The sequence below is a fragment of the Xyrauchen texanus genome, chromosome 40 (assembly GCF_025860055.1).
Source record: "Xyrauchen texanus isolate HMW12.3.18 chromosome 40, RBS_HiC_50CHRs, whole genome shotgun sequence".
Lineage (NCBI taxonomy): Eukaryota > Metazoa > Chordata > Actinopteri > Cypriniformes > Catostomidae > Xyrauchen > Xyrauchen texanus.
The window spans coordinates 19,227,125-19,348,388 of NC_068315.1; the positions used below are offsets into that span (position 1 = coordinate 19,227,125).

Consider the following 121,264-nt stretch of genomic DNA (forward strand, 5'->3'; position numbering starts at 1 on the left):
AACAACATTGTGCATTACATCTGTATCAACCGGGAGTTCCCTATCGATTCATTTAACTTGACACTGCAATGAACGCCTTTTCAACGACCTAGTTGAAGCCCTTGTATCATAATGGCAATTGTGTTTGAGCCCCGCCCCTTTAGGCGCATTTGGCATTTGCCCTATATAATCAGGCGCTCAAACTTCGGTATGGAGAGTTATTGGAACTTTTTATAGCAGGAGGAACATGAGATGATAAGTATTAAACAAAGTTTCATGTCATGTACAAATGAATGTACTGTATGTGTCTACCAAACAAAATGGATATTGTCAAGGCAATAAAAAATGAGGCAGAATCTGGAGAAGGATGGACCCCATCAGGTTAGTGCAAACTTGTAGATTCTCTTTATGTTGGTGAATCAAGCGATATATCTGTGTATTCATTAGTAAGCATGTCATGTCCCACACATGAAGAATAATATCTTACCTTGACATATCATAAAGCCACACTGTATAATTACACATGATCTGTCAAATTGATTAATCTGAAATGTTGCTGATGGAAACACAATGGACTGTATGGGGACAGTCCTTTTTTTTGTAGATAATTACAATGACGCAAGGTTAAAGCTACCAGAAGATGTTGAACACACAGACCCTGGGACAGAGGATTCTCCAATAGAGGTCAAACGAAGTATGAGTGTGAGAAATTATGATATCCAACCAAAATTGAATAATTGCTTCATTAGAGAGAAGAACATACTTTTTCCTGGGGAAGATGAAGTAGAAAATTACTTCTTAAAAAGCTGATCAAAGTAAAATGTAGGTTTCTGTTGCTTTTCTGGGTTAAATTGTCTGTAAACAAAATACACATATTGATATTATATTTGCCTCTCTCTCTGTCTGTCTGTATACAGATCACAAGAGCTGCTTAGTGCACCAAACATCTTTTACTCATTTATTCCTCACTCCCTAGGCTATTTGTTCACCCTTGAAGTCTGTCTTGGCAAAAATAAAAAATTATTTTTTAAGCAATAATAAAATATATTTCTGTACAGACCAGAAAACCTGTCTAGTGCACCAAAGATCTTAAACACATTGGTTCCTGACTTCCAAGTTGATTTCTTCACTAAGAAGAAACCAAAGTCAAGGAAAGCGTAAGTTTCAGTTGCTAAAAGTTTGTTTTTCTATAATCTGTTTATAAACTGTCAATTCAATTTGTCTCTCGTTCAGTGTGCGGACTAGAAAACTGCCTAGTGGACAGCAGTTTTTCACTCATCTCTTCCTAACTCAAGGGGCTGCCACCACTGAGAAGAACTTCTTGGCAAGACCAAGGAAAATGTAAGCATTTAAAAAAAAAAAATGTATTCAACCTGTAAACATTTTCTGATATGCTTTGTTCTGCAAACCACCCCAATCACATTTATTTATTATAATGAAATACGTTTAGATAATGTTGAGTCATAGTTGACTCAATTTGTTAAGTGACTGTTTTTGTAAAAAGAGTCTTTAAAGAAATGGTTACCCAAAAAATACAATTCTCTCATAATTTGCTCATGCAAATACCCAGATGGGTATGTCTTTCTTTAGGTTCATACAATGCTAGTGAATGCTGTTGAGAACCTTGAAGGTCCAAAAAGGACATGGCGGCATCACAAATGTAATTTGACTCCAGTGGTTTAAGCCATGTCTTCAGAAGTTATATAATGTGTGGGTGAGAAACCGATCAATATTTAAGTAAATTTTTATTGTAAATCTACACTTTCACATTCTGATGTGGAAGGGACTTCCACACATTCAGCCACATACTGGTTGGGGCTGGTCAAAGGTGTAGATTTATTGTTAAAAAAAAGCCCTTAAATGTTGATCTTTCTCACACACACACATCTATCATATAGCTTCTGAAGACATTGATTTAACCACTGGAGTCTTGTGGATTTTATGCTGCCTTTTATGTCCTTTATGGACCTTCTGAGTTCTGGTCACCATTCACTTGCATTGTATGGACCTAAAGAGATTAAATATTCTTCCAAAAACCTTAATTTGTGTTTTCCGGAAGAAAAAAGTCATAAACATCTGGCATGAGGGTGAGTAAATGATGAGTTTTAATTTTTCTAACCAACCATTTAAACCATTGAAAATGGTACTGAGTTGTTCATGACTGAAACAAGTGTAATTATACTTTATTAACATTTGTGACTACAAATCTACCAAGAGAATTTAGCAGTGTTTAAGCATTATAAGAGATTTTCCCACAAATCAAAACAAAGTATATCTTTCGTTTTGTGAACCATTGTGCATGACTATACAAAAAAGACAACAATATGGCCCAAAAACGATTCCAAGTTCAATTCTGTCCTGATGTCATTGTTATGTCATAAGTTACTTTTAATCATTTATCCAGCCCCTTTCTCTTGTTAAACAAGATTGCTGAACTACAAGCTGTCTCCTCTCGTTCAGTCAGCAGATCCTGATTATTTCATACCACATACTGAGGTAAACCATCAATCAATTCCAGCTCTTCTTCTGACTCCTTCAGAATGCCAGGCTTGGGTCACTGGTCCGCTTTCATTAAGGTTAGAGGTCAAATTCACCATTTGCCCTAGCCCTACAGTGCAGTTAGTGCACATTATATTGTCCTGATTTGTCATAAAACCCACCACAGAGCATAAGCATTCTTCTTTTCCAGCTTCATTCTTAGATGTTACCTGGCTATGAGAATCTACTGCTGGTCACACTAGCTGCTACACCTATGCAGTCAGCATGAGAATCTACAAGCACTGGGACTTCAGCCTGAAAAATAAACAGAATGCCTCCAGCAGTCCTTTAGTAGCTACGCTGCTATTTGTAGGCAGATGTTTGCCTTTTTAATTCAAATAGCTATTTTATAATATTACTATCAAACATAGAGCAACACTGTTTCTTGCATCATTTCAGGGATATTGCCATCTCTGGATTACTTTTTTTTTGCTGGGAACTGGGTTGTTTATAACTCAGACCACAAAAAATGTGTTCAACTCCTCTGATTTCCCTGGTGACACCAGAGACTTTATTTGCTTGGCAGAGGGTGCGTGTAGCACATTTGCTGGCCCTCACAGGAAAGCAGTGGGCCCAATTATTTTCAAAGCACAACTCTGGTGAGACCGAGATGCACAAGGCAAATTTGGAGAGATAAATATTACATGCAAATACTGTGGTCCTTATTCATAGTATTCTGTGGTGTTGTCTTTCTAGTAGGAAAGGCATCTAAGTAGAATCATTACATTGTCTTTTTGTCACTGACTTCAAAGTTATCTTAATTATGACTGTAATTTACCTTGTATTACCTTCATTATCTCTCAGGGACCTACATAACCAGTATATGGTGTTGGACATCCATAGCTGTACTCTATCTAAAACTATTTTAAACAGCCTTCTTCAAATTGGTATGGATTTTTATGGCAATATTTATGTAATCATATTAGACTACATAGAATATTTGTACTTTTATAAATGTATTTGTCAAACTGCATGACCATTTAAAATGAACTGTTATGATACTATGGTACAGAATTAGGTCATTTATGTGTTATTACAGGAATAAATCACACAAATAGTGTTATTGTAATGGAGTACACACAACAATTATTCTGTACACATTTAAGTTTCTGATTATCACATGACACAAATGTTCACAACCGAAGCTGTGAATGGACCCACTACTCAGAATGGTCTTCCACCTTTCTCTTGGAGCCTTTTCAGTCAGAGAGCTTATCAAGGGCTCCTTCAGACCTACAACTTCACATTCGTCATCATGCAGCCCCAACTAATTTCTTGTATAGATCAAGCCAGGACTGCGGATAGTAGTCTAATGCAGAGTATGGACAACAGGATAAAGATTTAAGACTTGGAAAGGATCCAATGGCCTTTGTATCAGATATACTGTAAATAGGTGGTTTTAGGAATTTAAGTAAATGCATAATACTCCAATCAGGGTGCTTGATATGTTTAACCCATAGACTAAAGGAGCAACATTTTGCACTACGTAAATAAATGTTCCCTGATTTGATGAGGCTGTGCTACTGATAAAGTCATATTTCATAAATATTTACAATTTAACTATTTTGTGTGTATTGCACTCAGAACTGATACACGGTAGTAGCCAGCCAGGTGAAGATGAAGCGGTCTACATCAGTATTAACATTGGCTCTATAGAGATAATTTCATTTTTAAAAATGAATTACATTCATGGTGTGCAGCTTACACATTGAACTTAATTGCTTCAAAGGATCTGGTGAATGCCATCTCTAAGGGTCCTGCCCACAGGATACACAACAGTTCAACTACAAAATGTGCAGCAATATGAAACAAAACCTATCGCTCTACAGTTGCTGCTGATGCAGTGGAGTCCATTGCATAAAACTTGAGACAATTGTTTCTTGTGTGACTGTGGAACTCTGCTGTTTTATAATATTCTTGCTGTTCAAAAGATAACATCTTGCACCTCAGCTTTGGAACAGGTCATGGACTTTAAGTAAGCAGTAAGGGTAGAAAGTGTTTCAGTAATTTTAGATGAAAGCTTTAAACCTAGCAAAGTCATTGCAGTTGATTTTATGGCCATTAATTTTTTTTAATGTTGCTATTTTATGCACTTAAAATGTCTCAGTGTTTTGAATTTTAAACTTTGGACATGCACTGTCATTGCTGTTATATTTAATGTTTATTTCATTCATGTAATGTTTAATTTTAAAAAATGTCATAAGGTGCTCTTTTTGTTTGTAATAAAGAATGGAACAATTTTTCTTCATTGTACTTTTTTGTTAACATGATTATCCAACTCAAATGCATGTGACATAAAATAAAATAGAATTAGGTTGAAAGTAATCCAAAAGTAATCAAATTAGATTACACGCTGCTATTGAGACCAACATCATGTGTCAAAGTCATCCTATTTTCCAGTGGAGAAACAAATTGAATTAAGGTTTCTTAAAATTTAAATTATGAAAGTGTTTTTAAATGAGCTCCCTCGACTGTTAGAAAATATTATGATTATGATTCTTCCTCAGTTTGCTGTCTGAATCAATATGGTGCTTTTTTTTGTGGATTCTACTTTGTGTTCCAATCCTCTTGGGGAACTTGCCACAGTTCTTCTATTTACGCTGTCTTAGTTGCTTCTGTCTCTTCATGTAATCCCAGACTGACTCAACGATGTTGAGATCCGAGCTCTGTGGGGGGCATACCATCTGTTGTAGGACTACTTGTTCTTCTATTCAATTCTATTTGCAAAGAGAATGTTGAAATCTAAATTTGATATTACCTACTGATACACTAAAAGCATAACCATAAAATAACCATTTTAAGACCATTTTTTTTTGTTAAAGATATAATGCACCAAAGACTTTGCACAGTTCTGTATATATATTCCTACTGTGTAAATGTATTTCAGATTAGTATATTTGCCTTTGAACAAGCAATTAACAGATAAAATAATTAATATTTGTTACGAATGGAGGCAGTGAAGGCAGATGAGGAGAGTGGATCTAAATGCAGCTTAACTTTATTGAACAAACAAACACAAAGGAAAAACCCACAATGGGAAAACAGGAAACTTAAACATGATGAGACAAAACTGAGAACTCGGGCAGGGAACACATACCAGGCTTAACAACATTCAACGACCGACAAGGGAGTGGAGGAATAAACAAGGTTTAAATACACAAGGACAAGGGTAACAAGGCCAATCAACAAACAGAACTCTGAAACAGGATAACAAGATAATTAACTAAAACTAATGACAAACAAGAACTGAATCAAAGTAATCAAACAATGAACCAATAAGAACCAGATACAAAACATGGAGGGAAAACAGGATGTGACAAGACTAGGAACAGAACAGGAATTTCAAAATAAAAGTACACAAAAGAACAAAGGACAACAATGAACATGACAATATTATATTAACATATAGTCTATAGGCTTTGGTTTCAAATAGGATGCTAAAAACTCGAAATATGTCACTTATTAAATTCCTTTGCTATTTACAGTATCTCACATGCTGGACTGTATTGCTTCAGACAGATATAGGGCTATTCACTTTGAGCATGCAAATTTTGGGCTGTGCTGCGTCCTCACTGAAGTCCATGCACTCTGCTGTGTTCCCCCAAAAATAAAAAATCTCTCATTATTTACCCACACTCATGCCATCTCAGATGTGTGCTGAACACAAACTAAGGGTTTTAGAAGAATATCTCAGCTCTGTAGGTAATTTGTGTTCCGAATATTTTTTTTAGTATAGTATTTTTTTTATATATATAAATTCTCCTCCCTGCCCATTAGCGGGCAATATGCACAAAGAATGTGAATTGCCCAAAACAAAAGAAGAATGTGAATGTGGAGACTCAAATATTGGCCTGTTTCACATCCACAATTATCATATCACGCCTGAAGACAGGGATTATACCACTAGATTATGGATTATTTTAATCCTGTCTTTATGTCCTTTTTGAAGCTTCAAAGTTTGCTACCCATTTATATGCACCATGAGGACCAACAGAGCTGAAATATTCCTCTAAAAATCTTTGTTTGTGTTCAGCAGATGAAAGAAAGTCACACACATCTGGGATAGCATGAGGGTGTGTAAAAGATGAGAGAATTTTAAAGGAACTATTCCTTTAAACCCTTTAGATGTGGAAATGTATACATACAGTAAATGTTAGCAGAGTTTACTTAAACACGCTGAAGCACTGATATAAATGCAATTTATTACTGTAAATGACTGCACGTTCTTTTTCTGCATCCAAGAATTTGCGCAGGTTCGTGTGAGAGAAACGGCTCCAAACGCCCCAACTGTAAAGTGGGCGGAGCAAACAGCTCGCAGGATACGACCCAATCAACTGAAATGCTTATTCTATTTCTATGATACGAACAAAATCAAGACGCTGAGCTGCGCGAGGGTCAGAACAACATTCGAGGTGCACCGGAGCCACACTCTGCATACACACAACAAACCAGTCTCAAATTAGTAGCCTAATGGCAACGGAAGACAAAAGAAAAACGGCGGCGCCTCAGGCTTTACCGGAAACCGGATCCCTTTCAACAACAACACCATACAGCAATCTAAACAATAATAATAACAACAACAACAATAACAACAAAGACAGCGAGGGAAGCGAAGGAGCCACAACAGCCACATATACAGCTGTTGAATCTAGTGGGGCTGAAAATATCATAGGAAACGGTTCTAATTTTAATGCTACTGGAGGCAATAACGGCAAATGGGTCCGTCTCAACGTTGGGGGGACGGTGTTTCTAACGACACGACAAACGCTGCTGAAGGAACAGACTTCATTTCTCTATCGACTGTGCCAGCAGCAAGACTTACATTCGGACACGGTAAGACAGGATGTGAATGATATTTGACTGTATTCAATGTTTTCCCTTCTTATACAATGCGCGTATGTTGACATTTAGTGATGAAACTGGGGTTCTTGAGGCAGATGAACTTACACGTGCTGCGGTGCTTAATGCGGACCCCCTCAATGCTTGTGCATTAGAACAGCATCACATCCATTATCCAGCAACATCCTCATTTCACTCCATGATACCGTTATCAGAAAATTTGACCTGCCTTACCCTGATTTTGAGCAGAGGGAATTCTTTTTAGGAGAAAGGTCAACAGAGCTTTCTGTTCTTGGCTGACAGAAGTGGAACCCGACGTGGTCTTCTGCTGTTGTTGCCCATCTGCCTCAAGGTTCAACATGTTGTGCATTCTGTGATGCTATTCTGCCTAATAATTCACCCTAAAATGGAATTTCTCTCATCACTTACTCACCCATATGCCATCCCAGATGTGTGAATTTCTTTCTTCTGCTGAACACTGCTGAATACCTCAGTTCTGTAGGTCTATACAATGCAAGTGAATGGTGACCAAAAATTTAAAGCTCCAAAAAGCACAAAGGCAGTATAAAAGTAATCCATGTGACTCCAGTGGTTTAATCTGTGTCTTCAGAAGAGATCTTATCAGTTTTGTGTAAAACAGAGCAAAATATAACTCCTTTTTCACTATAAATCTGGACATCAATCTCCCTGGCGATCATGATTTCAAGTTTGACTGCACTTTCTAGTGCCCTGCGCATGCATCCAGCACTAGGAAGTGTAATATAAATTGAAACCATGATTGTGCCTTGAGACCGCAATGGCAAGAATTTTAGTGAAAACATTTTGGTCTGTTCTCATCCAAAATTAGTTGGATTGTTTCAGAAGATACAGATGAAACCACTGGCATCGCATGGATTATTTTTATGCTACCTTTTATTTGCTTTTTGGTGCTTGAATTTTTGGTCACCATTCACTTGCACACTTGTTTGTGTTGTGAAGAAAAGTCATACACCTCTGGGATGACATTAGGGTTAGAAAATTATGAAGGTATTTTTAGGTGATCTCTTTTAATGGCTTTTCAGGATTTTTGGGTGGCAAAATATAAATTCTTAATTCTTTCTTTTGATTTCTTACTGAAATATGGCCCTGGCGTGTTCTTGAGAGGTTTTGTGAGATTCACGCAAACATACACTGGTGGCCAAAAGTTTGGAATAATGTACAAATTTTGCTCTTATGGAAATACATTTTTACTTTTAGTCACCAAAGTGGCATTCAACTGATCACAATGTATCGTCAGGACATTAATAACATGAAAAATGACTATTACAATGAAAATAACTACTTCAAAACTACTACTTAAACTACTTCAAAGAGTTCAAAAAGTCCTCCACCTGCAGCAATGACAGCTTTGCAGATCCTTGCCATTCTAGCTGTCAGTTTGTCCAGATTCTCAGGTGACATTTCATCCCACACTTCCTGTAGCACTTGCCATGTGACTGTCTTGTCGGGCACTTCTCATGCACCAATTTCCAATTATCTGTTGTCCAATGTGCACTCTAACCTTTTCTTTTTGTTTTTCTGTTTCAAATGTGGCTTTTTCATTGCAATTCTTCCCATAAGGCTTTTTTACTTTTGTACATGAAATTGGTGTTGAGCGGGTAGAATTCAATGAAGCTGTCAGCAGAGGACATGTGAGGCATCTATTTCTCAAACTAGAGATTTTGATGTACTTATCATCTTAATTAGTTGTATCTGGGACTTCCAAATCTCTTTCTGTCCACGTTAGAGTCAGTTGTCCTTTGTCTTTGAAGACTGTGGTGTACACCTTTGTATGAAATCTTCAGTTTTTTGGTAGTTTCAAGCATTGTATAGCCTTCTGTGACAGGGCAGAGGGCGGGCGGGCCAGGCCGTGATTTTACACACCCGGTCCCTTATCAGGCTAATCAAGCCTCCAAGAGGGATACAGGCCGACTGTGGTGCGATAGAGAAAGAACGTTTACGGGCAGCTGTCCGTCCTAGGTGTGTGTTTGTGTCTTTTGGTTTATTTCTTCATTAAAATATTATTTATATTGTCAAGCCGGTTCTCGCCATCTCCTCTAGATTTGATCAAAATGTACTTTTTTTTTTTACATCAGTAATGTCCTGACTATACTTTGTGATAGGTTGAATGTCACTTTGGTGTATTAAAGTGCCAATTTCCCTCCGAAACAGCTAAATCTGTACATTGTTCCAAGCTATTGGCCACCAGTGTATGTTATGTAATAATAAGAAATGTGTGTTACTTGTATGTTATTTGTTTAGTTCCTATTTATGGTGTCTGTTGACTAAGCATTGACAAAGGAATAAATATTTTATTAACAGATGTACTCCTTCCTTTAAAGCACACCTTTACACTATCCACCCCCTCATCCTCCTATCTTATATTCCCTCTTATTCCACATTTAAAGCACTTCCTTCCCCACAGTAAGTGATAAAGCACAGAAATCTAGTTGAGCTCATCTGTGCCTGCTCATCACCCATCATTGCTCAGTTATTACTGGCTTCACCGCAGTGTTGTGTGAACTCTCACTGGTCATGTCACTCGTCTAATGAGATAAGAGTCACGGCACTTTGAAGGCTTCCAGACCTCTGCACAAAAATATTTATGAAGGGCTTATCTATTCTATTCTTGGCCTTGATTTTTCTTGATTGCAAGTGTAATAGCTTCTATCTTTTTAAGAGCTTAAGTGTAGCATTGAGCCATAACATTTTTCAACATGTTTAGAATTTAGAACAAATACTAAAATCAAGCATGTGCAGCTTGATCCAATATCTCAGAACATGTACTGCAACAAAGACCAAAGCTAAGAATCAGGGACCTCAGAAAACATGTCCTCATCAAGTATAAATATTCTTATGAACTTATTGTAATTTATTCTAAGAACTTTTTTTTGGTGTGAACATAATTCTGTATTTTCAGTAAGCACAGTAGCTAATATATCCATTTGGTGTGACCAATGCCCTGTTCAGGGCTTTTTTTAGTCCCAGTACATATCTGATGGATCATTTAGCACTTTTAAGAACAGTACAATTTTAAAGGAACTGTTTTACATGTCTTTAAAGTAATAATAAAACATTCCAACTTAAAGGTGCTATAAGCATACCTGCCAACTTTAGATTGTGTGAGAGTTTTTGTTTTATTTACATTATTATGTATTATTTAATTATTTTTCCTTCACCTTTACTTCTTGTCTTTATGACTCCGTGTCAGTGAATCATTTATACATTGTTGGATCTGTGTAATTATGTACATCTTATTGAATATTTATATTGAACCTTCTGTTCTTCAATAATAATAAAAAAAAAAAAATCCAGTTTAAGCACATTGTGTGGACTTTTCAGACAGTCCCTTACCACATACTCCACACAGTATTAGTGTGTTTCAGCACAATGTGTGGATTTTTCAGACAACCGCTTTCTCACCTTATGAAAAATGTCCAACTTGTATTACATTAACTATCTGGAACCACTTTGCCGTGAAGCCATCTGACCAGCTTGTGGGACAAATCGCATCCTGTCGGCTATTGATTTGATTCGGGACACATAACTTCTAGGGATGAGTCACTATTTTACGGTACAGGTGGAAACGCTACCTGGAGGTCTAATACATTCTCATAAGCAAAGTGTGGATGCAGAAAATCGTGAGTTTATCGGAAGAAATGGTAAATCGTAGGTAAAGAGGGAGGAGGCGTGGATAAACTGGAGAATCCCGGTAAAATCGGTAACGTTAGCTGGTATTGCTATAAGCATTAATTTTTTCATGGAAAAGTATGCAAAAAAATGTCCCACTCCCTTAAAGATATTAATGAAATAAGTGTCCTGAAACAGCAAACAAAAATGTGTCCATGAACCGCAGAGATTTATGCTTTTCACCTGTAAATCATTTTGCTCGTTCTCATTTGAAGCGGATCACTGAGGCTATGATTCATAATGTTTGTCAGAATAGGGCGCTATTGTGCCACTGTTGAATTTGACAGCCACAAGAACTAACAATGCTGCTCTTTTGCATGGTTTTGGTCTCAAAATTATCTTTGGAGGGTGGGGCTTTGGAATGATGGCGTGGCTAATTCAGTGGTTCAGTCACGTGAACGCTACAGAATGCTAAATTCGCTTTACATGCTTACTTTAAAATGTTTTGAACCAAACCATGAGTTCAGTATCATGAACCGAACCATGAGATGAGTGAATCGTTACACCCCTAATGATTACCACAACAATTTATTTCAACTTGTCCCTCCTATTCTTTTTTTTTTTTTATAATAATAATAAAAGGAAATCTGGGTTACAGCGAGGCACTTACAATGGAATTGAGTGGTGTACCAATCCATAAACAGTAACATTTTGCTCAAATGTATTTTTTGTATTAATCAACTTTATGCCAAAAATGCTGTCAATTGAGCTCAACTTGTATTAAATCTGTAATATTTCTTTTAGGTCAGTCTCAAGAGTGTATAACATGAAAAATGTGAGATAAATTATTCCTCCATATTTTACTTTCCAAACATTGATGTATAGATTTTCTTATTGCATGCTGTGAAGCAAAATATCACTTTACATGGGAAGGGCTATTATGGAGCTCTGTTTTGAAATTAATAAGCTCTTTGTTTGCCTACCAGGCATATCTCATGAGATGCAGCTAGTTCCCTATAGGGACTTGGTTCTTGTACTTCCTTGTAAAACTAGTTAAATATGAACGCAAGATGAGCATGGACAGAGAGCGGACTTGTCTGATTTAAAAGTCTGCCTGTTTAAGTCATATAGAGTTGTATTAAGTGTAAAATCTCCTGTGCATTTCTTGTGTTCTTGTGAAATCCCAAGCGAAGGAGGATAGCTTGTCCCCTCTGACTCACTAAGGCACTGGAGGAGTCATGTGCAGGTGTTGTCATGCCTGCTGTCAGGTCTAATCATGTCTACTGAAGAGCTGTCTGCTGTTCTTGCTATTTTGAAAATATTTATTTTTTCTTTGAGTGTCTGTGTTTGCTCATGTGTAAATTATGTTCTGTGCTACTAATGTCTGTGAAATTGTGCGCTGTGAATTAAAGGGATAGTTCAATTCTGTCATCATTTACTCATCATTCTGTTGCTCCAACCCCACTTTCTTTCTACAGTGAAACACAAAAGGCAATATAAGGCTGAAGGTTAACCTTAGTCACCGTTTGCTTTCATTGTATGAAAAAAGATCTCATTTCATTGCTTTTCCTCTTCTGTTTATTATAAATATAGATTTGTTTCTACAGTATATGTTGTTCATGTCTTTGTATCTCTTAATATCTCTCTGGTTTCTCTATTATAGTGCCTCTATAATATTGCAGCACCTATATTCTGTTACACCACCATATTCCTCTTTCATTTTCCACACTCTGTATATTATCTTTTATTCTCACTTCTTTCAGCCCGGTACCTTTCTAAACACCCTTTCTCTCAAATTCCTTTTTGCACCATAGCTGGCCTCTTTCAGAGTGATCATGCCCTGGGCTTAGTTGTGTAATGTTCTCTGTTGGACATGTTGTACTAGGGTGTGATGTAGCCTACATGATGTACTGCACCGAAAGGTCCTGCCTCACTAGAGCTGTGATGAGCTCTTAAGGATAATTCATTGCACAGAGAAGACCCTCTGCCATTCTAGGACAATGCTAATGTGACCTGCGCTCACTGCCACTTTGCACATGCCATTTTCTTTAATGTTTTCTTCTCTTGTGCCAAGTCACATTTTTATTTCCTTGGGCCTTGTACTGTTCAGTGCATTCTGTACATGAGCTTTCAGCTAAACAGCTTCAGCACTCGAAGTAGGGAAACATTATTACATTACTGTAAGTTATTCAATATTAAATTCTATCAGTATTTAGTGTTATAATTTTAAATACCACATAATTTTATATTTATTTTAAATAATGTGGTATTTATACATTAAAAAAATAGTTCAACCATAAATGAAAATATGTCATAATTTACTCTCCCTCTTGTCGTTCCAAACCCATATGACTTTCTAAAATGAAACACAAAAGGGAAATGTCTATCAATTTAATGCAATGGCAGTTGATAGTGTACTTTTTGTAAGCTTAAATGAATATTCTGCTTTCAATACAAGTTTAGCTCAATCGACAGCATTTGTGGCAGCATTGTGCGTAATGTTGATTACCACAAAAACAAGTTTTCTTTCAAAAAAGAGAAGCAAAAATCAAGGTTACAGAGTCAGAAATTATTCAAAATAAACATGAATTATTTTGTTAAAACTCATGTATTATTTGAGATTTAAAGTTGTTTAAATTGTAATGTTATGGTCATTTTAGGGTCTTGGGGTCATGGCAATGATGTTGTAAAACTAGTTATAACTTTACACAGAATATAAGCGATTTTATGTTTTCATGTATTTTGTGCATGTCTTGTGGCTAAGAAAAAAAGAAAACATTTCAAAATAATTTTGTTTTGGTAATCAATAAAATGCCACAAATGCTATCGATTGAGCTTAACTTGAATTGAACCTGGAATATTCCTTTAAGTATTGTAAAGGTGGCCCATGCTCCTTGTGCTTCATATTTTAAGTCTTTTAAAGGCATAGGTTTGGATTAAAAAATCTAAGTACTTTTTCAGTGAAAATCTTGATGTCTGTTGTGCATTCATGAGAGCTATGAGAGTTGTTGTTCACATTTAATTACATGTTTATGCAAGAACTTTAGCAATGTATCTCGCTACAATTTGACATTTTTTTCCCCCTTTTGTCTTCTGTGTAAGAAAGAAAGTAATATAGTAAGTAAATGAGAAGAGAATTTTCTTTTTTGTGTGAACTGTTCCTTTAAATGTGATTAAACATTAATCAATTATTTAACTACTTGAAATCAAACTGATATTCAGTTCTGTGATTTGTGTGTGCAGGATGAATCTGGTGCTTATGTGATTGACCGAGACCCTACCTATTTTGGTCCCATACTCAACTACCTGCGACACGGGAAGCTGGTTTATAACAAGGAGCTGGCAGAAGAAGGTTTGTGAATTTACCATTGTTAAGTCTCTGGCCACACATCAGATCATAATGCATATTTATACAATCAGTTTGTTAAAAAAGAAAACAAAAACAAACTTGTCTTTAGGTGTTTTGGAGGAGGCAGAATTCTACAACATCACAGCTCTGATTAAATTAATCAAAGAGAAGATTCTTGAACGAGACTCCAAGGCCACTCAAGTAATGAACAATGCCTTTATCATGCCTTTATGTGACTTCATTTTCTGCGAAATGTATCACAGCGTTCCTTCATTTGTGTCTGTTTTTCACAGCTCCTTTGCTTTGACACAACTATGATATAAAAATTTCTGTCCATCCCAGTTTCTACTGTACATTCGTGACTATATTTGCATGCTTATGCAACAGCTGCCAGTCTCCCGCCTACTCTCTCTTTTCTTTTAATACTTGCCTTTTGGCATCATCCTCCACTTCCCACCACATCTTTTTTACTCCTCACCACCAGTCCTTACCCTTCTCTCTCTCTCTCATTCTCTCTTGATCATACAGCAGATACCACCAAAGCACGTGTATCGGGTGTTGCAGTGTCAGGAAGAGGAGCTGACACAGATGGTGTCCACCATGTCGGACGGCTGGAAGTTTGAGCAGGTCAGCGTGCGCGCCTGCCGAAAGCCCCGCCCCGGACTGCTCTGGACTGTGGGTTGGACTGACACTGAGTTGATTTCCCTTCCCCTGATCCCAGTGCTCCCAGTGTCCAATTCTCCCCTCAGATTCAGAGTCCAGTAATGTAGCTGAAGTGTTAAATTGCATTTTTACCATGTAGTAGTGGCTTGGCTACTCAACTGGGTTTTACAAGGTCAGTTGCACCAATTATTATTCTGGTTTTGTACACATGTAGAGTGCCATTAGGGTTGTCATGACAAAAAATGAACGACTGGTTAATACCATAGCAAAAACAAATAAGCAAAAAACGTGAAAACGTTGTTATGAAAAGTTTGTATTCTTTGTAAGTCTATTCATTTTTTTATATTTAATGGAAACAAAACAATTGAATGAAACAGCCTTCAAGTAATTATTCAAGTAAACAAAGAACAAATAAATTAAAGCAGTGTGCGTTTTTTCTTTTTTTCTGTTGGTTTTTTGATTAAAATGTTCTAGAGCGGCAGGTCTATTAGGCTGCATTAAAGGAATATTCCGGGTTCAATACAAGTTAAGCTAAATCGACAGCATTTGTGGCATAATGTTGATTACCATGAAAATGTATTTTGACTCATTCCTTCTTTTCGTTTTCTTTTTAAAAAGCAAAAATCGATGTTAGAGTGAGGAACTTATTATGGAAGTGAATGTGGACAATTTTTGGAGGGTTTATAGCTTATCATTTTATAAAGCACTTACTTAATTATTTTGTTAAAACTCATGTATTATTTGATCTGTATAGTTGTTTAGATTGTCATTTTAATGTTTTAGGATGTGATTACATCACCATCGCAACAAAGTTGTAAAATTGGCTAAAACTTTACACAGAAAAGGTTAGTAAGCAAATGTATCACAATAAAATCATGACATGCATATTGTTTATGTCTAGTGACTATACTTTTGAAAATGTTAGTATTTTAATATTCATAAATTGGCCCCAATTCACTTCTATTGTAAGTGCCTCACTGGAAGACAGAGTTTTGCTTTTTTAAAGAAAAGGAGGGGCAAGCCAAAATAAAGTTTTTGTGGTAGTCAATATTATGCCACATGTCGTTTGAGCTTAACTTGTATTGAATTCCTTTAACACTGCAAGAGCTAATGAAGCGTTCTGATATTTTCACTCAAATTAATTGCACTATTTACATTCACTTTAGACAGAGCCAGGAAGAGTTGATACGTCACCACAATGGGCATTTTGAACTATAGGTACTTTTGATAATTCATGCTCTCGAAAGCAGTCAAACCTCCGTACTAATACTAGAAAGTCAGTACTCTGTTCTAGATTGACTGTTATTGTTTTGTCTTTTCAATTTTAGTATCGAATAGGTACTGAAATACTAGTACTTATGACATTCCTAATTGCCATGAAACAAGATAATGTTTTTTGGTGCAACTGACTGGGTATTTGACCCAGCTTGGTGTTTTTCTTCATTGTCCTCACCCCTTTCCTCAAATCTTGACTAATTGTTGTGATGAAGGACCCTCTGTCTGTTTCTCTCTTCTCTCTCTCTCTCTCTCTCTCGGCTGTTCCTTGGTTTTGAAGATGGTGAACATTGGCTCATCTTACAGCTACGGAACTGAGGATCAGGCTGAATTTCTCTGTGTAGTGTCAAAAGAGCTACACACCTCTGGTGGAGGCTTGGGAACAGAGCAGTGTCACAAGACTAAGGTTGGAGCTCATACATACACCTACTAAAAGCATTGATTGTGCCACCTCACCCACACTCTAAAGCACAGTTCCAGTGATACAGTCCTCAAAAACATGCTCACAACCTAGAATGACTGCATCTTTGCATCTCTATTCATTCCTTATCATGCATTAGTATGATCTCTTCGCATCAATAGCATTGAAAGCCATACGGACACCTACTTACAATTACATACATTTCAGAAATCTTTTTTTTTTGGGAGGGGGGGTATGCTGTCATCTGTCACTCTCTGGTCCCTCACTTTTCTGTTCACGCTGTTATTCACTCAAAACACAACCAGACCCCGGACACACAGGAAGAGGATGGACCGAGGGAGGAAGAGGAGGAGGAAGAGGGAGAGAGAAATGCCACCTCCAATGAGTGGATTAGAGATTAACAGAAACTTGTGTCAGTGTCCCAATGGAATTGGTGAGGAATTCCGTCATGTTGGTTGTGTTAGTGGTAGAGAAAATTCTAGTAGAGGGTTTGGGTAAATTGCATTTCAATGCATCAAATAAAGCTGACCACAAAGGAGCAAGATCTAAATTGGATCCTTTAACTGTGAAAATAGTCCTCTGATATAAGGTTGTATGGCATCTATAGCATCGTAGTATTTTTCACCTGCCTTTTATAAGCATAGTGCAATGAAATGCAATAGCCATCATCTCCTTGCAACTCCCTAGCTTGACTTTCTGTCAGTCTTCCTTGTAAGTAACAACTGCAGATGTAAACACAAATTTGCAAGTGTGCAGACAAACACGGGATTAACTTAAATATTGAAAGAAATGATCTGGAAGCTAATTGGAGTCCTGCATAGAAATGTATATATAACTTCTGAATGGGATTTTCCACACAGATCACCAGATTTTGAAACGGTGACTGAGCTTCAGTCAACCAAACGTCTTCAATATTTAGCACAATGTCAGTTCCATAAATTGCCATTGAGTCACTGCCATCTCCACCCATATCCACTTCTTCAGTTAAATTTATCTTTGTATTTGTCATAATTACATGGAACACAGAAGACATATTTCTTTCAACATTATTAGTAATTAAAAAAAGATTATCAGTAAATATTAATAACTTAATCCCAGTCTGAGTGTGTCTGTAATATCTTTTTCAATGTTTTGCAGCTTTTCCAGATCCATGGATCCCGGATGTAGGATACAGAGAATTTTATTTTTCTAGATATCCATTTGATCATGCTCTCATGATGCTGTTTTTACAGCCATAATTTTGTAGATTTGTTGACTTGAGCAACAGTTATTAGTGGGAGACAACAACTTCACAACCAGCAGCAAAAAAAAAAAAAGAAAGAAAGAAAAGGCACTTGAGGTATTATCATTTAAGAAAAGACAGTTGCATCTTAGTAAATGGCATATTACCAAAGAGTGCAACCTAGTTATGGAATACTTAAGTAAATATGATTCAATTAAAACTGACAGGGCAGAACAAACCTGAACATGAAGGATCTGTCATTTTTTAGATATCATCGGGAAATACAACATGATGGAAAGATTGTGGATAGATTGTAATCAGTTATTCAATAAAGTTTAGGTTTTGCACATGCACTATTGCAGAAGAAAATGGTGACTCGGACACCAATCATACCCTGTTCCATCTAGCACACATGCACAGATCAGAAATGGGTAAAGTGCCAGCCGTGTCACCCTGGCAGATCACCAGCAGGGCACTTTACCACCATTTTCAGTCTGCAGGAATGCATTTTGATAGTCACTTGCTCCAGCTAGAAGGTAAGGGTGTCATTAGGGCCACTGGGATGTTATGGGCCTGTGAAAGTGTATGTTGTGTGGAACCTGGGATCTAGTAACTGTACCTTTTAACAAAGTTTTTGTTTGTTCAGCTAATGTGCTGGAAGTTTTTGGTGGATTGATACTGTGTCACTTGTTCATGTGCTTTGTGCAAAGGTTATATGTATATTTATTTTCAAAGGAACAAGACTCTAAATGGCAATCAAAATCTTTGAAATCAACATGCCTCAATTCAACAAATGATAAAGTTAAGCACCTTCTGCTCCCTTTAGTCTAGAGTAGAACAAATAAGCATTCTTTGGGAGTTTTATGTGTGGCTCGTTGATTTGCATGCCTAAGATTATTTATTAGAAATGCTGTAGTTCTGCACCAATTTGCATAATGTATCTGGATGAGTGAATTATAATTGTTTTTTTAAATAAGATTATTATTTTTTTTATAAGAATGCACATACACATTGTTCTTAGTTAAAATAGACTTTAAATAGTTTTATTGTAAACACTTCATTTTCAATCTGTGTTTGTACTGGCAACATGACCTGTTGGCAAGAGGCCTTCGAAAACAATTTTGTTGCAGTGGGTCAGAGCATTACTGGGTCAGTCAATACTAATTCTGTTCATTTCAGCTGCAATGCCACCATGTTCTTGAACTGTGAGCATATGTAAACTCCTTGTGTCTAGACAGAGCATGGTGAATTATGTGGAACAGCGAGGAGATTTCATAAACTCTGTGTGTAGATGATACAAATGTAGAGCAAAGGTTTGATGTGATGCAAAATGTTATCAGTTTGTCACTGCAGTACACTATTTACAGTGGGACTGGTTTGTTAAATCTATTCACTCTGCTTTATATTTCAGAAATGTATTTTAGTTTTGAATGTTTATATTCAGTTGCAAATTATTTCTATGGCCTTGTTTTGTTTTTAAGTTGGTCCTACTGTACAAACTGTGCCACTGTTTGAGTGTGATCCTAAACTATAACATGATCTTTCTGTATTTATTTCAGTTTAATAAATGTCAGATCATGTTTTGGTTTATGTTGAATTTTAGTTTTAACACAACTGTATATTGAAAAGTTATTGTCCAAGATGAATTACAATGCCATTACTGTATTTTTGCTTTATGCATTGGTTTGTAAGTTTTCTGTAATATTTGTTCTAGTCTGCTAAAATAATATCCAGAAGCGTGGTCATACAGCTTTGTTGGGGTTCTTGATAATTTCCTCTATTTTTAGGCAGTTTGTTAAATAGAAGCTTACTGTTACTTGTTTATTTATACATTTTTTTTTTTTTTTTTATACATGTGCTTTAATTGTAATGTATAATCAGTTGTAAACTTGTATTGATATGTACATGGCATAATTCACAACAAAGGTTACACGACACTGCATGTGTTGAGTTTTAGTTAGCGTTTAAAGGATGGATCATTAGTAGTGCATGTATGTATGCCAAATAAATGTGGATTAATGTCTTAGTCTTTTCAGCAAAGTAAATTTTGCTCTATATTTTCAGCAGTTGATTAGATGTTCAAGCAGCATTGTTGTGTAAATAGATATCAAAATAATTCAAATAAAGTTTAGAGTTTCTTTTTCAAAAAAAGAAAGGAGTGTGTGTGAAGTGTTCATTGTTTATTATATTATTGACTATTGCATTACTATCTGCATATTTAAATTACATTTGAACTGTATGTTACGGTGGCCGACAGAGCTCAACGTGCTGCAACCTAAAGAAGACGCAAGCAAATAGAAAAAAACGCATGCAAATAAAAAAACACCCGCAAATTAAGAAAACATCTTCATCAGTTTCACAACACACGTGTGCTCCAAATATTCACAACACAACCAAATACAGAAACGCGCTGCAAGTAACACAGAACACAACGGAAATGTCTCCGGGGGAACCAAATAAGTGACGAACCCCGCTGGGACGTGCTTATTGCACGTGAGCATCCCTATGCCCTACTCCCTTCGAAGGGTAGACGGCAGAGCTCTTCAAGTGGGACTTTGGAGTGAGCATGGCACTAGTGTGCCATTTATGTAGCCGTATGGAACGCACTTGATGAAGGAAGCGATGAAAGACAACTTCCAAGGTAATTATTTTCACCTGGGATGTTCCCATGACAACGCAGCACGTTGTCCATAAGCTGAATAGCTGTTCTGAGGACAGAAATATAATGCTGTTATCATAACGGTTGCAAATAAATGTATTTTTACTTTACAAAAAAACTGTTAAAATATGCGTTTTATATATCCGTTATATATCTGTGTGTCAGTGTCTCAACTTTAAAACATTGGACCCTACATTACCTACACCTTCTTATGAAACTTTTCTTTATGAAAATTTAAACATAACATTAAACAATTTGTATAGTGTAACTCAGAGCCATGGAGAGAATGGCTCTGGTGTAACTGATGTAAAGATTAATATCTTCCTTCATGTTCTTCTTCTCTATCTTTTTTATTTATTTTAGTTTTCAGCTCATTGTTCTTTTCTCATTTCTGATGATATTGAACATATTGCTAATACATTTTGTATCTTGTATACAAGTTGTATGTCATAAAAAATTAATCTCTGTATGTTTTGCGGAAAAAAAAGTTAAAATAAATAAAATAAAGTAGAATTTTGAGCTGTAAGCAAAGAGTAGAAGAACTATAAAAAAGTATAATATTCCAATATAATATTATTTCTATATACAATATATTACAATATTATTTTAATATTATAGTTTATTTATAAAAAAAAAAATATAGGCTTTCACTTCTTGTCAATATCAGTGCTTTGCTGTAAGCACGTCCCAGCGGGGTTCGTCACTTATTTGGTTGCCCCGGAAACATTTCCGTTGTGTTCTGTGTTACTGCAGCGCGTTTCTGTATTTGGTTGTGTTGTGAATATTTGGAGCACACGTGTGTTGTGAAACTGATGAAGATGTTTTCTTAATTTGCGGGTGTTTTTTTATTTGCATGCGTTTTTTTGTATTTGCATGCGTCTTCTTTAAGTTGCAGCACGTTGAGCTCTGTCGGCCACCGTAGGTACGTCACTTAAAATAGTTTAGAATACCAGTCAAGTACAATGAAAAATATAACAACATGGTTAAAAGTATTAATGTAATTGCAGTGTTGAAGTGTGTAACAGAATTGGAAAACAAATGACAAACATGTATTCCAGCCCCAAACTTAAACAATGTTGCCATGTTGGATCACTCAAACAAACAGAGCATTTTTGAAAGCATCACAAAGCCACAGTGTTTGCACTTTTCATGGAAATCAACCTACAAATGGTTAAGTTGTCTCTGCGTAAGTATGTAAAAAAACATTTTCTCCACAATCCGGGTGATGGAGGACGAATCTCAGTTGCCTCCGCGTCTGAGACCATCAATCTGCGCATCTTATCCCGTGGCTTGTTAAGCTTGCTACCACGGAGACCTAGCATGTGTGGAGGCTTCACACTATAATCTGCACCATCCACGCACAACTCACCACGCACCCCACCGAGAGCGAACCACATTATAGCGACCACGAGGAGGTTAACACGTTACTCTACCGGGCCACTTGGTTGCATAGAAAGCCTAACTGGAGTCACTCAGCACTCCCTGGATTTGAACTTGTGACTCCAGGTGTGGTAGTCAGGCCCCCTTTAAGTATTTAACATTAAAAAAAATACAATTAAAACTTTCAGGAGGGTGAAATATTGAACCTAAACTCTAAAACACTTCAGAAATGCAGCAGAGTGCCTAAACTCTCCTTGCCTGTGGTAAAATCACTGTAACGCATGGACTCGAGCATCTTATTGCTTTCTTAAAACAGTGGCAACAGCAATATTCTAAAAGACAACCATCTTTAATAAGCATTTATTATTAATAATAATCTGAATAAACAATTCATCTGCCCAGTTATATGGTTCATTTTTCTAATTGTTGACTGTTACGGCTTCGAACATGCTCATCCAATCAGAATTCAGGGTCAGAACCATCCATTTTATAATATAGAGTATTTACATTCTGCTGTATTTTACACTTAAGTCCAGTTTGGTTTGGCCTTACACTCATGTGACAGTGTGTTATGTTCAGGGTTGGGTTTACAGATATGTGCTTAGGCTGTCACCAATGGCCAGGTGGAGATACTCTGGCTGCTCAATGAATTCCATCTCTGCTTCTACCATGAGCACCTTGTGGCTTGTCGATAGGGTCTTCCGCTTCCTCATGCTGGTAGGACGCTTCTCGAGACAAGTCTTAATCATTTGAGCCAAGTCCTGCTGCAGATGCTGGAAGTTTTCTCTGCCAGGCGGAGAGGTCAAAATAAAATGTTAAGTAGTTTTACAGTATCACATCTAAGGGGCAAAACAGGCAAAAAATTATCTTAATCTTGTATTTGTTCAAAATGCAAATGATGAATAAATGAAATACATATTTTTTAAAACTTTTTTATGATTAAGTCAGGATGTTTTGGGTGGTTAGTGGTTGCTAGGATGTTGCTAGGGCATTACTAAATGGCAGTGGTGAATTTTCAGGGCCAACAAAGCCTTCTCTGCTGGCCTAACATGCCCAAAAAATACATATTTTTTTTTCATCCTTTCATTTAATTCACCTTTTTGCCTATGTATTTTCAATCACTTTCCACTCCTAATTCATCTACAAATGAATAGTAAACAAAAAATAAATAATTATCGAATCAGATTATAAGCAAGCTTGACGGCTGTTTCACTAATCTCACGAATCTGAGCTCCATCCCATTTGGCCTTCAGAATTTAGACAGAATCCCTCAACAATTCAAGTGAATCAGCATTTTAAGTCAGATTGTCAGAATCATCAACCGATTGATTTATTTGTTGGTGGGTGTGGTCTTTAGGCTATGTCCCAGTCGAGGCCTTGTGCTGCATTCCATTTAAGTCAGATGTGGGATATTTCCTACTTGATATCTCAAATCTCAGACGATAAAAGCATTCCATAGCCAGATGCTCGGAAGATGACGTGTAAGGAAACAAAACTGCAAGGCTTGTTAACTTAGCAGGTGTTTTATTGTGACCAGAGATGTTTCCTAGCATCCTAACTGATAAACAATGCAGCAACGCTAGCTTTTGTTCTACAGGTGTATGATTATCAAAAGAGTGTAAAAAAACATGTTTTGTACCAAGGCCGTTGCAAGGTAATCTGGGCCCCATTCCTATAAAAATATACTGTTTAGAATTTGTTGTGGGACCCCATAGAATCATTACCAACTTTCACTCCACTAGCTTCAGCCTTGTTTTGTACACTTTTTTTCTGCAGCATTAGTTTAACAAGCTTTAATATCATGTAATGTAGGAACTTTGACTCATTTATCGATATCACTTACTTTGTATATCTCCCTGGGTGCCGACATGTTTGTGTGAGGTCAAGCACCTGCATCTCTGAGAAATCGCAGTTCAAAATTTCTGAATTCTGATTTCAAGTGCTGTTCCATTGCACTTTTCCTAGTATGAAGTTGGAAAACCCGACATACTTAGTTGAATGGAACACAGCATTCTAGTTGGCCTTGAGTGACCAAAAAACCTTTAAGTGATGTACGTAATTTGAAAGCGAAGAGCGCAAGATCTATAGCTGACAAGTCAGCGAGTATTGACGCGGAATACCACCCCTGCAGTCACAAGTTCAAATCCAGGGTGTGCTGAGTGACTCCAGCCAAGTCTCCTAAGCAACCAAATTGGCCCGGTTGCTAGGGAGGGTAGGGTCACATGGGGTAACCTTGTGGTCGCGATTAGGGGTTCTCGCGCTCAATGGGCAGCGTGGTAAGTTGTGCACGGATAGCGGAGAGTAGCATGAGCCTCCACATGCGGAGTCTCCGCAGTGTCATACACAACAAGCCACATGATAAGATGCACGGATTGACTCTCAGAAGCGGAGACAACTGAGACTTGTCCACCGCCACCCGGCTTGAGATGAGTAACCACGCCACCACAAGGACATACTAAGTAGTGAGAATTGGGCATTCCAAATTAGAAGAAAAGGGGATAAAAATAAATAAATAAAAAACCTGAGATGTAAACAGGAAAGGAGGGCTGATTTTCACTTCAAGTAAATTGGTAAGTGCTTTTTGCATTGATATAGCAGCATCAGGATATTTCTAAGTGTAAATTAAGCAGGCAGGAGCATTCAGTGTCAGTTCAAGTTTTAAAAAGTAACCATGTACCCTTACAAAACTATTACAAAATTATTGCAAGCAACATTTAAATTGCAAATATTATAAAAATCACTTTTTTCCTGGTATTAGACCTCCTTGGTTCCCTATCGAGAGGTCTCTCCTATTGCGTAAGTAGCTTACGCTATGGGAAAACTCAGTTTCTCGAGAAATATTTAAGTCTTCATGTAAAACGCATTGCAGCTGCACAGCAGACAGCAATGAGCGAGGCAGCTCGGTCATTGGCTGTGCTGCGGCAACTTGCTCGAACCAATGACGGGGCGACTCTGAACGCGCGACCAATGAGCGAAGATTAGCATGGCTAAGGCTATATATTAGGCGCCCCGTCATGAGAGTTCTTTAGATTTAATCTCCTTCAGCAAAGACCTTCTCTTCGCTGGATCCTCCGGATTGTTGGAGTCTTTCGCCCGCCGTCGAAAAGCCTACAGCAGGACCGCTAAGAGGACGCCGGCGCCTTCAGCCGCCTTCGAAGCCTTCTGCTACGCCATCCGGCGCGCATCGCTATATCCTTTTACTGCAAGCGCTCGCCTCTGCGACGCTTTTTGATTGAGTATAAGAGTAATTTTTCAAGGCGTTGTTGCAAATGCCTTCAGCCTGCGCCTCGTGCAGAGGCCCTCTTCCTGATTGACGCTGCATCCGACGACTGGCCGGGCTCGGCCTTCACCAGAGCACGCGGACTTCAGTGACGTCACGCCGGGCCAGTCCCCACGTGCTTCACCACTACCCGAGAACTCCCCGCCGCCAGTCCATTTCAACGCAGGCGGACCAGCACCCCTCCTACAGAGCGGTGGGTCTCGTCTCGTTCGGCGCGTCAGGGGACGACGGTGAAAAGGATGACAGCCTTTCCATTGACGCTGCATCTGACGACTGGCCGGGCTCGGCCTTCGACCCTGCGCCGTCGACATTAGCGGACACGAGCACGGGCACCAGCATGGACTCAGAGATCGTCCGCATCCTGTCTAAAACGGTAAGAGAGTTCACTGAACGCTTCACTGAAGCTCGGAAGGATTCGCAGGCTATGCGTCACTTCCTGCCCAAGCGCTCCAGCTCGTCACAGAGCCGCCAGAGACCGCCTCAGCAGCAGCAGCGAGCCAGGGCGGCGCCTCCCATCTCCAAAACGTGTAAAACATTACCCAGTCCCCTTACAGGCGGCTGGAAATGTCTGTACAGCAGTCAATGGGCCAGTCACAGAACTCGCTCACCTGCAATCAAACGCCGTTTTAACGGCAACACACAGAAATCACATTTTCTGCCTGTGTCACTAAGGGGTCATGTGTCCACACTAAAGTGCGCATTCCCACATATCAATACTGTCCAAACAGTGCCAAATACTTCCCCAGCTCGAGCTGGACGCCCCATAAATGTAGATCGTGTGCCTATTGTCATGTATGCACCACTACATACAAGCACTGTTCCCACAGTTATAAACACTTCCCCAGTAAAAGCATGAAATACTATAAAAGTAGCGCACGTGCCTGCTGCCATGCATGCACCCCTACACACAAACACTGTATGCATAGCCAAAAAAAACCCCGCCGCGAGCGGAAGACTTTATTAATATGGCGAGCGTGCCTACTACAGTATATGCACCCCCACCCATAAGCGCTGCACATACAGTTTCAAACAGTTCTCTGTCTCATGCCGCAAACATCACAGATGTAATGCGCGAGCCAAGAGACTCCCCGCTAAGAGCGGGAAGCTTTATGAATGTGGCGTGCGTGCCTATTACGATGTATGCACCCCCACCCGTAAACTCTGTCCATACAGTTTCAAGCATTTCTCCGACTCATGCTGCAAGCATTTCGGAGATAGCGCGCGTGCCTGTACTCTCACACGCACCCCTGCACTCGGCACTCAACACGGCTGCTCAGCGCGCACCTGCGCCTCTGAGAGCTGTAAACTCAGTGTTAGCACAAGGCAATTTGCCGGTGGGGCCCATACGTCACTGCGACACGCCCCCAGCCAGCATTCAGCCCATATCTGTGCGAGCAAAAGCCTGGGAAAAAATCCCCAACATGCCGAAATGGGTTTTGAACATAATAAAACACGGTTATTTACATCAATTCGCTCACAGACCACCCCGCTTTTCAGCGGTGGTCGAGAGGAAAGTGAGGAAAGATGTGTCACGTTCTACGCACCGAGGTGCTCAAACTGATAGAGAAGGGCGCTATAGAAACTGTTCCTCCCTCTATGAGCGAGGCGGGTTTTTACAGCCGCTATTTTCTAGTCCCGAAAAAGGACGGTGGCCTCCGCCCCATCCTAGATCTCAGACATCTGAACAAAGCTTTAATGATTCGCTCGTTCAGAATGTTAACAACCAAACATATCCTCGCGCAAGTTCGCCCCGGGGATTGGTTTCTATCAGTGGATTTGAAAGACGCTTACTTTCACATTCCGATAGCGCCTCATCACAGGCCTTTTCTGAGATTCGCTTTCGAGGGACAGTCATACCAGTACACAGTACTACCATTCGGCCTATCATTGGCCCCCCGTACATTCACGAAATGTATGGACGCGGCACTTTCCCCCCTGAGACAGCGGGGAGTGCGAATACTGAATTACCTTGACGATTGGCTAATCATAGCACAATCAGAGGGTCAGTTAACGACGCACAGATCTTCGATTATCAGCCATCTAGAATGCCTGGGTCTGAGAATCAATTTTGCAAAGAGCGTGCTATCCCCCAGCCAGAATATCTCTTTTCTGGGAATAGTGCTAGACTCAGTGCAGATGACGCTCTCTATTCGACGCCTTGCAACATCATTCAGAACGGGTGCACACGCCCCCGTCAAACGATTTCAAAGAATGCTCGGTCTCATGGCCTCGGCATCAGCGGTACTCCAGCTAGGATTGTTGCACATGCGTCCTCTCCAGCGCTGGCTCAAGAGCCGTGTCCCCACTCACGCGTGGTGCTCGGGCCACTTTTTGATCAGAGCGAATCACGGCTGTATAAAAGCCCTGACGCCCTGGAAAGCCGTCAACTGGTATCAAACCGGCGTGAGTCTGGGCGTAAATACACGGAGAAAAATGATCACGACAGATGCCTCCAAAATAGGATGGGGGGCCCTTTACGAGGGCAGGCCTGTCTCCGGCTTTTGGTCAAACCCGGAAAAGCGCCTACATATAAACTGTCTGGAAATGAAAGCGGTTGCCTTGGCTCTCAGAGCCCTGCTTCCGTACCTGAAAAACGAACACGTCCTGGTCCGAACGGACAACATGACGGTAGTTTCGTATATAAAATCGCCAGGGTGGACTCAGGTCGAGCTCCCTGCACTCTATGGCCAGGGAGCTCATCTTATGGTCACAACACCACCTGCGCTCGCTGAGAGCAGCGCATGTGCCAGGCGCCCTGAACCAGGGAGCGGACATGCTGTCCAGAGACAAGGTTCTCCCAGGAGAATGGTCTCTCCACCCCCTGACGGTTCAGTGGTTATGGCAAACCTTTGGCGAGGCAGAGGTCGACCTCTTCGCCTCCAGAGAAAATGCGCACTGCCCCCTTTTCTTCTCAAAGAGCACAGACGCGCTCGCCCAAGTCTGGCCGAGCCGCCCCTTGTATGCTTTTCCCCCGATCGCGATGCTACCTCAGGTCATCAGTCGGATCAGGGAAGTGAAATGTGCAGTGCTCCTGGTAGCCCCACTCTGGAACAACCAGACGTGGTTTCCAGAACTGATGCAGATGATGCAATCTGCCCCATGGCCGATTCCGTTGAGGCTAGACCTCCTCAGGCAGGCCAACAGGATGTTTCTTCATCCCCGCCCGATCTGTGGGCCCTCCATGCATGGCCCCTCAACGGGTTCCCGAGAACCTCCCCAGTGGAGTTTTGAGAACCATCACTGAGGCGCGAGCGCCTCTACGAGCGCTTATATGCCCAAAAGTGGAAAGTGTTCAGTGACTGGTGTGATACCAAGAGCTTGAACCCCAAATCGTGCGAGATACCAAGTGTACTCGCCTTTTTGCAAGAGCTGCTGGAGGCGGGCCGCACACCCTCCACGCTCAAAGTCTATGTGGCTGCCATAGCGGCATCACACAATCCTGATAAAGGACGTTCATTAGGGAAAAACGACCTAATCATTCGTTTCCTAAGAGGCGCTAGGAGGATGAACCCTCCTCGCCCCCTCTCGGTGCCGATCTGGGACCTGGCCACGGTCCTGGACGCACTCAAGAGTGCCCCGTTCGAACCTTTCCGAACCGTGCACCTTAAACAGCTCTCGCTCAAAACTGCGCTCTTGCTGGCGCTCACCTCAGTCAAGAGAGTGGGTGACCTGCACGCGCTGTCATGAAGCGCTGCTTGCCTGGAATTTGGACCTAACGACTGCAGAGTTGTCCTTAGGCCAAAGCACGGGTATATTCCTAAAGTGCTCTCCACACCCTTCAGAGTACAGGTGATATCTCTGGCAGCCTATCGTCCCCAGCAGACTAAAGCGACGCTAATTTACTCTGCCCGGTCAGGGCGCTCAGAGTATATTTGGAACGTTCTGCCCTGTTCAGACAGACGGAACAATTATTCGTATGCTTTGGCGGCCGCACTAAAGGTCTCGCGAGTCTCAAAGCAAAGAATATCGCGCTGGATAGTGGATGCTATAGCGCTAGCTTATGAAGCCAAGGGCCTTCAATGCCCCTTAGGCGTCAGAGCTCACTCTACGAGGAGCATGGCCTCCTCGTGGGCGTGGTCGAGTGGGATACCCATTGAAGATATTTGTGCGGCGGCGGGCTGGGCCTCGCCTTCGACATTTATCAGGTTTTATAACCTACAGGTCCCCTCATTGCATTCCAACATTCTATCAGCCTGACTGTAGAATGGACTGGAGTATGTATATGCTGAGCATTATCTCCTCCCTTATAAGGTCCGTCTCTGACCGACTTAGAGGATTTTTTATGCATATCAGTACATAGAAAACTCAGTACATAAGATATGTGCTTGTGTTTGTACTATGAGCGCCCCACCATGGACCACATTGGAAGGGCGCTCTATACTATCCCATTATGTAGCTCACCATTGGCCGGCTCGTGGAATAATCACTTTGCTTTAAGGCTCAGGCATCTGCCTCTGGCTTTATAGAGCAAAGTCAGCACGCACGGCGTTTTACATGGTGTTCCCATAGCGTAAGCTACTTATGCAATAGGAGAGACCTCTCGATAGGGAACGACTCGGTTACTAACGTAACCTCGGTTCCCTGAGAGGAGGGAACGAGTATTGCGTAAGTAGCTTACGCTATGGGAAAACTCCGTTTCTCAAGAAATATTGAAGTCTTTATGTAAAACGCATTGCAGCTGCACAGCAGACAGCAATGAGCGAGGCAGCTCGGTCATTGGCTGTGCTGCGGCAACTTGCTCGAACCAATGACGGGAACCAATGAGCGCGCGCTTCGCGTCCGCGCGCTCAGAGCCAGCCAAGATTAGCATGGCTAAGGCTATATATTAGGTGCCCCGTCATGAGAGTTCTTTAGGTTCAATCGACTGAAGCGACTGACCAAGCACAAGCACGGCAGCTTACGCAATACTCGTTCCCTCCTCTCAGGGAACCGAGGTTACGTTAGTAACCGAGTCGTTTTGGCTTTCAAGTGTTGACATGTATGATGTCTATAGGAATAGGGTGATGTCTGTATGAATAGGGTGTCTTATTAATTGTGAAACTGTGTTTTCTTAATGGCATGAAACACCCTGAAGGCTTAAACTTAAAATGTACAAGTCACCACTGCTAAATGGTTGCAATATGGCTTCTTAGTGGGCCCAAATTAAAAGAGACCATCCTCAAGTCTGTAATATCCTGTTCCCCAGATAAGTGTGGGAACATTGTCAATGGAAGTCTATATGATTTTTTGCTCATTTTTCATCTGCCAGATGGAATTTATTTTCCGACATGATACATGAACTGTATTTGTTTCATACAGATACAAATTATTCAAAGTATCATCTTTTTTCTCCTCAAAACTAAGGGTTATTGTATAATTACTGTAAAAGAATAGTACCACCACTGACATATAGGTGGCACTCTTTTCAGTTGAAATGCTACTATAAATGCTGTGAATAAAAACGGCTGTCAACGTTCATTTTTATAATTAAAAAGGAGATGTACTGTATATCTACTGTACTCTAACTGATAAAAAGTTATGAGGAATAACGAGGATCATAAAGTGGTAAACTCACGCTGTTGGTGGTGTTGGCAGATTATAATCCTGCCCTGTTACTCCCGTCAACCAGTATGTTGTCTCTTTTCCTTTACCCTGTAGTGTATTTGTAAGGATCATCAAACAGTGATAGTGAATGGAATATTTTTGCAGGAGTGTGAGACAAACTACTGACCTTTAAGTATGTTTCTCCTCTCTTTTTATACTCAAATTTGCAGTCTGTCCGCTGGAGAATGCTGATAGTTGACTGACTTACATGGATTCGTAAAGCTGAGGTGGTACAGAGCAAACAATAATACAGTACTAAATGTATAGAATACAAATTGTGGTGTGAAAACTCAAATGCCTTGGTTAGAAAGCTAGTTAATTCAACAGCTGATTTAGGTTTTGAGAGGTGGCACCACTCACGTAGACCTGTGGACTCCATGCGAGACGCTGTGTTCACAGTGTCTCCAAACAGACAGTATCTGGGCATCTTAATTCCCACTACCCCAGCAGCACAGGGCCCTCCACATATGCAAAATAGAAAATACAGTTTGTCTGTCTTCTACTTGAAAATCATTCTATATTCTGCAACATGGGTAAACTTTCATCTATTAGTTTAAAAGGGTTCAGTGTTGAGCTAGGTGCAATAAATTAAAACTCATTACCTGAGTGCACACCGATGCGGATCCACACGGGCAGGCCAGGCAGATGGCGTAACTGAAATGTGCCCATGAAGGCCAGGATATCCAGTGCCATGTGGCAGATGTCCATTGCATGCCTGTTTCCATTCCGCCGAGGCAGACCAGACACCACCATGTATGCATCACCAATCGTCTCCACCTGAAATACACACACGGACATGTTAACTGGAATCCAGTGAATTTTCTGGCATGGTCCATTTAATTTGTCTGCAATACCTTGTAGACATCATGATTGTCAAGGATGCTGTCAAAGTTTTTGTAGATGTCATTGAGCATGTCCACCACCTCCATGGGAGTGCTGTAGTGGCACAGTGAGGTGAAGCCCACAATGTCACTGAAGTAGATGGTGACCTCGTCAAAGAGCTCAGGCTCCACTTTTCCTGTTTCCTTTAGAGAGCGCACAACTGGTCTAAAATATAACCATAATGGCAATGGATAAACATTTTATTATCCTGTTGGACCAATATTACACAATACAATGCTCACCAGACAGTAATAAAAGAAGTAAGATTAAATAAAATGCCCATTGTAACAATTTACTGACAAATATCAACAACATCCGCAACGTTTAACTACATTCGTGAAGGTCCTGGAGGGGGTCTGTGGACAGTTACTGTAAATACACCAGTTTGATGTTCCACCCCGATGGTGAAAATCGATTATCTGTTAAGCATTATGGAAGGCAATACTGTTTTTTCATGATATCAAGGAGAATTATAATAAAGTGTTACCCAGAAAATCAAATTTTTTTATTGGGTGTCCCTGTTGAGTTTTTAAAGGTTGAAAACTCCTGTTTTACAATGTAATTGTGTTTATCTACACTGACTAACCCAGGCAGAAGCATGAAGTTCAGGTAGTCTGCTCGGTCTCGTTCAGCCTTGTACAGAGCGGTGCGTTCCTCAACCAGTCGCTCAAGGTTACAGGAATACATCTGCAGCCGACGAATCAGGTTCTCCATGTAGCTCTCATTTGCCTGGTTGTCCAGACTAATCAACAGGAAATTGCGGAATCATTTATTAGAGACATTCCAACCATAATTTCCTTCAGGCCAGTTGTCAGATGGTTCACAACTAGGCTAATGGTCTAAATTGTGTGTTTTTTATGTTCTGTATGTATACCATCATCTTTTTCAATGTTGCATGAACAAAAAGAAAAACAAGTGACCTGACAATCTTTCGTAGAGTGATTTCTATCTTTTTGAAGTCTGGTCTTCTATCTGGGTCCTCATCCCAACAATTTCTGATTAGCATGCACACCTGTAAAACAGATTACTGTGTGGAAGCCTATATTTAAGATTCACACACTTCAGTTTTTCAAGATTTAGGCCTACGCTTTCAATTTTATAAAAATAATTTTACCAGTTTAAATTGTGTAATCATTAAATACATTTAATTAATAAAACTTTCTTGGAATTTTGTAATGAAATTGAACTGTAAATTAAAAAAAATAGGCGTACATATTTTTGGAATCTATGAACTTATCCTGTGTAAGGATAGTTGATACATAATAATAATAGTGTCTCTGTGTCTTTGAAATTAAAATCAAGACTTTGTGTTCACATTTTTATGAATATATATATAAAAAAAAAAAAAGTGTATATATTTAAAAATTAGACTATATCAAGTTAACCTACCTCTACATGTTTGGTTGCTTTTCAGAACTGTTCTGCTATAGTATAATTAATTAGCACAAGTAAAATGCATGCATAGATATACACTTTACCTCCTGTTCTTTATCACCTGCATTCTCAAAGTTTAGATCAGGTCTGAAGAAAGGGGTCAGACTAGGATATTGCACTCTGGCCAGCTTCTCTGTTAAAGGAAAGCAGAATATATAGGGATAGGTCACATGAAAATAAAAATTCTGTCACTCACCCTCATGTATGACTTTATTTTTTCCATGGAAAACAAAAGATGTTTAGGTAGTACCTCAGTCATTTGCCACACCATACAAAGTACCACACTTACATTGTGTAGAAAAGATGAACATTAAAAGATGAAAAAAAATAAAAAAAGTGTGACATCTTTTGTGTTCCATGGAAGAAAATCATTCATACAGATTTGGAACAACATGAGGGTTAGTAAGTGATTACAGAAATGTCATTTTCTTATTTGATTTTGCATACATGGTGCATACTGAAACATGATGGGCAAATCCCCAGTAGGGGTCACTATGAGTGTGTTATTGTTATAAAGGAACACATACTATATTCTGCTATCTATAAATCTTTCGCTTTCTCACCAGCATGATCAGAGCAGGTGCTTGTGTAGAATGTGCACTTCCTCATCATGATTTCCTGGGAAATTATGGCAAAGCTGTAGACATCCCCTTTCTGAGAGAACCCTGGTTTCCGCAAGTGTTCAGGTGCTGTCCACAGATCTGAGAGAAAAAAAGATGGGGGAAACGCAAATAGGGAAAACATTAACAATAAGCAAATGGCTAACCAAATAACTATGGCTAAATTTAACAGGTGGAAATAACAGAAATTATTCATCAGGATATTTAAGCAATTTTTCACCTTTACTGGGACTGAAAATTGTATTAAAGCCAAAGTCTGCAATCTTCACTACCATTCGGTTGTCAACCACACAGTTAGTGGATTTAAGTCGCCCATGGACTGCAATGTTACTTGCATGGAGATAAGACATGCCCTGGAGTAGATAAAATAATTGAGAGGAAAGATTGTGTCAGTATTCATATAAACCACATATTTACAATTCCATTAGGTGACACAGAAATTAAACACTTCAGCAATAAACATTTACTCCAGTGCTAAATAAGAAATTCTGAAGAAAACACTTCCATTTACATAGAGAACATAAAAACAACACCTGCATCAACATATATCTGCTTACATTGGCAATGTCATACATGACAGAAATCTTATACTGCCAGTCCATGAAGGTCTCTTCTGGGTATGAAATCTTATTATCAAGCACATTCTAAAATATAAAACAAATCAAGGTTATATGGGTTATATTCTATATCAGAAGCTGAGTCACGCCACATTTGGATTTCATCATTTGGAGCTCAATATAATACTCACTCTGAGGGATCCCCTCTCTCCATACTCGAACACTCCAAAAACTTTGTTAAACTTGACTGTCCCATAGAATTTTGTCAGGTTGTAATAATCAATTTTCAAGAGCTGAAAAGAAAGTGACATTAGGCCATTCTATCATATCTGTAATAGTGAAGAACAAAGTTTAAAGATAGCTGATAGAATGACAGCCACTATGTCCAAAACATACGGCAGCGGTCAATGACTTAACGGTCAGTGTTTTTGTACGAAGGTAGATCCTAAGGTTTCAGATTGGCATAAGGTACCACCTTGTTATGTCTAATTAAAGTCAGCTTTAGAGATAACCAAGCAAATTTTTCAGCTTTTCGGCAGCATTTAGAGACAGATTCAATGAAGAAAAGAAAACAGTGATACCGCATTAAGCTCGATCCTCTGTTTCTCGGAGAAGTTGCCATCTGTGTGCATCAACTCCTTAAGGATCACAATCTTTAAACAAAAAACATCCAGTAACTAAAACAGCCATTTATTCTGAAATCCAATCCTCACAGTAATGGAATAATATTGGATAAAAATGTTTTGCGTACCTTTTTATCATAACGAGCACGACGCAAGTTGTAACTTGTTTTAGTGTCTTCCTCAATCTAATGAAAAACGATCATGAAATGAGCAGCAACACATTTATGTTATACAGTTGTACAACACTTCAACTATTTAAAAAAAAAAAAAACACCTCTATGAACTGCTCCAATTTTTGAACATATTTAATTTAACAGCAAATTACATATTGCCACCAGTGCATCATTACCTTCAGACAGACCATATTGTGCTCACTCAACTCTAGAGGCATAATGAGCTCTGAGGAGATGTGTGACCATCTTTTCTGCATGTGTCGATAAGATCTGTTTTGCCTGGATTGTTCATATAGACATTAACAATAGTAAATATGTTGCCTTTGCTCTACAGATGTGTACACACATAATTAAGTAAAATCTGAATTAAAAAGGTAGTAGTTAGGGAGAGTAACCAGTAAAAGATGAAGGCAAGTGTAGCCATCAATCCCACAACAGCAGTACACAATGCAATGACAATCATATTCTGGACTTGCATGCCTACAAATGATAATAATGAATTAGGCTTGATTTTCTATAGCTTTTAAAAATGACATTGTATGACTGTCACCTGAATGAGTATGTTTAGTAAAAATGAGGATGTTACAGTTAAGTTTCAAAATTGACAAGAATCACAGTACCTTTGGAATCTATTGATGGACGGTCTTCAGGTAGATGGAGTTGAGGCCAAATAAAGGAAGGACTGCTGTCCACTGATTGAGTATGGTTGGTGGTAGTGTTGAACTCGTAAAGAACTTTGTACTAAAGTACAAGAAATTACAATCACAAATCATTTCCATGAGTACTGACTGATTGATTGTAAGATGGATAGTTATGCCCAAATACTAGACATATCTGATACTTATGGCCTACCTCATTGTCATTGTTTGTGTAGATCAAAGAAAATATCAGATCCCTGTCACCATATTCATCCAGCTCATAATCTCCACCAATACCTATTTGCAGATATGGATTATCAAATCAAGCTAAACATTATGAGATATGATTGGAGTTACACTGACTTTTCCCATTTCACCTTTGAATGACACATTTCTGAAGTAGTTGATGCTGACGCTCTCCATATCATGAAGTTCTGAAGAGGCCATGTTCCAGATCCTCCTCATCACCTGCCCAAATAGCAGCACTGCATCATGATATGCCGCAATATAATCATTCATCTGCACACAGAACAGAAGGTTCTTGTAGGTCCATATAAGGAAAATTCAAGTATGTGAATGTGAAAAATTTTCAATTTTTGCATCTTGCGCTAAGTGACTCTATGAATGGAGACATTCAGAACATTTAGATGAATGGAGACAAAGATATACACTCACCGACCACTTTATTAGGTACACCTGTACACCTACTTATTCATGCGATTATCTAATCAGCCAATCATGCTGAAGCAAACCAATGCATTAAATCATGCAGATATGGGTCAGGAGCTTCAGTTAATGTTCACATCAACCACCAGAATGGTGAAAAATGTGATCTCAGTGATTTCAAGCACAACAGTCTATAGAGCAGGGGTGACCAACCCTGCTCCTGGAGAGCTACCTTCCTGCAGAGTTTAGCTCCAACACACCTGCTTGTCATTTTCAAGAAATCCTAAAGACCTTGATAAGCTGGTTCAGTTGTGTTTGATTAGGGTTGGATCTAAACTCTGCAGGAAGGTAGCTCTCCAGGAGCAGGGTTGGTCACCCCTGCTATAGAGTTTACTCAGAATGGTGCCAAAAACACCATTTGTGTTTGTTTTTGGCACAATTCTGAGTAAATTCTAGAGACTGTTGTTTGTGAAAATCCCAGATGATCGGCAGTTACAGTAATACTCAAACCAGACGATCTGGCACCAAAAATCATGTGACGGATGAAATCACTGAGATCACATTTTTCCCAAATTAGATGGTTGATGTGAGCACCAACTAAAGCTCCTGACCCATATCCGCATGATTGTATGCACTGCACTGCAGCCATATGACTGGCTGTTTAGTTAATCACATGAGTAAGTAGGTGTATAGGTGTTCCTTATAAAGTGGTCAGTGAGTGTACAGTATATTAGTCTGAATGTTTTCCCCACCGAGTTGTTACCAGAAGTATCAATGGTGTAATTTCTTGTGTTTGGCATTGTTAGCACCAGGACATTCTTCATAGCAGCGTTAGATCTCCCATTGTAATAACAGTCACTGTGAGAGAAAGTTAGTATTGTTACTTACAATTCAAGTAACATTATGCAATCTTTAGTTTTCCTGTTAGTGGAACTTTTATGGATTTTTGCAGATCAGGTCAGTTGCTGGCTAACCATGTGTACTTAGTTAAGTAATTGTCAGTATTGTAGACATTTAACATAACTAATTACATATTAAAGAACACAGTAACTGAAAGTAAATGACTGACTTGTAAAGGTTAATCAGAAGAAAAACAATTTCATTATCAGAATCCATAGTGCCATTCTTCAGATCCATTATGTCATCAGGTGTGCCACATATAATGAAAACTGTAAAAAATATAAATTAACAAAACATATAAAAACATAAAATAACATTTCAGACCTTTGAAAGATTATTTAATCCATCACTGGAACTTTTATAGAGTGACACTGAGATTATGGCATAAGTTAACATGGTGAAGTAATTTCCAAACTAAGACATTCAAATAAAATAACGGGGTGTAAGATGGTACTCACGGTTACTGTCCCGGTCTTTGCTTGCTAAAGCCACACTTAGCTCTTCCTCTTTTCGCAGAACCACTCGTTTCTCTAAACTGGATGAAAAGTGGGCTGAATCAACCTCAAGAGCATTTATGTACCTACAGACAAGGGGGAAATTGTTATACTGCCATTGTTAGCATTCATTAGACTGAAAAACCAACAGACAAAAATGCACCACAAGTTAAATAGGGTGATCCATCATCCCAGGACTTTCTTCTATTTGAGACCATTTCACATGTCAACAATTATTTTAGATTTGTATAGTCCGTATTATTTTAAATCAGTAGAACTTAACAAAATGACCTCATTTACCAGAAACAGTCCTCTGTGTTATTCTGTTTCTTGTATATATACACTGTTTTCCATGCAGGCTTGATATTATCACTGAACTTCCAAAAGTGAACAAAGAAGCTAGAGATTTTTCGTGCTGGAGGCAAAAGGCGAGTCAGATCTTTCTTGAAGTCACAAGACAGTCCAAAGCTTCCTGCTGAGATGATGGGCATATTAAGGTTCAGGCCAATCTCCAAACTAAGAAAATAGTCACACAGACACACATCAGATGTTCTTTTGAATGCAGTCATTTTCTTTTCCAACAGCAGGGAAACAAGGATCACCATATACACAATTCACATCCACCTTTGTATTTTTACACTAACAAAACAACTTGTCTCATTATGCTTTCTGTCTTACATTCATTTTTCTGAGTCTATAATCCTGTTCTAATGTTACATTAACTTTATGACAGTATTTTTGTCATTGGCATATGGTAGTTCTAATTTGTAGTTAGGCTGGTCAACAATTGTGAGGTAAATGAACATAAAGGTAAACAGTACAATAATGTAAATAGCCATTTAAAGAAATATGGTTACATAATTTAAATTGGATTCTTAAGGATCTAGAGATACTATAAATTAAATAGATTACCGTACAATACCTATACAAAAATAAAAGCAAAATCTAACATACTCAACCATTTGAAAAGTGGCATAAGTGCAGGTTGGTCCCAAAAGAGCACATCTCACCTCCCCTGCTTTCTACAAAAGAAATGATCAGTATAAAGACGCTGTGTTTTTTCTAGTGTGCCACATTATTAAAAAGCCTGAAAACTTACCTCAAGATTATTCAAAATTTCAACCCCCTCACAGGTGCTACTGGTGCATCCTTTTCGCAAGTAATAAATGGTTTGAAACCCTTTGAAGTTAACGGATAAATTGTGACCCACACCTTGAGAAAGAAGAAAAATAGAAGCCCTTAAGAATTGTATTAAAGTACAAGCCATATTTTTGGGATCATTTTGATTTATTTTTTTTAAATAGCTAATAAAGAAAAAGGCTTCAAAAGTCTGGGACAACATTGAAAGTATGTTATTCAAAATGTAATTTAATCCTGAACACAATCAGAAAGCTTTTAGGGAATTTCTAAGTAACTAATCAAATAAGTGCTTTTGTGACATTTACTATATAGAAGGGCAGATTGCCTTGCTTGCATTGAAGCACACAAAATACTCTTCCCAAACTAAATCATGCTGGAATTACATGGATCATCATATATCGTGTACAGACAGACAGACACTTTACCATCATTAAAGTTGATAGAAGAATCATATTCAATGGCTTTCATCACCGCAGGCTTCACAAAATTGATACTCCAAGGCGACACGTCGTCATCCAATAAAACAACATGCATCTTGAAAGTTCCATTGAAGCAAGACTCACTCATGAAGTGACATTTGTTTAGCAATGCCCACAACAAACAAGCAAATAACCATTTGCTGTAATCCATTGTAATTTTTTAAAAACGGAAAGATCAATGCCAATTCACTTAACATTGGTTAATATTGTTAAGGTTTTGCAGCCCAAAAAGGTAAAAACAGAACATGGTAAATTATGGTAAATCGAAGACTCAAATACATTTGAAAGGAAACACGACCGCCTGCGAGAGTGATTCAGATTTCATAGCTGAACATCTTCTTTGTGCTATGTTTCCAGTAGCCTTTATAATATTTATGAATTTCCAACGAAAAAAAAATGAAGAGGGAATAAATCTGAGGTTGTTTTGTCCTAAATTAATTTACAGGTTTAGATGCACGCCCATCTCCTTTCACACTTATAACTCTGTTCTCACCTGAGCACGTTAATGAACAACATACAGTCCGTCAGGGGTTGTCTCAAAACCTTGCGAGCTGCCAAACTATTCGACTGCCTACCTAGTCAGCCCGTATTGAGTTAGAAAGTAGTATTTTTGTTATCTAGGTAGCGAACTCACTAGGGATTAAGACAAGGCCGCAGTCCGGTTGAGAGTCACCTTTATTAGCCCATTCTCACATCTGTTGTGTATGATTATGATACATCATATATTTACACTCCAGAAGTTTTTAGATCAAAACAGAAATTTACATCTTCAGTTTTATGCAAGTTAAATTATTTAAAAGCAACTGAAACAGCTCTCCAAGTCAAGAGAATATTGGTGTACAGAGGATATATGTTCAGGGGGCGAGAAGAGAAGGACAAAGGTTGACATAAAGGTTGAGCCATAAAACAATCGTACTGTGATAAATGTATCCGTCATAAAAGCAATCAGAATGAGGCACCAGTCCTGTTTGTTTTCCAAGGTGGGCAAAGAGGAACATACTGTATATCATTTAGACTGATGGTGCTTGTTATAATTTGTAGTGCATAAGTCTAATTTCATTAAAAAAACTTGTTGTTAACTAGCAATTTACTAAATCATATGTTGAATTACAATATAGCACCTGTCGTTTACAGGTGCCGATATTAATCTGCAATTTACAAAAACAGTGGATGAATGAAGAATTTATTTGTCATTTTACCGGGTTAACAGACAACAGCTTTATCTCTCTAGAGTTTAAAAGATGCACTCAATAATGCCATTGTAGAAATTCACTACTCACAGTCAGTTTTGATTAATCCATGAGAGAGTGTCAAATAACTTATCGTAAAGCTGACAATTTACACAAGGTTTATTTATATTTCTTCTGCTCCAAACTTACTTCAAACTTCTCTGTCTGCTCGTATGAGTGTAACACATCATTAGAAAGTGTTTCACTGCTGTTCAAATCCACTTTGGATAGCATCAGTTATATGTCTAAATGTTTTCCATCTGAAAGGACTAAATATTAAATGAAACAAATGACAACAAAATGCAAAGTAATCTCTTCAGTAATCAAGATACTTGAATGTAACTGTATTCTAATTACCAATGATTTAAATTGTAACTGCAGTGGAATACAGTTACTTAAATTTGTATTTTAAATACGTAATCCCGTTACATGTATTCTGTTACTTCACAACCCTGCCCATACTTCACAGGCTTCATTATCTACTTTGAGTTGTTATGACAGCCAACAACTGCAAAGGTTGGGCCTGAACTCCCTTCACTCCAACTAACACGTAAAATGGTTGTTGTTCTCCGTATGAATTGCAAGTTTCTGTAGTTTTTACATTGCTTCTTCTTATGGAGACATGAACCAGAAAACAGTCCAGCAGCATTCAGAATCATCAGGTTACTGATATGTCAATCTCATATGAGTGGTCATAAGTGAGCATAAGGAGTGCATCTTTCACCTACTAAATTAAACGTGCAATCAGTAAGATTTTATTCATGTGCATGTAGGCCTATCCACTGTGTCATTTGGTATTCTTTTACAAAAACGTTTCAATATGATTTATCATATCAAACAAAACAATGCTCTGACAGTTAATACATTTATGATTCAATTTCATTTATAACCTCTGTGGAAATCTGAGAGGAAAGTAAATCATAAGATGCCAGCAGACAAAATGATTCATATTTACTGTAAGTTTCCAGCTGTTCTCTCTTTACTATTCCAAACTTGCATTGTACATAATAATGACAGATTTCCCCCTTCACTGTTGCATCACAAGCTCTAGCTGCTGGTTTATGAGCTAAAGGTGTGAGACCCAGAGTCAAATGTGTAAATAAAATTTAATTACCCTTTTAGCCTGTAGGTTATTTATTTATTGCATCCCATTTTATTGTTTTCTGCACTCAAAACCTCAATAGACCCATGTGTTTTACATAACGCTTTTAAGTCATGTGGTCATGTCAGGGTTCGAGAGAAAATAATTACTAATGAGATCAAGACAGGAGATTCTAGGTTAATGTTGAATGAAAATACTTCCAAGTTTATTGTTACAGACAATGATTTTCACCAAACCACAAGTTTTTGTGTTTTCATGTTGTGCTGCTCCCTCTAGTGGTCCTGCACACAGATGTCACACCCTAAAAGCCTTTGAAAAATGACTGACATAATTATTATTCTCTTAATTCACGACTTCTGCATTCACCTTTAAAGACACATATAAACATACCACAGTTTAAAGGACTCATTTGCATAATCTGTAAGGTATTTATTTTAAAATATGTCCCAGACAACAAAACTAGGCCTGTTTTTACTGAAAGTCTCATAAGTACATTTAATCCAGGTAAAAATGAAAATTAAAAAAATGAAAGAAAACTAAAATACTATAATTTGTTACTATAATTATAAGAACAAAAGTGTCAAGAGTTTAAATGCATATGACATTTTGAAAATAACACTGCATTAATGATCAAACTTTTACTAGAATAATCATAACCATTGTTCTTTACAACAAAATTCATTACCATCATTCTGGGATTTGTAGCTTTCCAACAGAAAACTAAAACTAGTCCTATCAATTGCAATTCAGAAATGTTAGTTTCCATTGCTGTGGATTAATTTAAATTATGAAATCAGTTTAAACTAAATTGCTTGAATGTACACTGCACGATTAACTCAAAAGTCTCTTTACATAAAACGAAAATAAATATTACAATTTCAAAGTTTTGTCACAGTTATGTCATATTCTGCCAAAGCTACATCAAAGCTCAGCTGAATCAGATCCCAAACCTTGTTCCAAACAGACCTTTCACCAACTTCATCACTTATTTGAGAGACTAGAGAAAACAACAGTGGCATAACCGTAATTGCTATTCCATCCCTATCCTACATATACATGACACCACTTTAAGCTTCTATATCCGCCTGCATGAACAACTTTATTTTGCACTACATAACCTTTAAACTTTCCTTTGCTCTGCATAACCAATTCCTTCATGTCTCCTTCCCTCTCTGGCTTTTTTCTTCTGCTGGACACTGAAAGTCTGAGCTAGGAGCTGATAACTTGCCTAGACCAGGTCTCATGCTTCCTTCCAGAACTAAGGTTGGTGATGACCACATCAACGGCTTGGAATTTTATGTTCTTGGGAGGAACGGGACACACTTTGTAGGTCATCTCATCCCCCTCCACTGGCACATATTCACCTTCAATACTAGAAAAAGATAACAGTGTTCATAATTCAACAAAATAATACAACACATATACAAACTATATAAAATATACATACAAACGTTTTAAAAATGATTGACTTTGGTATTAATCATGCAAAGAATGGTCTCACTTACTCTGAGATGTGAACAAATATGTCCTCTCCTCCATGGGAGGGGTGAATGAATCCATGACCTTGTGACCTTGAGAATTGTTTGCAAATGCCTTTGAAGACGGGTCCAGATTTGGCTCTCACCGATCTGACAAAAGGCCATGATAAAGAAGTTTTGGATCAACTAGCATGATACTTCAATTAATGAAAAAAATAAAATAATCTCTTAATCTTTAGTTTAAAGTACACACACACACAAAAAAAAAACTCCTGCCATGGGCAGTGGCAAATGAGATTTCTTACATTAAAACTAACTGTAATCTCAATATAAGGGAACCTCAATTAGGGAAACTAATTGAATTGTGTAAACCTAGCTAAATTAGACAAGTTAATTTAACTCTAAGTAGTGCATGCTAGCATGGTGATGGGAACTACTATGCTATGATTAGTATAGCAATGCACAACGAACAAAGCAATTTAAAACATTTCCAACAGTCCTCAAAACACTTCACTCTTCACCATTATGGTAACCCCAAAACTTCAATAATAGCAATGACACATAAAGTAACACTTCATTTTAAAATTTTCCCTCACTATCAATTGCCATGCAAAGTATGCCCAGTTTCAGTTAACCAAATGAAAAATATTCACGTTGTCCCAACAAAAATAGATTAAGTACACCTTGAAAGCATTGAAATAACTCTGTCAATTTAAGTTCACTTGTTTACATGATTTTGAAGTAATATGAACAAGGGATGATTCAGTAACACTGACAATGATAAAAGTTAATTTTATTTTAGTGTACACACCAATACATGCAACATTGTATATTAACCAACTACCATAAAGTCACAGTCAACTTGGTAAAGTAACTCATGAAAGACGGGACTATTTGCTGTTGCAGGTACTCACGCTGAATAGGTGCGTGTACGCTTGGTTGGCAGTGGGCTGAGAGGCTCCCCTGTCTGGAGCGGTTTCCTCTGCAACACATTACTACCCTCCCTCAGGAAAGGTAGTGAGACAGGTGTTTGTGGGCAGTACTGCTGGGGATCAGATGTAGAGGTGCTGTCTGAATCAGCCATTAGTGTGAGGTTCACTGGAGAAGAGGACCCAACGGTTTATAATGAATTGAGTAAATCAGTGAGAGAAATAAAGACAACAATGTACTATATTATGTTTACCGATTTTAAATATTAAACGGTTTACTGTAAATGTCCATGCTGCCTGTTTTGAACTGCTTATACCAGGGCCGCAGCAAGGTATTCTTGGCCCCTTGAGCCCTGACAGTATATTGTGGTCAAGGCCCCTTTCCTATTCAAAAATACAGTTTAGAATTTGTTGTGGGGCCTCCCTGGACCTGTGGGCCCCTATAATCATTACTCCCTTTCACCCCACAAGCTACAGCCTTGGTTTTTACTAGTGAAGAGACATTTTGATGCATGTTATCTTCTCTGCATTCAACTGCTGCATCAGGACCATGTATATTTGATATCTTGGGCTTTTTCACTCTTTTCATTGTTTTCCAAAGCACCATGTGGTTCTTCTGCCCTGTTGTCTATGAGAGGCCACACATCTGGGCACTGCAGACTACATATCAGGCCTATTGAATTAGACTGAGAATTAAACTGTGAGTGTGTGTGTTGTTTTTATGTTATTATTATTATTATTATTATGTTTGAACCTGCATTCAATAATGCAATATAAATCTTTATGACAAACGTCGAGGAAGTCTCAGATTTTATAGCACACGGTATGTGAAATCATAACAGTAATGCCAAGGAATCAAATGTATGTACGTATATAAAAAGGATACAGTGGAAATAGTGTAGTGAACGATGAAATTCAGTCGAAACAAGATCTTACCGTACTGTACGATATAGCGGATACCAAACTGTCGGTAAATATCGCAACTGCTGCGGGGGAAATATCTATATATAGCAACATTACAATCCAATATGAAATGCCCGAACACTACTATTCGAGGTTAAAATATTCGATGCAAGCACCCATTAAATTAGGCTACGAGACGAAAGGGAGGGACACCCCATCTACACAGTACGCGACGCGACAAAACAAGAATGACCCCAATATAATCAACGCTGTCTACACAGTGCGAACGATAGAATTGTGACGTCAACATCAAACAACCAATCAGAACGCCCACATTATAATCATTCAAATGAGTGCATTGTTGTGGAAAATTATTACATGCTATTATTGATTGCCATGAGAGCGTTATTGGTTTGATGCGTCGCTATCAGTGACGTCGAACTGGGTTTTATTATAAAAAAAATTGTATATCATATTAACAGTCTACTCTATTTCAAGACCAATAGTTTACAGGATGCAAGTCCTAAGAGAGTGAATTCTCACGAAACCTGTCAAGAAAATGTCCTGGTCCTATTTTACTTCAAATTCAAAATAAATAAATAAAGCCTATTTTAGGGCCATTGCGATTTTTTATATTGTGGCATAATTTGCATGCACATTTTATCCACCGATTACTTTTGTACGAAACCCCAGGACCGCAAGGTGGAGTGTCTCGGTTCCTTCCTGAACCAGTCTTCATTTTGTTTCTCTCTTCCCAAAAATGTTTTTATCTCTTCAGATTTTTTCACTTAAATTTTTTTTCTCTATTCAACGGTCTTTTTCTCGCTTCAAAAAATAAATAAATAAATAAATGCATGCAGTACCAACCTTGGCCACTATCAATAAACATGTAGTTAAAGCGTTAAAATATTATTATTTTAACGCTTTTTCTGCTGCTATATAATTGAATAATAAATGTATTATTTAAGGGTTTGAAAACCTTAATCAAGACAAAATAATAAGACATAAAAGGACAGGCATAATAATAATAATTTCCTCATGTTTCCAGTTTTCCTCAATACATTCCTTCGCTTCCACTTTGTAACACTGAGCAAATGGCATACGAGTGTTTAGAAAGACCCACAATTTCAAACAAAAAAATAACTCCAGTTGTTACACGACAACGAATGCTATATCAAACATATGTAACCACTGATTTTGTCTTGATTAAGGTTTGCAGACCCTTAAATAAATAATACATTTATTATTCAACTATGTAGCAGCAGAGAAAACATTTAAAGCTTAATATTACATGTTTACTGATAGTGGCACCTGGTGGCCAAGGTTGGTACCGCATTCATTTTTTGAAGAGAATTGTTTTTTAGAAAAAACAAAAATGGAGAGAGAAAAATTTGAAGAGAGAAAATACTTCTTTTTTTGAAGAGAGAAAAACAACTGTGAAGAGAAAAAAATGTTTGAAGAGAAAAATAAAAACATTTTAAGAGAGGAAAGAAATTTGATGAGAGAAAAAAAAATGGAGACTAATTTAATTATTAATTCAGACCAGAGGCGTCGAGAGTGTCAAATCGACCGGAAGTCGACTCGGTTACTAACGTAACCTCGGTTCCCTGAGAGGAGGGAACGAGTATTGCGTAAGTAGCTTACGCTATGGGGAAACTCCGTTTCTCGAGAAATATTGAAGTCTTTATGTAAAACGCATTGCAGCTGCACAGCAGACAGCGATGAGCGAGGCAGCTCGGTCATTGGCTGTGCTGCGGCAACTTGCTCGAACCAATGGCGGGGCGACTCTGAACACGCGACCAATGGGCGTGCACTTCGCGCTCGCACGCTCAGAGCCCGCCAAGATGGCCGTGGCTAGGGCTATATATTAGGCCGCCAAAGCATACGAATAATTGTTCCGTCTGTCTGAACGGGGCAGAACGTTCCAAATATACTTTTGAGCGCCCTGACCGGGCAGAGTAAATTAGCATCGCTTTCGTCTGCTGGAGACGATAGCGCTGCCAGAGATATAACCTGTACTCTGAAGGGTGTGGAGAGCACTTTAGGAATATACCCGTGCTTTGGCCTAAGGACAACTCTGCAGTCGTTAGGTCCAAATTCTAGGCAAGCAGCGCTTGATGACAGCGCGTGCAGGTCGCCCACTCTCTTGACTGAGGCGAGCGCCAGCAAGAGCGCAGTTTTGAGCGAGAGCGTTCAGGTACGGAAGCAGGGCTCTGAGAGCCAAGGCAACCGCTTTCATTTCCAGACAGTTTATATGTAGGCACTTTTCCGGGTTTGACCAAAAGTCGGAGACAGGCCTGCCCTCGTAAAGGGCCCCCCATCCTATTTTGGAGGCATCTGTCATGATAATTTTTCTCCGTGTGTTCACGCCGGTTTGATACCAGTCAACCAGCGTTGGAGTGGACGCATGTGCAACAATCCTAGCTGGAGTACAGCTGATGCCGAGGCCATGAGACCGAGCATCCTTTGAAATCGTTTGACGGGGGCGTGCACGCCCGCTCTGAATGATGTTGCAAGGCGCCGAATAGCGAGCGCGCTCTGATGAGAGGTGCGCCGTCATCTGCACTGAGTCTAGCACTATTCCCAGAAAAGAGATATTTTGGCTGGGGGATAGCACGCTTTTTGCAAAATTGATTCTCAGACCCAGGCATTCTAGATGGCTGATAATCCAAGATCTGTGCGTTGTTAACTGACTCTCTGATTGTGCTATGATTAGCCAATCGTCGAGGTAATTCAGTATTCGCACTCCCCGCTGTCTCAGGGGGGAAAGTGCTGCGTCCATACATTTCGTGAATGTACGGGGGGCCAATGATAGGCCGAATGGTAGTACTGTGTACGGTATGACTGTCCCTCGAAAGCGAATCTCAGAAAAGGCCTGTGATGAGGCGCTATCGGGATGTGAAAGTAAGCGTCTTTCAAATCCACTGATAGGAACCAATCCCTGGGGCGAACTTGCACGAGGATATGTTTGGTCGTTAACATTCTGAACGAGCGAATCATTAAAGCTTTGTTCAGATGTCTGAGATCTAGGATGGGGTGGAGGCCACCGTCCTTTTTCGGGACGAGAAAATAGCGGCTGTAAAAACCCGCCTCGCTCATAGAGGGAGGGACAGTTTCTATAGCGCCCTTCTCTATCAGCTTGAGCACCTCGGTGCGTAGAACATGCAAAACATCTTTCCTCACTTTCGTCTCGACCACCGCTGAAAAGCGAGGTGGTCTGCGAGCGAATTGAAGCGAGTAACCGTGTTTTATTATGTTCTGAGAGCTTACAGCTCTCAGAAGCGCGGGCACGCGCTGAGCAGCTTTGTTGAGTGCCGAGTGCAGGGGTGCGTGTGAGATTACAGGCACGCGTGCTATCTCCGTAATGCTCGCAGCATGAGCTGGAGAAATGTTTGAAACTGTATCGACAGTGTTTACGGGTGGGGGTGCATACATTGTAATAGGCACGTGCGCCACTTTCATAAAGCTTCCCGCTCTTAGCGGGGGGTTTCTTGGCTCGCGCGTCGCATCTGTGATGCTCGCGGCATGAGCCAGAGAACTGTTTGAAACTGTATGGGCAGCGCTTATGGGTGGGGGTGCATATACTGTAGTAGGCACGCGCGCCACTTTCATAAAGCCTCCTGGCCATGCATAGGGGTGCATGCATGACAGCATGACAGCATGACAGCATGACAGCATGACAGCATGGCACGCGCGCTACCTTTATAGTATTTCCCGCTTTTACTGGGGAAGTGTTTATAACTGTGGGAACAGTGCTTGTGTGTAGTGGTGCATACATGACAATAGGCACACGATCTACATTTATGGAGCGTCCAGCTGAGCTGGGGAAGTATTCTGCACTGTTTGGACAGTATTGATATGTGGGAATGCGCACTTTAGTGTGGACACGTGACCCCTTAGTGACACAAGCAGAAAATGACTCTTTTTCTGATTTTTGTGTGTCGCCGTTAAAACGGCGTTTGATTGCAGGTGAGCGAGTTCTGTGACTGGCCCATTGACTGCTGTACAGACATTTCTAGCCATCTGTATGGGGACTGGGTAATGTTTTACACGTTTTGGAGAGAGTGGTCCGGCTTTTGCGAGACACGCACTCTCTCTTTTTCTTCCTATGGCTAGGAAGACTTACGAGGCTCCAGGTTCAGCACGATCTTGGGCCGAGGTCCCCGTCGCTCAGGCGGCTGCTTTCGGTTAGCGGAATGCGAGCGGCGTCGGGTCTGTTTTTTGGCTGGGAGACGGGAGGCGCCGCTCTGGCTCGCTGCTGCTGCTGAGGCGGTTTCTGGCGGCTCTGTGACGAGCTGGAGCGCTTGGGCAGGAAGTGACGCATAGCCTGCGAATCCTTCCGAGCTTCAGTGAAGCGTTCCACGAACTCTCTTACCGCCGGTCTGAACAGGCCGCTTGGAGTGATAGGCGCGTCGAGGAATGGCGCCTTATCCGCGTCCTTCATCTCCGTTAGCGTCAGCCACAGATGGCGCTCAAGGACAGTCAGGTTAGCCATGGCCCGGCCGATGGATTGGGCGGTGGCCTTTGTGGCTCGCAGGGCTACATCAGTGGCGCTGCGCAGGTCCTTGAAAGCCTCAGGTTCAGGTCCAGACTCGTCCATGGTGAGGAGAAGTTTGGCCTGATAAACTTGCAGAACAGCCATGGAATGAAGCGCTGACGCAGCTTGGCTTCCGTATGCGCGACCGGCGAGAGCTGAGGTAGATCGTCAGGGCTTCGAGGGATGAGAAGCTTTGGCTTTCCATCCAGCGGTGGAGGGTGGGCACAGATGGTTGGCCACAGCCTCCTCGAGGGGCGAGGTTCCCTCAGTAGCCTCTTTCTCTCGCCGCCTACCGAGGAGAGCGAGGAAGAGAAAGAAGGCTTCAGGCGAGCAGAGTGCGGGGCTTTCCACGACTTTGTGAGTTCGCCGTGAACTTCGGGAAGAAAGGGGAGGGTCTCTGTCGAGGGCCTGCCGGCGCTCTGTATGAACCACTCGGTCCAGCCGGCTGCGGGCGGGTTCTTCCGGAGAAGACCAGTCGAGCCAGAGGTCTTCCACGGCTTTAGATAGGATGCGGACGATCTCCGAGTCCATGCTGGTGCCCGTGCTCGTGTCCGCTAATGTCGACGGCGCGGGGTCAAAGGCCAAGCCGAGACCCACCGCTCTGTTGGAGGGGTGCTGGTCCGCCTGCGTGAAATGGACTGGCGGCGGGGAGTTCTCGGGTAGTGGTGAAGCACGCGGGGACTGGCCCAGAGTGACGTCACTGAAGTTCGCGTGCTCTGGCGGCCTCTGTGAGCGGCGCCTTTTCTTGCGCGGCTCGAACAGAGGGGACGGCAGCACGGTGGTAGCAGGCTCGTTCGCGGCGAAGGCGGCGGAGCGAGCGCGCAGCTCGGTGAGGCCCAGGGAGTCACATTCGGGGCATCCGCCTCGAGTGAGAGCAGCTTCTGCGTGGTCGGGTCCCAGGCAGCGAGTGCAGATAATGTGACGGTCCCCGTCAGGAAGAAGGCCTCTGCACGAGGCGCAGGTGGAAGGCATTTGGAACAACGCCTCGAAATTGCTCTTTTACTAAAATACAAAAAGCGTAGCAGAGGCGAACACTTGCAAAGTAGCTAGCAAAAGGATATCAGGGTGATGCGCGCCGGATGGCGTAGCAGAAGGCTTTGAAGGCGGCTGAAAGCGCCGGCGTCCTCGTAGCAGTCCTGCTGTAGGCTTGTCGACGGCGGGCGAAAAGACTCCAACAATCCGGAGGATCCAGCGAAGAGAAGGTCTTCGCTGAAGGAGATTAAATCTAAAGAACTCTCATGACGGGGCGCCTAATATATAGCCCTAGCCACGCCCATCTTGGCGGGCTCTGAGCGTGCGAGCGCGTTCAATATTTCTCGAGAAACGGAGTTTCCCCATAGCGTAAGCTACTTACGCAATAGGAGAGACCTCTCGAGAGGGAACATTCATTTTCTATGGCAGCCCACGTCTTGGACGTCAGAGGAAAATTAAAGTACGGGCAACATTATGGTAATGAGGTTTAACACGGTTCGGCGGCAACCTATTGGAATATAGAAGTGCTCCGCTCTAGCGAATTCTAGAGAACATAACAGTGTCGACTTTGGATCCCACCAAAAAATAGTTCCGAAGACAAAATGGAGGAGAAACTAATTGCCGTGGTGGGTTTTCCGTACGATCTGTCCCTGTTTGCTTGCAGGGATATATATATTTTATTTTGTTTATTTTCATAACAAACAACCATCATTTTAATTACTTTCTGCCATTGATCGATTAATTTACATTTAAAAGATTTCATGAGGATATACACTACTTGTGATAGGTCGGCAAAAGGATACAGGTTGACATGTCTGATTGTTTTGTGACCCCTTTAAATATAGTTCACAAAACCAAGTATTCTGAACGAATGTTGCCGCCTATTTCAACTACGTCAGAGCATCCAAGAATCTTCGATAGCGTTGTTTGCAGGACAGCCTGAGCGAATTTTGACGCTCTCGCCGTCTCTGGTCTGAACTCACGGTTAGGCTCAGGAGAAGTAACTGAGACACTTTTTTCCCCACCTTGCGGTTCAAGGCTTCCGTACATTTGCACCAATTCAGTTACTGCAATACCAAAAGATGGTCAACAGTGAGATATTATTTAATTCTAAAGTATTAATCATATGCATCATAGTTGTACTCCCTTGGTACTGACTTTGAAATGAAAATTCATTGTACAACAGCATCTTAATGTAATTGTAAACAAAATTACTGTTACAGTAATGAAAATCATAACTGAAATCAATAGGAATAGGAAAAGTAAAACGTGCAAGAATAGGGGGTAAAATGCTCTTGAGGGTCTTAAAAACAATCTGACAATGCAAACAAAATCTTAATGGTCCTAAATGTAGGCTCAGTTGTTATTTGATTTGGGGTTAAAAGAGCAAACAGCAACATTTTTGTCATCTTGGACTTACACTGACATGTGGTGTGGATGCAACATCATTCAATATCAATAGTTGTTCATTATAGGTGCCATTGTAGAAATGTAATAGTCACAGTCAGCCATGATTAATCCAAGACTGAAAGTGTCTGATACTGAGATTAAGTGAGTAGCTGATCAAGTGAATCAAACATGGCAGCCCCCATGTGTAGACCCGGTCCATATAGAATAAAACAGCTTTTATATGGTTACTGATATGAATGGAGTCTTCACCTCATGTGAGTCCTCATGATCTTATACATACGTTTCAAAATTACATATAATTTCTTTGAGCAAAACTTTTTTTGAGGGAAAAAAATACTGATTGCACCTTTAAATATGACCAGGACATTTCCTCGACAAATTTAATGAGAATTTTTACCACGGTTTAAATAAATAAACTGGACTATTGGTGAGAAAAGTCAAAGGGCACATCGGAGTCAGTTATCAAGCCATCATAACCTGCTATAATTCTCATACACACTCCAAGGCAATCAAACCGTAAGCTATTTTGAAATAATTTTATTCTATAACCCACTGTGACTGATCAGTATTTATAGTGCAGTTATTTAGAAAGGTGTTTGTGGAGTGTTAGAAGCAGTACAGTACTCATTCATACAGAGCTGCAAACACCCAGGCAGGCTGGGTTACAACACAGTATTCATTGTAACAGCTGAATTGTCTAGCATTCATACAACAAATACCAAATTTCATATTACAACCACAAACATGTTGAAAACTTGTACTTTGCTTGGTATTCTGAAAACAAGTGCTAGTCTGATTTCATCACTGATTTGACATGGCAGCTCTGTGAAGAAATAAAACCATACAAAAAGGGCACTCAAATATACAGGAAATAGTGCTCACAAGCTTGAAGGTCTGATTCCTGATCCATTGCTCTATAACGGTGTCAAAACACATTTGATAATAGACATGAAATAATTGTATAATAATCATTCAGGTTAAAACAAGACTTGACCTGTGGCACTCTCAGTACACACTTGACACATTTGAGTGGTGTGCATTGCAAGTTTTAAAATTTAGCAGACAAGTCACCCTGATTTACAGTAAAAAATACCTACATGAACAATAACAGGTCAAGTTTCAAGTTTGCATGAAGAACAAAACCAATTATTATGAGTGGTTGAAAAGCTCTGTTTAAAAGAAATGTACCATTAGAGCGGAATACAGGACACAAATTCACAAGCTTTCATTACAGTTCAGTGTAAAAGTTCAGAAATAATTATGTCTAACAGTTACCAAGATAAAGTTAAATTGCTCTGTAACAAGTATGTACCTTCCAGAGCCTTCTAAAATGTTCACAGTTATCCATTCTGAAATTAACACAAAGCCAGCTTGAAATTACTAGCATTGCAATTTAGCACATTTCTTAACGTAATGCCTTTAATCTGTTCTGCAATATAGCCTTTGGAAGTTTGTGTTGACATGACTTGTCTATGCAATACAGTTTAAGAAATGCATTGACTCCAGCTTACATGAGGGTGTTTAAATCATTCATATACATTAAAATGTTCCTGCTTGATACTTAACCCCCTCCCTCTCCCAAATATATATATATGACCCATTCCCTCTTATGTTCGCATCGCTTTCATCCTGTTGAGGGCAGAGCCAGCCTGGAACCATTCAATCTGGGTCTCGTTGAAGGTGTGGTTTAACTCAATTGTTTCCGTGCTTCCATCAATGTGCTTGATAACGGCATTTAGTGGCTAAGGAAATACAGTAATGCAACAAATTACATAAAATTGTGGAAATTTGGGGTTTTATCTTATCATTCATCATCATCATTAAGCACATTTTAACTGCAGTGTAGGGCTGTTGCTATTATTAATAGCTGTCTGATCGTGGTTATTTGAGACAACCGTGATTGAGCATTCAATTTCAAAATCTAATTTGAATGGGCAAACGGAAGTGTAAATGAACACCATGGTTTGTGTGTTGTTCAATTGAACTCAAAGAGTTAAAGCGTTACTGCGGACGTAAACCAGCTCCTGTCCCGAAGAGCGTGTGAAGATCTGGTGTGGCCACCAGCTGCATTAAGTACTGCAGTGCATCTCCTCCTCATGGACTGCACCAGATTAGCTAGTTCTTGCTGCAAGATGTTAACCCACTATTCCACCATGACACTTGCAAGTTCCCGGTCAAGTTCTGGGGGGAATGGCTCTAGTCCTCACACTCCGATACACCAGGTCCCAAACGTGCTCAATTGGACTGAGATCCGGGCTCTTCGCTGGCCATGGCAGAGCACTGACATTCCTGTTTTGCAGGAAATCAAGCATAGAATGAGCAGTATGGCTGGTGGCATTGTCATGCTGGAGGGTCATGTCAGGATGAGCCTGGAGGAAGGGTACCACATGAGGGAGGGGGATGTCTTCCCTGCAACGCACAGCATTGAGATTGCTTGCAATAACAACAAGCTCAGTCCGATGATGCTGTGACACACCACCCCAGACCATGATGGACCATCCACCTCCAAATCAATCCCACTCCGGAGTACAGGCCTTGGTGTAACGCTCATTCCTTCGACAATAAACGAGATTCTGATCATCACCCCTGGTGAGACAAAACCAAGACTCATCAGTGAAGAGCACTTTTTGCCAGTCCTGTCTGGTCCAGCAAAGGTAGTTTTGTGCCCATAGGCGACATTGTTGCCGGTGATGTCTGGTAAGAACCTGCCTTACAACAGGCCTACAAGCCCTCAGTCCAGCCTCTCTCAGCCTATTGCAGACAGTCTAATCACTGATGGAGGGAGTGTGTGTTCCTGGTGTAACTCGGGCAGTTGCTGTTGCCATCCTTTACATGTCCCGCAGGTGTGATATTCGGATGTACCAATCCTGTGCAAGTGTTGTAACACGTTGTCTGCCACTGCGAGGATGATCAGCTGTCCTTCTTGTCTCCCTGTAGCGCTGTCTTAGGTGTCCCACAGTACGGACATGCCGATTTAGTGCCCTGGTCACATCTGCAGTCCTCATGTATCCATGCAGCATGCCTAAGGCACGTTCACACAGATGAGCAGGGACCCTGGGCATCTTTCTTTTGGTGTTTTTCCAGAGTCAGTGTGTGGGCCCTAACAATGTGTGGAGGTGTCAACGCGTATTGGAGTTGGTTCCACCCCTTCTGGAATTTCCTTGCGACTCCAGGTGAGGTAGTCAGCATCTTTTCTTGCTGAGCTACTCAGGCCGGCTATGTTTGTGATCTCTGAGATAAATGGTCCCTTTTCATTCCAACAAAATTTTAGTTTATATGGGCAGTGGGGGTTCTGATGTTCTGTGCACTCTGATGATTACTACATATTGCATTTTTTCTCCATGTGCAGCCCTACATCACAGTTACGTGAACCAGGATTTGCTAGTCAATCGTGGGTGGTATTAGGGGGCAGTGACAGTCTTATTCTAGAGAGCAATTGATTGACAAATTGAGTTGGGTCTGATCAGAAGAGGAAGACTGTATATTTTGAAAGCATAAATCTGCTAAAAATTATCTGTCAACAGTTCAAGGACTACACTTGCACTTTGAAGCCTTCTAGGTTTCTAATTCGATTTTTGCATGGGGGGGGGGGCGCTATAATACTGACAATGAAGGTTTGTTTTGCTAAGCTAAGAGCATTTACCGAATAGTCTAAATCATGAGAACACAGACAGACAAAGAATAAAAAGCATATTTACTAGAATGACTGTTTAACATAAACATACCTTTCCAGGGGCAAAGCTCTGAAGACCTAAGATGGAGATCTTATCATCTGGGCGGATTTTGTCATAATCAGCAGGATTAGAGAAGGTGAGAGGCAGCAGACCCTGTTTCTTCAAGTTTGTTTCTGTTGAAATAACCGATAAAGGGGGAAAAAATAGCTAAAGATGATGCTTGGATTCAAGTGGGGGTTAAGGTGTGTGCATTCTCTTACCATGGATTCTAGCAAAGCTCTTCACAATAATGGCAATTCCTCCTAAATGTCTGGGCTCCAGAGCAGCGTGTTCTCTGCTTGAACCTTCACCGTAGTTCTCATCTCCCACAACTACCCATGAAATATTGTGCTTCTGCAAGAGATTTTACAAGCAACTCAAAAACCAACAATGTAAATGCTTTGAATAACCAGAAAACATGCCATTTGAAATGACAGAGGGCTTGACAAGCACTTACTTTGTAATGACGGGCAACATCAGGCACACCACCATACTCTCCAGTCAGATGGTTACGAATTTTATTGACAGCATCATTCTCAATATTGACGGCACCAATGAGCATGTTATTGGAAATGTTATCAAGATGGCCACGGAACTTCAACCAGGGTCCAGCAGCACTGATGTGGTCTGTGGTGCACTTCCCTTTTACCTGTCAAGAGGTACATTATTCAGAAAAATGAATACTTAACTGGAATCTAGAGCAACAAACATCCATGACTAAGACCTATAGAATACCTTGATGAGCACTTGAAGGTTCTCAAGGTCTGTTCCTTTCCATTTGTCAAAGGGCTCTAGCAGTTGTAGGCGGTTGCTCTGAGGGTTAACATCCACTTTCAGGCCAGACCCGTCAGCTGGTGGGTGCTGGTAGGTGTCTTGACCCGGGTCAAAATCACGGGCAGGAAGCTCATCTCCTGTGGGTGGTAACAATTTAAACTTCTCTCCATTGGATGCTGTAAGGAAGTCTGTCTCAGGGTTGAACTTCAGTGTGCCTGCAATGGCAAGGGCTGTGACAATCTGTAAGAAAAAAGGAAAACCATAAGTTTGAATGTTATTGGAAACGACATTCAGAGAGGGTATGGCATATGTGTACGTAGTCAAGAGTAAAGTACCTCTGGGGAGGTGACAAAAGCATGAGTGGCTGGGTTAGCATCATTTCTAGCTGTGAAGTTTCTGTTGAATGATGTGACAATAGTGTTCTTCTCTCCCTTCTTAACGTCACGTCTGCAAAAAAGATTTTATTGGGTTGTATATTATATGGCTTTATTACACAGCTCTCTGTAATACTTTATTCTGATTGGTTCATCAAAGCATTCTGCCATCAAATAAACTGCATAACTGACCGGTGTCCCAATTGGCAACCGGTGTCCAACATAGCTGTGCTAGTCTCATGACTATTGTTCCCTTTGTGGCCCATTCTTACTTGAAATAATTTCAACTCAAATATGTTGATTTATTTATATTGTATATATTTGGAAAACAGTTGTGTAATGGAATAAGGTACAGTCAGCAAGAGTTTCTTTTTGTAATAATTACCCACTGACTGTACATGATCTATTACTTTGTTAGACATTACGCGCGCACACACAACGAAACTCAGAATACATCTTGTCAGCACACAAATTTTATGGATTAAGGAGGACAAATACTTTACCTGTCCCACTGACCAATACAGGGCCCACAGGCATTAGCCAAGACAACGCCACCAACATCCCTCAAGACTTTAGCCTGAAGGCAAAGATAGATGTTCCATTTTTAGGCCAAAAACAGACAAATCAATATTTTGGATGCATGATCAACTATAAAAATCAGCAATGAGATCTCTCAACTTGGTTATTTCAACAAATCATAAATTCCAAGGCTAAACAACTCACATAGCCATCTCTCTCAATCGTGGCACGAATCTGCTCAGACCCAGGTGTGACTGTGAATTGGGCTTTGCACTTGAGTCCTTTGTCCAGCGCCTGTTTAGCCAAGGAGGCAGCTCTACCCATATCCTCATAACTGGAATTGGTGCAGCTTCCAATCAGACCTGAAACGTTTAGGTAGTGAGAGCATGATCACTAAAAGGAAACATTGAAGTGAATAATGATCTTAAAAAAAAAAAAAAGATTATGGGATATAAATGTGGAAGATACTAAATCACTGACCAACTTTAACATCCAGGGGCCAGCCATTCTTCTCAGCGACAGAGCCAATGTCTGAAACAGGATGGGCCAGGTCAGGAGTAAATGGACCATTGATGTGAGGCTTCAACTATTAGAGATTTTAAAACATAATTAATCATTAGAGAACTCGCAATATTTAAGCTCATTAACTCAATCATAATTACTCCTGACTGTAAGATAAAAACAATGCAACTAGGACTGGGTCAAAACTTATATTTTCCGATGCATCGTGGTCTTCATGTGAATGATCTTGATTATTAAATCCCAAGATCGATCTTTAACTCTACGCACAACACTATTAAAATAAGAAAAACGCTCGCATTTTCAACCAAATGTTGTATGTGACTAAAATGATCTATGATAAACCACTGGCTTTTAAAATTTTCAGATTTCACTCGCCAATGATTGTGTAGTATAGTGGGGAAGTATCCAGCAGCAACATCTTTTCACTGCGTGTTGAGAGTAAAAGTTTGGTTTGACTCATTCTTTGTCCAAAGACGAGAGCCTCGCAATCCATTTGTCCTTGAATAATGTCTCTTTTAATACCCTTTCTGTTCTTTACAGTCTGTTGTTATCCAAAAAGGAAAAAAATAATTTGTTTAAAGATGCCCTTTACTAGTACCGGTTGTCAATACTTGTAAATGGTACAATTTATGCAATTAAACAATAAACAGGTAACAAAATATAATACTCACATATTGATGGAATACATGGATTTATTCATATTAATATTTGCGTAATGTACATAGTTAGAATGTCCCCTGTATAATTAACAGCATTAGCTGGGAGAGAATTTCTTTCAGAAGCAAGCAAATTAGACATTATAACTAAAATATACACATATGAATCGAAATCCAAATCGAAACCTTGTGGATCGGAATCAAGAAATCTGTATCAAAACTCGGACCAAACCATAATTCAAATGCTCTTACCTCACTCAGATTGATCTCGATCAACTGGTCATAATGACAGCCAGAATCGGGTACCAGCAGGTCTTGGTTCTCATCTGCAGCAGCAGCAATTTCTGCCAAATGAGGGAAAAGTGGGATGAGAACTTTAACAAAATAGCTGAATAATATATAAATTAATCAGTGTCTATCGCTGCTGCATACCTCCACGTCCAGTTTTCTCCAAGTAGGTTTTCATACGGTGGTTGTAAGGGAACACAGAGGTGGTAGCTCCAATTTCAGCACCCATATTACAGATGGTGGCCATACCTGATTAGACATCCCAAACGCATTAGAATGTTTGAGGGACTGTTAACACACCTGTGAACAATTGGAAGTTATGAAGCTAGTTTTTACCTGTACAGGAGATAGAGTCCACACCAGAGCCATGATACTCCACAATGGCACCAGTGCCACCCTTCACAGTTAAAATACCAGCCACTTTAAGGATGACATCTTTTGGGGAGGTCCAGCCAGACAATGAGCCTGTCAGTTTCACACCAATGACCTGGAAAAACAATAACCTGTAAATAAACCCTGACAATTGCAGTCATATATAAGAGTAAAATAAAATGTGACCATTCTTGATTATTAAACTAGACACTCACATTTGGACACTTCAGTTCCCAGGGGATTCCTGCCATGACATCAACAGCATCAGCCCCACCAACTCCAATGCAGATGGAGCACAGGCCACCACCATTAGGAGTGTGCGAGTCTGTACCAATCAACATGACTCCAGGGTATGCATAGTTCTCCAAGATAATCTGGGAAAACATCAAACAGGATCTATATGGTTTGCCTATATGACATACTGTAAAGATTTCCAACATGAAAAAAAAAAAATTTACCATAAAATAACAGGGAGAAAAAAAAATGTTCAAGGAGATAACAGAATCTGTCAAGGATGCTGTATCTTTTTACCTGATGGATGATCCCAGAACCAGGTTTCCAAAAGCCAACACCATATTTAGCCCCAGCACTAGCGAGGAAACTGTAAACCTCTTGATTCACTTCCTGGTTCATAGCAGGCGAAGGGAATCAAACATTCTGTCACTGACTAGTAAAACTGACTTTTGCATATGCAGAACTTCTTTCAAGCTAAATTTTTGAATTTAATTGATCAGTCAGGAATATCAAGAACCATTACGTGTTCTTTTCCTGTGTCTCATTTTACATATATGGCATATATGGCCCTCTTCACCTTTGCTCTTTGAAGATCTTGGACTCCTCCAGTCTGGGCCTCGATAAGATGGTCACAATGGATAGTGGATGGCACTGCTACATTGGGAAGTCCACTGCTGATGAACTGCAGCATGGCCATCTGTGCTGTTGCATCCTGCATAGCAACTCGGTCTGGACGCAGTCGCAAGTATGTGCGCCCTCGAACAATGTCCTGTCCAGAGGGGTCATCCAGATGGCCATAGACAATCTTCTCTGACAGGGTGAGTGGACGATTGAGTCTGGTAGATGCAAAGGAGACCAAATTCACATGTTAATTATATATAAATTGATTTGATCAATAGAGGTAGACTGATTACATGCATATTACATGCAATATCTGCAAAAATCTATGCCGCTAGTTTTTTTATACCTCTGTTCCTCGGTGGCCAGCACTGGGGGATTCTACATTATAACAGCGGTCTTTAGAGGTGAAATAAAAACAATCACTGGCACCTTGTGTGTATTGGCTGTCTCTAAATCTTTCATCATTGACACTATTCATCCATATTTTTATCCTCACTTCAATGTTTCTTGCTTACATTTTTTTTTTTTTTTTCATTTAATTACATAATCAAGTGTTCTAAAATGAAGTTCTAAACTTCATATCTGGTTAATAATAATATTCCTCATTAAACCTTCTGTTAAAATATACACACAAAAACCCTTCATCTGGTGAATATAGGCTATACAAAGGTTAATATGGTAAATATAGTTAACTGTAACGGAGCCAATCCTCCGTTTCAAAATAAAGAGTCTGTGGTCATTTTAAATTGTTTATATTTAAAATGTCCAAAGTTACACACCAAATATTCATTTATTTCTTGTCATTATTGGGATTTTGGTTAATCTGCATTAAGGATTGTATTTATTGAGTCTTGTAGATTTATGTCTGTGCCCATCATAGTAAGGGAAAACTTACTATGAAAGACCTTTTTTTTTTGGTACATTCTATAAATTGATAAAAAACAACAACTATCAGCCGATTAATCGGTTTTCTGCCTTTTTCAAAATTATCAAACTCTAGGCTAAATATTTACCAAAGATTTTCCTTGAAATAAGCACAAGGGATATTCTCTTAACACTAGGTAAATGTAGAAGAAAAAAAAGGGTTATGAAGCGGATTACTTTCCTGTAAAAGTAACACAGTAAACTTAAACTGTAAAAAGAGTGTAAAATACTGTAATTCCTTCTGACCTTTTGCGGACAGTGTCAATATTTGAGCGAAGACTGTCATAGTTGACATAAGAGTTTGGCTCAAACCGGCTCATGGACACTTTGGCCTTTGCGTTAAGAGCTGCCGCCACATGTAGGCGTCGGGCACCCTTCCCCAGAGCAAGCTGAAATAAACAAAATAATTTTACAAATAGCTGGAACACAAACAAAGAAATAACATGGTAACACATTGTTAAATAGAGTAAATAAATAGTTTAAGATAATATCAAACCAGGATCTTCAGTATAACATTAGGGGCATGGATGCAGCATCATTCAAAATCAATAGTTTTCAGTTACAGATGCCATTGTAGAAATTCACTATTCATAGTAAGCCATAATTAACTTATCCATGAAACATGTCTAATAACAGGGTTTCTGAGTGGAAGCCAGTGGTATTTGACAGGTCATGTGATCCTAACATGGCAGCCCCCATGAGGAGACCCTCTCCTTGTAGAATGAAACAACTTTTATGAGGTTATTTATATGCCTGGAGTCCTCCTCACATGTTCATGCATACATTTCAAAATTACTATTCATTCCTTTAGGAGTAAAACTTTTTTAATAAGGAAAAATTACTGCGTGCACCATTAAATGTAGCTTTGACAACGATTCACTTATCGAAAAACGAAAGTGCTCACTTTCGTAAATATGAACAAGCCTTGGGTGTGATGCTATGATATGCTCTTTCAGAAACCAATATAATGCTTGATGTTTGAAATAAATCACTGCGGCATTTACAAATAGTGGTTCTGTTAGTTGATCTACATAGCCAGCGCCGTTATCCTCGTTGCGTTGCTTTCAACCTTGTGTTCACCTTGCGAATAAAACCAACCCAGACATGAAAAATCTACAATCTATATCTATATCATTAAAGCTGCAACTCGTATTTCTGACTTCGTGTTTTTGTCTTTTTGTGTAAAACGCTAGTAAATAAAGAATATACGCCATCCGTTAAGCGCCGTGACCTGTGAAGACTTCACGGGCAGCTTTCAGATTGAAAAGAGCCAATTTAATCTACGTGTATGCCTCCAAATTACAAACACAGCTCTGGCTGGCATTAACGACAGAAATTAATCAAAATCATACGTGCTGACAATCTGAAAAGTAATTTTTGGTGTACCTGAAGCCGGGCGACGGTTAAGCAGTACGTTGCCATTTTGTTCACTGACAAAGATGTGACGCCAGAAAATCACGTGCGGGTTTAAGAACTCATTGTCTTGGAAGGATGTTGAAATGTTTCGGTCTGATTGTATCTACTTATAAAAGACACGCTATTTAAGATGTTCACATGTATTTCTAATTAATTTATAATGTAAAAAAAAACTCACATCAACAAACACGAAGGATATATGTTATTGTTGTAATGTATTTACCAGACGTTCATCTCTTACTTTTAGGACCTTGCCTAAAAAAATAAATTAAAAAAATCTAAAATGACATAAACCTGATTTATTTATTTATTTATTTATTTGCCTACTTGCATGCTTATTTAATTTAATCAGCTACCCTAAAATATAATGCTTTCACTACTTTCATGTTGTACTATGACCTTTTTTGGAATGAGGAAGTTACATTTTGCAGGGTAAACACGTCCTTCCAAGGCTGCTGTATACCAACAAGCCTCGTTTAAAGGGCACCTATTATGCCCTTTTTCTCAAGATGTAATTTAAATCTTTGGTGTCCCCAGAATATGTCTGTGAATTTTCAGTTCAAAATACCCTACAGATAATTGATTATACCTTGTTGAAAATTCCAATTTTTGTGTGGGAATAAAAACGAGCTGTTTTGTGTGTGTGTGTGTGTGTGTGTGTGTGTGTGTGTGTGTGTGTGTGTGTGTGTGTGTGTGTGTCTTTAAATGCAAATTAGCTGGTGCTCCTCGCCCCGTATCCAGAATAGGTCGGAGTTTTGACAATTCAGCTTCGGATAACTATACATCATAAGCGAAATAGTTGTGTTCAGCCCTATAAGTTTGAACCGGAGACAGACACTGTTGATGGAGAGACTGTCAGAAGTAACAACTTGGAGAATGAACCAGGAAGTTTCCGAATGTTTATTTGATAAATGTATTTATTTGTTGTAGAGTTTTTTCAGCAGTTTTGCAAGGATGGATGAGCAACACACAAACACACACAAAAAAACTGTTACAACGTTCACTATGCACTATAACGAAACAACACACAAACAAACATGTTACGAAATGTTCACTTATTAATTGGTGAGTCACTTATGTAAGATATAGAAAAGTGTGGGTACAGGAGGAGGAACCATAGCTTTATTAAAAAGAAGAGAAGAATCAATAACACATAGGTCACATGGATTAAATGGAAATTTGTGTAAATAAAAAAAAGCACCATAATGGTTTATGTAGTCATTGTGATGAAGTAGAGACAGTTGAAAATTTTATTCTACACTGCACAGCCTACAACAATAAAAGACAAGTATTACACTCAAAATTGCAGGCAAAAGGTAATCCAAAAAGTATTTTGGTGGAAAAATAAAGAAAAGTAGATATGACAGATGTTGTTGTTGTTTTACCATTGTTTGCAAATATATACTGATCAATCAAAAGATCAGGTGTGATGCTATCTATCGGGTGAACATATCAAATCAATTATCAGTTTACACAGCAGAAATTATTGCAGATACAGTATGTTCGCAATTCAGTGGGTGGAGGACACTCATCCATTAAATGTGGTGATCTGCTCAGATTCTTTTTCTGTTTTCTGTAAGTTTAATTAATGGGAAATCATCATCAAGACAAGAGTATTATTAGGAATTGTACAAACAATATACAGGTTAAATTATCAAGGAATATAAATATGTTTTTACCAGCACATGAAGGGGTGGAAGAGAACAAGGAAGCAGATGAAATAACCAAGAAGACTTTAAATAGACTTAGAAATAGAAATAAGTAGCAATAAAAGGAATGTTGCAGGAAATGTGAGATAAGGAGGGAAAAGGAAGGCACTTGTACAGTATACAAAGGGAAGTAGGTCATAAGAGATCGATTTGTGGTAATAGTAAGGAGGATTTGGTTATATCACGTCTCCGAATAGGGCATACAGCACTTAAGCAGTCTTTACACATCAAAGGAAAACATACAGGTGATATAAATGACAAATGATACAGGTGTTGTGCTAAGAAAGTCACCAGAAGTTTACAAGGTTTTACTAGACTATTTAAAAGCAACAATGTTTTAACCCTCAACATTGATGCTCCACACTCCATCTCAGTAGGTGGCGGAAATGTGCAATAAGTTTGTTTGCCAACCGTCCCAAACTGAAAGAAGAAGAAGAAGAACCTCGCTACAGCGCACACACAAACGCTGGTGTCACGCAGGCTAGAAGGTTTTATTCTCTGATTATGGCAAAACATCACCCAGATTTGATTTTTTGCAGGAAACAGGCTGGTGTTGGTAAGGCTTTCCATTTACTACATCTATATCGGTCTAATTGTTCTCAAAAGTGTAATGCCTCCTTCTATATAATGGTTTTATCTATAGCTGAGTGTTTGCTAACCCAGGTCTTTTGAATTAATAGTATCATTCCTAAAAGGTGGAGGGAAACCATGAATTGCTCTTAGTATCAGTTCAAAGTCCTCCTTAACAAAGTCCACATTTACAGTCCCAAACATTTAGAAACCAAACATGTATTCTGACAAACTTGGTGAAACATTGTAACAAGAATATGTGTGTGTGTGTGTGTGTGTGTGTGTGTGTGTGTGTGTGTGTGTGTGTGTGTGTGTGTGTGTGTGTGTGTGTGTGTGTGTGTGTGTTTCTTTGCTGTTCAATGCTTTGAATCTGATTTGTTCTCTTTTTTTCTTTGCAGCTATTGGAAGACTGTGTGAAAAATGTAAGCATTGGACTGTGGGATGTTGTGTTGGGGCTTTAGTTTGTGTTAAAGGGATAGTTCACCCAAAATGTAAAATTCTCATTATTTACTCCCCCTCATGCCATTCCAGATGTATGTGACTCTCTTCTGCTGAACACAAATTTAGATTTTTAGAAGAATAGTTCAGCTCTGTTGGTCCATACAGTGCAAGTGAATGTTGGCCAGAACTTTGAAGCTCCAAAAAGCACATAAAGGCAGCATAATAGTAATCCATAAGACTCCAGTGGTTAAATCTATAACTTCAGAAATTATATGATCGGTGTGGGTAAAAACAAATTGACCAATATTTTAGATTTCTTTTTATATAAATTATCCTTCCTGTCAAGTAGGGGATGATATACACATGATGAATGCAAGAATGTGCAAGTGAAAGTGGATGTTTATCTTAAAAAACGTAAGGACTTAAATGTTGATCTGTTGCTCACCCACACGTATTATGTCACTTTTGAATATATTTAACCACCTGTGTTTTATGGATTACTTTTATACTGCCTTTATTTGCTTTTTGGTGCTTCAGTGTTTTGGTCACCATTCACTTGCATTGTATGGCCCTACAGAGCTGAGATATTCATCTAAAAATATTTGTTTGAGTTCAGTGGAAGAAAGAAAGTCACACATCTGGGATTGCATGAGGGTGAATAAATCTATCCATCTCTCTCTAGCTTTGTCAAGCCAACATTAAGGTTTATCTTGATGAGCTTTACCTATTTATTCAAACGTACCATTTACAAATTTGGCAGTTTTACAGATGTTTGTTTAAAGGAAAATGTATCATTAATTTGGGTAGTAACAAAATGAATACTGTTCATCAAATACAGTATTGTCTCTCAAAAAAAAACTTTGTTTTTAAGGTGATGGCAAATGCGTTATCTGTGATTCATACGTCAGACCTTGCACACTTGTTCGTATTTGTGATGAATGCAACTATGGGTCTTACCAAGGGCGCTGTGTCATCTGTGGAGGACCTGGTGTATCTGATGCTTACTACTGCAAAGAGTGCACCATCCAGGAGAAAGATGTGAGTAAACATGCATATTTTCATTATGTTTGATTAGCCTAAGCATTGTGTAACCATATTTTCCTTTCTTCAGTACTTTGGGACTGTTTAATCCCATGTTGAGTTGAGGATAATTTTAAGATGCCAAATGTCATTATTATTATTATTATTATGATTTTGTGGTTTTGATGTGTTATAAGTTGTTTCTTAGGAACTGTTTGTTTAATTTTTTTACACAGAGGGATGGTTGTCCCAAGATTGTGAACCTTGGCAGCTCGAAGACTGACCTGTTCTATGAGAGAAAGAAATATGGTTTTAAGAAGAGGTGAAGATACCAATGCGTTTAGTTGTATGTTGCATTTGTTTTTCCATGCAAGAGTTTTTGGGATCAGAATTGTTTATACAATAAAATTTAGTTTTTTTTACAATGTATTCTCTTTTGATATTTCATAACACCACTAAAAGTTCACAATGTTATGTCAGTAATTTCAATTTACCTGGCTATTAATACTATGTTGAATATCAATCTATAGAGTAAACCAAAGCAAAACATGTTCCAGTTTATTTTGCTCATGAACCTTATTCACATTAGTGCCATCTTTATTTTTGATGGGAATGACAACCAGTCTCTTCAAAGTGTTTTGGATTGTTTCCGCTGACAAAATATTGAAGAAAAAAAACAAACAAACATATTTTCAAAAACTGTCTGCCTTTTTAACTAGCAATATATATTACTGATGTCTCTGATCAGTGATGTTGCAGCTTAGTGGGATAGCAGTGAAATGTAATTAATATTTACAATTTTCATGCACACCAAACCATTTTAATATTGACAATTCCTGATAATATACATATATAATTAAATAAAAAAAAATCACATTCTAGAAATTGTTTTTGAGTTTGAGTTTGGTTGCTGATATGTAAACCAGCTAAAGACACTTACGGATCAGAGTGACACTGAGCTAAAAATTGTCTAGTTCACACTGTCCATGTGAAGCCATAACCTATATTTTCAAAAATAAGTCTATCTGAAAAAAAATATATATACACAATGCATATAAAGAAAAAATAATTAAATAAAAAAAAAATCACATTCTAGAAATTGTTTTTGCCCACCAGTTTGAGAACCACTGGTGTAATATACCTGAACACATCATATTAAGGATTTCATTACAAGTAGGTAATTTCATTACGAGTGGATACATTTATCAGTGGTTATACTGTATATAGACTACAGCAACTCAATCTATTTAAAAATTGCTTGGGACAGTTTTATTAAGGGTTCTGGTATGAAAAAGACAAGGGGTGTGAGGAAAAAAATATGTGTGTGTGTGTGTGTGTGTATACACACACACACACACACACACACACACAATATCTCATGACCTCTTACTATTTAAAAATGACTGGCCCACTAAGATTGTTTATAAATCTCTCATATTGCATATACTGTGTTATCATTAGATATTTTTATAAAATTAATTTTTTAGTAACTATGACAGGTTTTGTATTCCTTTTATGAACATATTTAAATATATACGTGTGTGTGTATATATATGATAGAACAATTCAATGAACAGAGCTTATACAGGGCCATTGTGGGGCATTCCCTGCCTAAATAATTATTTGATAAATTAATAACTACTTGCTTGATCTGAACAAAGTGGGTGTCATTTTAAAGCTTAGAATCTGGACTTTACAATGCATAGAGCTCATCTTGCCATTTCTGAAATAATGCTTTCTAAATTGCTTCAAAATAAGAACTGTTTCATTCAGTTTTCTTATCACAACAATTATATCCAAAGTTGGTGAAACCGTAAAAAATATGAGAGAGCCATGTGTTATATATTGTTGGAATGGTGTCAATTAGTAGATTAAAATGAGCAAATTGTTTTACTCAGAGGCCAAACTGCAGTGAGTATTAGTTTATGAAATTCCCAAAGACACATAAATAAACTGAAGTACTTTTTTTCCTTATTCCCAAAACATACATATAACTTTAAAAATGACATTTCATAATTTACAGCAGACTATACTGATGAAAGTGAGCCCTAAAACAACATAATATAAGTACATCTTGAAATATTTTTCAGAATGTACATGTAATGATGATGCACAAGAGGGCGCTTTGTGTGTGTGTCTGAGGAGTTTATGTGCAAACACACATCACTGTGTTTTGTAGTCTAATCCATTAATTTCCAGTAGCTGGTCATTTTTGACCGGGAAAATTAAAAGTGTAGCAAAGTGAAATTAGACCATTAAATTGTAAAGAAAATTTAATTTTTTCCCCCAAACACCATCTGTGAAAAAAAGTCAAGGAATTGTATTCCAATTGGAGATATATATTCATTGCGCAGGTCAAAATTACCAGAACACAACATAAGGGTTAAGAAAATCTAGCTATATTGAATGTTTAAAACCACTGTTCAGGATGGTTCATTGCTTGAGATATTGTTTTCAGTACACTTAATAGAATACACTTTATGAAAGGCTGAACTGTTGGATAAACTTGATTAAAATCAAATGTGACCACTACTGATGAAACCAACAATACTATAAAAACCCGCATGAATAAGTTTTATTCTTCAGACTGTTTTTTTTGTTTGTTTTTTTTGTGTCAAATCAGTTTGCGTATCACACGACTTTCTTTAGCTCCTCCCTCTTCGTGTTATTCAAACTTTTTGGCATCTGTCTGTTACACAACAATCCTCACATCTGTAATTGGAAATTCAGCTGGTCATAATTCTCTTCGGTTTCAAAGTATTGTGCGATTAAACAAATATCTTTAGTAAGGTAAAAATTATACAAAAGCAATACATATTTTTGAGGTCTTTAATAATATGTACAACATGAAACAAGAGGCCAATATATATATATAAATAAAGCACTTCAAAAGAAAATTCTTCCCAAAAGAACAGTAACAAGCAAAACATTAAAATGACAATTGGCATCTTATATACAACATCCTATTTAAAACAAAAACATTGTGTTCTAGTTGTGGGAAATGTTCTTCAGCATTTAGATCAAAGTTTAGATGAACACCCCCCCCCCCTTTATTATATGATAATAAATGATGTCCTAACATCCACTTCACTAAATGAATGCAATATTTGCTGTTTGATATGACTTAGGAATTTAACCTTTATCTTCCTTCCCTGATGTGTTCATGTTTCAAAAGAACTAGTTTCAGAAAAATTGACAAAATATACAGTAAAGTTGCAAGCCAGGGTTGATTGCTTAACAAGAGGTTTGAGTTTGGTTGCTGATATGTAAACCAGCTAAAGACACTTACGGATCAGAGTGACACTGAGCTAAAAATTGTCTAGTTCACACTGTCCATGTGAAGCCATAACCTATATTTTCAAAAATAAGTCTATCTGAAAAAAATAAAAATATATATATATATATATATATATATATACACACACACAATGCATATAAAGAAAAAAGAATAACTATTTCAGCACTGAATTTGTTTTGCTCAGTCCTGAACAGAGAAACCTTGATCTGTCAACAGTGTTATTTATAGGGATAAACAGACCTCAATGCATAGGGTAAACTACCATGGTGTAGTCAACAGTATATGATTTATATAATATGTCAAGAGCAGAAAGCAAAATATAAAAAAAGAAAACCGTAAATTACCTGATGTTGTACTTCTAATGATCTTGGAGACAAAGAAGACTATAAATGTCCATATTTTTGTAAGTTTTAAAGAAATATAATGCACATATCAAAACATTTTCTACTAAACACTAGCACTTGATGATTGACAAATTTTCAACACAAATATAATTCTTGTTTATAGTTAGGACAGGTTACCACACCTATAGACCTAATACACATTAGTGGCATCTTTGATTTTTAAATGGAACAACGAGGCCTTGAGGGGATAGACTTACCATCTTTTCAGTGGCACGAACGGTATAATGCTCACATCTGATTTTTCACAACTCAGGTTGTCTGGAGTTCTTTGTATACTGAATGTTCTTGGACAGATATTTGATCAATGTTTTGACCGCAGAACGATCCAAAAACACTTTAAACTGCAGTACAGGCCATTGAAAAGTCTGCACATCTATCCCTCACAGCCTCGTTGTAATTCCCATTAAAAATCAGAGATAGCGCTAGCGTGAATAAGGTCTATCTGCACTAATGACAACATTTTCACTACTGTTGCAGAAAAAAAAGGGCTAAAAAGTACCACTGTGTGGTACATTGTACCAAATGTTCCATAGGACGTCTTGGAATAAATTTAGTATTTCAGAGAAGGACTTTTATACCATAAAACTCCCCGTAAAATAAAAAAAAAAAAAGAGGGGAAGAACATTTTACAAAATGGGTGCATTATTAAAAAAAGCACTTAAAAGTTCAATCAAATATATTGTGTATGCAGTTGCACTGAATCCTAGCTTAAATGATAGGAGTGGTTGACAGGATTCTGCAGTATAGGCATATCAATATCACCTAATTCTTCCGATTGAATCATTCATTCATTCATTCACTTATCTCCAGTCTTCTCCAATTCATCATCTTCTTCCGGTTACCCCAACTATCCAGCCCTCCATACTCAAAACCATTATTAATTTATTGCCTTTCAACAATGCAGATAAATACATTTTTTTAGAGGTCTTCAGCTGGATCACTTGAAAAAAAAAAAAAAAGAAGAGAAACGGTTGGTTAATCACTGCAAGGTTTAAAGTGTATTACTTTATAGAGGTGAATGTCAGTGCTGATTGTTTGTATATGAAAAACATCTGTGTGTTGAAGTGGAATTTTGCCATAATTGTTCCTTACAGTTGTCCGTATTTGGCTTCGTAGCGGACCACTACATTCTTGCAGCGCCCAATGTCCTTGCGCAGCTCCGCCACTTCCAGCCTCAGTGCTGTGTTCTCTCGCTCGAGAAAGGCTGCTCGTACAGTAATCTGGTTCTCCTTAAGGCGCCTGGCATCCCGTGAACGTTTGGCTGCAACATTATTCTTATTCCTCCGCTGCCAATATTTCTCATCCTGAGATAGTGAGGGAATAAATAAATGAGTGGAGGTAGACCAAATATCAGTTTTGCCAATTAAACAGTACCAATAGTTGCATATATGGAAATATCGTTATCAGCAAAAATCCATGCCATAAGAGGCCGATAGTTGCAAATTATTTGATTGGTACAATTTATTGCTATAAACCACAATTAACCTTTAAATATTAAATTTCCGGTTCTGAAATTGTACAACAATTCAAGTCAACTCAAATAGTCCAATTTAGTGTATAATAGTGTAAGGGCTGTGCAATATGGACAAAAAAAAAAAAAAAAGTGATTTTAATTTTTTTTTTATAAATATTGTGATTTTAGCAAATTCTTTTCCATATCATACATCCTTATCAAACATTTCACAATTTTCAGTATTCAAAAACAAATTCTCGGAGTGAAAAATTGTCTGCATAAGTGATGCTAGCGTTAATTATATCTTTATCCTTTTCTTTTTCACCTTCCCGAATTCTGTTCTGTTCCCTAACTGGTACCTTTATTGCACACTGCATTGTGATTAGTGAGATCTCATCAGTGTGCTAGACATGCACCAATCATAATAGGGAATTCTGAGAGAGAGAAAAAAAAATTGCATATGCTCATATTACGATTGCCATTAATTGCATTGTCCGACTTCATGGCCTCATGCACATATACCTTATAGGCTTTTTCGATCAAAGACATTTCTATTGCACAGTATAAATAATTATTCTGTGTTGACTCAAATTCAGGTGTATTTACCTTCTGCTCCTCAGGCACAAATACTTTCTTGGCTTTCTTGATCATAGGCTGTGGTTTCAGTTCCTCCTCAGAGAAACGATGTTTACGGGGATCAAACAGTTCACCTCCAGGTACGCTGGAGAGTACAAGGTCTGTGGGATCTGGCTCGAAGTTGACCTCTATTTCAATATCATCTGGGTTAATGGGATCTGGTGTCACACGGTCCATATCTGTATAGTAAAAGCTGAATTACTATATCCCAACAATTAACTTCAACCTAAACACAGTGCATGTTTTATTACTTGCAAAAAAAATTAAATTCTTAAGTGTTTAATACTTGTTTTAGAGTCTTAATGGAACAATCAGTCAGAGTTATGGTAATGTTTTTTTCGTTGGTAGGAAAGGAAAAGTACACAGTTCTCTTCTCACTACTGACCCGATTCGAAGTCTGTTGCGCCAGAGCTCGATGTTGTGATTGTGACCATTTCATCCTCCTCACACTGATCCAGTTCCATGACAGGGATGAGAGAGACCTTGGCTGCTGAGGTCATCACTGTTGGGGTTGTGGATAGCTTTTCAGTCGAGTTTTCCTTAGAAAGACTCTTTTGCTGACCCTCATCCCCTGTGGCAGCAATGCCATTCTCCATCAGAAATTCTTCCAGATCCATGTATTCCAGGTGGAAAGTGTCACCATCATAGGGAATGGTCTTGTCCCAGATGGCAGGTGTTAAGGCGGCTGATGGCCCCATTCCACTGACCCCTCCAGAGTCGACAACCTCTCCCAAGAGCTTCTCCTTGTCATTTTCTGCGATATAAATGCACCATAATAAACAAAAAAGTGATAGACAAAGTATTAAATCGCGGTGCTAACCTTTGTCCAATTTGATTTCTTAACGGTACAGTAATTTGTAATCAGACAATGCACCAATCAACTCAAATCTAGAATGGGAAACAAAACACATTTACCTGAGGAAATAATGTTAATGAGATTTTAAACTCATATTTAGATTTTACTTCAAAGATGGTGTAAGACACAAAACGAGCTGTATCATTCCATCCAGGTTTTCAAGCTTGCAGTTGTTGGGCATCACGTGCCAAAGAGTAAATTATAAATAACGCGAAGACATGAGCTCTATTTACATAAAGAGGCGACGATTCGTGATTTGTTAACATATAGGATGCGTTAGTCAACAACAATTTGGCAGCGCGAGCCGACCTCAGGCAGTGCAGCCGCGAGCGGTGCTGAGACACTTACCGTCGTCGCCTTCGAGAACATTCGGTGGGGGCATTTCCATGATTTTCTTCAAAACCACTGGAAAATACATCTGCGTACCATTCCCCGTGTCCACCGTGACGGAAACATGCTCTTCTGCCATGTCTATTGAGGATTTCGCTCAGCGCGTGAGAATAGAGTAATTTTAGTAAAATGGAGGCAATCAAGTCTAATCAAGAATATGGTTTCAGCATGTTAGGTTAGAAAAACGTTCAAACTTGGTTATTGAAATCACCCACGCCGGTCAACACCTTTCTGTTTACACACTCTGCTAACAACTTTCAATGGGAAGTAGCTAAAGCCTTCTCAAAAGGTCGCTAGATTACATAATGCGTTAATTAGCATATTCATGATGTCATGTCGTATTTGCTCTCTACCTAGTGTTGCTTCCATCCAACTCTGAGCTCAAATACTGGTTTATTTTTAATACAGCCGAATTACCAATAAAGCTGTTCTCATTTACATCTTTTTTTCTGTTTCAGTTGTCAGACAACGGAACGAGTAGGAGGACATAGTGATTGAAACGGGGCCCATTAAGACTACATGTTAACCAGCAGTCACTTCCAAGCCATTTCCAAAGTGCTCCTCTTCACTACTAAAATCCTGATTTAATAACCACGTCGTCTGACCAAATCACCACACACTAACACTGATCAGCTACTACATTAAAACCACCTGCCTAATATTGTGCAGGTCCCCTAGTGCCACAAAAACAGTGCCAACCCATAGGCGGAAATTGCAGGGGGAGGGGTCAGGACCCCCCACATCTGAGGGTTGTCTCCCCCTAAAATATCGTTAAAATATGTGTATTGTAAATAATATAATGATATATACTTAAAATAATTGTTTCAGAAATAAAATAATACAAATGCAAACGGGGCAACAACAAAAAACCCCTTGGTGTTGCCTTGTCAATTGCCCCCCCCCAACATTTTGATGAAATTTTCACCCCTGTGCCAACCTGCATCTCTGAATATCATTCTGAGATGATGTCCTTCTCACCACAATTGTACAGAGCGATTATCTGAGTTACTGTAGACTGTCAGTTCGAATCAGTCTGGCCATTCTCTGTTGACCTCTCTCATCAATAAGGTGTTTCTGTCCTCAGAACTGCAGCTGGATTGATGTTTTGTGTTTTTTGCACCATTCGAAGTAAAATCTAGAGACTTCACAGAAATACTCAACACAGCCCGTCTGGCACCAACAATCATCCATGCGATCATCTAATCAGCCAATTGTGTGGCAGCAGTGCATAAAATCATGTAGATACAGGCAGAGGCGCAAAAAACATATATGCAAGGTATGCAATGCATAGGGCACCATGTAAAGGGGGTACCAGTGGCTCACTTATAGTGGATTTTTGTGTAATGTCCAAGGCTGTGTGTATTTATTGTGTTCGATTACAGCTGCTGAGAGACTGGTAATACATTTGTCATCTTCTCCCATCTTAAATTCTTAATCTACCGCTCTCTACTTTTTTCCTCTTCTGGAAATTAATTCAACTGTAATTGTGGATTTTTTTTTTTATTTTGGTCTTTGTGCAAACGGGTAAGTGAAAACAATATTAGCTGTAAATTCACCGCTGTCAAAGTTTACCCTGCAAACTTGTACTTCCTCATTCCAAAACCTGGAATGTGAAAAAGGTCTATTGCACTGCTTTGCTCACCCTTCTCCTGAACAGCCTATAATAGTTTGTTATGGCCTCACACGTGCAGTCACACCATGCTCAGTATGGATAAAGACCAATCACGAAGCAGTAAATGTTTAGGAATTTGTGATGGGAAGATCGGATCATTTTACTGACTTGCATCTTTGAGTCTCATTCAGCAAAATGAACGAATTCAAGTAATTTCATTCATTCAAGCAGAATTCACTTAAAATGTTACATTTGCCCCCCCCCCCCCCAACATGTCTAGGCCTACTTACGCAAACTTTGATTACAGTCCCAATTAGGAAAAATGTATAATGCAGCCAAGGAAAACCTCCGGAGTCGTCTTGTACTTTACTCGGACCAGAAGACTCCAGAGGTGAACTAATTATTTTGGTTTCCTGTGTGAGCAGTGCATAATATACGACTGTCACATGACAAAAGAACGAAGGACTCGGACAAAAGGAGTCGAGGTTAACTTATTATCCTATATGATTATCTAATAATTTCTGTTTCCTGTACAGCGCCTATGCAGTTTTCATGGAACAAACAAGGTTGCAATGCACATGCGCAGCCAACACAAAATGAAAGAATCACTCTCTGAGACTACTCCCCAGCAAACATGCCAGTGCGGGCCCACTGTGGGTAAGTGTGGGTTTTCTGTGGGACAGTGTGGGCAAGGGCAAACCCTTTGGGGCCCCATGTGGGCAAGCCCACTGTGGGCTTGCCTACAGAAAACCCACACAGGCCCCCAGTGGGTTAGTCCATGCGGGGCCCATAGCAGTTTTGCCCATTTGGACCCACATGAGGATTTACTGTGGGCAACCCACAGTGGGCTTGCCTACAGAAAACTCACACAGGCCCCCAGTGGGTTAGTCCATGCGGGGCCCATAGTCGTTTTTCCCATTTGGGCCCACATGAGGATTTACTGTGGGCAACCCACAGTGGGTTTGCCCACAGAAAACCCACACGGCCCCCAGTGGGTTAACCCATTCGGGGCCCATAGCAGTTTTGCCCATTTGGACCCACATGAGGATTTACTGTGGGCAACCCACATTTAGCATATAGTTAAAAATAGTAAAATGTTTAGTTAAAAAAACACACTTTGGGGTGTACCACTGGGGCCCTACCTGGGTCCCATAGTGTGGTGCCCACACGTGCCCATGCATTTCGCGCCGGTATCTGGGCCCACAGTGGGCTGCCCGCAATGGCCCCATTCGGGCCCCGATGGAGCATGTTTGCTGGGTCGTTCTTCTGAGTCACATAAAAGTTAGTTCAAAATAAATGGTTCATGAACGACCCATCACTAATAGGAATAGGAGTTTCACGAGTAGGACGAGGTTTGACAAACATTCTTGGTTTCTTGAACATGGGATTACAACAGGTGCTGTGTACTTTATCATTGCATTCAGTCATATTAAACGTCTCATCTATAGTTTATTATAAGATTATTATGACGAATTATCATTGCATTCAAGTAATATGCAGACAATATTACAGATGCATTACAAATCACCTTCTCTTCAATAATGGTACTTTCTATTCTCATTTAATTGAAGTTGGTTCAATAAACTGAACATCTAAGGTGGTGTGGGACATTACCTATAAAATTGAAGTCCCAGGTTACCTGTACATTCTACTTAATATAGATTGCAAAGACAACCAAACATGCTCTATTCTTGATTAAGTCAGTTAATTAAACTTAGTGACACATGACTTGGGGGTTTTGTTCAACTAAAAAAATAAAAAAATAAAAGAGCAGGACCCTGCGGATCAAGGGATGATTCAGTTCATTGCAAGTCGATCATTCAATCTCATGTGTGCTCATGATCTTACACATATTTCAAAATTACAACTAATTTCTTTAAGAGTAAATCTTTAATGATTTATTATTTTATATATATTTTTTAATTGAGTGCACTTTTAATGTGCATCTTATTAGTAAATAAATACATAATAGTGCAATGTTATTGTCTTTACAAACAGTGGTGTAACATGGGTTTTGCGCTTCACATCCAAAACCACTGGACACTATGCTCCTCCATGATGTCACATTGCCCACATGCCTGGTATAAAGTAATTTAACCCCATGTCCGTAATGCAAGCAATGTATAGAAAGGATGGTTCCCCCCAAAAAATATTTCCCCATATTCATCAAGTCTAGTGCATCATTTATTATGAGTTTAAGAAAAATTTAAACTCGGTTTAAAATACGTCTAATGTTTAATTTAATTAACTATACCACTTGGTTCACTTTGAGCCCTGCACTAATCAAAAACAGTACCACAATTATGAGGTGTCATATTGTAATCGATTAAGCATCTAATGTCACATGTAACTGTAGAGTCTCACTCTGTACCAGTTGTTTAAATTTCAGACTACCAAAAACAAAAATAGATTAATCTCCAATTCACTTTTAATTGCATAACAGAAGACAAGATTTCCATAGACACCGCTTTGGAATTCCAATATGACAATATTTGTAACCACAAATAGAGCTGTAAAAACAACAAGGGTCAGGTGCTCCTAACCTCTACAGCTAAAATAAACCAGCAGATGGGATGAAAACAAATAGCAAATTATTTTTCATTGTACTGTATTTGTATAATACTTTAAGGTGATAATTTGAACGCAATGCATCATTTAATAACTCTTACCGTTGTCATCAATCGACGGGATTGAGAAGGGGTACTCGAGCAAGGCTTTGAATATTTCCGGAATTTCAATGGACATCTTAAAACAATATCACTTTCTCAGAACCTGGAAAACGCTGGTCACAGAAGTCAGCTTTATTTGAGCTTCCACTTAATCGAACTTCCACGTGGAGTTTGTCACTGCGACAATTTCAAGCTCAACAGGGAATTCTGAAACTTTTCACCCCAGTCACAAGGTCCGTCCTTTGATTACGAAGTTACTCAACTAATCCCGCCTCTAATTTAATTATTTACGCCGAGATCAGTTTTCGACCAATGAATAGCATTTCAGCGTGCCTATTGATGAATAGTTAATGAGTCGCGCTACCTTATTGGTCATTCCAGCTGTAAGCGTTGAATCTGCTAGCCAATAGAAATAAAGACAAGTTATCTAATATAGACCAACACAGCTGCTTGCGGTTGGATTATGAAAGTGAACAAAAATGCAGTTTAAACGTTGCTATCAGAGCCAATCACATTCCATTGTCAGCGGTTTATGTCGTTGTTTGTCTAATGGGATTCTACAAATAAACCTGGCGGTAACATAACTCATTACAATTATAGAAGTTCATTTATTTTCCACAGAGAGTGGTTCAGCAAACTGCCTTTTTTATCGCCACTTGGTGAAAGTTCATCCATGAAAAGGTTGAGTCTAAGGTCATGGTCTGTTAAACATGAGGCCTCTCTGCCTACAGACATTAAACTGATTGCTGGCATGATTACACGGATAATTAAAAAAAATAAAAATAAAAAATCTTCACGTACTCACCCTCATGCCATCCCAGATGTGTATGGCTTCCTCTCCTCTGCAGAACACAAATTAAGATTTTTACAAGAATATCTCAGTTCTCCAGATCCATTCCGTGCAAGTGAATGGTGGCCAGAACTTTGAAGCTCCAAAAAAGCATTTAAATAATGCATAAAAGTAATCCATAAGACTCCACTGGTTAAATCCATGTCTTTAGAAGCGATATGATACGTGTGGGTGTGAAACAGACCAATATTTAAGTATTTTTTTAACACTATAAAATCTACTTTCAAACAGCCCTCCTATGAACGTTAAGGAGAGTTCTTCTGTTTTTTACAGATTCACATTCTTCATGCATATTGCAGCACACTGAGCTATTGTGCAAATATTATTTATTATTTTCCTTTGCCTCATCCCTCCCTTTTTTCTTTCTCCTCCCTGTCCAGTAGGTGAGGATATGTACAAAGAATGTGAATCGCAAAACAAAAAGTAACTCGGTCCTCTTGTGAACACACTATAAATCTACTTTCAAGCAGCACTCCATAAAACAAAAAGATTACAAAGTGACTGTTTCTAAACCACACCTATTATATCACTTCTGAAGACTGGATTTAACCACTAGTGTATGCATTACTTTTACGCTGACTTTATATGCTTTTTAGAGCATCAAAGTTCTGGCCAACATTCACTTGCATTTTATGGACCTACAGAGCTGAAATATTCTTATAAAAAAATCATAATTTGTGTTCTGCAGAAGGAAGAAAGCCATACACATCTGGGATGGCATTAGGGTGAGTAAATAACGAGAGCATTTAAAATTTTGGGTGTACGATCCCTTTAATTCAGCATTAACAGTGATTTTCAAGTGGATAATTAAAGTTAAGATCACTTTAGCTTTCAATTTTAACAGTGATAAAAGAGATCAAGATGTTTCGAGCAAATTAAGTTGTTATACGATTAAATATACAAACAGTAGAATTAAAATGAATTGATTAGGAAATGGCATCAGAAACAGTTGATGTGCTGTTCTGTAGTAGAGGCCTCGTAAGACTGTCTCCCAGATCAGCAGCTAAATTTACCTCTTATATTTTGAGCAGTTACATCAAGTAAAAGGCCATCACAGTGGAATGAAACTACCAAGACAACTGAAAGAAAACAGAAAGTTGATTAAACCCAGAGGCCTCTGATGGGTTGAAGAGGTACATTAACAAATCTCTGTAACCCATGTTTGAGCAATAGCTCTTAATTGTTACTTTCTGATGCTTGACATCCCCACTGATTGCATCACATTTCCGTTCATGCCATCAGCTAGACCAAATATGGCACCAATATGTGATAAAACATGTAACTTATATTAAATATCTGACCAAAGTGTGGTGGCAAGAGCTGAAGAGCTCAGGAATACTTCCCCAGGCAGACTCACCATGACGAGTCAGTGGGAATGCTAAAGTGAGTTATATTTCACAGTCCTTCATCAGCATAGCCCTACAACAGCATAGCCCTACAACAGCATACTTACATGCACACCTGAATGGAAGCTTAAACGCATAAGTATTAAAATAAGCAGCAAGTGAAAATTGAAAAGTAAAAGGTAATTCAAGTCAATTAAATCACACATTTTCTAAAACAGTCTATTTATTGTTAAACACTTTCATGAGATTTGGTCCACTGTGATCATATTTCACTTCCAAACAGGGAGAAAAAGGATAAACAAAACAAACAAATGTAAAAATACAGTAAAAAAGAGGCATTGTTGTTTTTACTTTTCATTTTTTCAAAACCCTGATTTGGATCATAAAATAAACCCATTTTAACAGAAATGTCTTGACAGATACAAATCCAATGTTTGATAAAACCCACATTGTCCTTTTAGGCTGAATATGGATTATTTTGAACATGCTGCTGTTTTTCAACTTCACCCAGAAAGTGTGAAACACAAAGTTCCTTCAAACACAGTCAATCTTTCTAAGTCCAGAGAGCCCAGAACATTCCAGTTTCAGGATAAAGTAAACTCAAGCAGAGCAGGAGATCGCGGAGTAGATTACCCCAGCCTTCAGACATTGAATGGCCAGTACCAACCCTTTGATATAACCAATTGCAAACCCCATCTCATGTTTGAGAACAAGAGACCGTCAACGGAGATACTCTGGTTTCAATTTGTGTTCTTTCTCTATGTGGATATGCACACTACCTCAGCTCTACCAACTGTAGGCTATGGATACTAATAACTCTCACAGCAATCTGAAAATTATGCTGTACATTTCAGATGAGATTTGTGTACAAAACAAAGTATGTTTGTCTCCATTTTCACAAAACAACCAGAGAAATTTCACAATACACTTTCATCCCCTTGAATCTATTTCATAAAGTTGTCTAGCAGTGTATATATATATATCATTAAACCGAATAAGTAGGATTATTTGTTAAGGTATTTATAATTGTATATATGTTCATAATGTATAAGGCGCTATGCAGACAATCATAAATATCCATGTATGCTTTGTGTTCTGTCACAGTACAGCTGATGTGGTATAGCTATATCAAAAAGATCAAGAGAGCAGTGGAGTGTTTTTGCTTTAACCGCTCCATAAATCCTACACCACTCAAAAGAGAATCACAGGTTCCCTCAGCCATTGTTTTTAACAATAGAGAGGACTTTGAAGACAAACATTTACACTTCACAATATCATGGCTTCCTCTCACACTCTAAATGTTGATGCTGTCTCTTGCTTGTCATTTGTCTTCAGGTTAAACAACAACAAACAGATAACTACCATAGGATCTCCAGCAGGTGACATTAAATAATCGAATTCCTCTATTCTGGACAGTTCACGAAGCATACAAAGACATATTTCACGGTTAAGTATTATATTCATACATGGATACATATATTTAAAAGTGTTATACATCGCAATTAACATATACATATATCAATAGCATATAGTAGAATAGAAGTAGTCATAATGGCAATCACTATTATCACTGTCATCATCATAATAATAGCAGTAGTAATAATATGAGCTCTCAGTGAAGCGTACAACTAGGTCACTCCAGAACGTGCCAATTAAATCTCCATTCCAGCTGGAATCTTTTTTTGCCCAAATCTGATCTTCATATCTTATTTTTTTAACTATTACATCCAAATCAAAGTACTTGATTCTCTTTTCCATAACACATAATCTCAGGGTGCTTACAACAAGTTTCCCATCAATTACTATTCTTTAGGATTTAAGACAGTTAGGGACAGCAAATTCCCATCTTGATCTCACAAAACTGACATTCCTGGAGTGACTCACACAAGAAAAAAAATCACTAGCCATCTAATCAGCAATACATGTCATAAAGCATAGCTCAATAACAAGATGTTCTATGTATTCAATACAAGGTAAGGGTATACTTAATTAAGCTTAACTGCTAAGTTATCAATAATCATTATTAGTATGCCGATATAGGATATATATATATATATTCTGTACGTGTGTGTGTGTGTGTGTGTGTGTGTGTGTGTGTTTATATATATATGTATATATAATGTCATCTAAAAGTAAGGACGAGGCTTACTAAGGGTAGCACAGTATGTCTTGACAGTATATATTTGGACTGGCTATAACTATGCATAGGCAGGGCAAGTAGAGCTCTTTTGCCTATTTTCTTGCTAATTTGTCTCCATGCTTCTATAAATAAATGTTACATATGGAGAACTGTTAGGTTACTGGCCTGTTGAACTGTGGGGTTCCTTTGAGAGTGTTTATGGATATTGTTTATAGATTCCAATCTATAAACTCGAATGAAATTACATGGAAGTCTATTCCAACCAATAATCACTCATCTTAATATTCTCAACCTAAGCAAAAATTGTTTTATCAAGTGAATACAATCACAGTTGAACTGGAACCAAACTGTTTTAATCTAAATGGTCACATCATGCTGGACGGGGACTGCAGACTTTGTGCAAACAGCCCTCCAGTCATTGCTTTCTGCTCTTTACCAAACACTGCACAACTGTTAATCAGTGCATGCTGAACAAATGAGGAATGAGTGCATGTCAGTGCAAGATCTGTAAATGGGATTATGCAAGAAAGATCAGTTGTTGCTGGGGGCAGGTTTTAAAGTTAGAACTTAATTGCCTTGGTGTATCAAATACATTCTACACCTGACAAATTTCAATTTTCCTGTAAATGGCCATTGTTGGCTATACATTCAAACTCCTCTACCAATATGGCAGGAGTCCAGAGTTAAGCACCACTTCCTAAATCTGCCAATGCATACCTGACAGAAACACGAGCAGCGTCTTGATTGGTGGTTTGACTTGACAGTTGGTGAACCAGTCCTTCTTGGCCAAGAGTTTTTCAAGCACTGTGGGAACAGTGAGGTTCGAGGGAAAAGATGTGACATTTCACCTGCAACTCCTCATAAATGTAATTAAGGAACTCAAAAACTGCCCTTACTTAAGTTAGCTGTAATAGTACCAGTGTGCACTTTCACATACATGACACCCTATGAGTCTGTGCCGAATGTCATGTCAGTGAGTGTGCAAGTATGTTTGTTAAAAAGTGATAACATGTGGGGTGTGTGTGTGTGTGTGTGTGTGAGACAACAATCACTGTGTTAGTCCTATAATCAGGCACTCTGCCCTGCAGGGCAATAGAGCCTGATACTTCCCAGGGTGGCACTGAAAGAGCAGGGAAGAAAGGGGACATCTGATCAGGAAGTTTCATCCAGACAACCACATTGCCTGAAAGGTCACAGATCGCCTCCACCACCAGACAGCCGCCGCCCAACCTATTAGCAAAGAGCACAAACTAATCCAATGATGCACTTCACAAGCGAGGACCAAAAATTATAATTATGAAACCTTTTTTGCTTTCCGTTTTCCAGACATTTTACCACTTAATCACTCACAAATCAAAATCACTTTCTAAGGCAGCCACCCACCATTGACTCAGAATAGTCAGTTGGCATGGCGATCTGTTTTTCCTCTGGGGGTGGAGTCAAGAGGGTGCCATCTGCTCGCCGGTTTTGATTGGTCAACGATAGCCACATCTCGTACATCTGCTGCATATCTCTCACTTATTGAACAAAAAAGTTACAGAGCTCACCCAAAAATGAAAATTATGTCATCTGTCAAACTCACCATAATGTTGTCCCAAACCCATTTAATGTTGTCCCAAACCCATTTAAACTTCTTTTGTAGAATACGTGTTAGTCTCAGTCACCATACACTTTTGTTGCATCCTTTTCCCATATAACAAAACTAAATGGTAACATCTCCTTTTGTGTTTCGACAAAACAAAAAGTCATATGGGTTTGGAACAACATGAGGTGAGTAAATGAAGACAGAATTTACATTTTAGGTGAACCATCTCTGTTGTCTCAGCTACATTGTATCAGATAATACTGGGTAAAATCCACAGCAGAACACATGCATTAAGAACTTAAGCTATGAATTATTTAGCTGAGAAAAAATAAAAATAGAAATGTCAGATTCTCACAACTGTTGTTTTTCATGTAGGTCCACACATCCCTCTCCTCCAAACTGTGTGCAAAAGAACAGTTCCCAATATAGTGGCACTTCTTCTGTTTCATGACATGAACGCACATCTGCAGGAACAAATGGATAGTAAAAAATACAAATAAGAATGAGCCAAAAGTAGCATATGGTATGTAACTCTCACATTTCTCAATTCATTTGAAAGCCATTTTAAAAGAAATGTAAATGGCCCATCTTCTTTATTAAAAAGAAAAAAAAACATTGTAGGTTGTGAACTATTAAAACTCAATAAAACAAATTTAATCTTTCAAAACCCTTTTCTTATAAAGGAGTAACTTACATCATATTGTTGGGGGTAGGTGCGAGAAAAAGGTAGTGGTCGCACTACTACCCACTTTTTCTTCTCAAATGATTTCACTAGCAACACCCTGCGCTCTTTTGTCCAGCTGTGTCCAGATAAAGAACAGACACAGTAGAAAGAAGCATTATACATGGACCTTGAAGTAAAGAGTCAAGCTGCTGTGCATTGATCCCAATAAAAGTATTCATATTATATCTGTTCCAGTAGACGCTACAGGCATGTACATTTTTGATGAGAATGTTTCCTGCATCCTGGCTGTAAAATAATCTCTGCTTATATAAAGGAAGCTAACCTGTGCCTGGCTTTGGCAGTGCAGTACTTTAGTGACTTGTCTGGCTCGTTGACCTGCCCCTCCCTCCAACACTGTCCACACACAAACTTCATCTTCAGATTGAGGCCACGCCCTCGACCGCATCCTACTAGTCCCCCTCCTCCTGTGCCTCCTCCACCGATACAGTCTCCACCACTGACCACAGTACTAGTGCTGACAGCACTGCTGTTACTAATGGGCTGGTGGGGTCCGAGCATGGGCTGAGTGAGATAGGGTAAAAAGATAAAAAGAGAAATTAGGCAGAGAGAATGACATGGATATGTAGTGCTTGAATCAAAAACTATTAACACTTTATTCCCTAAAACTCACTATTTAAACAAGACCAATCACCTCAAATTACATTCGGCACAAGAGAAATCAGTAAAACATAAAAATAAAATAAAAAGATACGATTTTGGCAAGGATGAGTGTTTGGGAGACAACAAGCGCACAGCCAGTTTTCCAATCTATACAGTGTTCTTCAGAGCCTCACCTTCTGTCTCTGTGCATTCTGTTCCAATCGGTGCCAGTGTCTCTTAGATTCCTGCACCATCTCTTCATGGGTAATACCTAACACAACACATAAGGACAAAAAAAAGTCAGTGTCAGAGTTTTGGCTAAGACATTTGGTGCCAGCCAACGTGTCCGGGAATTATAAAGTTTACCGGACAAATTGAAAAAACACTGACCATCTCATTTCAATGTTTATTTTGCGATGTAACGAGATGGACAATGCATAATGTTCAATATAATAGTGACACAATCAAGTCAAGCGAACAATAAATGTTTGTTCATTATAGCTGCTTTTCCATGAAAGAAAAATAGCAGTCATGTAATTAGCATAAAATAAAATAAATCCAAAACAAAAACAGAGGGCAAAGCAAATGCCAAACTGCTATTTGCCACATACGCTCACTGAGCACTTTTTTAGGAACACCAGTACACCTACTTAAACACTTGTAAACCACTTAAACAATTGTAGTGAGCCATGAAGCAGATGGGCTACAACAGTTGAAGGCCACGTCGGGTTCCACTTGTCAGCCAAGAACAGACAGCTGAGGCTGCAGTGGGCACAGACTCATCAAACTAGACAATTAAAAACTGGAAAAACGTAGCTTGGTCTGAAGAATCTAAATTTCTTCTGAGGCACACAAATGGTAGGGTCTTTATTTGGTGCCGACAGCCTGAATCCATGGACCTAACCTGCCTTGTGTCAACAGTTCAGGCTGGTGGAAGTGGTGTAATGTGTGAGGAATGTTTTCTTGGCACACTTTGGCACAATTCTTTTAATGGCTACTTCCAGCATGATAATGCACCATGTCACAAAGCAAATGTCGTCTTAAACTGGTTCCATGAACATGCCAATGAGTTCACTGTTCTTTAGTGGCCTTCCTAGACACCGGATATGAATCCAATAGAACACCTTTGGGATGTGGCAAAACAGGAGATTCGCAGCATGAATGTCTGAAAAACAAATCTGCAAAAATTGCATGATGCAATCATGCCAACATGGACCAGAATCGCAAAGGAGTGTTTCCAACATCTTCCAACAAAAATCGTTAGGTTATTTCATAATTTCTCACCACGGCTAATTTCTTTCTCTTTATTTTTATGACTATTATACTCAGATTTTACATAACACGTTATACTGCCAACACTAAGTAAAATGTGTGCAGCGTTTCTCAACAGTTTGAGATGCACATGAGCCTGGTGGTCTTCTCCATAAGATGGCAAAGCTGTTTTTATGCGATTCTGAAGTGTAAAGCTTATCACTGCGGTCATGCGAGATGAGAATAACGCAGGCTGCTTTTGGCAGTGTGTGGGATACTACCCACTGTAGTCGTGGATTAGTACTTAACAAGCTGGCGGGAAAGTTTAAACCGAAAAGGCTCAGAAGCGCTGTCATCATTGGGTAGGTGTCACGTTGAACACTTGTGGCATCAACTAATGACGTGTTAATATTTTTGCCAGACATTGTGTCTGACAATTTTTTTAATTTGTCTGATATTGGGAAGTTTTAACTGTCAAAAAAAACGGTATTTACTGGCTAATTGAAACTGTGGAAAAGGTTGATTTCAATTGTCTGTCTCCACTGACATGTACAAGTGCCAGAAATCGTGGGGGTTAATAATGCCCCAGCAGCAAATGTCTCTTTTTTTTTTTTGCATCTCCATTTCCAGAACATACAAAATCTTAATAAAGATTACTAGCAATAATTGACTACTTAATTGCATGTCTTATTTACCTGTGTCCTGCTGAAGCACCCAACACTTGAGCTCAATGACTGAGTGTGCAAAAGAGCAACTATCCTCCCGCTGGCAGCCATAACGCACCTCATGGCGGCACACATCAAACTGGCAAAGCGGATGAAGAGGACGTACTTTACTGTAGCGCACGTTTGCTGAGCGAACCACGTGCACCAGGCACCTGTTTGGTTAGACAGCATCAAAACAACAGACAAGATTATGAGGTGGGTAATCTGTAATGGTAAACACTTAAGTGCAGCAAAATCATAGTAGTTATCCAGGTCCAAGTGCAGAGAGGGATAAAAGAGACAGAAATCCAGAGAGGATGACTCACTTGTTATCATCAAAGGGATGTCGTGCAGTGAGGTTGGAACACACAGCCAGATTCTCTTTGCTTCGCTTGCTAATGATACGAGGCTTACTGTCAAAACATTCCTACAGCAAACAAGGGGCAAGAATAATCGCTTAGACAACATATCCAAACATCAATGCAAAATGCCTGGATAATGGTGCACTTTACCTCACAGAGGAACATAAACATGCCCATATGGAGCTGAAGCAGACGAGTGACACTGAGGGCCCGCCGTTCGTTGGTCCCCAGAGGGTCAAACAGAAGCTCTCGGCTTAGGGCTCCCTTCCTCTCTTGGGTCCACACATCTATCTCTTCCTGGCAATAGGCAAAAGTGCAGTTTTCGCCATACTGGCACTCCTGACGCTCCTGTACCTCTGCAAAAAGAGAATGACAATGAGGTCAGGAGTGAAGAATACATTATGCTGCAAAGCTTCTGTATGCTGAAGAAAAAAAATAAAAACAACCTAGTGCAGAGTTTGCATAATGCATCATAGATTTGATTTTGAAAACAAAACATTCTTGAATAAAATCAGATTCATACCTTTGCAGAGGACAAACGCCCCAAGGAAGTTATTACGAGCAGGGCGGGGTCGCACCCTCTTCCAAGTGGGGTCATCTGACATTTTGAGGCGACAGAGCAGCACATCTCGCTTACAGCGATGAGCTGCATCAGGCTGATAAAGGTAGTCTATGACCCGGGGCCCTAAAAGGTATAACATGTTTTTTATAGCATTAGGTTTGAAATGTATCTTGTTTCTCCATAGCTAACATTAATAGATGAAGTTAAAGAGTACAGTACCTACGCGACTGTAGCAGGCATTACAGGCCTGTCTAAACTCATGTGTTGCAGCCAGAGGGTTTCGTGACAGCAAAGAGAGGTTGGTAACTGCTGGACCATTCTATAGAGAACATTTTCAGAGCAAACTTTAAAAAGTTGAAAGGAATTTTCAAGAAATATACAGAGAACAGTTAATGAGTAAGAACTTAAGCTCAAGGGTCAAACTTATAAATTTACAGGAATAGAACAAATATGACTCACTGCATTGATGGAATTATGGTTCCGCAAACCAGAGATGAAACTGTGAAATACTCGTCCACCTAAGGTTGTTAGGAAAATTAATGAAAACAAAAACGCAACAAAAATGATTGGTGACTTTTCACATATGTCAATACCAAACTGATGAATAAGCAAGTATTGTCATGTAAAAAAAAAATCAGCATTATTCAACTACAGTAAAATAATAAAAATGTAAAAAAAAAAAACAGTTCCGATTCTGATTAGATGAGCCTTTTTGAAGCTGTTGTAAAATGACTTTAAATGCACATCTGTGACAACACGTTCTATATTAATGTGCAAAGTTGCTAGGCAACCGAAAACAGACTACAGTTAAGTCCCCAGCATACTTCGTTCTTTACTCAGAGCCAAAAATAAGTTTAAAACTTCCTTCACGCTGTGGACATACTGATATGTCTCTGTGCTCATGAAACTAACACAAATACATTAAAAAAATATATCAGTAATACACCTCTGGCCATCTTCTACATTTTCTAATCTAGTTAATATTATACTATTGGACTGAAACTTCCAATTGTATAATATTACTATTGGAATATTAATATATATTAATATATATTAATATACCCCCCACACACTTTGTTACACATTTGGTGTTCCCAGTCAAAAATGACGGCCTATTAAGAATTGCTTATAAATCTCTTATTTTGGTATTTTATCATTAAAAATTGGATTATATAATTTTGTCAACTCGTTTTCTTTCAATCAGAATAGGTTTTGTATTTCTGTTTGGAACTTATTGATTATAGACCTTACTGACCTGATCTTATGCACCTAATTTGAGTGAAAAAAGCATTATGATCATTTTGGCAATATTAAATAAAATATGAAAACATTCTGTACTATTTATCACACTAGTGATAGACAGGCTGGTAATTTTTATTCTTGGAAGACCAAATTACGTAAAAAATGTAAAGACAGCAGAAGTGTTAATGGGCAGAATACAGACAAATAATGATGATAGGCATATCTTACTTTGGGCAGATGTGTGAATAGCTTTCTCTACACATAAGGCACTTGAGTGAAGTAGCATATCAAACAAAAGAGTTAATGGGCACTTAAGGGCACTACTTTGAGTAGATTTGATTCCTTTTGTAGACTAATTAAAAAAACTGGGAAAATGTCTCTAGATGAACAATCATATAGATGCAGGTGAATTTGCACCAGCTCGCTAATAATTGCACGTTAATGTGTTCATGTTGACTGATCTTAACTGACTGAATGGGAATTAGTTGTCTGCCTCAAAGTGGGTGGAGCTCCAGATCACACCTAGCGATGACATGTACCAATGGCAGTGCAAAGTTTTCCTGAAAGTTCACACTGGCAAGCTGTTACAAACCACCAAAACAAACTCAAAAGCACCTTAGTTTTGACCACATTTTGTTTGAAATGGCACACACCTTTTCATTCTACAAGTTCGTACAATGTATGCCTGGGCCTTTAGGATACTGAACTATATACTTTTTCCTTTCTTTTTCTTTTTTTTTTTTTTTTTAATTCAAGCTTTTGACATTGACAGGGTTTAAACATAATTGGCCAATCTGAGCTAAAACAAATTGCCCAGATGGCTACACTCCACAGAATATCCACTAAAGTACATTATCACAATATATATCACAAATAATTACCACACAAAAAGGGGGAGAGGGGAAAAAAAAAAAAAGGGGTAAAATAAGCATACCAACAAATTACATCAGAATTGTGTAGTTATTTAGTCCTTCCATGCCAGGTTCTGTATTCCCAGCGCTAGCAGATGCGTCTCTCCCACCCCAAGATAAGTGAGGAAGGGGTCCCATACTCTATAGAATTTAAAAGGTTTATCTTTTAATGCTGTTGAAAAAGCTTCATATGGAATAAGGCCTTTGGCTGAGTAAATCCACTGTGCTATTGATGGGGCTCGATCTGTTATCCAGCAAACAAGTATGCATTTGCGAGCACAGTGTAGTAAGATTTGGAGAAGGTGTGCCCCTTGGAATTTGGACGGAGTTCCTGGCTCATCCCGAGCAAACATGTCTTTGGTCCTAATTGTAAAGAGCAGCAAAATATACACTCAAGTTCCCTTAGGACGTCCATCCAGAATAGTTGTATTGTTGAGCAGCTCCAGAAACAGTGGATGAGGGTTCCTTCTAGTCTTTTACATTTATTACAGAGGTTGGAGAGTTTTGGGTTCACTTTATGTCTTTGGGCTGGAGACACATGCAAACGATGAACAATTTTAAATTGCATTTCCCAGGCAGAGTTGTTGGCTAGATAGGAGGGCATCTCACATATGGCTTCCCAATCAGTTGTCTGAATTTCTTCCCCCAAGTCCTTTTCCCATAACACCCTAGTTTTATCTGAACTATCTGTATTTGCCCTTATCAAAAAGTCATAGAAGATTTTGGATGCAGATCGAGATGACGTAAGTTTATTTAATTGTTCCTCAATTGGGGACACGCATAGCCCATTTGAATAGACTCTCAGATTTTTTGTTATGAAACTGCGTATTTGGTGGTATACCAAGAAGAGCTTCTTATTGATATCATATTTTGCAGTAAATTGTTCGAAGGTCATTAGCTGTTTAGTCTCCATCAAATCTCCTATGACATGTATTCCTTTATCTTTCAAATGTATTAGGCCATCATTCATCCCCGGGGGGAAATCTGGGTTGTTATGCAAGGGTGTGAGTAGTGAAAGATGGGAGCCAAGCCCTTCTGTTTTGCGTACTAATCTCCATATTTTAATCATATTTTTAAGGATGAAATTATCTTTAGTTAGAGTTCGCTGTGTTTTGGGCGACAGATATAGTAGATTCCGTAAAGGGATTGGCCCAAGAGTTGTGGCTTCTGTGCTAATCCAAGTTGAGTTTGGATCGTTCAAGTGCCATTCCAGAGTAAATCGAAGTTGGGCAGAGAGCTGATATAGGTTAATGTCTGGGGCCGCTAGACCTCCACATCTACTCAAGTGTTAAAAAGCTATATCTCAGTCTAGGTCTTTTTTTACGCCAAATAAAGGAAATAATGGAGCCACGCAACTGTTTAAGTGCTTTGCTTTGGAATGAGAACTGGTAGCATTTGAAATGGGTATAGAAGGCGGGGTAAAATATCATTTTGACAAGATGGACACGACCTAATAGGGATAAGGGAAGATTACACCATCTATCTAGGTCTGATCTTATGTTCGAAAAAATAGGGACGAAATTGCTTTTATACAGACTTTCCAGCCTCTGTGTAATCTTTATACCCAAATACACAAAGCCTGCCGGAGACCATTTAAACGGGTGAGAAATTGTAGGGTTGAGGGAGTGCGATTTACTTAACGGCATTGCTTCTGACTTTGAAAAATGTATTTTATACCCAGAGAAAGAGCCAAAATTAGAAATTGTATCAATAAGATGTGGAATTGATTGTTGTGGAGAGGCGAGGTAAATTAAGATGTCATCGGCATACAGTGAAATTTTATAAGTTTTCTCTTCCAGTCTAAGTCCTTCAATGGTTGGGTCATCTCTAATGGCCGTAGCCAGCGGTTCAATAGCCAGCGCGAACAGCAGCGGCGACATCGGGCAGCCTTGTCTGGTACCACGTGCTAAAGTAAATCTGGGGGATTTAAGACCGTTAGTAATGACTCTGGCTGTGGGGGAAGAATACAAAATCCTAACCCATTTAATAAATGCATCACCCAAGTTAAATTTAGAGAGTACTGAGAATAAGTATGGCCATTCGACTCTATCCAATGCCTTCTCAGCATCTAATGAGATGACCAGTCCAGAGTTTGCGTGCTGATTTGAATGTTGAATTATGTTAAGAAGCCTTCTAATATTATGAGCTGAGGATCTGCCTTTGACAAAGCCTGTCTGGTCAGGATTAATTATTTTGGGGAGAATTGATTCCAGCCGAGTGGCTAATATCTTTGCCAAAATTTTTGTGTCCACATTTAGCAGAGAAATGGGGCGATATGAGCCGCACTCCTCAGGGCATTTACCTTTTTTAAAAAGACACATATGTTGGCTTCTGTCATGGAGTCAGGAAGCTTATCAGAATCAAATGAATACTGTATCATTTCATGCATTAAGCTCCCTAGCTCCATTTTAAATTTCTGAAAAAATTCCACTGTAAACCCATCGGGCCCTGGTGCCTTTCCTTTGGGAAGACTATTAATACAATTCAAAATTTCGCTCAGCTCAATTGGTTTGTTTAACATCTGTCTTTGCTCCTCAGTTGATTCCTGTATATTTAAGTTTGCAAAGAATTTACTCATATTATCACCAGAAGAAGGGCTTGATTGGAAAGAATAAAGCCTCTTATAAAACGCTCTAAAATTTTGTTGATTACTTTGTTATCATGATGACACTTGCCTTCTTTATCTTTGATACTGGATATGACCTGGGCTTGGGATCGGCTTTGCAATAAATTGGCTAGATATTTGTTAGGTTTATTGGCAAATTCATACATCCGCTGTCTAGCAAAGAAAACTGACTTTTCAGCTTTATTAGTAAGTATTGCTTCAAGAGAGGTTTTGACGGTTTCTATCTCGGCAAGAAGCACATCTGAGGGACAAGTGTTATATTTTGTTTTTAAATCATGGAGAATAATTTCTAATTTTCTCTGATCTGCCAGCTGCTTTTTTTCTGGTTGGATACATAGGATATAATTAATCCCCTAATATATGCTTTAGCCGTGTCCCAGAGCAAATTGGGAGACACTTCTGGGGTTCTATTGTCCATAAGAAATAGCTTAACTTGCTCTTTAAGGTAGGATTCAAAATTTGGGTCATGAACGAGCCATGATTTGAATTTCCAGGAAGCCGGGTGGTATATTTGGTTGGATAGGCCTAACCTAAGAAAAACGGGAGCATGATCCGAAATTACAATGTTGCCAATATTACAGTCTATTACAATTTGGAGTGAAATCTTGGGAGAGAAAAAATAGTCTATTCTGCTTGCAGTTTTATGGACTCCAGAAAAAAACGTGTATTCTCTATCTCTGGGATGAAGGGCTCGCCAAACATCTACCAGACCAATTTCTTCACAAATCCCATTCAGAGCTTGTGCTCTGTTGGAAGGCCTATCATTAGATGGTAGCGATTTGTCAAGTTTTGGTTGCAGCGTAGTTGAAGTCACCAGCGATTACACTATGTTCACACTGCCATTCAGCAAACTTAGAAAACACCTGTGTAATTAACTCATTAGATTGAATTGGGGGGGAAATAGACATTCATAAGGGTAATGGGTTGTCCAGCTAGTGTAGCTTTGAGCAGGATAAACCGTCCTGACTTATCGGAATATGTATTAATATCTGATAATGGTATACATTTATTTACAAGAACGACAACTCCCCTACTTTTACTGGTGAATGACGAGCCATACACTTGTCCCACCCAGTCTCTCTTCAATTTGACGTGCTCGCTGTCTGTTAGGTGTGTCTCTTGCAGAAATGCAATGTGAATTTGTTCTTTTTTTAAGTAATTTAGAATCTTTTTTCTTTTTACTGGGTTATGAACACCCTTTACATTCCAACTACATATGTTTAATATAGATTTATTCCTTGACGTAGCCAAGGGGTAGTTTAATATACCAACAGCACCAATATATGTGAGATGCCCTGCCCAGTTTTAAAGTGCAACTAGTCTGTTCAATTCTAATACCCATAAAAATTGGAGATGAGAGAAAAGAAAAAAAAAAAAAAGAGAAAAAAAGAAAATAAAAAAAAATGAATTTGTGTTGCCCTGCATGTCGAACATATAACATAGAACTATTTACATTTAGCATCTTATAAACATTTTTGAAAATAGACAAGGGAAGTCTGACGCTGGTCGGTTTCACATTTGAGAGCAGTAGTGATCGCCACTCTGTCTCCTTGGAAACATAACATGACCGAAGCTTAGACAGAACAAACAAAAAATGTGCGGTATTCAAAAGGAACACCGCGAAATCAAAGAGCTTTGATATAATTCTCGGCAAACCGCTGAGGCAACAGCCTTCTATATACTTATTGGTTCAGTATTTAAATCATACCATTGTTATATTCTCCTTTTATTTTCCCTTTAATCGTCTACCCCCTAAAACTCTGAACAGAAATTTTCCACACGTACTGGGGGGCGCAGAAGTGTCATTAAATCACACAGAGCATGAGCAAACTGATACCTTATCCTTCGGCCTCTCCGGGGCGATTTGGGCCTGAGAAACTGGTAGTTGATGGTTCGGGCATACTGTCGAGGAAAGACTCAGCCTCTGTCGGCTGTTTGAAGAACTTCCCGCCGCCGTTGTGCTGTACTCGAAGAGTTGCTGGATATATCATGGCGAAGCAAATTCCTCGTTCACGGAGTCGTCTTTTCACATCTCCAAAGGCTTGTCTTTTCCTCACTATGGCCACAGAAAAGTCTTCAAAGATAGAGATGTTTTGGCGTTTGTAGACCAGCTGACTCGCGGCTCTCGCTGCTTGCAGGATGCGCGCCTTGTCTTGAAAATTATGTAGTTTTACCAACATCGCTCTCGGTCTTTCTCCTGACGTGGGAACCCGTGAAGGGACTCGATGCGCACGCTCTATCTTTACCTGGCGGTGCTTGAATTCGGTGTTAAGCAGATTGGGCAGCCAGGTCCCGAGGAACGAGACCGGGTTCGTCCCTTCTTCCCCTTCGGGTAGGCCAATAATTCGTAAATTGCATCACCTGCTCCTATTCTCCAGGTCATCTATCTTGTCCAGGGCCGCGTCAAGCTTTTTTTTCATTTCGTTCAAGTCCGCGCTGTCTCTTGAGACCGTGTCTTCCACTGTCGATATACGCGTTTCAGCTTCGGTGATTCGGTTCTCCATCTCCTCGAGATGTGTCCCTACCACCGACAATTTCTCTAGCACTGGGTCAATCTTGTTATCCAAAGCCTTATCGACGCCCGCCAGGACTTCTGCTGTTATTTTCTTCCCAAGTGCGTCCATGTCGCTAGGACTCATTGGAACATCCGCCATTTTCAGAGAGGAGCGTGTGTTAAAGTTCGTTAATATTCTGTTACGAAGTCTATGACTGGAATCAGGTTGTTTCTTAGGCATGTCTTGTCACTTCTGCATTTAATTTCCGCCCTCCCAGAGATGATATTAAGTTTAAGGAGGGAGATTTTTCAAGGCTTTGCCGGAGCTCGTCGTCAACACGGCTACTCCATTGAATGCGTCACGTGACCCCCCACTTTTTCCTTTCTGATAATTATAAAAATAAATATAACGATTCCTGCCATTAAAAAAAGTTTCACAATTAATAAGACACCCTATGGATATCATACATTACGTCGCAGCCAACTAATAATACCAATAGGCATTTTAAAAAGACTGAATGCTCCAGCCAGCCTAATTTACACTTAGAAAAATCCTGATGTTGCTATAACAATGCAAAAAAGCACTTAACAATTTACTAGAAGTGAAAATCAGCCCCCCTTTCCTGTTTTCAACTCAGATTTTTAAATCCATAAGGATCACTTTCTCAGTGGCGATAAAGGCAGTGATGTCAGCCGACTCATCAGCTAGATCTCACGCTCTTCGATTTCAAATTACAAAAAGAACATCACTTAAAGTGTGATTGCATCATTCAAGGCCATGACTGGGATATATCTTAAAGACCACACCCACCAACAAATAATCAATCTTATTGGCTGATGAATTTGAAAATCTGACTTTAGATGCCAATTCACTTGAACTGTTGAGGGATTCTGTCGGGGTGAAGGCCTGAGGGGGTGGAGCTCAGACTCACGCACTGCTTCGGCTAATGAGCTTGGCTTCGGGTAAGCGATTAGGGAAACCAACATGCTTGCTTGCAAGCATCGAGGAATAAATTCTGATTGGATACATTTTCATTTTTTGCTATTCACTTGTAGATGAATTGGTAGTGGAAAGCAATTAAATATTCATAGGCAAAAAGGTGAATGAGATGAAAGGATGAAAAAATATTTATTTATTAGGCATGTTAGGCCAGCAGCTGGCCCTGAAAATTTGCTACCGATTAAACATTAGTGGCTTATGCTGTTGCCATTAAAGCTTTGTGCAGTGCCTAAGAACACTACTTACCCCATGGTAAAAGAACTGTAATGCACATACTCGAGTGGCTTATTGCTTTAGCATATCTTGTACCAAGTCAGTTAAAGCACTTAACTTTGTTACTCACCAGGAAGTGTGTACTCAGAGAGGGAATCCAATCCTCCTGTACTCAGTGATCCAGACCCCATCTTTCCAGCAGTGTCTCCTGTTGCAGCCCCAGAGCTGAAGGAGCTAAGGGAGTCCATCGCTTGGGAAGACACTTCGCTTTGACCCAGCACTGAGAATGATTCCAGTGGGGTGTGTGGACTGACAGCAGAGTTGAAATAGGGAGATGTAAGCTGAGAGGAGGAGGCTGTAAGTACAGGAGAGTATGAAGGTCTCAAACCCACAGCAGTGTTTGGAAGGTTAGTGGGAATGGCCCCCTGAACTGGGTTCTGGTGGTGAGACAAGAAATATTGAATGTTAATGAAAACTGAAAGAGCAACACTTATTCTACCACATATAAAACACTTATTCTAGCTCCCCTGTATTACTATGTTTTTGTGTGTGTGTGTCTTTTTCAATCAGGTATTGAGCGACTATGTCCCAGTGTCCCTCCCTGTAGCTCTCCATTTCACTTACCACGCTGACCTCCAATCCTTTGGGAATACTTTCCAGCATTGTATCTGGACATTCTTCATTCATCACACATTCAACCATGTGTTCAGATACAGGCACAGAGTATGGTACCCGCCCCGACGGCTCCTGGCTTGGGCTCTCGGGCATGTCTTGGGGCACAACTGGGCTGAGTGTGGGCATTTGGGGATCATCACTGACTGGGATTGGTGTTGCCAAAGGGGCAGGGATGCATTGGGCACTTGTAAGGTCTGTGAGACAAAGAGACAAACTCAACTATTTATATTTGCTTAAACAATATGCTCATCATGTACTATGTAATTTTACATACTAACTTGCAAATACATATAAAAATCTTGAAGGTCAGAAATACCTGAGCCAATGTCAGTCAAAGACTCAAGACCATTTGAGGAGGTCTGGAAAAAAGAGATAAAGGTTTGCCAAATTAATCCAAAGCATACAATTCTCATTTTCAAAAAACAGCTACTTTAACCAATCTAGGGAAGGTCTGGTTTCTTATCAAGCTGAGATGAATACTTGCCTCCCCTGTTGGAGAATTTGTGTCTCCATTGTTATCTGTCCCAGAAGCTGTGGAATCAAGCTGAAGTAAAAAAAAAAAAAGTGTCAAATTACTTAAGCATATACTCTCAACATATTATCAAGATATACATCCCGATAACATAACAAGGACCAACCTGAGGGCTGACGTAGGCTTTGCGGATTTTCAAACCCAGTTTGTTGGCTAGATCCTGAGCAAGTTCACTAACTTGCCTGTCCTGTGTAGAACAAAGCAAGCAACCAACCAAAAAAAGGGGTTTGCAGGCATACAAATCTCTAAGTGCATATATTATCTATAGAAATACAGGTATATTTTAAATCGCAGACTATTTTGCCATTGCTTTACAATTCAACACATACATGAGGTGCAGTTAGTAGGCATCCAGTGCCACACTCATAAGCCTCTCTGAGTCGGCCCAGCTCCCTCAAACAAAGTGCCTTCCTGTAGAGTGCTCTGCGACTGCCCTCCGAAACACACAGTGCGCTGTCACAATCCTGCACTCCACGTTCAAATTCCCCCTAAACATAAAACATGAGAAGTCAAAACATCTCTGCAACTCTTACTGTGTTAAGTAGTTCATAATGACAGTTGAGTGATAGATTACATGTCAACCAATGGTCCAATGAAAATCAATGCTGTAAAATAGCAGAGAGACCAACTTACTACACTGTAGTGTGCAGCAGCCCGGTTCACATAGAGGCTCTCCAACAGCTCTGGGGGAATGACCAGTGCTTCAGACTGAGCATAGCGAGCTACATTTACACCCTCACTGTAATGTACATCCGCCTGTCTCCACTCTCCATCGCGAAACACTGCGTTACCCTCGTCCAACAAATTACACACTAGCTGAGTCAGAAATGCCTGCAGAAGAAGGGAGGTGAATTTCCATTAAATCTGCATTCATGTGGATTTTACTGCAGGCTTCTTGTTACATATTTTATCAAAACACAAATAGTGCCACAACTAATTAATTGATGTTCAGGTACTATTGCCACGATAATGTGGAGATAAGCATAAAGAACTGAGAGTGCATTCTCAAAGAGTTCTGACCTCATAACCTTCAGGTTCAGGGAAAGGCAAAGATGACCTGTGGCAGAAAGTAAATAAAATTGTATTTAGGAATTTTGGATGCCAATCAAGTCAACATAGAAGAGGTGAAACAAAAAGTTACAATTATATTTGTACTGAGGAGCAGTACAGCAAAGATATGTGAAGTCTACCAGTACAAACTTACTGAATGAATCCCAAAGCTTTCTGAATTTCTTCTTTACGCTTTTGCCGTTCTGGATCCATAACTGTAACATATCATAACCAGAATCCAACCAATAAGTAAGAAAATAGGCGTTCAATTTTAGCTTATTATTTTTTTTTGTGTGTGTGTGTTTTACTACATATGAAAACAAAGAATATCCATTCAATTAAAATATTTTTAAAGGGACAGCTTAAAATTCACAGTGATCATTTTATAAAGAATAAACAAACTAAATGTTAAGTGAAAACACTTGATTTAGTCTTAATGTTATCATTTAACTAACAACTATAACATAAGCTGGTGTGGAAAATGACAGAAATATTTCACAAATCCCCAAAAGATTACACTTATATAGACTAAATAACTCACAACAAAGGCAAGTAAAACATAATAATAATCTGCACAAAAGGTAGATGTAACACAAGTGGAAAGAAATCAGATGTAAATATCTAAGGCCTAAAACGTGTGATAAGCAGGTCGGAGCACATCGAGCTCGCCTGAGAAAAACACCCACTAATGCAACTCTCTCCGGACTTGAGAAACCGCGAACAACCAATAACAAATCGTATAAGTACTCCTCGCTATATTTAAGAGGAACATTATTTTTTACACTGACTTGTTATAAAAAGAGCCTATCAGTGGAACACACTGAGAAAGTTTCCAGCCACAGGCTTCATGTTAGCATTAGCTGCAATGATAGCCGCTAATGCTGCCAACTTCAGGTTTGTTTACCCACATTAATATCAATGCTGAGTTTTATTTAACGCTACAGTGTCAACAAACAGCTAAAACACATCGAGGATATTCTTGTGGGTTGATATTTTGTTATTAAACTTTAACGGGTCGTTTCTACGCCGCATCATCTTAAAAATCCCTTTAAAAATCTCCTGGTAGCCAATTAGCTAAGCTTCATTTCCCGAACTGCTGCAGCCATGAAGCGTCTTTTAACCTGAACATCGATAGCAAACACGAGACAAGAGGTTACATAAAGAAAGTTGTGTTTAAACATGTAAAATATAAGTTAGCCACCATGTCAAATGTCAGCTTAGTAGCAAGCTAAATAGAAGCTTGTTGGGTGGACATTTTAGTTAAACCCACCTCCGACTTTAGATCGTCTCTTCCACCAGGTCCAGATAGTTAAATCTGTAAATACTGTGTCAGGGAAACAATGAGTGTTTTTATTCCTTCAAGATCATACTTTTGTTTCCTTCAATTGCCACGAGTAGCGGACAGAACATGTGAGTCTTGTCTTCCGAGTGGTTCTCCTCTAGTGAGACTCCAGCAGGTCCTGCTGGCAGAGAGACAGAGCTTGTTTGTTCAAAGGGAAGCCTTCAGACACTGGGGGCACGAGTGTTCTTTCATTGTTTTATGTGTGTGTGTGTGTGTGTGTATATATATATATTATTCATTTTCTGTCTGTGCTGGTGATATTTAAATGTATCTAACTTTATATTTGGAGAGCATTGTTTTATTGGCTGATAATGTTCTTCTCACCACAATTGTACAGAGTGGTTATCTGAAATACCATATTCTTTGTCAGTTCAAACCAGTCTGGCCATTTTCTGTTGACCTCTCTCATCAACAAGGTATTTCCATCCACAGAACTGCAGCTCATGTGGTGTATTTTATCAAGTTAAATATACATTAATCAGGTGTAATCAATGCCATTTTATTCTACAATTATTTCTGATGGTCAAGCAGGTTTTTTACTGTGTGTGTGTGTGTGTGTGTGTGGGTGGTTGGTTAGGGGCCTGTGCAGGAACAGAAATAGCCTCACATATGTGCTCTCATGACTGAGCTCAACATATGTGTGTGCCTATTTAGAGGTCTGTGCAGGTTTTCTCATGACTGCTGAAAGAATATATGGTGAGGCTCTTCTACAGGTGTCTCATGTCCATTTCTTAAAATAATTACACTGGAGTCAAAGAATAGGATGATGGATTATGGTGACATGTTTGAAGTGTATTAGCCCCACATGTATTTAAGTGAACCAAAACCCAGAGATGGGTTGGTTGTTCTGCAGGCTTTATTGTATGATAATAAAGTCTATTCTTCTGAAATAAAAATCCCTAAGACTTCGAGTGATTTTTCACGAATTGGGTAGAAACTACTACACTCACTGGATGTTTTTTGTTTTTGGCACCATTCTGAGTAAATTCTAGAGACTGTTGTGCGTGAAAATCTCAGGAGATCAACAGTTACAGAAATACTTAAACCAGCCCATCTGGCACCAACAATCATGCCTCAGTCAAAATCACAGAGATCAAATTTTTCCCCATTCTGATGGTTGATGTGAACATTAACTGAAGCTCCTGACCTGTATCTACATGATTTTAAGCACTGCACTGCTGCCACATGATTGGCTGATTAGATAATCGCATGGATGATTGTTGCCAGATGTGCTGGTTTGAGTATTTCTGTAACTGTTGATCTCCTGGGATTTTCACACACAGCAGTCTCTAGAATTTACTCAGAATGGTGCCAGAAACAAAAAACATCCAGTGAGCGACAGTTCTGTGGATGGAAATGCCTTGTTGATGAGAGAGGTCAACAGAGAATGGCCAGACTGGTTTAACCTGACAAAATATTTGGTAACTCATATAACCACTCTGTACAATTGTGGTGAGAAGAATCTCATCCCAGAATGCTATTCTGTGATGTGGGTTGGTGCTCTTTTGGCAGTGCGAGGGGGACCAACACAATATTAGGCAGGTGGTTTTAATGTTGTGGCTGATCGGAGTATGTCCATCTAAAATTTTTATAATTATAATGATAATAATATTAATACAAATCTTTATTATCAGAGACCATTTAGCCCAGAGACGGAGCATTTGTGTTAAAATGTATGTGAGAAATTGGAACCAGAACATCCAATATGGCAGATGTAGAAAAGGAAGTCCCGCCTCACATGTAAAAGAGCCCAACACCTTTTAGATACAGACATCGCCTGTCAGTCAACTCGAGAACGCGCATGCGCACCAGCTGGACTAAATTGACAAATAATTTGTTTGCATGATTTGAGCTGAAGAAGCACCATTTTTGATAGATTTGTACCTCTGATTTGAAATATGTTCTTTGATAATAATATTGTCCAACAATTTAGGAGATTTCAGTCTGTCCCCCTTCAAGTAGATAGGAGCTGTACTTTCATGCTGCTTGTAATAAAAGAAATAGCTGCACTGGAGCATTCCCAAGAAACAGCTAATGATTAATTACTGGGTCAATCATAAAGGGCATAAAGAGGAACATTCTACAAAAATGGTGATACAAAAAAATCTGGGAACAAGATTAAAGAAATAGTTAGGATGGGCTAGTAAAATATATCCAAAAGAAATGTGGATTAATAGAGTCAAGATGAGCCCAATGGTGGTAATCCCAGAAACAGAACCGTGGGTACATAAGACACAACAAATAGACATGCATATGTTGGAAAATGGAAATAAATAAAGCAGGAAGCGGGGAAATAGATTTACCAACAGAAATTTCAATCCATGTCAGTGTTAATTACCCCAATATATACAAAAGATCCAGAGCATCAGTCAAGTGTAGCAACATTTATAGTAGCAACATTTTTACAAATTATTTGGGAGTATATACAGTGGAAATGCTGGTGATATTCATGGCTTTACAGTGGGTCGAAGAACACAAACCAGGATACATTTTAATGTTCTGACTCATTCAAATCCAGCCAACAAGATATTCTGTTTAGAATTCAAGAGTGTACAGTAATTTTATGTGGGTTTTTGGCACATGTATATAAAGGGAAATGAAGAGGTGGATAAATGAGCAAAACAAGCATTAAAAAGAGAAACAATAGAATTACAAGCTGCATTAAGTAAGTCAGAATTAAAGCAGTAATATGGGGTAAAGCAATAGAAGAATGGCAAGGAAAGTGGAAGAATGAAACAAATGGTATTTCTTTACAGCATAACCAATAAAGTTAATCAGAAAATAGGAAATATAGGTAAGTCAAGGAAAGAGAAATTTGTTTACAACAGAATAAGGCTAGGAAATTCAAATTTAAATAGTACACTGAAAATAATAAGAAAACATCCAGATGGGTTGTGTGAATACTGTCAGGCTGAGGAGAATATATCACATGTAATTACTGAATGCACTAAATATGAACAGGAAATATGATGGAGGAGTTGATGAAGAATGGAATTAAGGAGTACAGTATTAAGGATTGAACAAATATGTCAAATTGGAAAAACAGTAGAACTTTCTTTGAATTCATAAGAAAAACAAGACTGATAGGTTGAATTTAAGCTCTGTTCCAGACTCCAGAGCAGAAGGTAGCAGTAATGCACCATTTATGTTGGATGCATTGCCAACTGCCATTAAAAACCAAGAAGAAGAAGAAGTAGTAATATTCAGGGACAAAACAATGATCAACCAGTAAGGGGAGTACTTGCTGAAAGTTGGGAAACAATAAATACACCAGGTAAAGGCTTTGCATAGAAAATAAAGAAATGGGCTAGGAGTCTTAAGGAAGAATTACAAACCTTAGGAAGTCAAGAATTAATAATAAGCAATATCTTAAATGATGTTCCAAATGTGGGGAAACAAATTAATGCAATAATGAGATTTATTAGGAGCAGTGGATTAAAATATAGGATATAGGGAATAGGGGGGATTATAGATTTCATGATCGTCACACTCCATCACAGAAGGTGGCGGTATGTATCTATTATGTTGGTTCGCAACTCGCCATAAAACCTAAAGAAGAAGGAGGAGGAGGAGCGTTCCCAAGATGGCAGACGAGTGGACTGACTTGCCTTGAAAGCAACTTTGATATTATTGAACAAGCTACGCAACAGTGTACTGTGCAATCAAAATCAATGCATAAGCAGGTTGTGTAGACTTTCTTCCATCTCTAAGTGTATGATTTGTTTTAAAGAGCTTTTTTAACTAAAATGGATGAAACTAAGCTAGAATGGAGGAATGCTAATAAAAGCATACTAGGCTCCACTGGAAGTAGCCGTTTGTTTACACGATTTATGGCTGTACAGAACATCAATGAAGCAGTCGTGACCAGCTGTGTTTTGTTGTTCAAAACGTTCAAAGAGAGATCGTATAATTTTTGTGTATTTCAAAAGCAACTGAGCTCAAACATTAGATTGGAGTGTTTATGTAGCTTGCATGTTACCTGGCGATAGTTACGAGATAAAGTTTGCATCTCCTTATTATCTATATACAAAATCATTTTAGCTTCCCTGAATATCGGACGTCTGTTTGGTGAATGAATGGGTTGCATGCTATTATTTGGTGGCAGCAAGGATAATTGTAATTACAGGCAAATTTGGACACTGTGGCTGTGTCTCGTTAGGAAGGCTGCGTCCTCCGGAGGTCGCATTTGTCGGACGCAAGGTCATCGAGGCTATCTAGTTTCATTTATTTTTTGTCTTTTGCTTATTTTTTTTTTTAATCTATTGACAATGCCTTTTATGTATATGCACTTGCATTTATACAATTGTAACCTTTTTTGCATTCCCAATAAAAATAAATGAAACGAGACGGAGGACGCATCCTTCCAAACAAGACAGCCTGTAACGCTCTACAGATGTTAGTTACAGTGTTTTAATAGAAACAAAGCATTGATAGGTGATTGCTTATGTTCTGGTCCTTGACAAGAGATGTGTGTTTGTGTTGATGCAGATTAGAAAGTCATTACTATTTACTACAAAATGCCTTTGTTTGGCAACACATTCAGTCCCAAGAAAACACCACCTCGGAAGTCAGCATCCCTTTCCAATCTACATACAGTAAGTGCAAATAAAGCAAAAAAATATATTTTTTCTCATTTATTCAATTAATTCCCCTTTGCTTAAATCACTTGTTGTTTATTTTCAGTTGGATCGGTCTACACGGGAGACAGAGATAGGTCTGGAGTATGGAGCCCCAGTAATGAATATTGGTGGTCAGACCTTCAAATTTGAAGATGGCCAGTGGATCACAGGTATAACATTGTCCTCCTACAATAAAAGCCATAATGAATATTTTGACGATGATGAGCAGCCTATTTAAGAAATATTTAAGAATGATTTTATGTTAATCACAGAGTCAGCAAGTAATGTATCAGGAAAAGAGGTACAGAGGTTGAAGAAGAGGAATCTACAGTTAGAAGAGGAGAATAATCTTCTTAAGATAAAGATTGAGGTTCTTCTTGATATGGTGAGTGTCAAATGAATGTGCTCAAAGCCACAACTTCAGAAATAGGTTGGCTAAATATACTTCATGGATGTACCATTTTTTATCTCTGGTTCAGAGACTAGATATACAGAATTTGACAGATGTTCCTCTTTTGAAAATTAACAAGATGTAGATTTGAATTGATATTGTTTAATCTATTCTGGGTTTTAATGTGTACAATGAAAATGATGTGTTAACTTCTCTTGCACAAAGGAATGTAAAAAAATGTCCCCTCAGCTTTCAGAATCAACAGCAGAAACACATCTAATACTGAAGGAACTTGAAGATATAAAGAATAATTCTCGAAGAAAGAAATGACACAAGGAAATAAAGGCCTCACTGATGAACTCTTTTAAAGTTCTTGTTTTTTAAAGGGAGTGTGCTTAGTAGATTTTTTAAATACTCTATTTAAATATGTTAAACAATTGAATAGGTTTTATGTAATTGCCTTTGTCACTTTTAGGTCACTTTTTTAATTTTCCATTTCATTGCCAATTGAATGAATAAACAAAAATATTTAGGTTGACGTCATGTCATATAATCTTTGCATAGCCTTCTAAATATTGTTTTCTCTTTTCTATGCATTGTTTTATTAGTCTTAAAGCATCTACATTGTGTATTCAAGCAAAATACCTTCATGACTTCCCTCGTCATGAAACAGGGGCATTTTAATTAATCAAAATGGTCTCAGATTACATTAAAAGCAGCTTTAGTTTACTGAGCTTCATGTTTAGAATACAATAACTTGTCACATTTAAACCCAGTTATACCTAATCTTCATTTCCACAGCCCCAGGAAGTGCTCTTGAAAGTCCTTAAACCACTCTGCATGTGTAGATTTAAATGTGTATTCAAATCTCAGGAAACATTACACTCTTTCTTTGGTTCAAGAGTACGATTAGCCAAGAGCTGTGAAGGTTTAAGTATTACTTGCAGATTTAGGGAGATTTTCTTATGGCATGTACCCTTCTTTGGTTGCACAAAATTACTACACATTTTTTAACTAATACATTGACATGAAACCATTCTGTTGTAAAAAATAAAATACAAAATTATACTGAATTTTGTGAATGGTTGTGCTATTTGCAAATAATACAGTATTTCTTGACACCTTTTCTTCTATTTAATATAACCTTTCCCAAGTAAACCTCATCAAAACAGACACTGTTTGTAATATTTTGCTGTAAACTCTTGTTATGACCCATATCTGCATCATTTCTCTACAGAACCCCATTACATTTATCAGTGTATTGACTCTGATGTTTTTGAATGAAAGTGCATTGTACAAGAGGCTGTAGTTATGTCAAAACAAGTAAACAACCAACCATGGGTTCTGTAATGCCACTTATGCTGTCCAGGAATGTAGTCTTATTTCCTACAAATAAGAGACTTTTTGGGCATTACGGATTATTAATAGGAGGGTCAAGAATAGGAAGGAGGTGTACCAGAAGGTTTATTTAGCAGATTATCCTCCAAAATCCACAGTGCAATGAGGTTTCGGAGTACATTATGTATACCAAGGAGGCCAAGTCCTCATACAGCTTCCTGAAGGGGAGTTCTGCATCACATCACATCACAGGACAGGTAAGGCAATTATTCAGCCAGCTAGGTTTTGGCTATTTGTATTTTAAGTGGCCTAAAATAAAGTAAAAATTACCCTTAAATTGGTGTGTTGATATTTCATTAATGATTATGAAGAATTTCAGCTTATTTTGGAGCATCTAGACTTTCCACTTTCCCTAACCACTCATTTTAGTGGCTTGCTTCATCAATTGTAATATGCTTATATAGTCGGTTTGGTTAAAACTAAAGAGAATTATTAATAATAAAATAATAATTTTAATAAGACTTCCACACTAATTCTAGAGAAACTGTATTACAGACATTAACATAAGATGAATAGGTGAGCAGTTCAAATTGGCTGGATTCTATTTCATGCAAAGAAGTGGTGTAACAAACAATGTAGAATTACGTTTCTGACTAACAAGAACTTCCAGGGATTTGCATTTGAAACTATTTTTTTCTTATCTGAAAAATTACATATGAAAGGCAGCGATTAACCTCTTAAATCTGCTAGGAGGCATTATATGGCAAGCCATTTTATCACTTAAAACACTGAAGTCCCTGCATGCATATGTGGTATCATTTGAAAGCCTAGAATCTGAAGTTTTTAGAAAACCCCATCACTTTTGCATCTAGTTACATAAATAACAAAATAAGGCCTGAAAACCTTTGTGTCACAAATTGGCCCCACCTAGAGGTTTTACGTAAAAGTCAAATAAATTACTTGTTTGTGTGCTTGCATTGTTGAATAATCCAATTTTGTGGTCCAACAAATTATAAAGTTTGGTAGAAAAAGTATGAGAAACAATCAGCAAAATAGGTTCTAATCTATTTAAGATGAAATGTTACACATCATTGTAAATCTGGGACACTGTTTTCCAATGACACATAGATTGGGTATCTAGACAACTCAGAAGTCAAGATATTCAACAAAACAATGTGGAAGTTCTTAGCACTTAAAAATAAGACTCGTCTATGGGTGAGAGCTAAAATGTGTTAGAGCACCAACTACATTTCAGATCAGTATAATGTGATGGAAGTTGATAGAGGAAAGATTATTTTTTCTAGTACTTGCTGCCATTACTTTTGCTCGAAAATAGAGGACACAGAATTTAAATGGCATGTTTTTAAACTTTAGAAATAATAATAAAAAAAAATATTTATTTAGTTTTTCTTTATTTGAAACATATACAGTATCATTAATTATTGCAATAATTTCTTAAAATTAAGGGGGTTATCTGTAAAATGAGACCATTTTTATTAAATTAGTCCACTGATATGTGCAAACAGGGAGCTTTTAAATTTGAGAGTAAATATTTTCAAGAGGCAGTCCAAAAATCCTTCAGTGCGTAAGAGGTTAAGTAAAATAAGCTCAAGCAAAACTGAAACAAAACTAAACAATAAACTGAAAAATAAAAAAATTACAAGGCTTAATTGTATACAGTAGATACAAGGTGATCAGCTAGTCAATATGATACATACATACATATATAGTGACACTTTGTATCTAAACATAAACCAAATGATACACAGTGGATGAAGGATAAAAGTAGGGTGACCTGAATGTTCTTGCTGACAGTGCACATGTGCATTCTTGAATCTTGCTTTACTAACTTCCTCTGCATATTGTGGTAAAGATTTGCACTCAACATGGCACACTGAGTAGTGAATGAGTAGTACTTATTACAAAACTTCTCAACCTGCTTCCCTCTGAGAAATTGTCTTTTGATTGTACATATAATATAAAAATATTGCAGTTTTCCTTTTTTGCAGGCCCAACACCATCATAAGCAACTATGGGAATTAAAGTGGAGGAGACAGAGACTGTACGTCCCCCAGATGGTGGCTGGGGCTGGGCTGTTCTACTGGGAGGTTTTGTCATCACTGGCTTCTCATATGCTTTTCCAAAAGCTATTAGTGTTTATTTCAAAGAACTGATGCGAGACTTTGACTGTGGTTACAGTGACACAGCCTGGATTTCATCCATCATGTTAGCTATGCTCTATGGCTCAGGTAAAATACAGTAAGCCGAATACCTTCGAACCTTAAAAAGAAGACAACCACCTTAATTTTTATTTACCATGAAATGTGATCAAATAATTTTAATTTAATCCAGGTCCAGTCTCCAGCATCATGGTTAATAAGTTTGGATGTCGTCCAGTGATGCTGATTGGAGGATTACTGGCCTCAGGAGGGATGATAGGTGCCTCTTTCACTACTAACATTATCCAGCTTTACCTCACTGCAGGTGTCATCACAGGTGATTGAAATGAAATGTACTGACATTGCTACACAAGCAATAAATAACCCAAATCTTTGTTGTAACCAATAAAAATGCTATCATAAAAGTACATCTGGAAGATGGTAATGTTGATGCTTGTGGACAAATACTGGACAGCATCTCAAGGAAAATGTAACACATAATGCCTTTCCCTCCTCAAAGGTCTTGGCCTTGCCTTGAACTTCCAACCATCACTGATTATGCTGGGGTCTTATTTTGACAAACGGAGACCACTGGCCAATGGACTGGCTGCAGCTGGAAGCCCAGTATTTCTGTCAGCTCTTTCTCCATTAGGTCAAGTGCTGCTGAACCGTTATGGATGGAGAGGAGGCTTTCTGATCATGGGTGGTCTTCTGCTAAATTGCTGCATCTGTGGAACTGTTATGAGACCCCTGAAATGCAAAGAAAGGAGAACGATGGCAAAAGGAGAGGCTTACTCCCAAGAGCTCAAAGAAATGCTGCCTAGGGCTGGACAAGAGAATAACATTTGTAAACATCATAATGCTAAAAAGCCCAGGAAAAGGAAGCTTTTGGACTTCAGTGTACTTTGTGACCGAGGGCTAATTATTTATATCATTGCAAAATTTATAGTTGTCCTCGGCCTGTTTGTTCCAACTATACTCTTAGTCAACTATGCAAAGGATCAAGGAGTGCCCGACCAGGATGCTGCCTTTCTGTTATCTATTATAGGATTTATTGACATCTTTGCCCGTCCCACATGTGGCATATTGGCTGGTTTGAAATGGATTCGACCCAAGACGCCTTATTTCTTCAGCCTTGCCTTGCTCTTCAATGGACTAACAGATGTTTGTTCAGCCACAAGCACAGATTATAAGGGGTTAGTTATCTTCTGTGTGTTCTTTGGGCTCTCTTATGGCATGGTGGGTGCTCTACAGTTCGAAGTGCTAATGGGTATTGTGGGGACAAGCAGTTTTTCCAGTGCACTTGGCCTAGTGCTCCTCATAGAGGCAGTGGCTGTGCTGATTGGGCCTCCCTCTGCTGGTGAGTACGGATGTTAACGTATATGTTATATTATTAATGTAAAAAGTAATAATACTTTTCCTTCATGATCTTTTCCCCTACAGGTTATTTGGTGGATGCTTACAAGAACTATGAACTAATTTTTTACATGGCTGGCGGAGAGCTGATCACTGCTGGTATATTTCTTGCCCTTGCATCATTCTGCTGCATTAAGCAAAAGAAAAGCAAAGACTCATCTCAGATTCATCATGCTGAAGTGGAAAATAATCATGTTAGTAATGAATCAGATCGAGCCTAAAAGATGAAGAGTGAAGATAGCTCTGCTGTTTGGAGAGTGACATTTACACTCAGTTAAAGATGAACTCATCAAAGGTTTTACTCCCAATGTATAAAATCATGACCCCTCACGTGAGGTCATATTATTAAACATTTAAATGCAGAGTGTCCCCTCATGGGGGTGGTCATGTCAGAATCACATGACCAGTCAATGGATTTAAGTAATCATGGCTGACTTTGAATATTGATTTTCTACAATGACATTTGAAGCTGAAAACTATAGATTTTGAATGAGGTTGAATCCACCCAGCAAGATGGACGTGAAGATTACACGTGTAATGCTGTGTTCACTTTGTGTTGGAATTACTGTAATTACGAGATGGCAACTCTGAGCCGTTCATGTTCTAGAAACTGGGAAGTTATCAGTTTCTATGAAAACACTTATGCCAAAATGGCTTTGTTGTTGATAACAGCAAAATATTTTTCACTACATTCATTTATTAATTCACCTCAATATGTTGCTGCAATTTTTTTAAGCACAAAGAAAAGGTTATGGGGAATGATGGCATAATAATATGGCATATCAAACAGAAATATGTGTTCACTACTTTCAACTGTTGAGCCCGCTGCCATATTAGTTCTATTTACATGACATCACGACTTTCAATTTGGAGCTTAAGAAATCCGAGATTACAACTTGTAATTGCGAGTTCTACAAAGACATAAATGCTTTTTACAAGTTGGAATCTCATAATTCCACCATGATGTGAATGCATCATGTCCAAGATAACACAAATACAAATGATGAATATATGATTAAATAAATGATAAAACTCTCCAGAATTACAAAAAATAACACCATATGTATCCCAAAAGCACTTTTGAATGTATTCATATTTATAATATCTGTATTACACAGAAAATGTCATGGTATGTTCGATTTATACATATGTGTTATTTGGAACACAGTCTATTTGTGAATAAACTAGCTGAATAAATTGGCCATAAAATGAGACAAGCAATAAAATATATGATTACAGCACACCATACTGGTCAACGGATGTAGAAAAGGAAGTCCCGCCTTTCAGGTAAAAAAGCCACTCACCATTTAGATGTATTTGAGGCTGCAGAAACCGAACTGGATGAGCACACATATATAGCACATAATATGACATTTACCTTGATTTATCCAATAAACAGCCTTCAAATATGTACACAGAAGTGTTACAAAAAATGTGAATTACAGTTTGATATTGTTACGGTTGATGTACAAACCTTCTTTGCACACGTAACTGTCAGCTGTAATAAATTATATCCCCATTAAAAAACGATAAGAAATAAAACAAGATTTCATTAATGATATAGGCTATTTAGCTTATGTATATAACAATATTCAATAACTCTATCTAAAATGAATAAGGGACAATAAATAAATACTAATACAACAGGCTGGAAAAACAGACATTCATTTTAATATCTTATATAGTATATGTTTAAACTTGACATAATTCACAGGAAAGTGCACCGTTAGATTGGATGAATCATGATGAAGTATTAAGTTTTTTACATAATGTTTTCTCCCACAAATGTAAACAATTGTAAAACCCAACATCATCATATCTGTCTAAAGGACTGAAGCCAGTCAACCAAAACATGAGCTCATTGATGTCATTAAATCAGTCTGCTGTTTTATTCCATACGTTACTCCTGGTTGGGGGCTTCCGTAAATATTTTGTTTATACATTCACCTAAAGGATTATTAGGAACACCTGTTCAATTTCTCATTAATGCAATTATCTAATCAACCAATCACATGGCAGTTGCTTCAATGAATTTAGGGGTGTGGTCCTGGTTAAGACAATCTCCTGAACTCCAAACTGAATGTCAGAATGGGAAAGAAAGGTGATTTAAGCAATTTTGAGCGTGGCATGGTTGTTGGTGCCAGACGGGCCGGTCTGAGTATTTCACAATCTGCTCAGTTACTGGGATTTTCAGGCACAACCATTTCTAGGGTTTACAAAGAATGGTGTGAAAAGGGAAAAACATCCAGTATGCGGCAGTCCTGTGGGCGAAAATGCCTTGTTGATGCTAGAGGTCAGAGGAGAATGGGCCGATTGATTCAAGCTGATAGAAGAGCAACTTTGACTGAAATAACCACTCGTTACAACCAGAGGTGTAGTGGTAAAAAAAGAGGTGGGTAAACTATAAATTCTGGTGGACCACAATGTGGTCACCAGGTAAGGTGGGCCACTGCCTACCGGTGTATGTGTATCCTGATGACATCGCTATAGGCTATCATTTGATGGTACTACCAAGGGTATCACTGGTTGTTCCCTCATCATAGGTCACACAATCACTATTCAATTCATACATTAATCTAAGTTCTTGTTAAAGAGACCCAAGAAGGAATAATATGGTTGAAATCTATAAAGTTTACTAAATGACAAAACAGAGAACAAAAATATTTAAGAGAGATAGAGAGGGAGGCTTATATCCAGGGCTTCCAATGCAATGCACTTGTACATAATGATTAGGGATTTGGGATTATTTTCATAGTCGATTAATCTGTTGAATATTTTCTCGATTAATCAATTAGTTGTTTGGTCTATAATATGTCAGAACAATGTGGATCAGTGTTTCCCAAAAGCCCAGGAGGATGACTTCCTCAAATGTCTCGTTTTGTCCACAACTCAAAGATATTCAGTTTACTGTCACAGAGGAGAGAACACACTAGAACATATTCACATTTAACAAGCTGGAATCAAATAATTTTTTACTTTTGTCTTAAAAAATGACTCAACCCGACTAATTGATTATCAAAATAGTTTAGATAGTAAAATAGTGCAGATTAACGACAGAAGAATGAATCTGGTGCCACATATTTAAATTTTAAGAAAACTCAGTTTCTATAATTAACAGAAGAAAGACAATATAAGTTCCATTTTGAACACAAAATAATATACAGTGGTTCTAAACACATAAATTTAACAGATTATATTCAGATATCCATTTCAAACATCTGGCATTGAATTACAAAAAAGAAACCTAATCACAACCAGCTGCCTGTAATGAATTAATATCACAACAATGCCCAGAGTGCCTCTTTGTCCACTTGAGGTGATGGCTTGCAGGGGCGTGTCCGTGTGTCTGTAGCTCCTCTGTGCTTTACCAGCCAAGATTTCACATACGCCATTGGGTTGCACTTTGACAATGGAGGACCATTCAGGTTAACAAATATCAACGCTGAGATGCTTTCGATCAGGAGTCTACATCTCAGTGGGCACATGATGATATTCATTAAGCTGAATCCTCGCTCACATTCTGCACTGCTCACAGGGATCAGGCTGAGAATGTTTGTGAGTGGGGACAAGTCTTCAGGTATCACACTAGAGTCGTCTTTGTAATCCCTGAAGCCCTCAAGCACTTTCCTTTGGTCAAGCCTGAACCTTAGTGTGAGCTGTTTGATGCAAGCTTCCCCATACTGCTCATGTAAGGGAACAGGCCAGTTTTCTGGATTGAGAACTTTAAAGTGATCAAGCAAATCTGTATACTGACTGGTGTTCTCAGCTGATACGCCAGGGTGTCTGCTTGAACCAGTGCTGAACAACCTGTCCTCCAGGTTCCCAACGAGTGACTGAAAGAACACTGAGGAGTCTATCTGTCTTACCCTCGGACTGGTTGTTAAGGGGATGCCCTTAAACTCCTGTCTCTCTGCAGCTGTAAGAGCTTCTTGTCTTTTATCACCTGGAGCAGTCATCATGGATGAAATAATGTGAATGGTTCTTCTCATAAGTTTGTCTGCTTTTGTGAGTGTCATTCTTCCTTGCAAGTTCAGGGAAAGGTGTGCAATTTCCTCTAACATGTCATACATTAAGGCTAAATCACACAGGAATACTTGTGTCTCCATTTTGGCCATCAGACCTCTGTACATAGCCTTCTCATTTTCATCTCTTGTGCCATCCACAGAAGCAGCAGTAAAGTGTTGATGCAAAGCTTTGTACGAGTTTCATACAGCCTTAACTGTTCTGAAACTGCTGGCTGCCCATCGAACATCAAGGACCCTTCCAATTTTCTGCAAACTTATTTCAAGTTGTTGTGCATGCTGAGCCAGTTCATGGCAGTTCTTTGGTGACCTATGGTAGAGTGTGTACATTTTGTCTAAAAATGAAGTGAAATGGTTTATGTTGTTAACACGCTTGACTGTATCTCCCACGGCCAATTCCAATCTGTGGTTGAGGCAGTGCCACACTATAAGATTTGGATACATCTGTTGTAGACGGGTAGCAACCCCAGATTTTCTCCCTAGCATGGCACTTGCTCCATCACAAGCAAAAGCAATTAAATTTGCCTGGATGAAATTTTCATCCAGTCCCCAAGTTTGGAGGCACTGAAGCAAACTCTTTGTAATATTCTCAGCTGACTGGCTTTCCAGCTCAACTAAATCGAGGAATATAACTGTGGGCACATCATTTATTACAGACGTTAAATACACTACTAGAGCCAATTTCTTGCTAAGAGTTGTGGACTCATCAATTAAAACACTGAACCTCTGGTCTTTAGTTAGTATGTGGTGCAATATTTTCTGTCTCATTTCCTTTGCTGTGTGATCAATTATACCTTTTGCAGTATATCTGGAATGGAGAGTGGTGCCCATGTCAAGACCATTTTCTTGCTGTAGCACCACCAGCTCCTGGTAGTCTGTGTATGGCCTGTTGTTTTTTTGCTAGGATGTATGCTGTTCGAAACAGTGAGGCTGTCTTCTCTGCTTCCTCCTCCACTTGTTTTTGTATGGAAACATCAATTGTGTTTTTTGTGTTCACTGTATTTTCTGCTACCTTGTGACTTTTTGATGTCCCGTGCTTGTAGATTTTGCTCCTTAAGCATGACAGCTGATATTGGTGACTGCCATTGTGGCTGTATGTAACTTTAGTCTGCGACCATTCACTCGAGAGAGACATTCCCGTCTCTTTAAACACTCCAAGGCATTTGACAGTTTGGCAAGTATGACACCCAAGAAAATCACCATTGACAATTAGCCAAGGGTTAGCTTTTTTAAACTGACTGTGTTGCTTTTCAGTCCAAATGTGTGGGTGGCATCTTCTCTCGGTCTCTCCTCTCTCTGTTCCTTCATCCTCAGCTTCTCCTCTCTCTGTCTCTCCTCTCTCTGTTCCTTCATCCTCAGCTTCTCCTCTCTCTGTCTCTCCTCTCTCTGTTCCTTCATCCTCAGCTTCTCCTCTCTCTGTTCCTTCATCCTCAGCTTCTCCTCTCTCTGTTCCTTCATCCTCAGCTTCTCCTCTCTCTGTCTCTCCTCTCTCTGTTCCTTCTCTCTCGAATTGTCCTGTCTCTGTTTCTTCATTCTCTGTTTGTCTTACCTCTTTTCCTCCTCTTTCCTCATCTCCTTTCTCTATCTCTCTCCTCTCTATATCTCCTCTCTCTGTGCTCTCTGCATAATTGTCTGTCTCACCTCTGTCTGTAAAATGAAGTTAAAATGGAGAAAAGACAGCTTAGCACACCACATCCTGTCAAAATCATGGATTATATCACTTTAACAGTCAAAAACATGCGAAAATTATGTCAATTTCGGTCTTGGTGAGTATCCTCTAAACACAGTCGGTTATGTCTTAAATAAGCATAAATCGCACGTGACCGTATAATGAAAACAGGATCCGTGCACTAGCTCTTACAGTGACAGCAGCCATATGTCTCTGACATTAATTTGGTTGTCAAAACAACAAAACGTAGCTTTCATTTTAAGGAATCAGGATTAATAGCCTATGTATTTAATTTAGTCAGGACTAAAATACTACCAAGTGTTATTTTACATTTGTTTACTTTATTCAGTCTCTGTAGTATTTCTGAATACTAGTGTTAGACCTAAGCAAAAACTTTTCTCTTTATTGGTATCTTTATTCTATTGTATTTATTTGTGCTACTTTTTTTCAATTTAATTCAAAGATTGAAATCAAGCTTCCTTGTGTTGTATAAATTCTTAAGAACAAAATTACCCCATTGTAAAAATGCAATGAGTGAGCATACATTTAGGTGAGATAAATGTAATTAAAAAAAAAAAGTCTAAACTCCCCCCTCAAATTAAAAATTCCCCCGATAAGAATAACCTAAGGGGGGATTCCCCCCTCTGAATGAAATTCAGGCCCTGCATCTGAGGTAGACTGACCATGAGCTATGTGTTTGTGAAACGAAAGTTTCTGCTTCTGTAGAAGCTATAGTTCTGTATGAAATCAACATTGTTACAAGAAAAACATGTTTTTATCATAGACTGTAAAAAATAGGTTTTTATCCGCACAATCTTATGGAGAAAAACTACACTACCCACAGTCCTAAGCTTAACAGCGACGCCTCTGATTGGTCCAACTTGCTGTTACCATAGAAACGTTTACCGTACCCATGAACGGCTATAGCGATAACATTAACTAGCTATCTGACTAACGTTACCAAAGGGAGCTTGTTGTCACAAACTTTCAGCGGTTTAAATGCCAGAGAATGCATATAATTACATCCAGTTATTTATCTGATAATGTATCCTGAATTTTACTTGTAACATTGGATAATGGGAAAAGGTAGAGGTGACTTGTTGAGTCAGTGACATGAATCTAATTATCTATTAATCTAACCAAATTAACCTCAAAAACATGAAGTTTAGTACTGTTTTCCGAGCTCACTCACTTTGGGATTGTAGCCGAGGCCGTTTGCTGGCCTCAGGAGGTGGAGGACTGCTGTTTTGACGGCGCTTAAAAAATTGCCGGATATCCATTTTTACATGAGTCGTTTGGGCTAGTGAGTGACGGATGAATCTTGATGCAGTCTGCTGCTTCCTGCTGATTGGTCAACATTGACAGTAATGCAGCCAGGGTTTCCCATACGTTCATTTATTTGTGGCGGCCCGCCACAATATCAACGCTGACCGCCACACATTGATTTTTGATTTATTTTTTATTTTTTACTAAGCCTATTTAAAATCGTATTTGATTGCAGAGAGCCGTAGCGCATTCGCGCAGCACTAGGCTACCTCTCGCTTGTCCCTCTCTCTCTCTCTCACTCTCTCTCTCTCACCCGTACCTCTCGCGCTCTCTCTCTGTCATGGAACACCGCTGCATAAATCTGTCCAACACAGCACTGTCAGTTATTACTTATTAGCCAGCATGCAAGGAGCCTAGCTAATAAGGAGAGCTAAGTTATTGTTAGAATACAGCTGGATTTTTGAGGTCAGCACGCTGTATATAGCTGGTAGTAGTCAATATCGATGCACGCGCATGGGAAACACTGGCAGCAGCGCATTATGAAAGACTTCGTCTTAGGTTTAACAACCTATGAAACTAATAATGAACAATATGAAACTAAAACGACATAAGCTTAATTTAAAATGGCTTAGGAACTATCTATTTAGAGGTGGATAAACGCAATTTAGAGGTGGATAAACCCACTTTGGAGGTTGGTAAACGCTATTTCCGAATTTTGGGAGGTGTGTAAACGGCGTTTACGTGCGTTTAGCCTCTACTACATCCCTGGTTACAACCGAGGTATGCAGCAAAGCATTTGTGAAGCCACAACACGCACAACCTTGAGGCAGATGGGCTACAACAGCAGAAGACCCCACCGGGTACCATTCATCTCCACTACAAATAGGAAAAAGAGGCTACAATTTGCAAGAGCTCACCAAAATTGGACAGTTGAAGACTGGAAAAATGTTGCCTGGTCTGATGAGTCTCGAGTTCTGTTGAGACATTCAGATGGTTGAGTCAGAATTTGGCGTAAACAGAATGAGAACATGGATCCATCATGCCTTGTTGCCACTGTGCAGGCTGGTGGTGGTGGTGTAATGGTGTGGGGGATGTTTTCGTGGCACACTTTAGGCCCCTTAGTGCCAATTGGGCATCGTTTAAATGCCACGGCCTACCTGAGCATTGTTTCAGACCATGTCCATCCCTTTATGGCCACCATGTACCCATCCTCTGATGGCTACTTCCAGCAGGATAATGCACCATGTCACAAAGCTTGAATCATTTCAAATTGGTTTCTTGAACATGACAATGAGTTCACTGTACTAAAATGGCCCCCACAGTCACCAGATCTCAACCCAATAGAGCATCTTTGGGATGTGGTGGAACGGGAGCTTCGTGCCCTGGATGTGCATCCCACAAATCTCCATCAACTGCAAGATGCTATCCTATCAATATGGGCCAACATTTCTAAAGAATGCTTTCAGCACCTTGTTGAATTAATGCCACGTAGAATTAAGGCAGTTCTGAAGGCGAAAGGGGGTCAAACACAGTATTAGTATGGTGTTCCTAATAATCCTTTAGGTGAGTGTATGTAGGTTTACGTACTACCTAAATTTAATGGTGCAACACGCAAATATTTAGCAGTGCGTAAATTGTCACTTAGTGCCCATTTACGACCACAACTAGTCTAAGTTGTAACACATAGCTGGTGCAACCGGCCCATGGGCACTACCATCGCACAGGACCTGAAGTGAGCAGTGTTGGGAAGGTTACATTGGAAATGTAATAGGTTACAGATTAAAAGTTTCCCTATTTAAAATGTAATAAGTAGAGTGACTAGTTAAATGACTGAAAGTAATGTAACTGATTACATTTGATTATTTTTTTATTACTTTTCTAAATTAATAATTTTCAAACATTTAAACCAGGCAGGGTTAACCTTACAGTTGTACTCAACACTGATTACTGTTAGACTTTCAAAATCCTTCATCACTTGAATTTAGATTATGATAATTAAATTTTAAAGCACAGCCACCACAAAATCAGACTTTAGCACCTCTTTTTACTTTGAGATCATTCTGAGGTTAAATACGGATTTAAAATCAATAGTGCCAAATTTCAACTCTGAAACTCAATGACCTTGTGAGTCATTAATGTAGTTTATGCTACATTGCTGAAATAACTGTAATAATAGATCTGACATGGTTACCAACCGCAAGGAGGAAAAACGTAAGCTATATATTTTCTGTCAAAGGGTTCATAAATAGAAGTGTGGCTGGTAAAGACGTCTTTAGCTAGTTTGGAGACTTGCTACTTTGTTATGAATGGAGATTAACATCGTTAAATAAACTACTGGACATGCACCAAGCAATACAGAGCTAAAATACGTATTGAATACACATTAGTAGCGTGGTGTGGTAGGCGGCAGTAGGAAATGTCTTTCCTACTTTATTTAATGGCTGCTTAGTTAACTGTGGACAAACCTGCAGATGCTTCATAACATTTCAAAAGTTGGCAAAACATTGTTTGTGCACTGGAAGCTTACGTCACCAAGACCTTGGATGTGTAAACATACTTTGCAATAAAACTGATTCTGAGACACAGACCAGAGGGTTGTTCCATAAAACAAGATTAGAAAATAAGCCAGGCTTATTTTGGTTAGTCAGACTTATTGTCGGTGAATTCTGTTTCATAAAGCAAACTTAAAATAGTTCAAACTCAGTTACCCTGGAAACTTATGCTGGGAAACTAGCCTGGTCCGGGGCAGGCTAACTGTCAGGCTAAGCCTGAAATGATGCTTAACCAGAATACCGTTTTAACACTGACCCACAGGGAATGTGATGATATTACATCGGACTCTCTGGCATGCTGCTATTTTATTTCATGTAACCACTATCAGTCCAACAATGAAAACAAATGCACTTTAAAAATAAATTTAATACATTCGAACATACAAAAAGTGAAACAAATGTAAAGAAGTAAAGGTAGGCCTATTTGTTTAGTTGGTGTGATTTTTGTAATTAATCAATTAAATGTCTATAAATAGGGAGCTCCACCCATATGTGTAGGAGGACGCATAGTCATGGCGTGTCCTTTCATTGATGAGGTGGTGGATGAGGGAGCGATAATCATACGTAGGGCATTTCAAAGAGAACGTGCTTTCAGGGACAGGGCAGACCCGTTGGCTTTTTCTGACTACTACCTGCATGAGCGGTATAGATTCTCGAGGGAAGGGATAGCATATATTTGTAGATTACTGAGCCCACACATCGCAAATAGCACACGGCGCAATAAAGCGCTCACAGTCTGTGTGCATTGCACTTCGCTTTTTTGCCAGCGGAACATTTTTGTACACAGTTGGAGATGCAGAGAATATCAGCAAAGCATCGGTTTGCCGCTCTGTACGAATTGTGTACCTGTCTTTAAAAAAAAATACTTAATGTGTTCATCACCTTCCCTGGCCACAGAGCGATTCACAGTATTAAACAGGCCTTTTATGGAATCGCTGGTAAGTTCAAATAAGAACTATATAGAAAATGGAAATATTTATTGTCTGTTAATGGAAGACAGGCAATTGACAGACAAACACTTAACTTTTGTAGCTTTCCCAAATGTTATCGAAGCTCTGGACTGCACCCACGTGCGCATAAAGCGCCCGTCTGGTCCGCATGAAGCAGACTTCGTTAATAGGAAATCATTACACAGCATCAATGTACAGGTACAGTCCCACTGAGATTATATTGTAGGCTAGAAGCGATTGTTCTTTACGATAAGCTGGGCACCAGTGTTCTATTCATTGCAAATGCATTAACAATTCTATTTATATATCTCTATGTAAGTCCAATGTAGTGACCTACATTTTTAATTATTTAGATGATTTGTGATGCAGATTGCATCATCACAAATGTAGAGGCAAAATGGCCTGGCTCAGTGCATGATTCCAGAATCTTTTGGGCCTCTTCTCTTTCCCACCAACTGGCACAAGGTATGTTAGTCACTTAACATATAGCAAAAACTACAGCTTTAAAATACCTTCACCAAATTCAATGCTTAATTTTTTTTTTTTTTTTTTTTTGATTCATGGCAATTCTCAGGAGTTTTGCTGGGAGACAAGGAATATGCATGCCTGCCTTATCTCTTGACTCCCTATCAGGAGACGCAGACTGAGGCACAGCACAACTACAATATTGCCCATGCACGCACAAGAGCTCGTATAGAGATGGCATTTGGGCTCATCAAGTCAAGGTTCCAGTGCCTGAATTACCTCAGAGTGATTCCACAAAGGGCATGTGACATTGTAGTTCTTCGTAAGATTCGAGAAGTAATTGCTGCTCAGTTGCCGTGAGCATCGCTGCTCTCTCTTTCCCTTTAGTTGCCATGTTAAATTGATGAATCTATGCTCCACCATCAGGGCTTCTTAAGAATAGCGTGCACGCGCAATTATCTAGACTAGATAAACCTGGTTCAAATTAGTGAGATTGCGTGAACTTGAATTACCTTTTATGAAACCACCTTAAGCCCCAACTGATTTGTTAGGTTAATTCAAGTCGGGGTTTTGAGCTTAATCCCCGCTTTTCTAAGCTTCTTTTATGAAACAACCCCCAGCGGATAAAATCCAGTCAGTCAACTCGAGAACACGCATGCGCATTAGCTTAACCTTTACTGATACATTTTAAAAATGTTCTTTGATCGCAATTTTGACCAACGTTTTTAGAGATTT

At 38.9% G+C, this 121,264-nt stretch overlaps 9 protein-coding genes across 18 annotated transcripts; 4 read left to right on the plus strand and 5 right to left on the minus strand.

The window, feature by feature from the left end:
• Positions 1-6,825: 6,825 nt before the first annotated feature.
• LOC127633841 (BTB/POZ domain-containing protein KCTD5-like) lies at positions 6,826-21,310 on the plus strand. 5 transcript variants are annotated; one of them, XM_052113183.1, is made up of 7 exons: positions 6,826-7,350; positions 14,248-14,356; positions 14,463-14,554; positions 14,882-15,028; positions 16,572-16,697; positions 17,018-17,145; positions 17,850-21,310. In XM_052113183.1, exons 1-6 carry the CDS (start codon positions 6,988-6,990, stop codon positions 17,111-17,113), a joined length of 933 nt encoding a protein of 310 aa, XP_051969143.1. In that variant the 5' UTR covers positions 6,826-6,987; the 3' UTR covers positions 17,114-17,145; positions 17,850-21,310. The 5 variants fall into 5 exon arrangements, with proteins under 5 accessions (XP_051969143.1, XP_051969146.1, XP_051969144.1 ...); XM_052113186.1 differs by having other exon boundaries at positions 14,882-14,980; XM_052113184.1 differs by having other exon boundaries at positions 14,885-15,028.
• A 190-nt stretch (positions 21,311-21,500) lies between these two features.
• gucy2cb (guanylate cyclase 2Cb) lies at positions 21,501-39,874 on the minus strand. 4 transcript variants are annotated; one of them, XM_052113225.1, is made up of 27 exons: positions 39,389-39,874; positions 38,923-39,035; positions 38,778-38,845; positions 38,124-38,339; positions 37,788-37,909; positions 37,499-37,598; positions 37,182-37,287; positions 36,141-36,282; positions 35,978-36,060; positions 35,746-35,866; positions 35,521-35,605; positions 35,302-35,404; positions 35,081-35,137; positions 34,911-34,982; positions 34,521-34,622; positions 34,330-34,416; positions 33,993-34,125; positions 33,716-33,853; positions 33,197-33,285; positions 32,639-32,730; positions 32,305-32,460; positions 31,691-31,883; positions 31,439-31,613; positions 31,197-31,295; positions 30,964-31,058; positions 30,808-30,884; positions 21,501-22,759 (listed from the first exon to the last, which is right to left on the minus strand). In XM_052113225.1, exons 1-27 carry the CDS (start codon positions 39,591-39,593, stop codon positions 22,561-22,563), a joined length of 3,228 nt encoding a protein of 1,075 aa, XP_051969185.1. In that variant the 5' UTR covers positions 39,594-39,874; the 3' UTR covers positions 21,501-22,560. The 4 variants fall into 4 exon arrangements, with proteins under 4 accessions (XP_051969185.1, XP_051969188.1, XP_051969186.1 ...); XM_052113228.1 differs by lacking the exon at positions 39,389-39,874 and having other exon boundaries at positions 38,124-38,295; positions 38,923-38,996; XM_052113226.1 differs by lacking the exon at positions 39,389-39,874 and having other exon boundaries at positions 38,783-38,845; positions 38,923-38,991.
• Positions 39,875-41,965: 2,091 nt separating this feature from the next.
• On the minus strand, positions 41,966-45,350 carry LOC127633780 (cold shock domain-containing protein C2-like). Its single transcript, XM_052113088.1, has 4 exons — positions 45,117-45,350; positions 44,166-44,349; positions 43,279-43,401; positions 41,966-43,145 (listed from the first exon to the last, which is right to left on the minus strand). The coding sequence occupies exons 2-4, from the start codon at positions 44,333-44,335 to the stop codon at positions 42,983-42,985; spliced, it is 456 nt and encodes a 151-aa protein (XP_051969048.1). The 5' UTR covers positions 44,336-44,349; positions 45,117-45,350; the 3' UTR covers positions 41,966-42,982.
• Positions 45,351-52,524: 7,174 nt separating this feature from the next.
• LOC127633363 (aconitate hydratase, mitochondrial-like) lies at positions 52,525-62,434 on the minus strand. Its single transcript, XM_052112396.1, has 17 exons — positions 62,386-62,434; positions 61,246-61,388; positions 60,032-60,290; positions 59,752-59,844; positions 59,436-59,594; positions 59,185-59,335; positions 58,993-59,097; positions 58,813-58,904; positions 57,863-57,968; positions 57,587-57,744; positions 57,367-57,440; positions 56,825-56,936; positions 56,451-56,729; positions 56,173-56,364; positions 55,937-56,069; positions 55,728-55,849; positions 52,525-53,744 (listed from the first exon to the last, which is right to left on the minus strand). Exons 1-17 carry the CDS (start codon positions 62,419-62,421, stop codon positions 53,610-53,612), a joined length of 2,349 nt encoding a protein of 782 aa, XP_051968356.1. The 5' UTR covers positions 62,422-62,434; the 3' UTR covers positions 52,525-53,609.
• A 2,119-nt stretch (positions 62,435-64,553) lies between these two features.
• LOC127633818 (PHD finger-like domain-containing protein 5A) lies at positions 64,554-67,180 on the plus strand. Its single transcript, XM_052113148.1, has 4 exons — positions 64,554-64,680; positions 65,093-65,116; positions 66,007-66,173; positions 66,392-67,180. Exons 1-4 carry the CDS (start codon positions 64,629-64,631, stop codon positions 66,479-66,481), a joined length of 333 nt encoding a protein of 110 aa, XP_051969108.1. The 5' UTR covers positions 64,554-64,628; the 3' UTR covers positions 66,482-67,180.
• Positions 67,181-68,983: 1,803 nt separating this feature from the next.
• On the minus strand, positions 68,984-77,700 carry tefa (TEF transcription factor, PAR bZIP family member a). 3 transcript variants are annotated; one of them, XM_052113146.1, is made up of 5 exons: positions 77,474-77,700; positions 72,332-72,700; positions 71,917-72,125; positions 70,950-71,161; positions 68,984-70,797 (listed from the first exon to the last, which is right to left on the minus strand). In XM_052113146.1, exons 1-5 carry the CDS (start codon positions 77,547-77,549, stop codon positions 70,776-70,778), a joined length of 888 nt encoding a protein of 295 aa, XP_051969106.1. In that variant the 5' UTR covers positions 77,550-77,700; the 3' UTR covers positions 68,984-70,775. The 3 variants fall into 3 exon arrangements, with proteins under 3 accessions (XP_051969106.1, XP_051969105.1, XP_051969107.1); XM_052113145.1 differs by lacking the exon at positions 77,474-77,700 and adding an exon at positions 73,151-73,607; XM_052113147.1 differs by lacking the exon at positions 77,474-77,700 and adding an exon at positions 72,862-73,121.
• Positions 77,701-79,291: 1,591 nt separating this feature from the next.
• On the minus strand, positions 79,292-99,821 carry zc3h7bb (zinc finger CCCH-type containing 7Bb). Its single transcript, XM_052112643.1, has 22 exons — positions 99,611-99,821; positions 98,495-98,555; positions 98,311-98,347; positions 97,924-98,121; positions 97,620-97,778; positions 97,397-97,477; positions 97,243-97,302; positions 97,075-97,117; positions 96,708-96,952; positions 96,214-96,520; positions 88,057-88,115; positions 87,817-87,916; positions 87,559-87,720; positions 87,186-87,391; positions 87,000-87,100; positions 86,665-86,846; positions 84,913-84,989; positions 84,402-84,640; positions 84,089-84,194; positions 83,750-83,858; positions 83,193-83,326; positions 79,292-83,039 (listed from the first exon to the last, which is right to left on the minus strand). Exons 2-22 carry the CDS (start codon positions 98,551-98,553, stop codon positions 83,001-83,003), a joined length of 2,703 nt encoding a protein of 900 aa, XP_051968603.1. The 5' UTR covers positions 98,554-98,555; positions 99,611-99,821; the 3' UTR covers positions 79,292-83,000.
• Positions 99,822-103,235: 3,414 nt separating this feature from the next.
• On the plus strand, positions 103,236-105,759 carry LOC127633799 (protein chibby homolog 1-like). Its single transcript, XM_052113115.1, has 5 exons — positions 103,236-103,365; positions 104,171-104,277; positions 104,366-104,471; positions 104,574-104,686; positions 104,942-105,759. Exons 2-5 carry the CDS (start codon positions 104,200-104,202, stop codon positions 105,020-105,022), a joined length of 378 nt encoding a protein of 125 aa, XP_051969075.1. The 5' UTR covers positions 103,236-103,365; positions 104,171-104,199; the 3' UTR covers positions 105,023-105,759.
• A 187-nt stretch (positions 105,760-105,946) lies between these two features.
• slc16a8 (solute carrier family 16 member 8) lies at positions 105,947-110,804 on the plus strand. The gene is made up of 5 exons (XM_052112948.1): positions 105,947-106,287; positions 108,040-108,279; positions 108,383-108,526; positions 108,710-109,549; positions 109,633-110,804. The coding sequence occupies exons 2-5, from the start codon at positions 108,063-108,065 to the stop codon at positions 109,824-109,826; spliced, it is 1,395 nt and encodes a 464-aa protein (XP_051968908.1). The 5' UTR covers positions 105,947-106,287; positions 108,040-108,062; the 3' UTR covers positions 109,827-110,804.
• Positions 110,805-121,264: the final 10,460 nt, after the last annotated feature.

Excerpts from the sequence above, each read along its gene's own strand:
- LOC127633841 (XM_052113183.1), top strand. The coding sequence starts at position 6,988 with ATGGCAACGGAAGACAAAAGAAAAACGGCGGCGCCTCAGGCTTTACCG. Across the intron at positions 14,357-14,462 it reads CAAGGAGCTGGCAGAAGAAG|GTGTTTTGGAGGAGGCAGAA; the intron begins GTTTGTGAATTT and ends ACTTGTCTTTAG. Across the intron at positions 15,029-16,571 it reads GCCCCGGACTGCTCTGGACT|ATGGTGAACATTGGCTCATC; the intron begins GTGGGTTGGACT and ends TTGGTTTTGAAG.
- gucy2cb (XM_052113225.1), bottom strand. The coding sequence starts at position 39,593 with ATGGATTACAGCAAATGGTTATTTGCTTGTTTGTTGTGGGCATTGCTA. Across the intron at positions 31,614-31,690 it reads ACAATCATGATGTCTACAAG|GTGGAGACGATTGGTGATGC; the intron begins GTATTGCAGACA and ends TGTGTATTTCAG. Across the intron at positions 31,296-31,438 it reads CCGCATCGGTGTGCACTCAG|GGCCCTGTGCTGCTGGGGTA; the intron begins GTAATGAGTTTT and ends GCATATGTGGAG.
- LOC127633780 (XM_052113088.1), bottom strand. The coding sequence starts at position 44,335 with ATGGCTGATTCAGACAGCACCTCTACATCTGATCCCCAGCAGTACTGC. Across the intron at positions 43,402-44,165 it reads CGTACACGCACCTATTCAGC|ATCGGTGAGAGCCAAATCTG; the intron begins GTGAGTACCTGC and ends GCCTTTTGTCAG. Across the intron at positions 43,146-43,278 it reads ATATTTGTTCACATCTCAGA|TATTGAAGGTGAATATGTGC; the intron begins GTAAGTGAGACC and ends ATCTTTTTCTAG.
- LOC127633363 (XM_052112396.1), bottom strand. The coding sequence starts at position 62,421 with ATGGCAACGTACTGCTTAACCGTCGCCCGGCTTCAG. Across the intron at positions 60,291-61,245 it reads ATTGACACTGTCCGCAAAAG|ACTCAATCGTCCACTCACCC; the intron begins GTCAGAAGGAAT and ends TGCATCTACCAG. Across the intron at positions 59,845-60,031 it reads AAGATCTTCAAAGAGCAAAG|GAAGTGAATCAAGAGGTTTA; the intron begins GTGAAGAGGGCC and ends GCTATGAACCAG.
- LOC127633818 (XM_052113148.1), top strand. The coding sequence starts at position 64,629 with ATGGCAAAACATCACCCAGATTTGATTTTTTGCAGGAAACAGGCTGGT. Across the intron at positions 64,681-65,092 it reads CAGGAAACAGGCTGGTGTTG|CTATTGGAAGACTGTGTGAA; the intron begins GTAAGGCTTTCC and ends TTTTCTTTGCAG. Across the intron at positions 66,174-66,391 it reads GCACCATCCAGGAGAAAGAT|AGGGATGGTTGTCCCAAGAT; the intron begins GTGAGTAAACAT and ends TTTTTTACACAG.
- tefa (XM_052113145.1), bottom strand. The coding sequence starts at position 73,271 with ATGGCAGAAGAGCATGTTTCCGTCACGGTGGACACGGGGAATGGTACG. Across the intron at positions 72,126-72,331 it reads CGCAACAGACTTCGAATCGG|ATATGGACCGTGTGACACCA; the intron begins GTCAGTAGTGAG and ends TTTACTATACAG. Across the intron at positions 70,798-70,949 it reads GAAGCCAAATACGGACAACT|TGATCCAGCTGAAGACCTCT; the intron begins GTAAGGAACAAT and ends TTTTTTTTCAAG.
- zc3h7bb (XM_052112643.1), bottom strand. The coding sequence starts at position 98,553 with ATGGATCCAGAACGGCAAAAGCGTAAAGAAGAAATTCAGAAAGCTTTG. Across the intron at positions 97,303-97,396 it reads AAGCCTACGTCAGCCCTCAG|CTTGATTCCACAGCTTCTGG; the intron begins GTTGGTCCTTGT and ends TTTTTACTTCAG. Across the intron at positions 97,118-97,242 it reads CAAATTCTCCAACAGGGGAG|ACCTCCTCAAATGGTCTTGA; the intron begins GCAAGTATTCAT and ends TCTTTTTTCCAG.
- LOC127633799 (XM_052113115.1), top strand. The coding sequence starts at position 104,200 with ATGCCTTTGTTTGGCAACACATTCAGTCCCAAGAAAACACCACCTCGG. Across the intron at positions 104,278-104,365 it reads CCCTTTCCAATCTACATACA|TTGGATCGGTCTACACGGGA; the intron begins GTAAGTGCAAAT and ends GTTTATTTTCAG. Across the intron at positions 104,472-104,573 it reads AGATGGCCAGTGGATCACAG|AGTCAGCAAGTAATGTATCA; the intron begins GTATAACATTGT and ends TGTTAATCACAG.
- slc16a8 (XM_052112948.1), top strand. The coding sequence starts at position 108,063 with ATGGGAATTAAAGTGGAGGAGACAGAGACTGTACGTCCCCCAGATGGT. Across the intron at positions 108,280-108,382 it reads AGCTATGCTCTATGGCTCAG|GTCCAGTCTCCAGCATCATG; the intron begins GTAAAATACAGT and ends AATTTAATCCAG. Across the intron at positions 109,550-109,632 it reads GATTGGGCCTCCCTCTGCTG|GTTATTTGGTGGATGCTTAC; the intron begins GTGAGTACGGAT and ends TTTCCCCTACAG.